The sequence below is a fragment of the Salvelinus namaycush genome, chromosome 37, assembly GCF_016432855.1.
Source record: "Salvelinus namaycush isolate Seneca chromosome 37, SaNama_1.0, whole genome shotgun sequence".
Classification (NCBI taxonomy): Eukaryota; Metazoa; Chordata; class Actinopteri; order Salmoniformes; family Salmonidae; genus Salvelinus; species Salvelinus namaycush.
In genome coordinates this window covers 10,721,978-10,866,156 of record NC_052343.1, presented here as the reverse complement: position 1 = coordinate 10,866,156, position 144,179 = coordinate 10,721,978, and the positions used below count along the sequence as shown (strand labels likewise).

Genomic DNA, 144,179 nt, shown 5'->3' with positions numbered 1-144,179 from the left:
CATAGATCATATTTTCATGAAGCCAATAAAAGCAACGTGAGCCAATTCCCTATAGTTTGAAGACAGAGCTGTATTTCAGAAACTCATCATTATGCAAACATCACAGCAGCATTTGTCACCAGAATATTCCCTCCACTGACTGCTCTCTCTGAAATGTGCACAAACATAATCATATTTTATGAAAAGAGCTGAAATGCACAAAAAGTGGTATGCAAATGCAATGATACCACATTTTAGTCATTTAGCAAACACTCTTATTCAGAGCGACTTACAGTAGTGAGTGCATACATTTTTCATACTTCATCGTACTGGTCCCCTCGTGGGAACTTAACCCACAACCCTGGCCTTGCAAGCTCCATGCTCCAACAACTGAGCCACACAGGACACATTTTGTTAAAAATACTTGAAAGCACAGAAATAAATTGCTCTACTGTAGGTTATCTCCAAGCTCTGTGGCGTCGCCAAACCAAAGAAGAAAAAAGAAAAATACATATTTTTTTATTCTAAAACAAATAAAAACTTCTATCCTAAAATCAATAGTCTTCCTTTAGTTAGAAAGAACAGAAAACCTCCTCACAGAGGGTTACATATCATAGCACAGACCTAAAGCCATGTAGCTATAGGCAGTATGAGGAATGTGTGTGTGTCTATATGTGTGTTTGCTTTCTTGTGTTTGTGCAGGTGTGTGTGTGTAGCGTGGGAGAGAGGGGTGCAGTAGCGTGGGAGAAGTGGTGTAATCATAATGATCTACAGTGGGAGAGATCTAGCCCCTGACGCTCCATTTCTTAGGGCACGGCTGCTCCCTGGAACGTCTTTCTTGAGCAAATCCCTAGTCCTTTAATCTCCTTACTCAGCTACATCCTCTTTAAAGATGCAGAAAGCGCGAGACACAACGACATTCCATCGATTCAGGACTGGCGCTGAGCTGTCCAGTGGGTTGGGAAGGGGAGGGTTATTTTGCCCTCATCTAGTCCTATGAGGGGGAGGGAGGTGGTGGGGGAGGTGAGCAAGCGAAGGGTTAACCTCACCTTGAGGGCCAAGGAGATTTTCCCATATATTTTTTAAAAGCACTCGTAAGTGCGTCAAGTCTCCCTGGGCATGATTATTCCTGGCTCAGGTCTTCTAATTATGTTAGAGGAGCTGTACATTACTAATGCATTGCACTTGTTCATATCAGAGGTGATCAGAAAACACTCTGCAACCACCCATCCCATTTCATCTCATGTTTGCAATCAAATCCCCATTTTTTGTCTACTATTGTGCTCCGACACATGTACAATCATCAAGATATGGTGCAACCACACACCTCAACTACCAATTCATCTAAGAGACAGAAATGTAAGTAATCCAGTCAGAATGGATCACGCCAGCTTTAGGTGGCAAATTCAATGCACTTACTAATAGACTTCTGGTGGATTTCTCTGTTAGCGTTCTCTGCCTCATTCTCCCATGATAGCTTGCTATTCAAGACTTCTAGACTTCAGTTACAATGTGCAAACTATCAGCTTGTGAGACTAGTGCAAGGGACAGGGAAAATTAGGTAATGCGATGATGGGGGTTTTAAGGACCTTGAGACCTGCTCTAATTTTCAAAAGGTTCACAGAGGAAATGAGAACAGAAAATATCGTGCCCAAGCTGAGTGTCTTGTCCACAAGCTTTTTCAATACTGAATACATAGTCACCATTGACTATTGAAAACATGCTCCTTGAAACACAATATTCTGCTTAGACTTCAATACTGCAGATGTTCTATTCTGATTGCCATTAAAGTCAAACAGTACAAAACAACCAATCTGTTTCTAAGTCTCTCATAGTACAGTAGGAGTCCAGTACCTGTTTCCCAGAAGTACACAGACTTGGTGTCCTCTACCATCTGTGTGTTAGCCCTCCAGGTACCACAGAGCAGTAGTACTGTCACCCAGAGGAATGTGCTGCCCCCTGTCCTTATATTGGGGGACCCTCCTGCACCCTTCCACCTCCACCCCAGCCCCATGGTCCTCTCCAGGGTCAACGTAAGTCCACACAGTCGAAAAGGTCACCGCAGGGGAAGATAGCCCAAGACGTACACAGGTCTGACAGGCAAAAAAAAAGAATAGTGTGTGATTTGTCCCACTAGAGTAAGGGACTGGTGCTTCCTCTCCTGAAGGGTAGATCGAGAGATTACTCCTCTTGTCCTCTATCTCCCTCCTCTTCTCTTCTCTACTCCACTCTTTACAGGGTATTCCCAGAGGAAGGTTGTCAGTGAGAGAGGGTAGAGGTCCAGAGGAATGATAGAGTCTTGCTCCTCCATGCTCTCTGGTGCTGCCGTTTCTGCCTCTGTCCTCTGGCTGTGGAGCTGTGACAGTGGCTGTGCGTCTGCAGTGGTACCTCCTCCCCTCCCTCCTTTCCCCTCTCTCACACGCTCTCTCTCTCTCTTTCTTGCTCACTCTCTTTCACTCACTCTCTCTCTTTCTGTCTCTCCATGCTCCAGCTCCCTCTCTTTTTTACACACACTGTCCCTCTCTTGCCGAGGGCACAGGGACCGACGAGTCTTCTGTTCCACTCCTCGCTAGCAGCGCTGAGAGGACAGCTGGAGACCAACGTTCAAAATGAGCAGAGGAGCTATTGCAAGCACAGCTTCCAGGTTCAGAGACAGTGCAGCGCAGGGCGGGAAGAGATAGAGATGGGGGAGATGGGGAGAAATAGGGAAAGTGTGTATGTGTGTATGTGTGTGTGTGTGTGTGTGTGTGTGTGTGTGTGTGTGTGTGTGTGTGTGTGTGTGTGTGTGTGTGTGTGTGTGTGTGTGTGTGTGTGTGTGTGTGTGTGTGTGTGTGTGTGTGTGTGTGTGTGTGTGTGTGTGTGTGTGTGTGTGCGCACGGGGGTGTAGACTGTGTGAGAGAGAGAGGAGAGATTTGTAAAACCGATCAGCAAAATCAAGCAGATATAGATTGGTGAGTAACTCTCTGTTGTAGAGTATTAGGCTTATAGATAGCACTGCAGTGCTTCAAAACAGAACAGAACAGAATAATACCACGGTGTGCATAATATCATTTCCAGGCTCTTTGCACATAATCTATTGGGTTACTGTGTTGGCGTTTCATTCTATTTTGAGACTGAAAAGCGTGACACAGACTTGACAAAGCAACTTCACAATCGTTAAGTGCTGAAATATTCTAGTGACGCTCCAATGACGTAGTCATACAGACTGAATGTCAGACGGAGAGAGAGAGAGAGATAGGGATATAAGTAGGGGGGAGAGGCAAGCAGCTAGATATCCCTTGCCTCAGCTCGCCTCTCCTTCCCCTGTAGTCAGAGAACATGTAGCATGTTCCCTGGCCAGGAGCCCAGGCTAAGACCCTACTCCTTCCTGACCTGCAGACACGTGGTTCTGCTTAGCCAGTTTTCTTTAGCTAGCTTTAGAACAGGCGTTAGCTTAGTGAGGACAACCACTTCAGAGGGTATGCCAGCGTTAGCTACATTTTCACAGATTGAGGGCTGCCATACTGGAAAAAACACTTGGTAGACCAACGTTTACCGATTGGTGGGTCAATAGAATGGTCGTGCCCAGCTTGGTTCTTGGTAAACATGGTTTTGTCACAAGAAAAGTTGTAAGAACAGGTGGGTCACAACATAAAAAGTTTAGGAAACACTAAAGACACGCATTTACAACTCATCTGGGATTAGTCGAGAGAGGCCATTAAGGACACACAAAGGGCACAAAAAGTGAACATAAAGTATAACCTCAATATTTTACAGAACAGCATTTTGTTCGAATTTGTCCTTATCACTGCCCATTCCAATTTAAGCAAATGTCAAAATGTCAATATTTTCTGGGTGAAACGTAGACACGTGACCATTTATCAGAAACATTACCTGTAACCATGACATCTAGTGTTTTTTTTTATTGTTTTGGCTGAGTCCTAAGGGGACAGTTTCTTTTCAGTTCACCAAGCACAACCTAAAAACCTAAAAACCAAAGTGTCGAAAACGGATGAGACACAGTGGGTACATTCATAATGCTGCTGAATTCATAAAACAAAAGATTTGTATTTAACCCTGTCTTGACTTGATAGTTTCCATTGGATACACCATACACCATTCTGCTATTGTTTTCACATTTTTCAGTAGATGTTTTTCTATGCCTTTGGTTCCTGGACAAACGATAATGCATGATTAATGAGGGAACAGGGTAATCACCTAGTAGCACTTTTTCATGGCAGTCACATTGTCTCTGACTGTGTGTGTGTGTGTGTGTGTGTGTGTGTGTGTGTGTGTGTGTGTGTGTGTGTGTGTGTGTGTGTGTGTGTGTGTGTGTGTGTGTGTGTGTGTGTGTGTGTGTGTGTGTGTGTGTGTGTGTGTGTGTGTGTGAAATACAAATCCAACCAATCCCTTCATCTTTATGCCAACATTATACTGGGCCAGATATCCAAGAGGGCGTTCATTACAGCATAGAAATCGATTCAGGGATCAGCTAATGGACTCTTATAATGGAGTAATGGAATCTACACTTTGTTCACACTTCGACTGGTGATCAGGGTAGAATATTTTCCCGGTATTTTACAAATGTTACATAATAAATCACTTTTCTCCCGGGTAACCCAATATTTCCCGCAAGTGTCATTCAAAAGCATTTTAAAGCATATAAATAGGCCAATGTCTGGATTTGATTCGAGCATTGATCAAAAATTCAAGCCTGATGCAACCTGAGCCTGATTAAATACATTTTATGAGCCCTACATTAAAGACATTTAATGAGCCCAAGCCCAAAAAATACAAAATTATTTTTCTGTTATCCAATACATAAGCTATATGCATTACGCACGACAGAAACACATTAAAGCCTGTAGATATAGGCCTAGCTATGCTGTCTTGGGTAAATAAATGAAACAATCTCCAGTAGGCTAATCTTTTTGAGTGTGAACTGTACTCTATTGTATTATATAGACAGGAAATACGCACCTCGTTCAAAGCATGATGAAGCAAGGAGAGAACATGTGATTCTGTTGAAGTACATGCTGCCTACAAAGACTAGCTAAATAGATTTTAATTTGTCAGAATATTTCCCCTAATACAAACATTTTGAAAAACCTGTTTTGATTAGAATATTTAAAAAAAAATCAGTTTTAGAATAAGGCTGTAACGTAACAAAATGTGGAAAAAGAGAAGACCTGTTGCTGTTTCCCACACTAGCCCTGAGATGCGTGTCCCCAGCCCGGTACCACCAGTTCCGGCACCACACACTAGGCCTAATGTGCGTCTCCAGAGCCCTGTACGCACTGTTCCTTCTCCCTGCACTCGCCCTGAGGTGCGTGACCTCAGTCTGGTACCACCAGTTCCGGCACCACGCACCAGGCCTATAGTGCGCTTTGAGAAACCAGTGTGCCCTGTTCCTGCTCCCCGCACTAGCCCTGAGATGCGTGTCCCCAGCCCGGTACCACCAGTTCCGGCACCACGCACCAGGCCTATAGTGCGCTTTGAGAAACCAGTGTGCCCTGTTCCTGCTCCCCGCACTAGCCCTGAGATGCGTGTCCCCAGCCCGGTACCACCAGTTCCGGCACCACGCACTAGGCCTAATGTGCGTCTCCAGGGTCCAGTATGCCCTGTTCCTTCTCCCTGCACTAGCCTTGAGGTGCGTGTCTCCAGTCCGGTACCACCAGTTCCAGCACCACGCACCAGGCCTACAGTGCGCCTCAGCCGGCCAGAGTCTGCCGTCTGCCCAGCGGCGCCTGAACTGCCCGTCTGCCCAGCGGCGCCTGAACTGCCCGTCTGCCCAACGGCGCCTGAACTGCCCGTCTGCCCAACGGCGCCTGAACTGCCCGTCTGCCCAACGGCGCCTGAACTGCCCGTCTGCCCAACGGCGCCTGAACTGCCCGTCTGCCCAACGCCGTCTGAACTGTCCGTCTGCCAAGCGCCGCATGAACTGCCTGTCTGTACTGAGCCTTCAAAGCCGCCCGTCTGTACTGAGCCTGCAAAGCCGCCCGTCTGTACTGAGCCTGCAAAGCCGCCCGTCTGTACTGAGCCTTCAAAGCCGCCCGTCTGTCATGAGCCTTCAGAGCCATCCGCCAGACAGGAGCCGCTAGAGCCGTCCGCCAGACAGGAGCAGCCAGAGCCTTCCGCCAGACAGGAGCAGCCGGAGCCTTCCGCCAGACAGGAGCAGCCAGAGCCTTCCGCCAGACAGGAGCAGCCAGAGCCTTCCGCCAGACAGGAGCAGCCAGAGCCTTCCGCCAGACAGGAGCAGCCAGAGCCGCCAGCCAGCCATGAGCAGCCAGAGCCGCCAGCCAGCCATGAGCAGCCAGAGCCGCCAGCCAGCCATGAGCAGCCAGAGCCGTCAGCCAGCCATGAGCAGCCAGAACCGTCAGCCAGCCATGACCAGCCAGAGCCGTCAGCCAGCCATGACCAGCCAGAGCCGTCAGCCAGCCATGAGCAGCCAGAGCCGTCAGCCAGCCATGACCAGCCAGAGCCGTCAGCCAGCCATGACCAGCCAGAGCCGTCAGCCAGCCATGACCAGCCAGAGCCAGCCAGCCAGGATCCGCCAGAGCCAGCCAGCCAGGATCCGCCAGAGCCGTCAGTCAGCCAGGATCCGCCAGAGCCAGCCAGCCAGGATCCGCCAGAGCCGTCAGTCAGCCAGGATCCGCCAGAGCCATCTGCCAGTCCGGAGCTGCCCCTCAGTCCGGAGCTGCCCCTCAGTCCGGAGCTGCCCCTCAGTCCGGAGCTGCCCCTCAGTCCGGAGCTGCCCCTCAGTCCGGAGCTGCCCCTCCGTCCAGTGGCGCCCTCTGGGATGGTATTCAGTCCGGGACTCGCCGTTCCAAAGGCGCCACCAAAGCGGTTAGTGACTATGGTGGAGGGGGGTCCACGTCCCGCACCCGAGCCGCCACCATAGGAAGGCCCACCCGGACCCTCCCCTTCTGTGTCAGGTTTTGCGGCCGGAGTCCGCACCTTTGGGGGGGGGGGGGGGGGGGTACTGTCACACCCTGGCCTCTGTTATATTGATTTTCTTTATTAGTTTAGTTAGGTCAGGGTGTGACATGGGGGATGTTTGTGTGTTTTGTCTAGTTTAGGGTGTGTGTATTGTTTAGGGGGTTGTGTATAGTGTATGGGGTTGTGTTCAGTATAGAGGTTTAGGAAAGTCTATGGTTGCCTGGTTTGGTTCTTATTCAGAGACAGCTGTTTATTGTTGTCTCTGATTGGGAGCCATATTTAAGGCAGCCATAGGCTTTAGGTGATTGTGGGTAATTGTCTATGTCTAAACGTTAGTAGCGTGTGTGTGTGTGCACTTTCGTTTTGTAGCTTCACGGTCGTTTGTTGTTTTGTATAGTTTGTAAAAGTGTTTTGTTTCGTGTTCATCTTCGTTATAAATAAAAGGGAAGATGTATTCATATCACGCTGCGACTTGGTCCACTCTTTCACCAGAAGACGATCGTGACAGTTTCTCCCATTCGTCTTTGTAGATCCTCTGAAGCTCTGTCAGGTTGGATGGGGAGCATCACTGCAAAGCTATTTTCAGGTCTCTCCAGAAATATATGATTGGGTTCAAGTTCGGGCTCTGGCTGGACCAGTCAAGGACATTCAGAGACTTGTCTTGAAGCCTCTCCTGCATTGTCTTGGCTGTGTGCTTAGGGTCTTTGTCCTGTTGGAAGGTGAACCTTCACCCCAGTCTGAGGTCCTGAGCGCTCTGAAGCAGGTTTTCATTAAGGAACTCTCTGTACTTAGCTCAGTTCATCTTTCCCTTGATCCTGACTAGTCTCCCAGTCCCTACTGCTGAAAAACATCCCCACAGCATGATGCTGCCACCCCCATGCTTCACCGTAGGGACGGTGCCAGGTTTCCTCCAGACGTGACGCTTGGCATTCAGAACAAAGAGTTCAATCTTGGTTTCATCAGACCAGAGAATCTTGTTTCTCATGGTCTGAGAGTCCTTTTGGTACCTTTTGGCTAACTCCAAGTGCGCTGTCATGTGCCTTTTACTGAGGAGTGGCTTCCGTCTGGACACTCTACCATAAATGCCTGAGTGCTGCAGAGATGGTTGTCCTTCTGGAAGGTTCTCCCATCTCCACAGAGGAACTCTGGAGCTCTGTCAGAGTGACCATATGGTTCTTGGTCATCTTTACAATTAAAAAATAAGGTGACCCACAAAAGCCAGATGGAGATGTGTGAATTAGATGCGCATTTGGTCTTTATGTTACTGTAGCATAGGCTATGCAGCAGCAAATGTAGGTCTACCTAACACAATAAACAAAGTTACCATGATGAGATGACAGGTCTACACACTGAGATGGGCTGTCGGTTCCCACCCTGGACATTGATGATTAATGCTGCAGTGAACAGAAAGAAATGTCACGCCCTGACCTTAGTATTCTTTGTTTTCTTTATTATTTTGGTTAGGTCAGGGTGTGACATGGGCGATTATATGTTTTTGTCCTGTCTAGGGTTTTTGTATGTTTATGGGGTTGTTACCAGTCTAGGGGTTTTTGTATGTCTATGGTTGCCTAGATTGGTTCTCAATTAGAGGCAGCGGTTGTCTCTGATTGGGAACCATATTTAGGCAGCCATATTCCTTGAGTATTTGGTGGGTGATTATCTCTATGTCTATGTTTAGTTGCTTGTGTCAGCACTATGATTATATAGCTTCACGTTCGTTTTGCTGTTTTTGTATAGTTCATTCCGTGTTCTTTCTTTATTAAAAGAAGATGCATTCAAATCACGCTGCGCTTTGGTCTCATCGCTATAACGAACGTGACAGAATCACCCACCAACCAAGGACCAAGCAGCGTGATATCGGGCAGCACCAGAAATCTCAGGACTCATGGACATGGGAGGAGATTCTGGACGGAAAGGGACCCTGGGCACAGGCTGGGGAATATCGCCGCCCCAAGGCAGAGCTGGAGGCAGCGAAAGCTGAGCGGCATTGGTATGAGGAGGCAGCACGGCAGCGCGGTTGGGACGAGAGGCAGCCCCAAAAATTTCTTCGGGGGGGGCACACGGGGAGTGTGGCTACGTAAGGTAGGAGACCTGAGCCAAATCCTCGTGCTTACCGTGGAGAGAGAGTGACCGGGCAGGCACCGTGTTACGCGGTGAAACGCACGGTGTCCCCAGTGTGCATACGTATATATATTGCAGCTCCTCGTATCGGCCGGGCTACAGTGGGCATCGAGCCAGGAGTAATGAAGCCGGCTCAGCGCATCTGGTCTCCAGTGCGTCTCCTCGGTCCGTGTTATATGGCACCAGCCCTACGCACTGTGTCTCCCGTGGGTCTGCACAGCCCAGTGCGTCCTGTGCCTGCGCCCCAGAAGTGCCGGGCTAAAATCAACATCCAGCCAGGACGGGTTGTTCAGGTCCTTAGTTCGAGACCTCCAGTGCGCCTCCACGGACCGGTCTATCCTGTGTCTCCTCCAAGGACCAGGCCTCCAGTAGATCTCTCCAGTCTGGTGAGTACTGTGCCTGTTCTAAGAACCAAGCCTCCTGTGTGTGTCTCCAGTCCGGACGCTCCAGAGCCTCCCTCCAGTCCGGACCCTCCAGAGCTGCCCGTCTGTCCTGAGCCGCCTGAGCCGCCCGTCTGTCCTGAGCCGCCCGTCTGTCCTGAGCCGCCTGAGCCGCCCGTCTGTCCTGAGCCGCCTGAGCCGCCCGTCAGTCAGGAGCCGCCTGAGCCGCCCGTCAGTCAGGAGCCGCCTGAGCCGCCCGTCAGTCAGGAGCCGCCTGAGCCGCCCGTCAGTCAGGAGCCGCCTGAGCCGTCCGTCAGTCAGGAGCTGCCAGAGTCTCCCTCCAGTCCGGATCTGCCAGAGTCTCCCTCCAGTCCAGATCTGCCAGAGTCTCCCTCCAGTCCGGATCTGCCAGAGTCTCCCTCCAGTCCGGATCTGCCAGAGTCTCCCTCCAGTCCGGATCTGCCAGAGTCTCCCTCCAGTCCAGAGGCGCCAAAGCCGCCCGTCAGTCCAGAGGCGCCACTCACTCCAGACTCAACCATCAGTCCAGTGGCGTCCTCTAGTCCCGGGTCGGTGGTGAGGGTTCCCGCTCTTAGAAGAATTTATATGTTTAAGGTAGTGACTATCAATCCACCCTTTGACTAAATATTACACAAAAGCTGGATAAATGTATTTATAGCTCTATTGTCTACGAATTACTATTATACATTCTTTATATTAAAGATAGTTTAATACGTAAGGGGGCCGAGTCAGAAGTGGAGCGGGGTCCACGTCCCTCACCAGAACCGCCACCGCGGAGTTATGCCCACCCAGACCCTCCCATATAGGCTTAGGTGTGCGGCCGGGAGTCCGCACCTTTGGGGGGGGGTACTGTCACGCCCTGACCTTAGTATTCTTTGTTTTCTTTATTATTTTGGTTAGGTCAGGGTGTGACATGGGTGATTATATGTTTTTGTCCTGTCTAGGGTTTTGGTATGTTTATGGGGTTGTTGCCAGTCTAGGGGTTTTGTATGTCTATGGTTGCCTAGATTGGTTCTCAATTAGAGGCAGCTGTTTATCGTTGTCTCTGATTGGGAACCATATTTAGGCAGCCATATTCCTTGAGTATTTGGTGGGTGATTATCTATGTCTATGTTTAGTTGCTTGTGTCAGCACTATGATTATATAGCTTCACGTTCGTTTTGTTGTTTTTGTATAGTTAATTCCGTGTTCTTTCTTTATTAAAAGAAGATGCATTCAAATCACGCTGCGCTTTGGTCTCATCGCTATAACGAACGTGACAAGAAGGCCGCAGAGAATCCAGATTTAGACACATATAAATGAACAGTTCCATTCCATGTCATGCTGTTCATATAAATAATTTATTATAATTTACCGGTTTCTCACAGTTATTTATCCTGGGAAAAGGGAGTGGGTTTGGGTGGTAAATCTCTGTAAATCTCGGTAACCGGGATTCAACCCTACTGGTGATACATGACGCAACCTCCACTCAACTTAATTCAATGCAACAAAGTCCGTGCAACTTTGTTGCATTGAATTCAACTTTATGTCACATGCAGCAGCCAATCAAGGGGATCGTCCAATGATGATCAGCACAAATGTTCTGAACAACATTGGTTTGAAGCTCTGGTCAAGTTAAGAATAACAGCCACAATCAGCTGTGACTGACAGACCAAACCAAACATATCATATCACAGTAAGTGTATCATAATCATAGTCATTATCTTGTACTATCTTGGACATAACACATAGGCAAGGCCCAGGACAGAGAACAGAAAAACCCCAACGAGGCCAAGCAAGCTACACACATACTGTATACATTTCTATTTCTGCAGAAACTTTGTTTACCTTTTACATTGTTTACCTTTTACAACCACTTTATTGATTGCTATAATGTTACGACAAACCAGAGGATCATTCTCCCCTATAATATTATATCAACAGGGAAACCAACCACCAGCGGAAATTCATTAGGATTATTAACATGGATTAAGCGAACTCTCAGCATCCATAGAATCAAAGAAAACCCTTAGTGCATGCCTCCTAATGAATAATAAATGACCACTTCCGGCTGCAAATTAATCAGGAGGCGAAGAACAACAACACTCCTACTGTACAAGCAGAAATCCCAAACTACAAGAGTCATACATGTGCATGTAAAGGGTTTTGAACATTCGTTTTCACATTTGAACAGGATTTCTTGTTGCATAAACCCACAACATATTATCTTTGGTAGAACACGGACAACACGTGTTTGAATCCTTGTTTGGTTTGCAGTCTGGAGAAATACATTTTGAAGGGAATATAAGGTATACCTGAAGAACCAAGATGGCTAACCCTTCAACAAAACCGTGCATAAACGCTTTGCCAAATGGTTCATACCTCTCACATCCCGTCAGGGTGAAAACAGCTTCATTGAGAAAGACAGGCAGCCAGCTCCAATCCCCGTCCCTGTCCCAGTGCTCCAGTCCTGCTGTATTCTGCTTCATTGATTAGAGCTCCATAAAGGGATTGAGAGCAACGTCATCACAGTAATCTCATAGCACTTTTATTTCATCAGTGACACCGTGTGCATCAGCAAGACTAGTGTCTCCCAAACAGCATATAGAGAGGCAGGGTTTCTGCATTAAATATCAGGACAGAGGTACTGTATCAAAAACACATTTGGGATTTATATACAGCATGCCGTATAGGAAATGGCCCCCTGCTGGGTCGTTCAAATAAACTCACCGCTCACAACCACATAGCCTACCCATACACTCACTGTAACGGCTTTCGTCTTCCTCCTCGTCTGAGGAGGAGAAATTAGAAGGATCGGAGGACCAATGTGCAGCGTGGTAATTGTTCATCTTGTTTAATCAAAGTGAACACTCAAAATACAAAAAACAACAAATGTGAAAACCGAAACAGTTCTGTCTGGTGCAGACACACGAAGACTGAAGACAACCACCCACAAAACCCAACACAAAACAGGCTACCTAAATATGGTTCCCAATCAGAGACAACACAAAACACCTGCCTCTGATTGAGAACCATATCAGGTCAAACACAGAAATAGGAAAACATAGAAATATAAACATAGACTGCCCACCCCAACTCACGTCCTGACCATACTAAATAAAGACAAAACAAAGGAAATAAAGGTCAGAACGTGACACTCACATTCATAAATACATATACGAGCCAACACACCTGCTAAGAAAAGCAAACATCATTAAAATGCTATACTTCACCCTAACATACAGTACTACATTGCAACCCCCAGTATCATACATGGCAACCTCAGTCTTCCTGTAGGGGCGTATTCACTGTGGGATGACTATGAGTCATAAAGCAAAGGACGATGACAGCAGTGCCAAAGTCAAACAGGGCTGCCAGCCTACGAGGCCCCACAACCAGGGCTCAAGTGTCTGACTCACAGCAGGGAGAAGGGAGATTATGAAAAAGACTACGCCATGAATTGTCAAGAGTCAAAATACACAAACACATGCAAACAAACTCAAATCATGCGAATTACAAAGTATGCATGTTCAAGTACTCCTCTGGGACATTTTTTATTTCCCTCTGATCAAAGATAGTATTATCTTTGCCTTTATAATACAGTATGTTCCCATTTGGGCCTAAGTACATGTACTGTACAGTTCTTGGGAGAAAATTACTTATTTCCATAAGTATTGTCAAGCAGCCTTTGTACAGCACATACTGTAAAAATCTCCCCAATCAATCTCTAGAACTACTTGGTCTATATTTCAGATATGTCCTTTGTGGCCACATGCTTAAAATGTACAGTTGTACTCTATATGAGTACATATTGAACTACTAGAACACTACACCGTAATAAACACACACAATTGAAGTGGGTGAAATGGTTAAATCTAGCTCTAGGAGTCTATTTGACATGTTCAAAAACCAAAATATATAAATTTTGAGTCTAACTGATCCACGCTACACAACAATTCCTCCTCAAATGGGAGAAATACCATATTGCTCAGCTGCAAACAAAAAACATGTTTGATCTCTTGTCTGCAATGTTGTGGGAATTGATTAAATGCTGTGAAATATTCCCTATACATCTCTGCTGGATCAAGCTGTCAGAGACTGTGTGGTGAAATAAACCACCGCACCACTACATTCGCCAGGGACCATTTAACACTCAAGTCTACACATCAAGGTTAATAGAAACCATAGATCCCTTCAATGGATCCAGATTATTCATATCAACACCATGCCGCCAGAGAGAGAGAGATGGAAATACACCTCTCATCCTCCATGCTAGCCAACCAACATTAGACCTGGGTTGAAATACTATTTGAAATCTTTTACCTTTTGCTTTAGCCTGCCAGGTGTGTCTTTTAAATTCCTTAAAATAGTATTTGAACTCAGGTCTGACATTAGCTTACCAGTTGGTACAATGAGCGGAAATCTGATTAGGGTTGGAGACAATTACAATGCCACTACGTCACTTTCCCTTGGATGTAAGGAAAGCTGCGTTGTTGATCCTATTCTGATAAATGTATGGCGTAATCCACCCTAAACAGTCCTCATTGGCTTAAATGAACGTGCCACGATGGCCCAGGTGGCCTAATGGCTTAATGAGATGAACTCTGGGGTCAGGTCACGGCAGTCCTTCTTCTTTACAAGTCCTCTGGCACACTAGCAGAGATCCTGGCATGCCAAAAGGTAAAGAAATGAAGTATGCACACAAGCAACCACACATATAAAGTATACATGAGCACTGAACATACAAGCAGATACACACGTGTGTGCACACAGATACTGTATTCATTTGTTTGCACACAGTCTAACACACAAACACACTATGCATTATGCACATACACACCCACTCACACTCTCTCTCTCTGTCTCACATCTCCCTCACACTCAAACACAACCTCACACACACATACACACCCCTCCTGCAGAGAATTGTTTCAGACTGTGCGATGTGTGTGAGTGAGATGCTGCACCTTGGAGTGCACTAGAGTCACAGCCGTGTCCTCCCAGTGAGGCAAGGAAGGACTTCAGGAGATTAAGAGCTTACCTCATCTGCCTCGACCACTCTCAGCTGTCCTCATCTACTGACCATGGGCCAAACCAATTAGTCTGATGAGAGGCTAGCGTCACAACACACACACAGTATGCTGGGCAGATTTTTTTCATAAAGGCTGCGGCTGCTACTTCAAAATAGCTCCACATTAATGAATGGACTGTTCGACTAGACTTTCAACTCTTTGATGTGACTCCATCAATGTCCTCAATAAAGGCTGGGGTCAAACAATCAATTACATAATATACTACTCGACTAATCAATGGCAGTCGAGTCACATCCATTTTTTAACTAATCAAAATGAATCTATTAATTAATCAAAGTTACAAATATGTATTTTGTCAATGAATGTGTCACATTGCTCCTGCAATGCCCTCTACTGCTCATCCTGTGTCTCCTTGACCTGCTGCCACTCCCCCAATACTCTCTCCCTCTCCCTCTCCCTCTCCCTCTCCCTCTCCCTCTCCCTCTCCCTCTCCCTCTCCCTCTCTGTGTGTGATTGTGTGGGCGGAGACAGGTGTGCTGGAGTCAGAGCAGATCCCCACCAGCTGCAACTTGTTCCATAATCAAGACCTCTACAAATACTCAGCCCTGCCACTTCCATGCTGCCAGATCGTAATCTCTGCTCAGTCAGTCTATGGGTCTAGCTGTTTGTTACTATTCATATCCTGTTTTCCTTGCCTGACGCTGTTGTCCTCTCCGCTACAGTTCTGCCCGCTCTGACTGATCCCTCTCTCCAGTCCCACGTCTCGTCATCCTGCTACTCTGTCCTGGATTCCCCACTCTACTACTCCCTTGGATTCCCCTCCGGACCTGCTTACCCTGTCTCAACCCCTCTCGCTCAAGCCCCAGCCTCCACACCTGGTTTCCAGCAACCCGCCCAAGCTTCCCCTGACCTGCACTCCATCTCCCTCCTGTGTTTCAATAAATACCTTGGTTACTTCATCCCAGTCTCCTCGTCTGAGTCTGCTCTTCGGTTACCTTGTTCCACTCCGCATAACAGAATGATAATTAATTGGAATTAGTTGCACTGTAACTACCAGATCATAAATTACAGTTGTGTTTGACATATCTGATCTTGCAAATTGTAAAAAAAAATAGGAGCACATGAAAGCAAATGGTTCTATTGAGAGTAAAAAGCACTTTCCATACTTATTTTCATAGAGAGCTCAGATGGAGTCAAAGTAAATATGGGTCAGTAGCATTAAAAAACAAGCCAAAAGAAGCCAGGAAAGAACGAGGTCAGATGCAGTTATTTTTAGTGGCCTTCCAGCCAATCCACCCAAAATAGAGGAAATGACCCAGATGTCATATCACAGTCTACACTTCATGTCAGCATGTAGAGCACCTGCATGGCTGACCATTTAGCAGAGGTTCAATAATGTACGGTACATATCAAATCACAACCATGGACGGAATCATCAATGTAGGTTTCTCAAAGTTTGTAGGTTGAATAACTGAAGTTTAACCATTAACACCATGCAAATGGTGAAATAAGTGAAGAGGTTACATGCTTTTACAGTAAGGGTATTTAGTCATTTTGAGTAATACAGTAACAGCAGGAGCCTGAATGTGTTATTTTTGGTGATAATGCTTTCTAGGAGTATAATTCTGACACCACTGGATGTTGTGGCTGTTTTTTCTTTTGAAGGAGCAGCCTAGAGGACAGGCCTACAGCCAGACACTTTTCAATGAGTGCTGCCATAGCAACGGTGATGAGAGCAACCTGACCCAATGGTAATGTCTGTGACAAGCAGGCAGGATGGCAGGGTGTGTGTGTATGTGTGTGTGTATGCCGGCGTGTGCCCGTGTGCATGCCTGTGTGTCATACTCATTAACTACTCAACACCACTCATTTGTTTTTGCTGTTCAGAAGGAGAGACTTGGGAAGACATTGGAGCAGGGATACACTATAGCTAGTCCTGAAGCACTCCTACAGGGCGTGTGTGTGTGTGTGTGTGTGTGTGTGTGTGTGTGTGTGTGTGTGTGTGTGTGTGTGTGTGTGTGTGTGTGTGTGTGTGTGTGTGTGTGTGTGTGTGTGTGTGTGTGTGTGTGTGTGTGTGTGTGTGTGTGTGTGCACACGTGTACGTGCATTAGTATATGGCTGCCACTTAAATGAACGTGCTATTAGTTAAAGTTGCTTTATATTGGCCAAAAATGGTCTTTCATAATAAGAAAGTGACAGAATGAGATGATGAGATGGCCAAAAATTGTCTTTCATAATAAGAAAGTGACAGAATGAGATGATGAGATGACCAAAAATGGTCTTTCATAATAAGAAAGTGACAGAATGAGATGATGAGATGACCAAAAATGGTCTTTCATAATAAGAAAGTGACAGAATGAGATGATGAGATGACTTGATTAGTTAAAGTTGCTTTATATTGGCCAAAAATGGTCTTTCATAATAAGAAAGTGACAGAATGAGATGATGAGATGACTTTTTGAAGTCATATCATCATCTCATTCTGTCACTTTCTTATTATGAAAGACCATTTTTGGTCATCTCATCATCTCATTCTGTCACTTTCTTATTATGAAAGACCATTTTTGGTCATCTCATCATCTCATTCTGTCACTTTCTTATTATGAAAGACCATTTTTGGTCATCTCATCATCTCATTCTGTCACTTTCTTATTATGAAAGACCATTTCTGGCCAATATAAAGCAACTTTAACTAATAGCATTTTTGTTATGTAAATTAGTGCTTTACCTCAATTACATTTTTATAATCCTTATTAGACATCAGAAACATTGATGAATTCCCCACAAAATAATGCTTATCTAAAAACACAAATTCAAGTAGATAAAAAAATAAACTGTCTTTATGTCACATAGAAAGCAGGAGGGCACAGCCAAGGTTTTGCCCCCACAGTCATCACATTGGGCCCCTGGGGGACTCCTTAGTGAGTCCAAACAGAGAGAGGTCCAGTGGGTCAGGTTTACCAGGCATTACCATGACCTACAATCACACAGTCTGCTCTGTTTCCATCTCCTGCCACTTCCTTATACTCTATTGGTCTCAAAACACACAGCAATTTGATCAATTAAAATGTTGTCATGGAGATTAGAGAGACTTCAATCACATTCCATTTCCCCCCAGCCTACTAGTCGAAACATGGTATCTACCTTGCACAGGCGTACATAACACTAAAATAATCACTGAAATACAGATTGTGACCTCAAAACCCTCATGACGACAGGTAGCCTAGTGGTTAGAGTGTTGGACTTGTAACTGAAAGGTTGCAAGATCGAATCCCTGAGCTGACATGGTGAAAATCTGTTGTTCTGCCCCTGAACAAGGCCGTTAACCAACTGCTCCTCGGCCGTCATTGAAGATAAGAATTTGTTCTTAATTAACTGACTTGCCTGGTTAAATAATGGTAAAATGATGCTCAACAAACTACTGGCTAGTCCATCCATATCTGTCTGAAGTCTTTCCCAATGCACCAGTCAGTTCCTCTCCTAGACTCTCAATTGCTACAGGAGGCTAATGCTACAGCATAGCAGCTGTGATGAAACACAGATAGTGTGGCATGATTAATGTGCAGCCCTACAGATTGATGGGCAAAGTAATTGACCTTGGGGACCAATATTACAGGTGATCTACTGCCACAAACAACATCTCAGCAAAATAAGGTCACCATAACATGTCAACAAATACAGTTATTAAGTACAACAAAAACATATGAGGGTAAAAGCAATTTGGAAAAGGTTAATGTGTTAAATTAAAGAGCCATTCTGAGCATCAAGCATCAGCCGAAACCCCAATAGCCCAAGGGGAAAGTCTGCAGTGGCCTCTACCAAGCACCCTGAGCAATCGCTGATCTAAAGAGTCATATTCTAGGAGAGAGCAAAGCCAACCAAATCAGGTCAGCACTACAAGGAGTGTCCCGTTTCATTCGTTCAAAGGAGGGCAAGAAAAAGGAGGGCAATAAACGAACCATTTAACCACATGCAAACCACTAAAAGCCTCATGCAAACCACTGTCTAATCCCACATACAACCACACACTGTCATAAAATCATAAGAGCCTTTCTCAATTTGGTCAGAATTTGATTGGATGATCCTCTGTGGAAACAGATGTACTGTATATAACCAAGATCAATCTAGGGTTAGCTATGTCTGACAACAACCTCAACACACCCGGTATGTTGAACAGTTTATACTATACAGGACAAATTTCAATACGGAGTTAAACTGTTTCAATACTGTAGATCCCCTCAAGATTACCTGTCTCCTTGTAGTTGACTCCTTGATCCCATATTACATTGATCATCTATAATTCTGTAAGTGGTGTAGTAGTTATTGGAACCACAGTATAGAACTGTGCAGCAATATCACTTTTGTATGAAAAGCCAGTGAATATTCTTTGAGACTGTTGAGAGATGAGGTTGAAAAAAGGCAAAAATACCCCTAGGACTCATCTGAAACTGTATGATTTCATGTTGAGTAATCACAGATTATCATAATTATTAGGAGGATTCAACCAAAATGACTAATGTTCATGTTTCCTGAATTTCCAAGGGCTCTGTATCTTGGAGGCCTTCGACTTTGCCTTCAATTACCAATTCATGTAAACTTTTTCTAACCAATCGCAGAGGGAATGGCAATGTTAATATTTCATTGCAGTTCGATATTGATAACTTACTGAGCAATTAAAAACAAGCACATGGCAATTCAAGTGAGGATATTGCTTTAGGGAAAATGTTGGAGTTATGCCTCGTCCCTAACGTAGCATCGATACTCCCAGTTTAAGCTTGACTATTAATTTTAAACCTCAGTGCTTACTTTATAGAATTCTAACGGCTTATGGCTGGGATTGATAACGCCCAGACCTCTTGAGGCCAATTCCAGAAATGTAAAGAGAGAAAGCATGCTTGGTTATTTACATGATTAAATTCCACATTCTTATTATGTGGTTGATCATTTCAATTAACATTGGTTGCCTAATGCCCCGTTACGGATTTATGATTGGCAGTTGAAATTGACAGGCGCAAATGAACTTAGCAGAAAATGGATTTAAGGCACTTCAGAAATCACCTTTGCAGTATGGATTTCATCCACACCCTCTGCACAGATGCTGATAGTTTTCTGACACCGGGAGAGGGCGGATGTGTCCACAAGGCTCTCCCTAAGGTCTTATCAGAGACACACAGGCAGCCTCAGACTGTAGCCTGTCTGGAACTGCAGTGCCAGAAGACTCTTAACTCTCCACCTAAGATGGGAGCTGAAGGGTTTTCCATACCCCTTATGGTAATCCAGAGTAAATTATGTACAAATATGATTGTGTTTGTAGTGGGAGCTGAGTGCTTAGGATGCTGTAGTCGTACGGTAACAGGGAACTCAGACTGAGTAAGAGGAAGCCACCGCTCTAATAAGAGGTGAAGGAAAGTAGGGCTTGCTCCCCTTACAAAAAAGATAGCAGTCAGAGTGAAGTATAACTGCTGTACACTGCAGTATAACTGCAGTTAGAGTGCAGTATAACTGCAGTAGGCTGCAAATACTGAGTCCAAAATAACACTGCAGTACCACAGTTGACTGCTGTTACTGCACTTTTACTGCAGTTTCAAAACTGCAATCTTTTTTTGTAAGGGTCTCTCTGGGCTTGTTAAATCTGTACATGTAAATGTGTTTGAGCACCTCAAGACTCCTTCTGCATTGGTCTGCATTTTAGGAATATTTTGTACATTATACTCATTAGCATCGACTGATTTCGTCATGCTCGGAGCTGCCTCTAATTTACTTAGTGTGGGCACAATGACGAAACTAGTGGCAATACCAAGTAGGCCACAACTAAAACACTATCAGGGCAAAATATTTTGAAATGTTGCTACTTGACAGTTGTCCTAATCCAATATTTTCCCCACATTATTTAGAGTAGCTCCTGGGAATAAGTACGGAGATTGAAATGAAGCTATTGCTACAATTATCTGAGGCACCATCCAGTCATCTGAAATATTTACAGTATACTGCCCTCCTGTGGTTATCAAATACAATAATCTTCCTCCTGCCAGGCAATTCTATAAATGTAAAAAGTGTGTATTACCTCATGTCTTCTTATCTGAAGGAATAATGTGTTGTCTATATGTCTCTCATCATCCTCTAGTCTAGATAATACAAATAAATGCACACTGTCTACCAAATTATTTGAGTCTCAGTTCATTTCCATAATTTATTTTCAAGAGCGACTGCGCCTAAAATGCAATTTATCGTTCTGATAACGGCCTACGAGGCATCGATATCAGTCAGAAACATTTATTCATGTGTCAAAATTGACTATAAAGTTTAAATAGGATCATTTTTGTCATAAAGTCAGTCTCATCCAAAAGTGAGATTTGCGAGATGATAGGAAATACGTGTATGTCACAGAATGAAGGGCATTTTAATCCTGCCTACATGCCCACAGCTGGCCGCACCCAAGTAAATATACATTTACTGCAATTATACCCAATTTTCCATGGGGTGTAGATAATTGTTTTCAATTTTAAAGCTAATCTCTTGCAATTCTACACATTTTGCAATGTTAATGATGTCTGAGTGAAAGTGACTAACAAAATCAATGGGGGCCTGCTGGAGGTCAGAGCCCCTGGGCCTGATCGATATTTGGCCATGAGTACTACAAGTTTAGATAGCTGGCTAGACTAAATTACCAATGTTTTATTCCCCGCTAATATGGCTAATTGAATGACTGTTAGTGACTGACATAACAAGATAAAAATTGCTGATGCACAACCACATTTCGAACTTGCACCTTGTATATTCTACTATTCTAACTCTCAACAGTTAAATGTTTTATTTATTTAACCAGGCATGTCAGTTAAGAACAAATTCTTATTTAGAATGACAGCCTACACCGGCCAAACCCGGACAATGCTGGGCCAATTGTGCACCGCCCTAGGGGACTCGCAATCAAGGTTGGTTCTGATACTGCCTGGATTCAAACCAGGGTGTCTGTAGTGACGCCTCTAGCACTGAGATACAGTGCCTTAGACCGATGCACCACTCAGGAGCCCTGAGACCCTGACTGAGTTCCAAAAAAATAAATACAAAATGTTGCAGTTTGGCCTCCCGGGTGGCGGAGTGGTCTAGGGCACTGCATCGCAGTGCTAACTGCGCCACCAGAGTCTCTGGGTTCGCGCCCAGGCTCTGTCGCAGCCGGCCGCGACCGGGAGGTCCGTGGGGCGACGCACAATTGGGCTAGCGTCGTCCGGGTTAGGGAGGGTTTGGCCGGTAGGGATATCCTTGTCTCATCGCGCTCCAGCGACTCCTGTGGCGGGCCGGGCGCAGTGCGCGCTAACCAAGGGGGCCAGGTGCACGGTGTTTCCTCCGACACATTGGTGCGGCTGGCTTCCGGGTTGGAGGCGCGCTGTGTTAAAGAAGCAGCGCGGCTTGGTTGGGTTGTGCTTCGGAGGACGCATGGCTTTCGACCTTCGTCTCTCCCGAGCCCGTACGGGAGTTGTAGCGATGAGACAAGATAGTAATTACTAGCGATTGGATACCACGAAAATTGGGGAGAAAAGGGGATAAAAAAAAAAAATAAAAAAATAAATAAATAAATAAATAAAATTTTGCAGTTTTAAAGCAAGTTTTCTGCATTTCTACAGATTTTGCCATGGGGCGGAGAGAACATTTTGTAATTGTATAACAAATTTCATGCAATTCTACTCATTTTGCCATGGGGTGGAGATACATTTTTCCAGTTTTAAAGTAAATTTTCCATAAAATTTTCCACATTTTGCCAAGACTAATGCCATGTTAATGACATCTGAGTGAAAGCGACTAATAATATCAATGGGGGCCGCCTGGAGGTCAGGGCTGCTGGGCAAGTTACCGGTCGGTATTCAGCCATGATTACTACAAGTTTAGATATGCTAAACTCATTTACCAATCTAAAAATTGTTAGCTGACATGGCTAATTGAGTGACTGTCAGTGCCTGACATAACAAGATAATCTAACCATCTAACCATCAGTAGGACATGGGCTCCTTCAAGGAGTACACACACGGTAACCTTATTTCAGTATTGGAATCATGTGACAAACTTGTAGTCTGGTTACAATGCTAGCATTTGTAGAAGACCTGGAAAGCCAAACATTTGGTTAATCTCTCCCATCAGGTGACATAGGCTACCAGGATCTGACAGTAGAACTAAAGCCATTCTATATTACTAAGTATGCTCTAAATGTCCCACTCCCATCTGCATTGCCTGTTTGTTCTAGAAACATATAGTATACAGACTACACCATCCATATGAGACACAGCAACCAACATATTTGAAATGCAAAATCGATGTAAGATTATTTACATTATCGCACTAGTATTGTAAACACATTTCATGTTGGATTTAGGCCTATAATTGTCACACAATTACATAACAACAAAGTCAGTCCAATGAAGAGAGTGAGGGGCGTGTACGAATATCGTTCTCCTAGCAGCAGGATATTATGCTGGCAGCACGATCACGGAATGTTTCTTTCAAAATAAGAGTCCCCTTGCAAATGCATGCAAAAATTTGGGAATATAATTTTTTTAAACTCTAGTGTAGTGCAACTGTTTTCACAGTATTGAAACCACCTTTAAAACTTGTTTGGGATAGGGGGCAGCATTTTCACGTTTGGATGAAAAGCGTGCCCAGAGTAAACTGCCTGCTACTCAGTCCCAGTTGCTAATATATGCATATTATTAGTAGATTTGGATAGAAAACACTCTGAAGTATCTAAACTGTTTGAATGATGTCTGTGAGTATAACAGAACTCATATGGCAGGCGAAAACCTGAGAAAAATCCAACCAGGAAGTGGGAAATCTGAGGTTTGTAGTTTTTCAACTCTTGGCCTATCGAATACAGTGTCTATGGGGTCATATTGCACTTCCTAAGACTTCCACTAGATATCAACAGTCTTTAGAACCTTGTTTGATGCTTCTACTGTGAAGTGGGGGTGAATGAGAGTGGATTGAGTAAGGTCTCTCCCAGAGTGCCATGAGCTGACCATGCGCGTTCATGTGAGAGTTAGCTTGAGTTCCATTGCATTTCTGAAGACAAAGGAATTCTCCGGTTGGAACATTATTGAAGATTTATGTTAAAAACATCCTAAAGATTGATTCTACACTTCGTTTGACATGTTTCTACGGACTGTAACGGAACTTTTTGACTTTTCGTCTGCTCCTAGTGATCGCGCGTCATGAATTTGGAATACTGGGCTAAACGCGCGAACAAAAAGAAGGTATTTGGACATAAAGATGAACTTTATCGAACAAATCAAACATTTATTGTGGAACTGGGATTCCTGGGAGTGCATTCTGATGAAGATCATCAAAGGTAAGTGAATATTTATAATGCTATTTCTGACTTCTGTTGACTCCAACATGGCGGATATCTGTTTGGCTTTATTTGTTGTCTGAGCGCCGTACTCAGATTATTGCATGGTTTTCTTTTTCCTTAAGGTTTTTTTGAAATCTGACACAGCGGTTGCATTAAGGAGAAGTATATCTTTAATTCTGTGAATAACACTTGTATCTTTTATCAATGTTTATTGTGAGTATTTCTGTAAATTGATGTGGCTCTGTGCAAATTCACGGGATGTTTTGGAGGCAAAGCCAAATGTAAACTGAGGTTTTTGGATATAAATATGAACTTGATCGAACAAAACATACATGTATTGTGTAACATGTTGTCCCGGGAGTGCCATCTGATGAAGAATATCAAAGGTTAGTGATTCATTTTATCTCTATTTCTGCTTTTTGTGACTCCTCTCTTTGGTTGGAAAATCGCTGTATGCTTTCTGTGACTAGTTGCTGACCTAACATAATGATATGTTCTGCTTTCGCCGAAAAGCCTTTTTGAAATCGGACACTGTGGTTGGATTAACGAGAAGTTTATCTTTAAAATGGTGTCTAATACTTGTATGTTTGAGAAATTTGAATTATGAGATTATTGTTGATTGAATTTGGCGGCCTGCAATTTCATTGGCTGTTGGCGAGGGGAACCCCGTTCCCAGACAGGTTAAAAAAAACTTTGAATAAAATACAAATATATGTTATTGGAATTACTCAATAGACTCTGCAAATTTTAAATGGTTCTTGTGCTGAGCAACCGGTATAGTACAGAGTACTGATGACTCCTTACTCCACCCACTCCAAAGGTTTCTACCTGTCTCAGCTAAAGTGGGGTGGGAAATACTCAGTAGGGTCTCTACTCAGTGGTGGAAAAAGTACCCAATTGTCATACTTGAGTAAAAGTAAAGATACCTTAATAGAAAATTACTAAAGTACCAAGTAAAATACTACTTGAGTAGAAGTCTAAAAGTATTTGGTTTTAAATATACCTAAGTAACAAAAATAAATGTAATTGCTAAAATATACTTAAGGATCAAATTTCAAATTCTTTATATTAAGCAAACCACTGCACCATTTTCTTGTTTTTAAAATGTACGGATAGCCAGGGGTACACCAACACTCAGACATCATTTACAAATGAAGCATGTATGAATAGTGAGTATGCCAAATCAGAGGCAGTAGGGATGACCAGGGATGTTCTCTTGATAAGTGCGTGAATTGGACCATTTTCCTGTCCTGCTAAGTATTAAAAATGTAACCAGTACTTTTGGGTGTCAAAATTTATGGAGTAAAAAGTATATTATTTTCTTTAGGAATGTAGTGAAGAATTTGTCAAAAATATAAATAGTGAAGTAAAGTACAGATATCCCAAAAGTAGTACTTTAAAGTATTTTTACTTAAGTACTTTACACCACTGTCTCTACTAACCAAATATGGTTACTTTTGGAGGGGGACTGTGTCGCACGGCCTGCTGCTGGCTTTTCACTCTGTCCCCTCTGTAGTCCCCTCTGTAGTGCAACACACTGTATATGGGAAACATATTGGCTTGTAGAGAGAGAACCTTTCTAGCTTTCTCAGCTAACGTGAAGTGGGAAATACTCAGTAGGGTTTCTACTAACCAAATATGTGTAGTTTTGTAGGGGGACTGTCGTACATATCCAGCAACACAGCTTTAAATCACCTGCTACTATCCATACTCTTGAAATCAATACACACTCAACAACAACAAAAATGAAACACCAAAGCTGAACTTTTTTATCGAAACTAAATCTAATTTATTTACGAGTTCAATTTAATGAATATTTACCAGGCTATTAGGACACAGTATAATCACACTTTCTGAACAGCAATGGACTTAATGATTTACAAGTTGTAGGCCGATATGTGCTTCTTCTCTATCAAGGTTTGCAGTACACAGTAAAGGCCTATTACCTAGTTTAAAAACATTATAACAGAGACAAGATTATTTACATGATTATTGATCAAGGTAGGCAAAAACACTTTTTGTAGAGATTAAAATGTAGTACAAGAGACAACAAGGTTACAAGGCTAACAGTACACAGTATAATCAATCTTTCAGAACAACAATGGAGAACATCATTTATAAGTTATAGTGTAGTGGAATAATGAGAGAAGGTGAAACTCGCAACTAGCAACTGGCTGGTGTGGGAGCACAGCGTGAGCACAGTGTGATGACTCAATCCCGATTTATGGCATTGTTTGCATGACAGACCATCTGTAGGCTATCACAGTGGACAAACATACCTTATCTGTGGCAATCTCGATGAAGACATATTCCCACAGAAGTCCTAGGGTCACTGATGCCAGGAGAGATTGTGAGAGAAAATGTTGTTGTCTGAAGAGATAGCATTGAATTGTACACAGCATCTCCTCTCCCTCTAACTTGGTTCGTGCAGGTGACTGTGACCTCCCCCTCAGACCAATTGGCAGTACGCCAAGAACATTGTTCTGGGAACCAAAATTATATCTTAGTTTCAAAGTCTCAGCTTGGAGAGGAGAAGCCTCATGAGATATTGGTTGGTCTAATGCAGGAACCAAACGTCAATGATGAATTAATAATGAATCATGTAAATCATGCAAATATAACTTGTCTGTTTAAGCAGTATATAAGAGAACTAACGGGACTGCTCCGGCAGAGCTCCCGACTGACGTGTACTATGGAGCATTAACCTCTCCAGCTTGCTGATAATAAAGAATTATTCATTTAAGTTTGACTTTGAGTTCCTGGTGGTAATTTCCACGACAAGGTGAAGACTGATGAAATCGAGGAAATTAATGTTACTGTGTGAGTTAAATTGTCATGTTTGGATTGTTTCAAGAGTTCATAAAGAGCTATGCATTTTGATATGTTTCATTGTACTGTAAGTGCTTTGGATTTATAGTTATAGTTATATTAGTCGGAAGGCGGATAGTTCAAAGAGGAGAGACACAGGGGTGCATCAGTATAATTTAGATAAGAGTTGTGATGATTAGGTCCAAGAATGTTTTCATGCCTTTGTTTTAATGTTTTGGGCCATGCAAAGTGATGTTAATAAGAGGATAGGAGATACTTGGAGTTGGCACTCTTGGAAGAATAAAAGCCGGGTTTAAACTTAGATCATGGAGTCACTGGTAAACCGATCTCCTGATGTATGTCATAGTGGGGAATTTTCTATGCTGTTAAGACTTAGGATATTATTTTTTATTGTTAGATTTCTGGTATGTCGAATAAAAAACTTGAGCTGGAGCACAACCAGAGACAATTATTTTATGTAGTGGTGATGACTAACGGCGAATACACTTTAAGCTATAAAAATAAAGAAAGTCACACACTCTATATTTAAACACCCAGTCATTTATTGGGTAAATCACCAACATTTCGGCATCACTGTGCCTTCTTCAGAGTAATGTCATGAATGCTTGAACCAGGTTATGTAGACAAACAGTGCAATTAGTGCAACCAATGACAATAGTGAGGGGTGTGTCATAATTATTAAGTTAATTAGAATGAATTGAGTGAAACTGTTAAAAAAAAAAAATAGTTTATAGCATATTTAATATATTAGGCTATTGTTATCATATGGAAACATAATTAAATATTGTACATAATATTAGCATCAACATACATTATTGTTTAATTCAATTTCACATATATATTTAATAGTTTCCTATTTCATTTTTTTTAGCAACACGCTCAATGCCTGTGTATTTGAGGTAGGAGATAGGATGGTTAGCTTCAACAAAGTGAGCTGCTACTGGATAGCCAATGTGTTTACACCTGATTGAGCTGCGGTGTTCAGCTATGCGTTGTTGTAATTGTCTTTTTGTTTGTCCTATGTAGGCTTTCCCACATGAACAGGTGATGAGATTTATCCCTGGTCTTGCATGAGATTGCCATATACCACACCCCCTTGGCCATATACCACACCCCTGTGATTATCAATCAAGGCCAGCAAAGGCCTTTTCTGTAGAGATTAAAATGTACTACGTAGTAATTTTCTCTCTGATAACTGATATAAAACATACTCTCACATGCCATTGTGACAAAGCGTATTCACATTGCCCTCTAATAAGACTGCTTTACAGAATAAGCACACATTAACACCACAACAAAATCATAGTTTAGAGTCACATACACCACAAATACATGCGTTCATACTGGCTTAAGGAATCCATAATTTTAAGATGTAATGTAATACAATTACTGCTACTAACTATATGTTGCATATCTATGGCTATAACTGTCCAATGTGACTTTTAGTTCACAGTCACTATCACATGATCAAAACGTCACCAACAGTGCACCTTTCCGGTTCCAGGCACATTTGGCATAACCTCATTGCTGTCACAAAACAGACTCTGTCATTCCTGACACGCAAAAGACACAGGGGACATTAACACAAATTGTTCCTTCAGATGTGACATCAAAAGATAATTGTACCCTTCAATTATTTGGTCATTGAACCGCTTGTTGTCATTGTCATATGTTTGTTGTCATATGTTATAATCCTCTTTAGTAAGTGGAGATGGAAGAGTTTTGGTTGTCTTTGGAATTAGAAGTTTAGACACAGATGAGTCATTCTTTGTGCATTTGTCAGAGCACAGAGTACTTTTGTGTTTCAAAAGAAAAGGTAGTACTTTGATACCAAATAGAACACAGCTTGCTTCAGGAATTATTGGTCTTTCTCTAAGGTAAAGCCCACACTTGATTTTGATACTTGAGTGCAGTCGATATATACCAGAGCTTGCCATGTAGTGTTTACGATTTCCCAAAAGGGTAATTATCTGAAAATGCCATAATTCTAGATAAGAGGTGTATGTTATATATGCAGGATAGATTCAAGCTCTTGGGTAAACAGCTCTCTGCTGGCCTGTCTATCTTCACAAGTAATGTCTTTGGAACATGGATGACATTAAAGCTTGACCGCTGAAAGTTATTTGCAGTATTACATGTTTTACAAATCTTGTTTTCTTTGGATGCTTGCAGTGAAAGCAATTCTTTGATGCCTCTTTCTGAAATATGCCCTAGTTGAACTATTCATTTTTAGCCTGGCTATTCATGGCTTACTTGCAGTGATTGCAATTTTGAGAGCATAAACTGTGAATATGGAGGAGATCATTGGCTAAGAAATGTGCAGGTAGCATTTCCTTCACAAAATATTCTATAATGTCACATATATCGCTGTTTTGAAGCCTCTGTTGAAGCAATGGTGCTGTTGTCTGTCCTGGTTTCACTGCATCCAACTGTGAAATGACTTGCTGAATTGTTGATTTTGGACTCATACTGTTCGTTTTAAGTAATATTTTGTGACATTCTTTGAAAGCGGATATTTTCTTCAGAAATGTCACAACGGGAAAGGTAGGAGAAATAGTTCTGTGTTGGAATAACATCAATATCTGAATCTGACTCACAGATATGTACTTGCTCAGAGATTCTTTAAGGGCCCTCATTAAATAATTCATAAAAATATATAACTCTTGCTGTGTCCTGAATGTTTGTATATTCTATAGAAGTCAATTCTCTATATAGATCATCTTAATCTTAAAAGAGTCAAATATAAGATGTGCCTTGTAGTGTCCTTTTTTGGCATTTATTCCTGACTGACAGATTACACCCTGGATGGTTCCGACCTAGAATATGTGGACATCTATAAGTACCTAGGTGTCTGGCTAGACTGCAAACTCTCCTTCCAGACTCATATCAAGCATCTCCAATCCAAAATCAAATCTAGAGTCGGCTTTCTATTTCGCAACAAAGCTGTCACGCCCTGGCCTTAGTATTCTTTGTTTTCTTTATTATTTTAGTTAGGTCAGGGTGTGACATGGGGAATGTTTGTGTTTTATCGGTTTTGGGTGGTTATATGGTAAAGGGGGTGTTGGGTGTAGTGTATGGGTTTGTGTTGAGTGTATGTGTCTAGCTGTGTCTATGTTGGGTGTAGTTGTCTAGGAGAGTCTATGGTTGCCTGAATGGGTTCCCAATTAGAGACAGCTGATTTCTGTTGTCTCTGATTGGGAGCCATATTTAAGGTAGCCATAGGCTTTCGTTTGATGTGGGTAATTGTATATGTATATGTCGACGTAAGTAGTTTGTGTGTGCACTTGCGTTTTAGGTTTCACGATCGTTTGTTGTTTGGTTAGTGTGTATAAGTGTTACGTGTTCATCTTCGTCGTTATAATTAAAGAAGATGTATTCAAGTCATGTTGCGCCTTGGTCCTCTCTTTCTCCTCCACACGATCGTGACAGAATTACCCACCAATACAGGACCAAGCGGCATGTAAAGCGGCAACAGGACCCACCTACACAGGATTCTTGGACATGGGAGGAGATACTGGATGGTAAGGGGCCTTGGGCACAACCGGGAGAATATCGCCTTCCTCGTGAAGAGCTGGAGGCAGCTAAAGCCGAGAGGAGGCGATATGAGGAGGCAGCACGGAAACAAGGCTGGAAGCCCGTGAGTACAACCCAAAAATTTCTTGGGGGGGGGCTTAAAGGGAGTGTGGCGAAGTCAGGTAGGAAACCTGCGCCTACTCCCTGTACTTACCGTGGAGAGCGAGAGTACGGGCAGACACCGTGTTACGCAGTAGAGCGCACGGTGTCTCCTGTACGCGTGCATAGCCCGGTTCGGTACATTCCAGCTCCACGTATCGGCCGGGCTAGATTGAGCGTTGAGCCGTATGTCATGAAGCCGGCCCAACACATCTGGTCACCAGTGCGTCTCCTCGGGCCGGCGTACATGGCACCAGCCTTACGCATGGTGTCCCCGGTTCGCCTACATAGCCCGGTGCGGGTTATTCCACCTCCCTGCACTGGTCAGGCGACGGGGAGCATACAACCAGGTAGGGTTGGGCAGGCTCAGTGCTCAAGGGAGTCAGTACGCATGCACGGTCCGGTATTTCCGGAGCCACCTCCCCGCCCCTACCCAGTACCACCAGTGCCTCCTCCACGCACTAGCCCTATGGTGCGTGTCTCCAGCCCTTTACCACCAGTGCCTAAACCACGCACAAAGCTTCCTGTGTGTCCCCAGAGTCCTGTGCGTCCTGTTGCTGCTCCCCGCACTAGCCCTGAGATGCGTGTCCCCAGTCCGGTACCACCAGTTCCGGCACCACGCACTAGGCCTAATGTGCGCTCCCAGGGTCCAGTATGCCCTGTTCCTTCTCCCCGCACTGGCCCTGAGATGCGTGTCCCCAGCCCGGTACCACCAGTTCCGGCACCACGCACCAGGCCTACAGTGCGCCTCAGCCGGCAAGAGTCTGCCGTCTGCACAGCGATGCCTGAACTGCCCGTCTGCCAAGCGCCATCTGAGCCATCCGTCTACCCAGCGCCATCTGAGCCATCCGTCTACCCAGCGCCATCTGAGCCATCCGTCTACCCAGCGCCATCTGAGCCATCCGTCTGCCCCGAGCCATTAGAGCCGCCCGTCTGTCCCGAGCCGTCAGAGCCGTTCGTCAGTCAGGAGCCGCTAGAGCCATTCGTCAGACAGGATCTGCCAGAGCCGCCAACCAGACAGGATCTGCCAGAGCCGCCAACCAGACAGGATCTGCCAGAGCCGCCAACCAGACAGGATCTGCCAGATCCGCCAGCCAGCCATGTGCAGCCAGATCCGCCAGCAAACCATGTGCAGCCAGATCCGTCAGCCAGCCATGTGCAGCCAGATCCGTCAGCCAGCCATGTGCAGCCAGATCCGTCAGCCAGCCATGAGCAGCCAGATCCGTCAGCCAGCCATGAGCAGCCAGATTCGTCAGCCAGCCATGAGCAGCCAGATCCGTCAGCCAGCCATGAGCAGCCAGATCCGTCAGCCAGCCATGAGCAGCCAGATCCGTCAGCCAGCCATGAGCAGCCAGATCCGTCAGCCAGCCATGAGCAGCCAGATCCGTCAGCCAGCCATGAGCAGCCAGATCCGTCAGCCAGCCAGATCCGTCAGCCAGCCATGGGCCGTCCCTCAGTCCGGAGCTGCCGTCCCTCAGTCCGGAGCTGCAGTCCCTCAGTCCGGAGCTGCCGTCCCTCAGTCCGGAGCTGCCGTCCCTCAGTCCGGAGCTGCAGTCCCTCAGTCCGGAGCTGCAGTCCCTCAGTCCGGAGCTGCCGTTCCTCAGTCCGGAGCTGCCGTTCCTCAGTCCGGAGCTGCCGTTCCTCAGTCCGGAGCTGCCCCTTATCCTGGTGCTGCCCCTTATCCTGGTGCTGCCCCTTATCCTGGTGCTGCCCCTTATCCTGGTGCTGCCCCTTAGTCCGGAGCTGGCCCTTAGTCCGGAGCTGGCCCTTAGTCCGGAGCTGGCCCTTAGTCCGGAGCTGCCCCTTAGTCCGGAGCTGCCCCTTAGTCCGGAACGGCCCCTTAATTCAGTGGGGTTAATGTGGAGGGGGGTCATTTGGAGGAAGCTAAGGAGGCGGTTAGTGACTGTGGTGGGGTGGGGACCACGACCAGTGCCGGAGCCGCCACCGTGGAAGGAAGCCCACCCAGACCCTCCCCTAGACTGTGTGCTGGTGCGCCCGGAGTTCGCACCTTAAGGGGGGGGTTATGTCACGCCCTGGCCTTAGTATTCTTTGTTTTCTTTATTATTTTAGTTAGGTCAGGGTGTGACATGGGGAATGTTTGTGTTTTATCGGTTTTGGGTGGTTATATGGTAAAGGGGGTGTTGGGTGTAGTGTATGGGTTTGTGTTGAGTGTATGTGTCTAGCTGTGTCTATGTTGGGTGTAGTTGTCTAGGAGAGTCTATGGTTGCCTGAATGGGTTCCCAATTAGAGACAGCTGATTTCTGTTGTCTCTGATTGGGAGCCATATTTAAGGTAGCCATAGGCTTTCGTTTGATGTGGGTAATTGTATATGTATATGTCGACGTAAGTAGTTTGTGTGTGCACTTGCGTTTTAGGTTTCACGATCGTTTGTTTGGTTAGTGTGTATAAGTGTTACGTGTTCATCTTCGTCGTTATAATTAAAGAAGATGTATTCAAGTCATGTTGCGCCTTGGTCCTCTCTTTCACGTCAACACGATCGTGACAAAAGCCTCCTTCACTCACGCCGCCAAACTTACCCTAGTAAAACTGACTATCCTACCGATCCTCGACTTCGGCGATGTCATCTACAAAATAGCTTCCAATATTCTACTCAGCAAACTGGATGCAGTTTATCACAGTGCCATCCGTTTTGTTACTAAAGCACCTTATACCACCCACCACTGCGACCTGTATGCTCTAGTCGGCTGGCCCTCGCTACATGTTCGTCAGACCCACTGGCTCCAGGTCATCTACAAGGCTATGCTAGGTAAAGCGCCGCCTTATCTCAGTTCACTGGTCACGATGGCAACACCCACCCGTAGCACGCGCTCCAGCAGGTGTATCTCACTGATCATCCCTAATGCCAAAACCTCATTTGGCCGCCTTTCCTTCCAGTTCTCTGCTGCCTGCGACTGGAACGAATTGCAAAAATCTCTGAAGTTGGAGACTTTTATCTCCCTCAACAACTTTAAACATCTGCTATCTGAGCAGCTAACCGATCGCTGCAGCTGTACATAGTCCATCGGTATATAGCCCACCCAATTTACCTACCTCATCCCCATACTGTTTTTATTTATTTACTTTCTGCTCTTTTGCACACCAGTATCTCTACTTGCACATGATCATCTGATGATTTATCACCCCAGTGTTAATCTGCTAAATTGTAATTATTCGCTCCTATGGCCTATTTATTGCCTACCTCCTCATGCCTTTTGCACACATTGTATATTGATTCTCTTTTTTTTTTCTCTTTTTTTTTTATTTTCTTTTTTTCCTACTATGTTATTGACTTGTTTATTGTTTACTCCATGTGTAACTCTGTGTTGTTGTCTGTTCACACTGCTATGCTTTATCTTGGCCAGGTTGCAGTTGCAAATGAGAACTTGTTCTCAACTAGCCTACCTGGTTAAATAAAGGTGAAATAATAAAAATTATAAAAAAACTGAGCTCAATATGGAGGTCAACCTCTCATTGCCAACTGCTGAAAGATCAATAAAGCGAGATAGGGACACAAGGTTTCACATTACTGTGGATGACTTTTGACCTTCCACCAGAAACATAAAGTACAAGAATATCTGTAGTGCTGGTTCAAATAGTTTGTCTACTGAGTACGGTTGCACATTTACTGCATGTGTGTGATGCTTCTCCCTTTGCAGTCATTTGCTTGAAAAGAATATCAAGCGTGCCTTTTATGTTTGGAAGTGAAATGCTAAACATTGAAGTTTCTAATGAGGAGAGATGTGCTGTGATCCATGAATCAGTCCAAAACCCAAGTCCAAGAAGCCAACCTTTGGATTGATTGTGACAGAGATGGGTTTAAGAAAATTATTGGAAGGCTATGCATAATTGTGGTGATATAAACCTATAGCAACATGATTTTACTTGGATACTACCTAAAAAATAGTTGTATTTGTCAGGCCAAGCGATTGAGCTGATGCATTAACCATTAGGTTAATCTAGGTCGTTAACAGGTATGCCAGTCCATTATTATTTACATTGTGTCTTTGTCTTTGTTTACATTTTATTTCACACTGGAAACAAACAAGGCAGTTTTCTCTCTACAAGCCAATATGTATGCCATGTACAGTCTATTGCAGTGTATTGCATTGGTGGCTATGGAGGGGGTGGAGAACGAAGTGCTGCTGGATATGTATGACACTGTCCCCCTCCAAAACTAACCATATTTGGTTAGTAGAGACCCTACTGAGTATTTTTCACCACACTTTAGCTGAGACAGGTAGAAACGTTTTCTCTTTACAGCCCAATATTCTCAACATACTAGTGTCAACATTGTATTTTCATTATTGGTCTTAGAAAATATATTTTTTACATTTGTTTTCAGAAATGACATCGCAATTTCTTGTTGGCACAATAAAAGTGGCCATTGATTAAAATTCAATATAATTTGAATGAGTTATACACGTTGACATTTTTTTCAAATGCGGGCTTTTATTTTGAAGGTTTCTTACTTTGTCATATGAAAGCGACGTCATCGTCTAAGCTGCTGGCAAAATACTAGTGCGTGTACTAATGTCAGTACTATATTGACATAAACAGCTGCTGTTCGTGACCAAGCATATGTAAAGAAATTCTGCGTGAATATACGCAAAGGTAAGCAGATGAATCCAATATCGAATGTTGCCATTTTGATCATATCCGTCGTGCGTGTGTAATACCGCACAGTGGTGCTTTGATGTTGTCAAAGGAGCCGGGCAACATTTTGCAATATGGAAACATTTTATCCATGTCGATGCACTATGCAAGTATTCTACACAATGATTTACATCAATAACTTGACACCAAATAAAAATACAACAGGATATCGGAGCAAATACGCAACAATGTATTCGTGAGTTTTGGATTAAAATGGCAGGCGGGCGAAGAGTTTCTCTGGAAGTAACATTGTGTACCATGTAGCATAATGGTCGTCTGCACATCAGCACAGTATCACGACCGTGATTTTGCGATGTGTTTTTCTGGCTAGGCTACATATATTTGATCCAGACCAAACTTTGGTCAGAACAAGTCTCTTTAAGAAATAATAATAATAATAATTTTTTAAGAAATATCAACAAACAAAAGAGGAATAGTCACATGCAAACAAGCATACATACTATTTACATTGCCAGGAATCCTAAACAAACAAATCATATTCATTAATAATACAACAAGTTTTAATTGCCTTTTTGTTTTTCATTTTAGTTAAAGTAGTGCCATATTGTTTAAATTCATTTATAAAGTGGAAAAAAGTTATGTTTTGAATTAGATCATTTGCATTTGTGAATTTTAAATTTACCTAGTATTATTAGCAGTTGAAATAAATATACTACATCTTTATCTATGTCAGAATTTATTTATTGGTATTTAAACTTTTCAAGAAATTCCCCATATGAGAGTAGATATCCATCCTCATTAAGTAACTGACCAACCAAAATAATTTTATTCTCAAACCAGTTACGAAAAAAAGAGACTTATTTTAAAATCGTATATCTTTGTTGTTCCATAGACAGTATCTGAGGGGAAAATTGTGTTTATACGCTAACATCCAAGCTAAAATTGCCTGCTATGGAATTTGGCCAATTTTACTGGGATTTTATCAACATCAAAGTTACATTGAAGCAAAAATTCTAAACCACCAACAGAGTCAAATAAATACTTAGGGAAGACATTCCAAATACTGTTCTGGTTCTTAAAATAAATTGGATTCTGAAGTATATTAAAAGTATTATTTAGAGTATTGAAATCTAAAACCTCAAGACCTCCTTGGCCTTGGGTATTAGTGAGAATATCTTTCCGTAGATAGTGAGGCTTGTTCCTCAAATTAAATTATAAAGAATCTTATCTAAGTCCTTTACATTTTTGGGGATAATTCAAGTGATAACGAGACATAAACCGATCTGGATAACCCTTCAGCTTTGGACAATAAAACCCGACCGTATAACGAAATATCTCTCAGCAACCAGAGGTTCAATTTCTTCTTTGTTTCCTCAATAATGGGGTTAAAGTTTAATTCACTCCTTTGTTTTTCATCCTTGCATATAACAATTCCAAGATAAGTAACCTTATCTTTAATTGGGATACCATATACTTCCTGCAAAACACAATCCTTGAGTGGAAATAAGACTGACTTTTTAATCAAAGTTTTCAAACCTGAAACTAAGGAAAAGTCTTCAATACAGGATACTGCTTTAGAAACGTCATTCCTGTCTCTTAAAAATATGGTGGTATCATCAGCCAGTTGACATAGTTCAAATTCATTGCCAAGTACTGAAACACCTTGAAAATTCCCTTTCTTGATATGAAGAGCCATACTTTGAGTAACCAATACAAATAAAAATGGACTAATTGGGCAGCCCTGCCTAATGCCACGGCCAGAACAAGTGTCTTTTGTTTGACAGTAATTGTTTCAAACACACATGAATTACATAAATGGTGCACACTTGATAAGAGCTTTTGGGGAGTTGGTGTAAACTGGTCTAAACAAAATAAAATCATCTATGCAAAAATGTAATAGGAGTATGGTATCCTTTATTCAATATAAAATGGCTTTAAAACCTTACATAGACAGGTACATTGTTATAGTACAGAAGTAGTATAAAACAATTTGTGTAAACTGACCATAACGACCATGTAAATATCAAATGAATATGTGGCATGAGTTTTCACTACCGACCACACCTACTTATTAGATCTTACATGTTTTATTCACAGAAAGCTCTAGTGATGGGGAAGTCACACTCGCACTTGTCGAAGGGGAAAGACGACCGTGGCAGTCAGAGTGGCCTGACGACTGGTCCAGAGTACATAGATACACAGAGTGAAGAGGATGGAAAGAATGGAGATGTGTCTCAGTTCCCCTATGTGGAATTTACTGGCAGAGACAGTGTCACATGCCCCACATGCCAGGGCACTGGCAGAATACCACGGGGTGAGGGGATAAACACGAAACAAATACATTCCTACACAGTAATAAACATGAACCCTCACTCACTGACACAATACACACCTACATCTGTAGTAAAACTGTCCCTCATGAGCTGCTAATCATTTTGCCTAATTTGCATTTTGACTTGATATTCAAACAAGAATGCAAAACCAGAAACTAGGCTACCTAGAAACACTGACTTCCAACATGAATTGAAAATGGGAAAGACAATATCAGTTTCCTCTGTAAATGGCTTTGTCATCACATCTCTACTGCAGGACAAGAGAACCAGCTTGTGGCTCTGATTCCATACAGTGACCAGAGGCTCCAGCCAAGGAGAACGTAAGTCTCATCTCACTCAGCCAGACGTCTCTTTATTGAAAGATGTGCAATTGAATGATTCAACTGTGGTTGACTATGGTCTATATCCAACTTCTCTCTTTTAATGGCGCTTCCTCCCTTTTTCTTGCAGAAAGCTTTATGTCACTGTGTCCGTGTCTCTTTGCCTTCTGCTGTCTGGCCTGGCTGTGTTTTTCCTGTTCCCTCGTTCTATCGACGTCTCCTATGTGGGCGTGAAGTCTTCATTCGTCTCCTATGACCAGGACAAACGGATTGTCTATCTCAATATCACGGTAAGCTCCTCTCTCTGGTGTTAGTTGTCCTTCTTGTGTTTCCATCTTAGGGTTGACATGGATTCAAATCAAATAGTTTTTTGTCACGTGCTTCGTAAACAATTGGTGTAGACTAACAGTGAAATGCGTCCATACCGGCCGTTCCCAACAATGCAGAGAGAAAAATAGAAAAAGAATAAAACAACAATGACACGAGGAATAAATACACCATGAGTAACAATAACTTGGCTATATACACGGGGTACCAGTACTGAGTGTATGTACAGAGGTATGAGGTAATTGAGGTAGATATGTACATATAGTTAGGGGTGAAGTGACTAAGCAACAGGATAGATAATAAACAGTAGCAGCAGCGTATGTGATGAGTCAAAAGAGAGTCCTGGTAGTTATTTGGTTAACAATGTAGCAGTCTTAAGGCTTGGGGGGTAGAAGCTGTTCGGGGTCCTGTTGGTTCCAGACTTGGTGCATCGGTACCGCCTGCCGTGTGGTAGCAGAGAGAACAGTCTATTACTTGGGTGGTTGGAGTCTTTTACAATTTTTAGGGCCTTCTCTTACAGCGCCTGGTTTGAAGGTTCTGGATGGCAGGGAGCTCAGCCCCAGTGATGTACTGGGCCGTACACACTAACCTCTGTAGCGCCTTACCCTCTGTAGCGCCTTGTGGTCGTATGACAAGCAGTTGCCATACCAAGTGGTGATGCAGCCAGTCAAGATGCTTTCAATGGTACAGCTGGACAACTTTTTGAGGATCTGAGGGCCCATGCCAAATCTTTCCAGCCTCCTGGGGGAGAGGTGTTGTCGTGCCTTCTTCACAACTGTGTTGGTGTGTGTGGACCATGTTAATTCCTGACTGATGTGGACACAGAGGAACTTGAAGCTCTCGGCCCGCTCAACTACAGCCCTGTCGATATGGATGGGGGCGTGCTCGGCACTCCGTTTCCTGTAGTCCACAATCAGCTCCTTTGTCTTGCTGACGTTGAGGGAGAGGTTGTTGTCCTGGCACCACACTGCCAGGTCACTGAGGAGGAGGTGATCAGGCCTACCACCGTTGTGTCATTCAGCAAACTTAATGATGGTTTTGGAGACGTGCGGTCACTCAGTCGTGGATGAACAGGGAGTACAGGAGGGAAATAAGCACGCAGCCCTGAGGGGCCCCGTGTTGAGGGTCAACGTGGTGGATGTGTTGTTGCCTACTCTCACCACCTGGGAAATACTTTTTTTTTTAAACCTGGGGGCAGCCCGTCAGGAAGTCCAGGATCCAGTTACAAAGGGAGGTGTTCAGTCCCAGGGTCCTGAGCTTAGTGATGAGCCTGGAGGGTACTATGGTGTTGAACGCTGAGCTGTAGCCGATGAACAGTATTCTCGCATAGGTGTTCTTCTTGACCAGGTGGGAGAGGGCAGTGTGGAGTGCAATAGAGATTCTGTCATCTGTGGATTTGTTGGGGCGGTATGCAAATTGCAGTGGGTCCAACGTAATGACAGTCTTTCCAACAACTGTTGTGCCGTATGGCTTTTCTTCTAGACCACTCTGAACATCACCAATAACAACTACTACGCTGTATCCCTGACCAACATCACAGCCCAGGTGCAGTTCTCTAAGACGGTGATTGGGAAGGCCCGTATTAGCAATGTGACGACCATCATACCACTGGATATGCAGCAGGTGGGTCTTTACCATGTGTATTTTAGAATAACACGCCTTGGTATAACGGCTTGTTATAAACATATTACAGTGTATGACGTGTGCATCAAAGTTGTACTTTGAAGTGCTTTTCTATCCCCCAACACAGCAGCTCATTGTTCCACCCGCTTTGCTGCAAAATCTAGCAACAAAATCAGGCAACATTGATAATGAACCTTGTTGTTGTTGAATCCACTGTAACACCTGTCCCTGTTCTGAGGGCATCAGTAGAAGCAAGGATGGAATAAGGATGGCATTTTTGGACTGTTGCCCTCAAAAGTGACTCATTACTTAGTTAGTCAGCACTCAACCGCCCTGTTCAATATGGGAGATGGATAACTGCTGCATTACAACATATTGTTTATTTCAGATTGACTACACAGTTCCCACAGTCATTGCCGATGAGATGAGTTATATGTTGTAAGTATTTATTGTAAGTATTTCACAACTAACTACATTTTATTGTGTGGTTGACAGTGCAAATCGTGACACTTCTTCAATAAATGTTTTGTGTTTGCAGCGACTATTGCACCCTGCAGTCCATAAAGGTTCACAACATTGTGGTCATGATGCAGTAAGTATACGGTGCATTCGGAAACTATTCAGACCACTTCCCTTTTTCCACATTTTGTTACGTTACAGCCTCATTCTGAAATGTGTCCCCAAACATTTTTTGCTCATCAATCTACACACAATACCCCATCATAACAAAGTAAAAACAGGCTTTTAGAAATGTTCGGAAATGTATAAAAATTAAAAAGACTGAAAAACTTTATTTACATAAGTATTCAGATCCTTTGCTATGAGACTCGAAATAAAGCTCAGCTGGATCCTGTTTCCATTGATCATCCTTGAGATGTTTCTACAATTTGATTGGAGTCCACCTGTGGTAAAAACAATTAATTGGACATGATTTGGAAAGGTACACACGTGTCTATATAAGGTTCCACATTTGACAGTGCATGTCAGAGCAAAAACCAAGCCATGAGGTCGAAGGAATTATCCGTAGAGCTCCAAGACAGGATTGTGTCGAGGCACAGATCTGGGAAGGATACCAAAACATTTCTGCAGCATTGACGTTCCCCAAGAACACAGTCGCCTCCATCATTCTTAAATGGAAAAAGTTTGGAACTACCAAGACTCTTCCTAGAGCTGGCCGCCCGGCCAAACTGAGCAATCGGGGAGAAGGGCCTTGTTCAGGAAGGTGACCAAGAACCCGATGGGCACTCTGACAAAGCTCCAGAGTTCCTCTGTGGAGACGGGAGAACCTTCCAAAAGGACAACCATCTCTGCAGCACTCCACCAATCAGGCTTTTATGGTAGAGTGTCCAGGCGGAAACCACTCCTCAGTAAAAGGCACATGACAGCCAGCTTGGAGTTCGCCAAAAGGCACCTAAAGACTCTCAGACCATGAGAAACAAGATTCTCTGGTCTGATGAAACCCAGATTGAACTCTTTAGCCTGAATGTCAAGCGTCACATCTGGAAGAAACCTTGCACTGTCTCTACGTGAAGCATGGTGGTAGCATCATGCTGTGGGGATGTTTTTCAGCAGCAGGTACTGGGAGACTAGTCATGATCAAGGGAAAGAGGAACGGAGCAAAGTACAGAGAGATCATTGAATGTAACCTGCTTCAGAGCGCTCAGGACCTCAGACTGCGGTGAAGATTCAACGTCCAACAGGACAACAACCCTAAGCACAAAGTCTTTGAATGTCCTTGAGTGGCTCAGCCAATGTTCGGACTTGAACCTAATCGAACATCTCTAGAGAGACCTGAAAATAGCTCTGCAGCGACGCTCCACATCCAACCTGACAGAGCTTCAGAGGATCTGCAGACAAGAATGGGAAAAACTCCCTAAAAACAGGTGTGCTAAGATTGTAGCGTCATACCCAAGAAGACTCAAGTCTGTAATCGCTGACAAAGGTGCTTCAACAAAGTACTGAGTAAAGGGTCTGAATACTTATGTAAATGTGATATTTCATTAGTATTATATATATTTTTGCAGAAATGTCTAAAAGCCTGTTTTTGCTTTGTCATTATGGGGAATTGTGTGTAGATTGATGAGGGGTAAAAAATATTTAATACATTTTAGTATAAGGCTGTAACGTAACAAAATGTGGAAAAAGTCAAGGGGTCTGAACACTTTCTGAATGCATTGTACCTTTTCAAATATTTCTACTAATACATTGAGTTTACACATGTTACTGTACCTACTCTATTTATTTTGTCCAACCTCACACGCCATTTTGGGGAAACTGACTACTGTCTATTGACTGGTTTTCAGGGTGACTGTGACCACATCCTACTTTGGGCACTCGGAGCAGGTCTCCCAGGAGATGTACCAGTATGTGGACTGTGGGGGCAACACCACCTCACTGCATGGACATGTGAAGATGTATCAGTAAGGCAGTGAAAACACAGCCATAATGGAAGCCCATCGATCTAAAGGCAGACAAAAGGGTTTTACGGAGTTCCTTTGGGCACACGTCTACTGTAGAATAGGAGGAACCATGGCTCAGAGAAAGTGAAGTTAGCAAGGTGCCAATATACAGTTTCATGAGGGTTTGATAATGTTGCAGGTAGAAAACCTCTTGTGCAAATTCTTCCTAATAGAATGATCCAATCCAATGTGTACAGGCATTTGAGATAAAGATGCACTTTAGCTTTGTATGGGAAACGTAATCATAAGAAAGTATTTATACGGCAGAGTTGTTGATGTAATGTAATCTGTACCACTAACCTTCCCAGACCACTAGGTATGGGACATGCAATACAAATAAAGTAATAGGACAGCATCCTCATTTTGATTATCAGCACCCCAAACCACTTTTTGATGGCATTTTATTCCATTCTTTTTTTTATAGCAGCCATTTTGTTTTCTTCAAGGATTGTTTTGTACATAATGGTACTTCCTGATGTGTGTTGTTACTCTTACATTTTCATTGTAATGATAGTTAGATTTACATCTAATTCTGAGGTGACATATCATGTCGGGGTGATGCCAGAGTAATTATGATGACTACGGACCTTAATTAGATTGCAACATTTAGGTATTTTAATGAGAGGAATCTTGTATTTTTATATCATTAAAATACAGTACCTATAACTATTAGATGTGGTGTTTATGATGTGAATTTCTCTTCAATTGTAAACCTCTATGAATTGTTTATTTTAATGGGAATGTTACATGTTTTTTTTCTAACTTGGGTAGTAGATGACTACCTATTTCGAAATATGATATTACATAAATACCCTCAATGGTGTTGTAAAATTAGGTTTTTATTTATCTTTGAAAATTAAACATTTAACATTTAACATCCTTAAACATTTGTTATAGCTTTAAAGTATTTTGTGCATGTACAGAAGACTGAACTGAGGACAATAAAAATGGCCAATATAAAATATCAGATGCTTACATTGTTTAAATGATCTGATATACTCTATGGAGGAATTACTCTGTGGAGGAACAATCACACTATATACTGTTGAATATGTCAAAGTGCCATATTATGTCCCAAATCATCCAAGAAGAAAACTCATCAGTTTAAAGTCAGTTCTGAATCCTCACTGAGGTACGTTGACTGTGTACTACTGTGTAATTGTGGATACTGTAAGCCACTGCCAGTCATACAGTACATGTAACAATGTTTTTCCTTGCATGAAACTGGGATTAAAAGTGGTTGATTTTGAGGTTTTTGCTCGGTGCATTTATTGATAGTTTGTAGTTGGAGGAGAATTCAAAGGTTGGAGAAATGTGCAATACCAATCACTATCACAGGGTGGCGCCTAATTTAACTAAATTCATTTAGAAATAAGTAAGTGTTTGGATGAAAATATGGTTTCTATAATGACCAATGGCCATATGCACAGGTTTGCATAAAAACCTTACCTTACTCACTATTGAAGTCCAAGTAATTAACAACACAATGCATGCCATTCATGTGTAAAACACACCAAGTCCAATATTTACATTTAAGTCATTTAGCAGACGCTCTTATCCAGAGCGACTTACAAATTGGAAAGTTCATACATATTCATCCTGGTCCCCCCGTGGGGAATGAACCCACAACCCTGGCGTTGCAAGCACCATGCTCTACCAACTGAGCCACACGAGACCACAATTTAGCATCTTAAAAATAGCATGACGTTACATTTAAAGTCCCACAGAATAGACAGGCTTAGGTATGTTTGACAGCGTGCTCTAGTGAACAAATGTGTTATTTTTACTCTAAATGGACAGTATACAGCATGTGTTTTCTGTCATACAGTATTGTGTCAATGTGGTACTCTGTTCTACAAGATCCTAAACAGGTTTGTTTGCTGTATTGTAATGCATCTACTAATCCTGTATGACCTTGGAATTGATTTGTAGACTGTTCTGGATGTGTGTCAGTGTGTTACTTTGTTTGCTTCCAGATGCTCACCGGTGCTTGAGGTCTCCAGTGTGTACCGGTATGCTTACCTCACATCTGTTGCTGTCGTTTAAACGGCAGTTGACTTCCTCTATCCACGATTCAGGTCAGGGACTTGGAGCAGTTCCTAATTAACCAGGGCCCAGTTTCCCAAAAGCATCTTAAAGCGATAGTTCACCCAAATTACAAAATTACACATTGGTTTCCTTACCCTGTAAGCAGTCTATGGAAAAGGTATGACAGCAATCCATGATTTGGTTTAGTTTCCCTGGCACTGTTTCCACATGCTAACGTTCTAGCATTTGTGGCACAAATCCCATTCAAGTCATGGGACCAATATTAGCATGGGCAAAAATGCTAATGTCGTTCCAATGACTTCAATGGGATTCGTGCCTCACTGGTTTCCCAAAACCATTGTTACTAAAGTTTCACCTGAAAACACGTTATTTACCGACTGCCTCAGACCACTCGTAGAAAGCTAAGTGAGTCGTTAGATGCTTTTTTTGCCCTTCCTGTATACACAGAAGATCTCCACTAAACATACAATAAGGATGTTTGTACACCTCTGTGACCACAAAGTTCAACAGAAATACAAAGTTGCCAATGGCTTTGCAATTGTTACAAACAAGCAGAGGATAAAAAATATTCTTCAAATGAAAACTGAGATGACTGCATTAAAATGTAAATACAGTATAGGCTTCATAGGCCTATGTATTTCAATCATATTGAAATCAAGTTCATGTTCAATCAATTGAGTTCTATTTTGCTAATTGAAGGCTACTGTCTCAATTTATTTGGCCTCAATATATCTCATGATGTGTAACAACATGTTCGCGACTCGTAAGCTTAAATTCCATCCATATCGGGAAACCGGGTCCAGACACAGATAAAATGCAGTCACGTGCTGTGCTCACTGGCGCCATTTATAACCACCAACTCTGAGGGAGATTGAGTTTTACTGTGTTCAGAGTGTATTGAAACAAACAGCCAAGATTCTGAGCTATTTGTAATGGTGTGCAGGCTACTGTGTTTCCTCAGCATGATACAAGACATCTGGAAAGTAAAGTAGACTGTGTGAGGATGTGAATCTGGTTTCAGACTTCTGGCTTAAGCAGTTCATGCAATGTTCACAAAATTGAGTTTGCGGAAATATGGTTGTTCTTCAGGGAGATAATGTGCAAATGGTGAAAGTAACATGATGCTTTTACAGCCATTGAGGAAGTACATTAACCCAGGGATGTATGGATGCCAGGGCATGGGTTCATGTTTCAGGGATGTATGGATGCCAGGGCATGGGTTCATGTTTCAGGGATGTATGGATGCCAGGGCATGGGTTCATGTTTCAGGGATGTATGGATGCCAGGGTATGGGTTCATGTTTCAGGGATGTAGCCTAGACAAACGACAAGTATGTGAAATAATTATCTAAATACAATTGTGTTTCTACAAACCCTAAATATCATAGCACACCGAAAAGGACATTTAGATATCAGTGTAAGGTAGGCTAGGAAGTTAGAAAGGGGAGCAGACTAGACTAGTTTGGTTGTGTAAATGTAATCTCTTTCCCCATCTCTTTCCCCATAGATCATATATACTTTCCCTGTTCCAGATGTAAGGAAATGACTTTTCCAGGTGCGCTGTCGATGGACTTCCATTACAGAGAAATCCAACAAAACATTTATGTTCTACCTCTAGCCTATTCTCCCTTCCATGATCAAATCAAATCAAATGTTAATTGTCACATGTGCCGGATACAACAGTGTCGAGGTAAATGGTGTCGAGGTAATTGAGGTAATATGTACATGTAGGTAGAGTTATTAAACTGACTATGTATAGATAACAGAGAGTAGCAGCAGCGTAGAATTGGGGGAGGGGGGGTGCATGCAAATAGTCTGGGTAGCCATTTGATTAGCTGTACAGGAGTCTTATGGCTTGGGGGTAGAAGAGAACAGTCTATGACTAGGGTGGCTGGAGTCTCTGACAATTTTTAGGGCCTTCCTCTGACACCGCCTGGTATAGAGGTCCTGGATGGCAGGAAGCTTGGCCCCGGTGATGTACTGGGCCATACACACTATCCTCTGTAGTGCCTTGCGGTCAGAGACCGAACAGTTGCCATACCAGGCCATGATGCAGACCCGTCAGGATGCTCTCGATGGTGCAGCTGTAAAACCTTTTGAGGATCTGAGGACACATGCCAAATATTTTCAGCCTCCTGAGGGGGAGTAGGTTTTGTCGTGCCCTCTTCACGACTGTCTTGTTGTGCTTGAACCATGTTAGTTTGTTGGTGATGTGGACACCAAGGAACTTGAAGCTCTCAACCTGCTCCACTACAGCCCCTTCGATGAGAATGGGGGCGTGCTCGGTCCTCATTTTCCTGTAGTCCACAATCATCTCCTTTGTCTTGATCACATTGAGGGAGAGGTTGTTGTCCTTGCACCACACGGTCAGGTCTCTGACCTCCTCCCTATAGGCTGTCTTATCGTTGTTGTGATCAGGCCTACCACTGTTGTGTGGATCAGCGTGGCGGATGTGTTGTTACCTACCCTTACCACCTGGGGGCGGCCCGTCAGGAAGTCCAGCATCCAGTTGCAGAGGGAGGTGTTTAGTTCCAGGGTACTTAGCTTAGTGATGAGCTTTGAGGGCACTATGGTGTTGAACGCTGAGCTGTAGTCAATGAATAGCATTCTCACATAGGAGTTCCTTTTGTCCAGATGTGAGAGGGCAGTGTGGAGTGCAATAGAGATTGCATCATTTGTGGATCTGTTGGTGCGGTATGCAAATTGGAGTGGGTCTAGGGTTTCTGGGATAATGGTGTTGATGTGAGCCATAAACAGCCTTTCAAAGCATTTCATCGCTACAGACGTGAGTGCTACGGGTCGGTAGTCATTTAGGCAGGTTACCTTAGTGTTCTTGGACACAGGGACTATGGTGGTCTGCTTGAAACATGTTGGTATTACAGACTCAGATAGGGAGAGGTTGAAAATGTCAGTGAAGACACTTGTCAGTTGGTCAGCGCATGGAGAAATATAGTTACCTAGTACAACCTAAAAGGGTTCTTCGGCTCTTTGAATAACCCTTTTTGGTTCCAGGTATAACCCTATTGCGTTCCATGTAGAATCCTTTTTCCAGAGGGTACTAAATTTAACCCAAAAGAGTTCTACCTGGAACCAAAAAGGGTTCTTCCTGGAACCAAAAGGGTTCCCCAATGGGGAACCGATTTTTCTAAGAGTGTACCATTGTGAATTAGGTCTACTTCAAGCTCAGCAGACTATACTTTACAGGCTATAGCCTACATTAGGCCTACATTCTGACTAATAACTATCACATCATGCATATAACGTAATAATGAAGCATTGATAACTTGTAAACTTTTATTTTATTTTTTATTTCACCTTTATTTATCCAGGTAGGCTAGTTGAGAACAAGTTGTAATTTACAACTGTGACCTGGCCATGATAAAGCAAAGCAGTGCGACACAAACAACAACACAGAGTTACACATGGAATAAACAAACATACAGTCAATAACACAATAGAAAAAAAGTCTATATACAGTGTGTGCAAATGAGGTAAGATAAGGGAGGTAAGGCAATAAATAGGCCAATAGTGGCAAAATAATTACAATTTAGCAATTAAACACTGGAGTCATAGATGTGCCGAAGATGAATGAGCAAGTAGAGATACTGGGGTGCAAAGGAGCAAACAAAATATATATAACAGTATGGGGTTGAGGTAGTTGGATGGGCTATTTACAGATGGGCTATGTACAGGTGCAGTGATCTGTGAGCTGCTCTGACATCTGGCGCTTAAAGCTAGTGAGGGAGATATACGTCTCCAGCTTCAGTGATTTTTGCAATTCGTTCCAGTCATTGGCAGCAGAGAACTGGAAGGAAAGGTGACCAAAGGAGGAATTGGCTTTGGGGGTGACCAGTGAAATATACCTGCTGGAGCGCGTGCTACGGGTGGGTGCTGCTATGGTGACCAGTGAGCTGAGATAAGGCGGTGCTTTACCTAGCAAAGACTTCTAGATGACCTGGAGCCAGTGGGTTTGGCGACGAGTATGAAGTGAGGGCCAGCCAACGAGAGCATACAGGTCGCAGGGGTGGGTAGTATATGGGGCTTTGTTGACAAAACTTCTATTGAAGTCTATCATGTGAACACGTTAGCCAGGTTGCAGCCTCTGTTCAGCTATTATATTCCACTCCTTGCCACTTGTCATTTGCCAAAGAGACCGGCCTTTCGGCAATCTTCAAATATGAACATTCTATCACTAATGAGCTCGAGGAGATCAGAGGATTTGATCCTGATTCGATAACCCTCACAGCTATCCAATCATAATGTTCATACAAATTAGATTGCATTTTTAAAACTTAATTCATACATTTGATTGGAAACATAACATTCAGCATTGTGACATAATTAATTGAATTGTAAACATAAACATTTGGCGCGGGAGAACATAGAATTCCTGTTCATTGCTTTTTTACCACCAGCCAATGTGATCACATCACACCAGAGAAGCTTCCCCACCACTTCCGCACCACTGTGAACACTGTAGCATATTTTATATCCAGCAAGCAAGAGCAAGGTGCTTCTTTGTCGAATATATGTTTTAATTGCTCAAAATAGGTGACCAAACTACATTAAGTGTACAAAACATTAGGAACATCTGCTCTATCCGTGACATAGACTGACCAGGTGAATCCAGGTGAAAGCTATGATCCCTTATTGATGTCACCTGTTAAATCCACTTCAATCAGTGTAGATGAAGGGGCGGAGACAGGTTAAAGAAGGATTTTTATGCCTTGAGACAATTGAGGTATTGATTGTGTACGTGTGCAATTCAGAGGGTGAATGGGCAAGACAAAAGATGTAAGTGCCTTTGAAAGCGGTATGGTAATAGGTGCCAGGCCAACCGGTTTGAGTGTGTCAAGAACTGCAACGCTGCTGGGTCAACAGTTTCGCATATGTATCAAGAATGGTCCACCACCCAACGGACATCCATCCAACTTGACACAACTGTGGGAAGCATTGGAGTCAACATGGGCCAGCATCCCTGTGGAACGCTTTCGACATCTTGTGCAGTCCATGCCCCGACGAATTGAGCCTGTTCTGCGGGCATAAGGGGATTCAACTCAACATTACGAAGGTGTTCCTAATGTTTTGTACACTCAGTGTATTGGGACACACATTGGGATAGACTACTGGTTCAAGAGTTATAAGAGGAATAGAGAGAGGATGGGTGTAAGAGAGGCCAGTGGAGATGCCAGCGGAGATGCATGAATTGCACAATAATATTTTTGTCTGGCACACGTTTTGTGCCAATGAACTGAAGTTGAACATCACCAAATGCGTTAGTGTAATTAAATGTGCAATAAAAAAAAGTATAATGCCTAGGCCTATTTCATTAAACCCTGGCTGTTTATGTAGGAAACTGACAGGAGTGTCAAGGAGTGGAATGTAAGCTAAAAAAGACTGGTACACAGACTATGAACACATGACATAGTAGCTATAAGTATTCAAATGTTTGTGTGAACTGGAAAAGGACCACTACTGGGTTTCTCTAACATCAAGGAAGTCCCTTGTTGACCTTTCACATTAGCTGGAAAAGTCCCGACAGAGTTCAGAGACAGCTGTCAATAAATCACTTCAAAACAGTGAGTGACTTCTGTGCAATGGTCATTTCGGTTAACCCAGAACTAAAGTCTCAAGTAATTTGTCAGCTGCCCACCCACGAGAGATTAGTGCAATGGTAAATAAATTGTAAATGTTCAGTGTTCAGGCTATCTCAATTCTCTAAATCAACAAGTCTTCACTTTGAATGGCAGGCATTCCTCTCTGCAGAATGACTTAGCCCAGAGAGACCGAGAGGAAATTGAGGCCACCTTCAAATTTCCCAATCCCACCCTGTCCTCACCTATGTGAAGCTTGCCACAATAACGATTAGCCACAATAATGGAATTTGCGAGTTGCCTTCAAAAGAAAAGTCCCGCAATGAAAGTGACGCAAACGGATACAAATAGTGGAACTATGCCATATTTGGACTAGATAATGCTAAATAAGCATGGCTTATGGTAATATAATATATATTTTTTTAATAATAATTCAATATTGTTTTTTATAAATACTAAAAAAAATATGAAATCCCACTGTGGATGTGTTAGACTGCATAATTGCATTTGGGGCATGCATACAGTATATGCACTGTACAGCCTTACATATGGAGTGTGCACTGTCTGTGCACCCATGGAATGGGGTCTCAGCCTATTCAGTGACACCCACAGATTACAACTCGGTACAGTTTACACAAACATTAGCGTCAGAGCTCTTATTGTCATTGGTGATCAGTCCTTCTACCGTTGTGTCATCAGCAAACTTGATGATGGTGTTGGAGTCAAAAATATTAGCGTCTTATTGCAGGACTTTGACTGTGGCAAATGACCTCCTCAGTCAAACCATAGTGCGTAATGAACATTCATTCATATTGGACTGTACAGCCTTAACTGAATTTCAGTATCAGCCTACTCAGTGACACCCACAGATTACAACTGTAGAGTTAATACAAATGTTATTTGTCACATGCTTCATAAACAACAGGTGTAGACTAACAGTGAAATGCAGAGTTAAAGATAAAATAAAAAATAGTGACATGAGGAATAAATACAGAGTGAATAACAATGACAAGTAAAAATAACAGGGCTATATACGGGAAGTACCAGTACCGAGTCGGAGTGCAGGGGTACAAGGTAATTGAGGTAGCTATGTGTATATAAGTAGGGTTACTGTAAAGTGACTAGGCAACAGTATAGAATAACAGACAGTAGCAGCAGCAGGCAGCCATTTGATTAGCTACAGTGTCAAGAAAAAGTATGTTAACCCTTTAGAATTACCTGGATTTCTGCATAAATTCGTCATAAAATGTGTTCTGATCTTCGTCTAAGTCACAACAATAGACAAACACAGTATGTTTAAACTAATAACACACAAATTATTGTATTTTTCTTGCCTATACTGAATACAACATTTAAACTTTCACAGTGTAGGTTGGAAAAAGTGTGTGAACCCCTAGGCTAATGACTTCACTAATTGGAATCAGGAGTCAGCTAACCTGGAGTCCCATCAATGAGACGAGATTGGAGATGTTGGTTAGAGCTGCCCTGCCCTATAAAAAACACTCACAAAATTTGAGTTTGCTATTCACAAGAAGCATTGTCTGATCTGAACCATGCCTTACACAAAAAAGATCTCAAAAAACCTAAGATTAAGATTTGTTGACTTGCATAAAGCTGGAAATGGTTATAAAAGTATCTCTAAAAGCCTTGATGTCCACGGTAAGACAAATTGTCTATAAATTGATAAAGTTCAGCACTGTTGCTACTCTCCCTAGGAGTGGCCATCCTGCAAAGACGACTGCAAGAGCAGAGTGCAGAATGCTCAATGAGGATAAGAACAATCCTAGAGTGTCAGCTAAAGACTTACAGAAATCTCTGGAACATGCTATCATCTCTGTTGACGAGATTACGATACGTAAAACACTAAACAAGAATGGTGTTCATGGGAGGACACCACAGAAGAAGCCACTGCTGTCCAAAATAAACATTGCTGCACATCTGACGTTCGCAAAAGAGCACCTGGATGTTCCACAGCGCTACTGGCAAAATATTCTGTAGACAGATTATACTAAAGTTGAGTTGTTTGGAAGGAACACACAACACTATGTGTGGAGAAAAAAAGGTACAGCACACCAACATCAAAACCTCATCCCCACTGTAAAGTATGGTGGAGGCAGCATCATGGTTTGGGGCTGCTTTGCTGCCTCTGGGCCTGGACAGCTTGCTATCATGGACAGAAAAATGAATTCCCAAGTTTATCAAGAAATTTTGCAGGAAAATGTAAGGCTATCTGTTGAAGCAAATTGAAGCTCAACAGAAGTTGGGTGATGCAACAGAACAACGACAAAAAACACAGAAGTAAATCAACAACAGAATTGCTTCAACAGAAGAAAATACGCCTTCTGGAGTGGCCCAGGCAGAGTCCTGACCTCAACCCGATTGAGATGCTGTGGCATGACCTCAAGAGAGTGGTTCACACCAGACATCCCAAGAATATTGTTGAACTGATACAGTTTTGTAAAGAGGAATGGTCCAAAATTCCTCCTGACTATTGTACAGGTCTGATCCACAACCACAGAAAATGTTTGTTTGAGGTTATTGCTGCAAAAAGGAGGGCCAACCAGTTATTAAATCCAAGGGTCCACATACTTTGTCCACCCTGCACTGTGAATGTTTACACAATGTGTTCAATAAAGACATGAAAACATATAATTGTTTGTGTGTTATTAGTTTATTAGTTCTGTGCTTGTCTATTGTTATGACTTAGATGAAGATCAGATCAAATTTTATGACAAATATATGTAGAAATCCAGGTAATTATAATGGATTCACATGCTTTATCTTGCCACTGTATTTAGTAGTCTTGTTTAGCAGTCTTATGGCTTGGGGGTAGAAGCTGTTCAGGGTCCTCCTCTCCACCCTCTCAGAGCTGGGCATCTCAGGTTCTGCACACTTTTTAATTGCATCCTACCTAGCAGGACGCTCCTACCAGGTGACGTGGAGAGGATCTGTGACTGCACCATGTACTCTCACTACTGGTGTCCTCCAGGGCTCGGTGCTAGGACTTCTCCTCTTCTCTCTATACACCAAGTCACTCAGCTCTGTCATGTCCTCACATGCTCTCTCCTATCATTTCTATGCAGATGACACAACTATCTTTCTCCTTCCCCCCTTCTGACACCCAGGTGGCAACACGCATCTTTGCGTGCCTGGCAGATATCTCAGCTTGGATGTCGGCCCACCACCTCAAGCTCTTCCTCCAGGGGAAGGTCTGCCCGCTCCAAGACTTCTCCATCATGGTTGATAGCTCCATGGTGTCCCCCTCCTAGAGCTCAAAGAGCCTTGGTGTGACCTAGGACCACACCCTGTCCGTCTCTGCAAACATCAAAGCAGTGACACACTCCTGCAGGATCATGCAGCCGAGACCAATGTAACAGTATAACTTTAGTCCGTCCCCTCGCCCCGACCCGGGTGCGAACCAGGGACCCTCTGCACACATCAACAACAGTCACCCACGAAGCATCGTTACCCATCGCTCCACAAAAGCCGCGGCCCTTGCAGAGCAAGGGGAACCACCACTTCAAGGTCTCAAAGCGAGTGACGTCACCGATTGAAACGCTATTAGCGCGCACCACCGCTTACTAGCTAGCCTTTTCACATCGGTTACACTCACTTCCCTTTCGACCTCCTCCTTTTCCTCAGCAACCAGTGATCCGGGTCAACAGCACCAATGTAATAGTATAACTTTAGTCCGTCCCCTCGCGAACCAGGGACCCTCTGCACACATCAACAACAGTCACCCACGAAGCATCGTTACACATCGCTCCACAAAAGCCGCGGCCCTTGCAGAGCAAGGGGAACCACTACTTCAAGGTCTCAAAGCGAGTGACGTCACCGATTGAAACGCTATTAGCGCGCACCACCGCTAACTAGCTAGCCATTTCACATCGGTTACACTCAACAACATCCGTAGAGTATGATCCTACCTCATACAGGAAGCGGCGCAGGTCCTAATCCAGGCACTTGTCGCCTCCCTTCTGGACTACTGCAACTCGCTGTTGGCTGGGCCCTCCGTTTTTGCCATGAAACCTCTGCAACTTATCCAGAACACTGCAGCACACCTGGTGTTCAACCTTCTCAAGTCCACCATGACACCTTGCTCCTCTGCACACCCCACTGGCTTCCAGCTGAAGCTCGCATCCACTACAAGACCATGGTACTTGCCTACGGAGCAGCAAGAGGAACTGCTCCTCCCTACCTTCAGGCTATGCTCAACTCCTACACCCCAACCGAGTTCTCCGTTCTGCCACCTCTGGTCTCTTGGCCCTCTCACCCCTATGGGAGGGCAACTCCCGCTCACCCCAGTCCAAGCTCTTCTCTGTGCTGGCACCCCAATGGTGGAATCAGCTTAACCCTGAAGCTAGGATAGCAGAGTCCCTGCCCATCTCCCAAAAACATCTGAAACCCTACCTATTCGAAGAGTTTCTTAAATAATCCCACAGCACCCCCTCCTCACCCCCCAACACAAAAAGCCCTTTGTGAACTAACACTTGCACTTGACTTTCTTCCCCCTTACTAGCTCTGACTTTCCTGATAGCTACTTTATTGAGGAAAAATGTACTTACTAAATTACTCAAATGTAAAATGTTTCAGACTTACTGCTTGCAGTGCGGTGTCAGAGAGAACAGTCTATGGCTTTAGTGGCTGGAGTTTTTGACAATTCTTTGGGTCTTCTCCTGACACTGGCTGGTATAGAGGTCCTGGATGGCAGGGAGCTCGGCCCCAGGGATGCACAGGGCCTTACTCACCACCCTCTGTTGTGCCTTGCGTTTGGGTGCATTGCAGTTGACGTTCCAAGCGGTGATGCAGCCAGTCAAGATTCTCTCAATGGGGCAGCTGTACAACTTTTTGAGGATCTGAGGAACCATACCAAATCTTTTCAGCCTCCTGTGTATGGATCATGTTAATTCCTTACTGATGTGGGTGCAGAGGAACTTGAAACTCTTGACCCACTCCACTACAGCCCCATCGATGTGGATGGGCGTGTGCTCGCACCTCTGTTTCCTGTAGTCCAGGATCAGCTCCTTTGTCTCCTTGACGTTGAGGGAGAGGTTGTTGTCTCTGATCACGTCCCTATAGGCTGCTTCATTGTCGTCGGTGATCAGTCCTACCACCGCCGTGACATCAGCAAACTTGATGATGGTGTTGGAGTCAAAAATATTAGCGTCATAGCTCATATTGCAGGACTTTGACTATGGCAAATCACCTCCCCAGCCAATCTATTGTGTGTATTGAACATTCATATTGAACTGTATAGTCTTACCTATGTAGTGTGCACCCATGAAATGAGGAGGGGATTTGCCACCATTGGACTCTGGAGCAGTGGAAATATGTTCTCTGGAGTGATGAATCATGCTTCACTATCTGGCAGTCCGAGGACGAATCTGTTTCGTCCATTGGAATCGTTCGTCTATAGCAGCAAAAGGTGGACCAACTCCATATTAATGGCCATGATTTTGGAATGAGAGGTTCGGATAGGTGTCCACATTTTTATGCCCCCAATGCAATTATGCTGCCTAATACATCCACAGTCAGATTTCAACAGTTTCTTTTTACTGCATATTGTCAAATTATTGTATTTATTTAAATTTTATAATCAACCTTTTTTTTTAGCATTACCTAGTCCAAATATGTCATGAAAACCACTATTTGCATCCGTTTGCGTCACTTTCAATTAGGGACTTTTATTTGAAAGCCGAACAGCAATATCTACTACTGTTGTTAATCGATATTGTGGCTAGCTTCACATAGGTCCCGTCCTCTCCATGCCCTTTCTCTCGGCTGACTAACATCTGCTGTAGTTTCTCTGTTCATCAGTGGGGGCGACGTGGAGATAAGCCTTGCGGTGTCAATGCTCGAAGGACTTGGTTTCAACCCCAGTTCCCGTTGTCCACTAAGTGAAGAGGATGGTGCTCTCTCGCTGCTGCTTTACCGCGTTGATGAAGGTGGACCTCGCGCTGCTGGCCTGCTCGGTTGCGCTTGTAGGCATCTGCTTAGCGCGCTCGGACGCTCCGCGAGGGGTGGCGGTGCCCTTTGTTTTTGACCTCAAAGCGACGTGCGACCCTCCGTGCCAACATGCTGGCATCTGCATCCGAAACAACACCTGCTTCTGTTCTAGCGGCTATGAGGGAGAGACCTGCCAGTATGGTGATGTTACTTTATATTTGCCTAGAAAGGAAACAGTAAACAAAATAGCCAAACTAGAAAAGAAAAGTGATGCATTGAAGAATGTATGAAATATGTATATCATATTTTTTTTCATCACAACATGTGATGCAAAAGTTGCATGACTTTACTGAATGAGTGCTGATGAATATATTGTCTGTTGTTTTGAACAGCTAACTGCTACCCCAAATGTAAGAATGGAGGAGAGTGTCTTCGCCCTGGAAAATGCAGATGTCCTTCTGGATTTGGAGGAAAATATTGTCATAAAGGTACTTAACTAATTCTGTTAACCTTCTAGATATACAGTATGTTGGTGTTTGGTTAATGTTACAAATCTGATTAAATATTGTAATAATATATATTTATTGGTAACTACAGTAGGCTAGTACAAGTAACCTAATGTTTTATTTGGATTGAGTGTGGTTTGAAAAGGGTAGGGAGTTAAGTCTTAGTCCTATAGTATAGGTTAGGAGCATGGACATGTAAGTGGATGATTTGATTGCATGTCTGTCTTTTCCAGTGAAATGTGATAGTGGATGCTGGAACGGTGGCGACTGCATCGCTGTGAACGGAGTGGCCAAGTGCATCTGTCCCTCCAGCTGGACTGGCTCCAAATGCCAAGAGGGTTTGTTTACCTCCTAATTAGCCTAATCCACACAGAGGTGAAACCAGCAGTGAGACTGGTTGCTCAGCTGGCCTATTAATCAACAGTAGCTTATTAATCCTCTCCGGAACCCTCTGACAACTTAATTCAAATGCCAAGATACCTTCACACGTACTAAAACAATAAAGAATAGTTGATTTAATTACTATCGAATGGGACAAAGAAAACACTTCACATGGCCAAAGGTATAATGGTGATTTATTGGTTCCCGGAATGTTGAGAATGCGTTGTTGCGATGTTTCCCCAGCGATCTGTCCCCAGGGGTGCAGGAACGGGGGCAGCTGTGTGGCCCCAGGAATCTGCAGCTGTCCAGAGGGCTGGCTGGGTGGAGCCTGCCACACTGGTGAGTGAGATCTTAAGATAAATGCACTAACTGTAAGTCACTCTGGATAAGAACGTTTGCTTAAATGACTAAAATGCAATGTAAAATCTCACAGATTTGGCACACACACAACCAACATAAACTATACACATTTTCAGACATGCACTTTTTTACTCTCACTCCAACAGACTCACAAACACGGTAAATTATGCACACACTTGCAGATACACTTACACAGATATAGGCAACAGGCCAAATAAATGTATAACCCATAACTGGAGCCTAATCACTGATCTGTTCTGGATGTGTGTCAAGTGTGTTAATTTGTAACACACTGACACACTTGGGTCAAACAATAGATAGCAGAGAAGTTAATCAGGCATGCTAAAGAATAACAAATATAAATCAGACTGTCAGAAAATTGAGAAATTGTTAACAGAAGTGTTTTTTATCCTGAAAGAATCTACTGAGTGAGAAACCTGTCAATGTGAGATATCTGTTGAAAATGACTGTTTTGAGATTTTGTTCTCGGAGCTGTTTCCCCAGATGTGAAGAGGCCACCAGACTACATAATGAGCCCTCCTTCCTCTCTTTCTTAATGTAACATCTCTTTTTCTCATTTCCCCTTCCCTCTGTCTCTTTCCCCTCTCTCTATCTTGCAGCTGTGTGTCACCGGCCCTGTCTGAATGGAGGCAAGTGTTTGTCTCCCGATTCGTGCCGCTGTCGCCCTCCTTACTCTGGACCACGCTGTGAGGAGAGGAAAAAGGTGTTTTAACCCTTTAGGGGTCAGAAGTCAAAGAGGGCCAGTCAGAGGCCATGTAGAACTGTATTCATTCCAAATCTGGTGCTTTAGATATCGTCTCTCTGCCTTTTGTAAAAATGTTTTTTTAAAGAACCACAGATTTTTGTGTTAACAATAACATTTGACTGTTAACTTAATATCTACTATACAATTTTGGGTTTGTGCTATATAATGAATAAAATGTGGATAAAAGGTTTATTGTTATTTTCTTATCATGCAGTCAGATGATATACAGTAAAACAACACTTAGCGAACTGCTTTTACTAACAATATACTGTAGCCAATTAATAGTACAACTAAACTGTTACAAAAGTGTTCGTCCATCCCTTACCGTATTGTATTTCAACCATTCAACGTGTTACTTAAAGCAAGTTACACAATAACTTTTTATTTTGTTTCCATATGCGTGATTTACAACAACGCGGTGTAAATGTTAAAAAAACAAATGTTTTGACCTATGTACAGTATAATGTACAGAAGTGATCAAGTATAACTGAATTAATACTTACAACAGATCTCGTCAACAGTCACAAAACAATTGCAGACAAGTGGCCCTAAAAATCAAACAAGCTAATAACATTTCCAAAGCAGGTGTGATGTAAAAAGAAGAATATAATTATTTCTCCATACATATTAAGTATGAAACAACAGTGCACAATAGTTTAGACAAAAAAAAAAACACTTTCAGTACCACAATAAACCAGAGTGGAAAAAACTTAGGTCAAATCACTAACAAGGAACAAAACAAATAGAAAAGTGGGTATTAATATCATATAAAGCTAGATTGTTCTTCAATAAACCATCAACTAGTTTTTCATCTGATTCTCTTCTCTTACTCCAACATAGCCGTGTGCAGTAACACTTTTGTATAAAAGCCTAGGATAAGGACTATAATGCAGGATAAGGACTTTATGCATTAAAATACATGAATTAATGTCTATGTTAGATGACATAGTCTGGCTGCGTTTATACATGCAGCACATTTCTGATCTTTTGCCCAATTACCTTCAAAAGAGCAGATCTGATTGGTCAAAAGATCAATTAGTGGAAAAAGATCAGACTTGGGCTACCTGGGTAAACGTAGCTTTTGAGACATCAACGCGATTGGCATAAACATTTCTGAATGAATATGCAGTGTTTAAGACAGTATAATGCATTGTTTATGAATATGTTATGCATTTCTTATGCAAGGGCATTACATCAATGTGCTACCTTGAGCATTGAGGTAGAAACAAAACAGGGACAATTAGATACGTGCAATATATCCAGTCCCCCTGTTCATGTACAAAGATACACACACACACACACACACACACACACACACACACACACACACACACACACACACACACACACACACACACACACACACACACGCACACAGGCACACAGGCACACAGGCACACACACATACAGGCACACACACTCCACGATCACATACTGCCTAATAAAGACTCCATTTGCATTGTGTATTTTGTAAAACTTCTGCATCTTCAGTCATTTCCCTTATGCAAGTGGGGCCTAGAAAAAAGCAAAGAGATTTTACAGTATATAATCTCCCAACAATAATTTTAAAAAAACTGTTAATGAACATCCAAACTGTGACCCAATGCTCACCTTTAACCCACAGGTGACGCCAGTGTACCCGTTGCGGCAGTGGCAGAAGTTGAGCAGGACACACCTTCCCCCATTGAGGCATCTCTGCTTACAGATGGCTGTCCGTCAGGCAGAAGGAGGAAATAGTATAGAACGCAATATAAGTACAGGATAAAAGTATATAGCTATGTATTGAAACTTGGCAATACATCATATTGAATTTGAGAAGGACTCACCGGACTGACAATGTAGGCCTTCCCATCCTGTGGGACAGTGGCAGGTGTTGGGTCCCACACACTCACCACCGTTCTTACACTTCTGCAGGCACACGGCTAAATACATACACACACACACGCGCACACACACAAACAGCATTGTAAAGGCATCTTTAAATGGTGACAGGTTCAGGTTAACAGTGGTTGTACATTATGTTGACACTCACGAATGTTACACCTCTTTCCCCTCCACCCAGAGGCACAGGAGCAGGAGTTGGGCCCTACACACTTCCCCTTGTTCATGCACATGGGGTCGCACACACCTGAAAGACACAATGCAACATGCATTTTTGGCTCAATTAACATAACTGCATGTACTTACTAGCTTGCTGCAGGGTTATTACAATTAGGTCCTTTCACGTGCATTTATGTTGGTATAGGGCCTATAACTATTTAATACTGCATGCATAGACAGTGATGTGGGGTGTTTGGTTGTGTTGGGTGGCAGTGGCTCTTACTCTTCTGACACCGCTTCCCTGTGTAGCCCCCGGGGCAGGAGCAGACGTTGTTCCTCATACACTGACCTCCGTTCTTACAGGGAGGGCTGCACACAGCTGGAGGGCCCGGCGCACAGTGACACAGCTACAGTTATACCTCACTAAACCAAAGTACCACCATGCAATAGACTTCTGTGCAAGTTGCCGGATCACTCACTAATAGGGGACCAGTAGAATGTGTCATAATCAATCGAGGTTATTGATTGTCAGTGTGACACCTATTCTTACCAATCTGACATTGGGAGCCATAGAAGCCACCGGGACAGGCGCAGATGTTGGGATTGATACAAGTCCCACCATTCAAACACACTGGATTGCAGACAGCTGGAGGTGAAGACAATGGAATATTGAGCCCATAGCTAAACATACTGTTGTCGAAAAGAGATATGTTCGTCATGGGCTTCTAAGTAGGAACATGTGGTGTTGATTGGCGTTACCTGAGTTACATGTTGGTCCGTACCAGCCAGACTTGCACTTACACACATCGGGAGAAATACACTCCCCTCCGTTTTCACAGTGCCTGTTGCACACCACTGAACAGAGACACACACAGACACAGTTACACACGACAACTCCTAACCCCTATACACACATTCCATTTTTTTTAGGCAAGCCAACACTGGTTTAGATAATTATAGGGAAACATGATATATGCAAGAAAGGATCAAATGGATTATCTCTCACTGATTTCACATCTTGGCCCCACGTAACCGTAAGGACAGGTGCAGAGATTCCTGACCAGACAGGTTCCTCCATGCTGGCAAGATGGCTCACAGTTAGCTACAAACACAGCAACCAAGGGGTGTACAGAGCATCCAGTCAGAAAAGAAGAATATATACAATATTTACAATGGAGAACATATAGCCTGTACCCAGATCTGTTTGTGCCATCTTGCCAACTCGTATTACATCATTGTCAAGCCACACAATGAGTGACAATGAGTTGGCAAGTTAGCACAAACAGATTTGGGGCCAGGATATAGAGTACATAGTTAGAGTTCAAATATGTGTGGGATGGTATGTTTACCTTCCTCACATGTTGGTCCGCTGTAGCCCACGGGACAGACACACACATCAGGCCTGCCACACTTCCCTTGGTTCTTGCAGTCCGGTCGGCAGACAGCTGAGAAGGTAGAAGGTTAATAGAATCTACAACTTCTATGTGTAACTGAAAACAACTTATTCTAATTTACAGACATTTTTGCAGAAGTTATTTTGTAGAAACTCATCTGTCTCGTCCAACCCTGACTGTTGTTCCCACCTATGTGGCAGTTATATCCGGTATAGCCTTCTTTACAAGTGCAGGTGTTGGGTAGAGAGCACTCCATATTCCTTCCACATGGATACCGGCACACAGCTGGAAAACACCACAAACAGTTCCATGGGAACCTACAGTATACGTCCATGTAAGGATTTGAATGTTAAAAACATATGAAAAAAGAACAAAGACTATATGAATGAAAAACAGACAACAAGAGTGCTAACCGCTAACCTTTGCAGGTGAACCCATCGCCAGTGTAACCATACGGGCAGCGGCCACACTTGAAGGAGCCTGAGACTGTGGGCTCACAGGGCACACCGGAGAAGCAGGGCGAGTCCGCACAGGTCACTATGGGAGACGATGACCCCCACCTAAGGTCAGGGGTCAGGTCCACCTTGCTGCTCTGACCTCTGTTGTGATTGGTGGGGGTGGAGACTCTGGTGATAGTTTGGTCCTGGGGGCTAATAGGTGTCTTTCTCTCCACGGAGGGGACTCTCTTGCTACCCGATGAGGGCCCCTCAGTTATCCTCCTGTACTGGGAGGAGGAGGTGGAGGAAGAAGAGGAGGAGGTGGTGCTAGTAATTTCCCTACTGGAGTCTTCTGTCACTTGGGGACGTCCATCTTCTCTGTTGGTGTTAACTGGCCTCTGTTCTGTAAAACACTGGAAGTTAGAGGACAGAGCTAGAAAAGGAACTCAAATGGGATTTGTATAGAGCTAGTATAACTCAAATCACCTCTATCAACTAACCCTGAAGACCTAGCTAAATAATACTGGCATAACAGTTAGCTTTACTAGAAGCCAGCTATGAGCCAGCAATAAAACTAATGGACTAATCCCATTTAAGCCCAGATATTTAATAACATTATAATAAACACCTAATCACATGAACCCTGTCAATCATCAGCCAAGTGATCAGGTGACTCTTCTCACCTGTTGTGGTGCTTCTACTACAAGTGTGTCCGTTGCCATGGAGCCCAGGTGGACAGGGTCCACAGATGTAGCCTACTGAGACGTGTGTGCTCTCGAAGCACTGCACCCCTGGGTAGCATGGTTGTCTGGAGCAGGGGGCCTGGCTTGATGGTTTAACCGTGCCAGAACCCTGGTGACCTCCTGTGGGTACAGCGGGTACAGGCACGGTCACTCAATGAATAGGCTTATAGTCATCACCCTTACCACTGGACGGCTCCGATTTAACTACAGGAGAGGAGGAGGTAGAATATAATTATTCACAGTCAGTAGAAATATATTGATAAAAAAATGAGGGTTGGGGGTGAGAGGATTGGGGTAGAGAAAGAGAGATACAGAAGGAGGGAGAGAAACAGACAGGGAGAGAGGGAGAGTGGGACCCACTGCAACTCTTCCCGTCCCCAGTGTAACCCTCTGGACAGGAGCCACAGGTGAATGAGCCCAGTGTGTTGTTGCAGCCCACCCCAGGGAAGCACGGCTCTGCGGCACATTCATCCACATCCTCTCTACAGGTATGACCTGGAACACAAAAACAACATGAATGAAATCTCAGCTTTCCACACACACACAGGATGCAATCCACGAACAAAACATCAACATCTAAATTCACTGAACCAGATAAGGAAATCTGGCACTGCTTGTATCCAAACACTGAAAGAGTGGTAATAAGGAGTATGGTTCCTATAATGGAGTGTCAAAGCACAGCTTCCTAATTGAATGATTAAAAGTAAGCTCTCAGAGTCATAAAAGCACCTGAGACCCACAAATGAGCTGCAGCATTAGCATGTACAACATACAGTGTGTGTTGTAATTCTATTTCTGTCATGTACAGTACCCGTCATTCCGGGGGGACAGATGCAGGAGAAAGAGTTGGGTCCGTCTATACACTTGACCAGACGGCAGGGGTTGGGTTTACAGTCGTCTATGTCCTCCTCACACCTGTCCCCTGTGAAGCCAGCGGGACAGACGCACAGGTACTCCCCGCTGCCAGGGGGGAGGTTAATGTTTGTAACACAGGAAGCTCCGTTCAGACAGTCACAGGGCCGCAGAGAGACCTGGACACACACACACACGAGGGGAAGTGTTAGTAGAGCTTAAGTTTATTTCACAAACAGTTTGAAATGAACATATAAGTATGAAGAATGATTGACAATCCGTGAGTGATTACTGCATTTTAGTTTTGAATGTCTTGCTAACAGACATACCAAAGCAACAGACGCAGAAAGACTACTACAGCGGCAGGCTGGACAATAAGGATTGCAAATCTAGAGCTCCCTCTCGCGTTAGACAGAAAAGCTGACAATCAAGAGAAATCTCTAAGAATCCCCATTCACAAAGAGTCAACAGAATCAGTCAAGGAATTTGCATCCAAAGTTTCTTATTTTTTGGAATATCCTTATTGAACAGTGTTCTCCTCTCTTTAAACCTACCTGTACAGAGGCAAACGTCTCAGCACTACAATCGTCTGTGATAGTGAACTGAAAGGTCTGCGTGGAGGAGGAGGCAGTAGTGTCAGTAGCCTTCCAGATGAGCAGGCCAGCGGGGGAGAGGGAGGAGTCACTGGGGCCTGACTCCAGAGTGAACAGCACCACAGAGCCTTCTGGGTCCTGAGCCTGCAGCTGGTACACAAAGTTCTCCCCCTGGAATGTCTGCAGACGCCCCTGGGCTGACTGAAACACCGGTGGCTCATTCTCTTCCAGGAGCAGAATAGTCATATTTAGTAATAACGTTAATCATTTCATCATTAATGTCCATATCATTATCTGAGGTACAAAATATACAATTATTTTTCCTTTATTTCAACTTGTTTTATTTATATGTTTATCTATCTTTGTAAAAATGCTCTGTTCCTAGTTTGAACCAGTTGTATTCATTTCTATTATCTACTCTGATTGATCTGGAGTGATTTGGCCTCATTTTGAATGAACACTCAAATCAAAACACAGCACAAAGAACACATTGAGCCAACCACAATTACAATACCCAGAGGCCTGAAGGTACTATAATGTCTCTGACCCCAATAACACCTTGTTCCCGATAGCACGACCAACCGCGAGCTGTAGACATACTGTAGACCTATTGCAGAGACCATGCAGCCATGTATGTTCTCTATGACTGTGTGCTGTCGTCAGTAGTGGGTGGCAGAAAATACCTTTCAGTTTGCGTGGTATGAATTTGTATAGAGATGCTGTTGTATAATGTAAACAGCAGTTGTAAAATAAAAGTACATTATAGGTAAGAGGACATTGTACTTACTCTCAGCGATGGACCATGTGTATTTGGAGGAGTCTGGTCGGCATATCAGGCAAGGGCTGCTGGGATTGAGGTCTCCCTCTCCAAAACACACACTGTCAATGTTGCATGTTTTCTCCTGGGGATTGATACACAGTAACAAAATGTGCATGTACACTACCGTTGAAAAGTTTGGGGTCACTTAGAAATGTCCTTGTTTTTGAAAGAAAAGCACCTTTTTTGTCCATTAAAATAACATCAAATTGATCAGAAACACAGTGTAGACATTGTTAATGTTGTAAATGACTATTGTAGCTGGAAACAGCTGATTTTCTTATGGAATATCTACATAGGCGTACAGAGGCCCATTATCAGCAACCATCACTCCTGTGTTCCAATGGCACGTTGTGTTAGCTAATCCAAGTTTATCATTTTAAAAGGCTAATTGATCATTAGAAAACCCTTTTGCAATTATGTTAGCACAGCTGAAAACTGTTGTGCTAATTAAAGAAGCAATAAAACTGGCCTTCTTTAGACTAGTTGAGTATCTGGAGCATCAGCATTTGTGGGTTCGATTACAGGCTCAAAATGGCCAGAAACAAAGAACTCCGGGATGCTGGCCTTCTAGGCAGAGTTGCAAAGAAAAAGCCATTTCTCAGACTGGCCAATAAAAAGAAAAGATTAAGATGGGCAAAAGAACAAAGACACTGGACAGAGGAACTCTGCCTAGAAGGCCATCATCTCGGAGTCACCTCTTCACTGTTGACGTTGAGACTGGTGTTTTGCGGGTGCTATTTAATGAAGCTGCCAGTTGAGGACTTGTGAGGCGTCTGTTTCTCAAACTAGACACTCTAATGTACTTGTCCTCTTGCTCAGTTGTGCACCCGGGCCTCCCACTCCTCTTTCTATTCTGGTTAGAGACAGTTTGCGCTGTTCTGTGAAGGGAGTAGTACACAGCGTTGTACGAGATCTTCAGTTTCTTGGCAGAGAATGCCAAGAGTGTGCAAAGCTGTCATCAAGGCAAAGTTTAGCTATTTGAAGAATCTCAAATATATTTTGATTTGTTTAACAATTCTTTGGTTAGTACATGATTCCATGTGTTATTTCATAGTTTCATAGTTTCTACAATGTAGAAAATAGTAAATATAAAGAAAACCCCTTGAATGAGTAGGTGTTCTAAAACATTTGACCGGTAGTGTACATTAAATTACAAACAGAGCATTGACCACTTTTTGTTTGGGTGAAAAATTTTCTGAGTTCTTCAGAAGAAACTGGTTGGCATGCATAACTAGCAGGAGTGGTGCTCATATAGCACATGGGGATGTGTGGAACGTACTCCTCAGCCTGAAGTGTCTCTACTTGCGCCACATAGCTAGCTTTTTGTGTGGCGCCGATTGGTAAGACGCTTCAGGCTGAGGAGTACGTTTCACAGATCCCCATGTGCTACACTCACAGTTAGTTTTAAGAGGGTCAGGGCCCATGTGCTGGTTTTTCCTGGTGGGAAAGGGGCCTGAAATTTGACATAGCCTGAACATCTGTTGAATGTCCCACAACATAATGTACAGTATCTGTTGAATGTTAGTGGCTGAAAAAGAACCCAAACTACGAAAAGCTGATTCATGCATCCTCAGGCTGAGAACATGTTCTCAATCAACTTGGAAAACACAAGGAACAAGGACATGAAAAAAAGGGGAAAGTTACCTTGTTACAATTATTGAATCATTTAAAGTCAGATTCTAATCACTAAACAACACATTCTGATCATGCTATCAGAAACATTGTGATTCCATTAAAACCCAGAGAAAAAAAACCAAGAGAAACCCACCCTGGAGGTACAGAGAACGTCAGCATTGAGCGTGCAGATCTGACAGGCTCCATCGAACAGGGTCAGGATCTTGGCGTTGCTGTAACCGTAGCCGTCGTTGGACACCTGCCAGGACAATGTTAATGACTTACTTATCAGTGACTACTGGTAATAAATATTTACAGAAGCTCCTACTATAAGTAAGGGTCTCTTGTCCAAGTTGCACCATCTTGAAAACATCTGGTAGGTGTGCAAACAAACCATATTACAACACTTGGCCAGAACACTGCCCTGCTGCAAACAGTACTCTTGTTTAGGGCTCTGTTATCCAGCTGTATTTTATGGGTGATTTGCTCATTCCCAAATGAGTCTGGACCCAAAACATTACTGAGATGTGCTGCATAGCGTTGTTCCACTGACTTTGATCTGCCAGCGTGCCAGGGGTCTGTCGGTGGGCGTATCCAGGTCCAGGCCTGCACTGGGTTGTCTGTACTCCAGGGGGAGCTGACACTCCAAACCTGACACATGCAGGAAGGTAGCCAGGGAAAACTGAGGTTCGTCCAGGGTCCACTCACCATCCACAAACTGGACACACGCAGACAAGAGACAGGCGGGGACACTTGGGTCAGAAGTACTGTGCTACAGAAAATAATATCACAGGTATGGAGGTGTGTGTGTGTGTGTGTGTGTGTGTGTGTGTGTGTGTGTGTGTGTGTGTGTGTGTGTGTGTGTGTGTGTGTGTGTGTGTGTGTGTGTGTGTGTGTGTGTGTGTGTGTGTGTGCGTGTTTCTGTGTGTGGTGTAATATGGTACCTTTTCCTTCAAAAATTCACACTTGAGTTCATAGGAGTCTTTGAAGCCTTGTCCAAAGACCTGTACAGTGGAGCAGTCGCTCTGTCTGACATCACACAGTCCCTCATTCTCCAGCTCTGTGATCTCTGGAGTCTGGTCTTCACCATCCCAAACGACACCAGAAACAGACAAATGAGAAGCAAAAAAAATGTCAGCAGGTTTTTAACAAATCGCTTCACTAGGATTTTAGCAGATTACTGTGATATGTCTTTCATTTTGATGAACTATGAGCCAAACCCTGGCCTAGTTTTGACTTACAATATGTATGATTGACTTAAGAGTATAGATGTGTGTTACAGATCCTACCCTCCCCTCTTCTCACCAGAGATAACGCTGCAGTCGTAGGAGCCGAACCCGGGGAAGCACACACACCCCCACTCGGAGCACTGGCCATTCCCATTACATAGACTTGGACACTTGAGGAAGGACAACATCTCCTGGTGCTCTCCCTCTCTCCCCCTCTCCTCCACTAGCCTCCTCTCACACTCGTTCTCAAGCAGAGGCAGAGTAGCGCCCACCCAGGCCTGGTCGTCCTTTAGCTGGAGGTCGCTGACGCACATAGCCACCGCCTGGCTCACTATGGCCGGGCCTAACAGCCAGCCGCAGCCCAGGGCCACGCTGGAGTTAGCCACCGCCCGCTGGCACTGCACTCTGGCCTGGTGCTGTGTTAGCCCAGACGGGGTGGGCCAGGTGGGGGGAGGGGAGGACTCGGGCCGGGCCGCCAGCTCGTGGTCCTCAGGGAAGAAGTAGGTGAAGTCTTCCAGGTCGGACTGGCTCAGGCTCTGGTACGGCATGTTGGGGAGGAACTGGTAGGACTGGCGCCTTCCACGGCTCCTCTGGTTGTTGGCTCCATGGCTGGAGCCTGTTAGGGTAGAGCCTCTCTCTACAGGCTGGGCGGCGGTGTCCTCGGCCCGGCCGTGCTGGTTGGAGTTCCATGAGGGGTGGTCGTGGTGGCCTTTGAACAGCTCTACTGAGTTGTATTCGGCGGTGACATCCAGAGTGGGGATGATACTGTGGAGTCTCACGTTGCCGTGGTGAGAACAGGAGGAGTCGAAGCCAGGGATTGGCTGAGACCTGGTTAGCGGGGACGTGGGGCGGGACTCTTCTTCACAGTTACAATACCTGTGAGGGTTTGGGGCGCTCTGATAGGACGGAACGGTGTCAAACAAGCTGCTACCAGGAGGGAGTCTGCCAGAAGAGAAATACATACTTATCAGTTAGGATCTCGACGGAAATACATTCAACAAATAATAATGTAACATAACCACAGCTGAAAGAGCTCATGTAAAATGTTCAATATGATTCATATCCATTGTTTGAAAGAACAGTCTCAGGTCCGGACTTTGTCGTTGCACTTGGAATGGGACAAAGCCCCTGCTTTGCAGATCTAAACAAACTGTACAGGCATAGGAATTACAATGAAAGCTGCAGTGCAATCACTGATAGGCTGGTTAGAACCATCACCACATATCTTCTTCAGATCTGCAAACTCCATAGCGTTAGGGGCCAGAGGTTGATTTGAGACTTGGCATCAGACTAACTTCCATTCAGAGATGAAGGCTGCTACGTCTTCGTTGTCCAGCACTGCGCCCCCTGCTGTGTGGAGGTCATTGTGGGTCTGTCCGTCATACGTCCCACACAGGCCCTGGGTTTGGCTCCAGTCGGAGCTGGGGGCCCTCAGGGTCAGACTCATGCCCCAGTCAGACACATCGGCACGCACAAACGCCCCCGACGAGAAGGTCATCTACAGCACAGACAGAAATGGGATTAAATCCTATTGTATTCTGTTGTATTTCATTTGATTTTGTTCTATTCTATTACAACTAAATGATTTTCTGCTTTCCAGTGCGTCGCCATATCATCACAGTCTATATCATTTCATAATTAGCATAAACAATTGAATACCGACTTTGCACTGTAAGTTTACACTGCCTTTCTCAACACCCTATTGGCTAATGACTACTTCCTGTGGTCGTGGGCTTCAACTCAGTGACCTTTTCTTTTTCCTGCCACCACCAACTCATCGGAGAACAACTTAAATGTTTTTATTTATTTATTCACTCACTGTGACTTTGCGTCCTTGGTAAGACTCAGTGATGCGGATGCCGCTCTTGCCCACGTCCCTGTTCTTCACCGACAGGTGCGGCCTGGTGTCCCCCAGCTCTCCGTTGCACATGTCGAAGGCTATGACATCACCGCCGTCTCTTGCCACGAAACCGCACGTGCACGAGGCGTGGTGGACAAGGCTCCCGCACTCCCACTGGCGCACGTGGACCTCGAACAGCTGCCGCGTGCTCTTGTACAGCACAAACGTCCCGATCTGGTAGTTGTCATACGGCCTGGAAGGAAATGCATGAAATACATAACAGTATCAGCTACTCTAATGTGTATTCATGTGATTGTTATCATATTTGCAGGCTAACATTGCCTTGACTGCATCTATCATTATGGCTGACTATAAAGGAGTGACTGAAGTACCTGCCATCAAACGTGATAATGTGAGGATCAGTGAAAGAGTAGCAGTATGCAGAGGGAACATCCGTCACTGTGATCTGAAAACACAGAGCAGATATCACATATCAGATATAATTTATTTCATTTTCACATTCAGCTATCTAGATGAGAAAATAAAGTGTATACAGTACATGCTTATATGAGTGTGTTGGCAACTTACAGTTTGTGTATGGGCACTGTGGCAGTGAGAAAATGTACACTATACAGTATATACAGCATCATCGTATATTCTGCATTGAGTGAGTTAAGTGTAACAACCTAGACCGGTCCCAGATCTGTTAACAACCTAAACTGGTCCCAGATCTGTTAACAACCTAGACTGGTCCCAGATCTGTTCATGCTGTCTTGCAAAGTTTTATGCCAAACAGTGTGACAATGACCATAGGAGTTGGTAAGACAGCACAAACAGATCTGGGACCAGAGGAGAATACAGAACAAACAGGCCTGGGACCAGGCTAATAACAACCGCCACTCTCCTCCCAACCCATCACAAGGGTGTTTTTTCCAGTTACAGTACCTGGACACTCTGTGGTGTGTAGCCGCTCCAGAGGAAGTTGGATGTGACGATGGGGTTGACAGAGATCTGTGTCGTCCTGTCCCCGTCCTTGAGGAAGTCTGTGACCGCGCTGAGGTGAACCAGGGCCTGGCTACACACCCCGTTTCGACACCCCAGACTCTGGGAGAGATCCACCCGGCACGACGACAACACCACGTCTGGACCCAGCAGATGGTCTCCTTCGGAGGAACAAATATATAATTTAATGGTTGTTGTCATTGGCTTTGTTTTTGTCTATTGCGTAGGGATATCGACATGTCAATATGCATTGTCACTGGAGAATCAAGACGCTATGTAAATAAAACGTATTGCCAAAATCAGTTATTAAAAATACAACATGTTGAAGAATCTAACTTTACTGTGGTGATACTGTGAGTATGCCGGATTACTTACGAAGCCTTTACCTTGATTGTTTGTACTCAGGTGTAAGGAGAGAGTACACTGCTCTGTGGTGGAGGAGGAGGTGGAGGAGGAGGCATCGCCAGGGCAGGGGATAGGGATGGTACTCTCCACAGTCAACTCACAGTCCTTCCCATCCTCAGACACAGTAGTCACCTCTGGTTTCAACTGCAGAGACAAGTCACAAGAGAAATTCTGACTAACCAGTGACTATTTAAAACAAAAAAGGAGACACACAAACCCAGACCCAGAGAGAGAGACAGACAGGCATGCACGCACACACAACTTACACACTTTACACACACTCAAACACCAAATCCTTGAAACAGTGTTCTCTATCTCTTTGACTTACCCTGATCCCGGCAAAGAACTCTTCGCTCTCCACTGGGGTTCCCTGGATGTCCGGCGAGTCCAGAAAAAAACTGGAGCAACTGCAGTAAATCTGACAGAGAGGGAAGGACAGCCACAGGCGTTCAAGAGGAAGAGAGGCTACAGTTCAGGATATAGAAAAGCCTTTATAGTTGAAGCCAGGTGATAGACATGATACCACAGTAAAAAAAAAAGCAACATGTATAACAAGAGATAAAAGGATGACATGACAATATACTGTAAAACTTTGATGGCCGGTGGCAGTCTAGGTTTTCAACACGGCCAGCTCTATTGCTCTATAACCTCACTTGTCAAACAAATTCACTTCAGTTTTCAGAGAGAGCTCGGAAGCTAGCATTATTTTTTGCATTTGACTGTTTTACAAGCGAGGTAGAAGCTACCCGTAACCACAAGTCTCGGATCAAATTACACTACCCTCGATCTTAACTTTTACCATTAGAGAGGAAAAATATCTGACCCTGTGTCAGTGGTTAGGGGTAACTTCTACCCACCTTGTCCCCCAGTCGGAGGTTGATCCCGTCCAGCTCGATGAAGGCAACGGTTTGGACAGTAGTCTCCTGTTTCAGTTCCTCTTTGATGCCTTGGTGGGAGAGGCGAGACCAGGCAACCACATAGCCTAGGGAGCTGTTCAGGCTATGGCCCTCGAAGCTGCACTTCAGGTAGACGATGCTTCCAGAGAGTTCTGCTAATATCACAGGCACCGCTGGGGAAGGAGGCTGTTTGGCTGGAAGGGATAACGGAGTCGTGTTCAGTAGAGTACCCCGAAGCAAAATGTTTAGCAACATATTTTATTGGACAAAATGGGTAGTTTCACTCAGTTTTCTTCCTACTGAACATGTAACTGGTATTTACATGGATAGAGCAGGTAATAATGTATACAGTATTTGGGTGATATGAGATGGTTGTGTATAACAGAAGCTTGGCTGAATGTTTTTTGTCCTGTGACCCACCAAGTAATCAAAATCTATATTTCAGGCAAAGATCCGGTCATCAGCCACTGCCTTCCAGTGGGTCCCAACATTTTGGTCTATTTCTGTAACTCTAATCAGGGAAAGGGGCCAAACATAACAAACCAAAACAGTAGGTACCTACACGGTAGGTACCTTCTCATATTCATAGTATCCCTTCCAACTTGATAACTTCTCTTGTGTGAATAAAAGTTCATTAAACCAGCCCCCCTCCTCCTTCGCCCTAAAACCGGCAGAGGGATAATTCACGACCTCGCCGAGAGATGTCGTCATGGAGACGGGGCGAGGGAGGCAGGACACACATGCTTAGCTCATTAAGAGGACCTGTGAGGGGCCAGTTGCTGCATTCCACACCGCATGGCAATTCTGACGTGGATTGTTGTAGTGCCTGACTTTAACAAGGGCCTCCTATAGAGCCAGACAACACACAGTCAGGAGGCAGAGAGCTCACTCACCTTTACACGCTCCATCAACCTCCACCTCGTCAGGACCACACACCACCGCCGCAGAGTCTGACATCTCTAAATGGTGAACGATAGCAGGACAATTAACAATGGTGGTCTTAACAGTTAACACCACAGAGGTCTGAGTCACTAGCACATAAATAACAGTTTAATGAGTTACATGCAGTTAGTGCTAATTCTTTTAAGTTTTTACAGTTGTATCATGTCACCTTTATATAGGCTATTACCACTATAATAATGATAACATTTGTTATATCCTATTCTAGGAGCATGTACAGCATTTAGCAAACACTTGTAAAAGAAACCTAAAGTAATGTCATGTTTACATTGACACATACAGTAAGAGATCAAAGCATAGAGCATTGGCAATACGCTATGAAAGTGATGCAGCACTACATCGTACTGTACTTCTGGGGTCAGCCCTAATCTTTTGAATGAGCTTGACTATTATATCATCAAATTCATGAAAACACATCCGTTTACACAATTATATTTGTGTTTGTGGATGAATTGCCTTTTATGACATTTTGGCGCTGAAGACCATAGCGCTCCGTTTTTGCCCATTGAAGAAAGAAAAAACTACAAGGCTACTTCCTGGAAAATGCAGCCTCACTTTCATAGCGTACGGAGCTCCTCATTGCCTCCACCTAAACAGACTGTCGTAAAGAGCTGCTGTACCCTGTGCGCAGTAGCCCATGCAACCCTGGGTGGGCTGGAGCAGGTAGACGTAGAAGTCTCCACAGTTGCGCACAGTGACAGGGATGCGGAACAGGCAGCAGTCCTTACTGCTGCTGAGGAAGAACTGCCAGGTGGCACAGGCCGTCAGCTGCGTCACCTCCAGGGGCCGCGGAAGGCTCTCACCCTCCCTCAGAGACAGCCAGACTGGGGCCTGGGTCCCACAGTGGTTCACCTAGTGGACACAGATGAAGACAATAGAGAACAGAATAAGACTAATTTAGCCTGGTTCTAGATCTGTTTGCACTGTCTTGCAAACTTCTAGCCACTCATTGTGATAATATAACTGTCCACAGTCCACCTGGCCGTGCTGCTGCTCCAGTTTCAACTGTTCTGCCTGCGGCTATGGAACCCTGACCTGTTCACCGGACGTGCTACCTGTCCCAGACCTGCTGTTTTCAACTCTCTAGAGACCGCAGGAGCGGTAGAGATACTCTTAATGATCGGCTATGAAAAGCCAACTGACATTTACTCCTGAGGTGCTGACTTGCTGCACCCTCGACAACTACTGTGATTACAATTATTTGACCATGCTGGTCATTTATGAACATTTGAACATCTTGGCCATGTTCTGTAATAATCTCCACCCGGCACAGCCAGAAGAGGACTGGCCACCTCTCATAGCCTGGTTCCTATCTAGGTTTCTTCCTAGGTTTTGGCCTTTCTAGGGAGTTTTTCCTAGCCACCGTGCTTCTACACCTGCATTGCTTGCTGTTTGGGGTTTTAGGCTGGGTTTCTGTACAGCACTTTGAGATATCAGCTGATGTAAGAAGGGCTATATAAATAAATTTGATTTGATAAGTAAGACAGCACAAATATGTCTGGAACCAGGCTAGTTTATACTGGGTGGTAATAATACAACCACATCGGTAATGATTGGTAGGGCGACACTTTGCAGGCAACAACTGCAATATGACACATGATAATGCCTTGGGAAGAAGAGGAAGCTGACACCTCTGATGGATCCTTCAGTCTGCAGCACAGCAGGCAGCCCAGGGAAAATGAGGAACATCTTTCTCTCGCTCTCTGTCTAACCATGTCTCTCTCTAACCCTATCTCTCTGTCTCTCTCTAACCCTGTCTCTCCCAGTCTCTCTCGTCTCTCTCCTGTCTCTCCTGTGTCTCTAATATCTCTCTCCTGTCTCTTGTTCTCTTTGGTCCTGTGCTTAATGCAAAATAAGTTACAAACAATGCAAAAAAACTAAAAAATAGCACAGTTGGTTAGGATCCCGTAAAACGGCAGCCCCTCCGGCGCCATTGTAAGATCTTATATCATGGGGACAATATTTTTCTGTACTGTTCTGACTGAGGCATGGCATTTGCTATGAAAGACCACTTAAACATTCGGTCTTCAACGGAGGTCCGGAGGGCGGCACTGACATTTAAAAAAATATTTCCTTGGCGTCAAAATAAAATTAAAAGAGTCCTCTATCCATCGTTTTTGGAATTTTCAATGCTTTCTGACTGTCTATCTTTCATTTCGGCGATTATTAGCGAGCTGGACACAGTCAAGAAACGGGTGTTAGCGACACGTAGGGGGATGGGGTGACCTCCATACATTGTAACATGCTTTGAGACCTAGAGAGAAAAAGTACAATAAAATGAAATGTATCATCTGTATTTACCTCCACACATTGTGTGGGCATGCTGGCGGGCTTGTCAAAGATCTGGAACTGGTACCAGCCTGGTATGAGGGAATGGTCACAGATGAAGTCCTGGAGGGCTGACTGCTGCAGGCTGCGGGAGCTGAAACTGGTGCTGCGGTATGGGTTCTGGAGCAGAGAGTGACCCCCCGGAGCACATTCTGGGGGCAGCACTGACGATAGACACAAGCAGTCAAACATGTAGCACGAACATGAGTCAATAAGGTGCTGCTGTGTTTTCCCCTCAAAGCATGTACACACGCACGCATATGCACACAATTTGATTTGAAGTTACCGATCCCAAGTTACCCCCCCAACACACACAATCAACTGAGTTAGCAATGAAACACTGTCAATACTATGTTGCAACCATGTAATAACTAGGCCTAGCCTAATCATAGCAATTGTAAAATAGGAGTTATGTGATTATGAGACAAATTAATGTTGAAAATATGTTTATCTTGGTGATCTTGTTTGTACTTTTGTGCATAAAAACAACATTTATTTGGAGAAATGAAACTCTTAACAAAACAACAATTTTCTGGAGTTGGAACGTCTAGGAGTTGTGACTAGAGGGACTATAACTACGACTGGAAGTTACTTTTCGCAGCAGGTTAGGAGAGCATTTTAGCTAAACCTAACCTTTTTCTAACCTTAACCTAAGTCTCCTAACCGGCCACATTAATCATCTTAGCCTGCTGCGTAAATGATCCTAACCTGCTACGAAAAAGTCACTTCCGGTCGTAGCTGTACTCCCTCTAGTCAGAACCAAAAATGGTGACATCATAGAGTGACACTGACATTCTAGGTGCATCAATTAAACAATTACTTGACTAAACAACAAAGTACTGTACTTTCAAAAAATAGTGTTAAAATAGTTAAAATAACTGTTTATAACTATGGAGGATCATAACCCTTTCCAGAGTAACGCCTTCACACCTGACTCAACACAAGGTAAGCATTTTATGGTCAATTACTATTCCAACCTCTCAAAACTGTCTGTTAGCTTTCCAGCTCTCTAACTATCTATGCTTTATGCTTTATTCTAAAGTTAGCATGAAATTATCATTTTGGATGACAGAAATTAACAAGGCAAAGGCATAATGACTTTACAAATGCATTTATTCATAATATACTGTACAAAATATTTTGTGAATCAAAAAATTTGCATCTGGTTTCCTTTCAGGAAACAGCCTGCTGGCAGGGCAGGTAACTGGTCATAGATCACAGCACAAACCCTATGGTTGTAACAGCCCATTTCCAGCAGCCGCCTAATCATCCCAATCTCCTTCATTACCATCTTTATCATCACCATCAACCCCTTCTTTCTCATCCTCAAACCCATCAACATGCTATCTATGGCACATTGTTGTCTACCAAAGATCAGCCCCCTCAGCCACCACCAGTGCCACAAACCTGGGCAGTATGCCCCCGCACCAGGGTACATCTGTGTTGCTGCACCAGCACCTGCAGCCAACATTACCATGGCACCTATTGACACAACACTGAACACTGGCAATCCAGCTGTCCCATTGGAGGAGGCTACAGGAAGCCCTGTGATGGATGCTACTAAAAAGAAAGCGGAGGAAGCAGAGCAGGGAAGAGGGGAGACAACAAAGAAGACGGCCCTCATTGGAGAGGTTGGTGACAGTAGTGATGGCGTGAACAGTGAAAAGAGGGAGGTGAAAAGAGGGATGGTGAAAGGAGTGTAGGTGAGAGTAACCCTAGTCCTATGAAGGAGGTGGTCCAATGTGCAAGGAGCGGTGCTGCAGATGGAGGTGGAGACAGAACAGGTTCAGACATTTCCTCATCCAGGAAGCAGAAAGGTAGCATTAAGGGGGGTACGTTTGGGGCGGAGCCTACCCCAAACGCTCCCCAACCTTCAAGGAGCTGTCTGGGTCATCAGATGATGCAGTCTGTTCAGGTCTTCCACAAACTTGGGGTAAAAGCACCAGACATCCAATAAGTCCAACCAGTCCATTCCCAATGAACAAATTACAGAAGAAAATCTGCTAGACTTTGATCTGCTAGACTTTGAGACAATTCATGTTACCGTAGCAAACAGTAACTCCTCAGTGGTGTAAGTAAGAATACGAGATGATGTAAATACTATTGGGGCATCCCAAGCGGAACATCCTTCGTCTGCAAAACCAACTGTCTTTGACAACCCAATAACACTTGACAACCTATCACAGATGTCTGCTAGCTCCACAACCAAGTCCGTCTCCCCATCCTGTCAGAGTAGGCAACCAACTTCACCACAGGGAACAATATACTCCCAACACTTCGCACCACCACCAACCCTCAACCAAGGAGAAGGTACCGTGGTTCTCGCCATCAGTTTCCCTCGTTACCCAACACGTGCCATCACCCACCCCCTCCTGGGCAGTACGGGAGGTTACCCCCGCCTGATTCCCTCTACTTGCCCTGCCCGTGGCAGGCCTCGGTGCCCATCTCTCTGTGGCAGAGGGAGGAGGGAGGACATGAAGAGGAAGACCCAGCAGCAGAGAGAAAGGGTGTCCCGGATCACCAAACAGGGCTGGGACCACAACGTGTTCATCAACAGGGACCAGTACACTCTGGAAAATACCTGAGTAGTCCCACAGTACCCATGCTGAAGTGCACCATGAGCGCCTGGAAAAAAACTCATGGAGATCTGGAATAAATGAATGGTAATTTTTTGGTTTGAACATGTATTTTGTGTATCTTTTCGTAAACTATAGTGATGCACGGGGTATACTACAAAAGATGGTAAAGATGGTTCACGTCTATGTTTTCTACATTGACTGTCACTGTACTGCATGCAAGTCACGGGCAGTCATGTTTCACTAATTCATTGATTTACAGGTAAGTGTTATTGTCAAATCCACTATGCAGAGTGAGGAGATCCACTTTGAACGTGATTGTCTTCTACTTCCCCTACATCTATGTTGTAATTTAATGTATCCAATGACAGTCCCAGCTGGGAGCAGTCAGAGTGGAAGTGTCTAGTATGAAAGAATCCGTTACCAAACATGGCGTCTCCAATATTGATCAGGAACTAAGTCGTAGCCAAAGCTAACAGCCTTATTATTTCTAGGCTTCCAAGTCAAGTAGAGACACTCCAGCTCTGGCAGGATGTGACTGCTAATGTCCATGTGCTCCGTTTTAATATATGCCTTCACATGAGAGGTATCATAAAAGGGGGAAGGAATATAAGGTACTTGCTATTCAATGGCATGTGGTAAAAAACTGCTGTGGTGATCAGAATGTTGCTTACGATAAGCATGTTAAAAGCAGCATCAAAGACAGTCTGACTTCTCAGTTTAGGGTGAAATGTGAAATTGAAACAGAAGGGAAAGAATTTATTTGGAGCATACCGAAGCAAGACCCTTGGGTGTTGGACAGAATCTAAATGAAAGACATCCTCTCGAAACTTTGCTGAGAGGGACAGTAGGCCTACTGCAAATACTGCTGTTCTAAAGCAGGAATGTTTGGTAGTTGCCACAGTAACACCAGCTGTGTTCACCTGAGTAACAATTCTGACACCACAGTCAGGTAATGGTGGAGCAACATTGTAAAAACATTCTCAAATGTGCTACTGATGCTCTTGATTTTATGTAGGTGTGTCCGTTACAATGTATCTGGCATAAGAGCAGAGGATAAAAATGAACTTTCTTTTCAATTACCAACAACACTTATTACAACAAGATCATGGTAAGTGTGTTGTTTGAACGTAACCACAAAACAAAAAATTATGAAGCAATTAGAAATTGCTTAACAAGGAAAAAGTGTACTTAGGTCATACTACCATCAAATAGGATTACTATTAATTGCAAGCCTAACAAAAATATAATATAATCATGATTTCTCAAGTATTTAATACCAAACTAATTTGATTGTCTTCAATATACAGGACAAAATATGGGCCTAGATTCTGCTGTTCTTCCAAACATTTCCACAGAGGCCTACACCTCTGGAGGTTTTATCCAGCCATCTACTCCATTGATTGATTATGTCTACACTCCACACCCTCAGCCCTTTCCGATGTTGCTTATTGGTCCAGCCTGGCCCTCACCGCCATACCACTGTGTTCCAACCATGGTGGGTGCTGCTATACCTCCCGTGTCAGTGGTTGATCCCAGCATCCCCTCTACGGTGATGAAAAGGAGAGGAGGATAAAAGGTAACCAGCTGTTAGGTCGAGGGCAAAAAGAGACCCTAACAGTTTCACTCAAAAATATAGGAGACTGATGAGGGTGATGGGCAAGACTGGAACCAAAATTGACGACGCCTCTTATACAAACTATCAGAGATGGGACGGTTATGTGGTGAATCTTCCAAGTCAGGCAATTGAGGCCCAAACAGAAGAGGTGGGTACCTCTGACAGAGACTTATATATGCTAATGGTTAATGAAGAGCAGAACAGCACGAGGGAAAATAAAGACGAAGACAAAATGAATAGAGAGAAAAAGAGAACTCTAAAAGTGAGAGCTGTGGGACTTAAAGGCCAACATGAGATGAGTTAGAGTATTCCCAGCCAAGTGAAAAGTCATAGCCCAACTAACTATGACATAGTGACGGCAGTCGGACAAGCCGTTGCAGGTGACGACAGGAGCTTTCAGAGCTACCCTATCATCGTTCACTCTCAGCAGCGCCTGGTCAGTCCGTCTCTCTTAAGCCAAGACGGGAACTCTCATAGTCAATGTCCTGAGATACCCTTCATCACCATATCCCTGTCAGAGTGGGCGGCCCTCATGGACACGTGTCTCTTCCCACCTTGGCCACAGGGTTCAAAGGCTTGTGTGGTTGGAGAAGAAACAGACAGGCTTGGCCCCTGCTGCCTCCAATGACAGGTCAATAGACTGCCATAGCAATGAGAGTCGTAGGTATGTGCCCTTAGATGACAGCACCTCGATTAATGAACTTTACCATCAGTATGCATGCCACAGATTTACACCATTCTTACCAGATGGACAGGACTAACGAATGGAGAGAGCAGGTACAAAAAAATCACCCGAGACTTTATCTGGCTGTAATAAATTATATATGTTCAGCATTAAAAACGGTATTGTCACCTTTTCTTCCATAGTTATGCTACATTTATCCCCCAGTTCATAAAGTAGGCCTACTGTTTTCATAATATTAATCGTAAACCATGTCCGTTGTAGAAATAAGCTTGAACCCCATTGGTAGGCTACAGGTAATTTTAGCACTTAATTTAAAGGTCTACATACAATTTAGTCCCAATTTGGCATGATCAATTAATTACATTGGCATATCACTTACCTGTTTGACAAAACGTTGTACTGGGGAGTAAAATTGTGAGGAAATACAAAAGATCCAAAACTATTTTAAGTTTCATTGCTCACGACCCAATGTGAAGCCTTCCAAAATGACCACTGACAGACCACGATTTTACAAAGGTCCTTGGCTCCTCAAAAGGTACGCGCAGTTCAGCTGCCTTCGGTTTTCCAGTAGCCTAAAAAAAGAGTAGGGGTAGGCAGAAATAAACGACAATCAACGACACCGCCGAGAGTCAAAGAAAGTCCGTTTCTAAGAGGTTCACAAGAGCTGATAAAAGCACTTTCCCCGGCACACCGGACTGCGGCGCGTGACCACAAACTCCACGAGGAATAGCAGCATCATATTAGGAGGAGCGTCCACGAACTTTATCTCCACCGAATCTACAGCAGCGACTGTTTGGACAAGGACAAGCGATAACAGGATTAAAATCGGGGACTATTCAGCTGCATCAACAGGAAAGTGGTCGAGTCGTCATCATCATTGTGGTCATTCATTCACTGAGAACTGATGCAGCTTTCAATTTTGAGCAAATTTAAAAATGGTAGGCTTAAATTAATGAAATAAAAGTAGAATGTATGCTTTTTTTGTTGTTGAAAATAACGGACTGTTATTACAATGTTTGTTCTTGGTACAGTGTTATTAGTCATTATTGATTTTTCCTCTGGACTGTAATTACCACTCAACAAACTGAACTCTTCCCAAAACACATCATTTTGTCATCGGTGTTGCTGCTGAGTGGATGACATTGTTGTACACTATCATATTTACAAATGTATAATAAACAAAAACAACTATGGAAATGAATATTAGCACTAAAATGTATGACAATACCATTAGTTGATTGAACATGACCCGAGCTCATTATTCTGCAGTATACAATAATTAGACATCCCATACGCCATGTAGGACCAGAACAGTAATGTTAAACTGAATTTACCACAGGCAAAGATGTGTACAGCCTAGGATTGTTTTTTACCTCCCTAGTCATCCCCAAAATGTGTTGTTTTCTCTCTAATTATCCAGCGACAATCTAAGCGATAATGATGTCCATCCACTATGCAGTCATGGGATGTTTAGTCACTTCTCCAATCCACTAAACCAGATGGTCATACTGTATCTTTCAGGAAAATGACTCGGCCAAAGAGTGAGATTTTGGATAGGCCAGATATCACTTAGGCCAATATAGCTCACTCTAAACGGTATATTGTGCAACCATACCTTACTGCATTCCAAGATCTCTTTCAGTGTTTGGATTTGACCCAACAATGATCGCTCAGTTTGAATTGTTTATACACAGATGTAGGATCTTAATTTGAGCCAGTTTGCTACAGCAGGAAAATAATCATGCAGCAACATGTGGATTGTAATATGGAAATGTTTTGTAGGGGCTGTTATATTTCTTTGTTATGGCAAATCAAGTCTGACATTTTAAACGTGGGAATTACTCATGTTAGAATATTTTTTAAACCTCACATACACTACATGTTTGATTTTCCTGATGTATGGGGAAATTCAACAACAATAGTGATCAAAATAAGATCCATCTTTGTGAAAAATGGGAAATGCTATTCATTGCTGAGCCCCAGTTTAACCTATAATATAAAGGCAAATCTGTTCAGTGATGTGTGTGAGACATAAAAAGGAGTCAGATCCCCAGAAACCAGCTGTTGAATTGTGTTCATAAAGACTGACATTTTACCATCGCTGTGGATATCATTCAATAACAAATTGAAATCCCACACTGACATTTGTTTGAGAACTGTTGAAATTACATAACACAGAATTACGCTATAAAGACAGGACTGATATCTTAATGGGGAAGATTTTCAGTAGGCTCAAGAGCTCTTGAAAAACAGACAAACCAATCAGATGGGTGGTATTTTTTTCTGAAAGTCATAGAATGGTTTTCACATGATGACCTTTATATTCTGCTGGAGAAAGATTCCCTAACCATCTTGTCCAGAGCTTTCTCCTTTTGACTCTCAGGCAGAGGAAGAAACCCCCATCAACCTGTAAGAGTCTGGAAAATCTATCAGGTAAAACGCAGATATTCCCCTCATGCAGTTTCTCTCCCATAACAAGTAATTAGGTCATATCTCGATTGTGCATTCCTAATCACTTCGTTTTTCAACCATGTAAACACTATATATAATCATGTAAAAGTCTAATCTTGGGAAAGAATAAGTGATCTGACCCATTAACAAATACAGGTAATTGACAATTTGATAGTTTAATCTAAACACAACCTCATTTTGGGCAATTTTCCTCATTACAATCAGTTATGCATGGATGGAGGGAGGAGAAAATAACACTACTTCCTATACCTCCTGTGGGAAATCTGATAGCTAATGGAACACTGGTGTGTAATTACCTTGACCTTCACTTCCAAACCCTGATTGCACTACTTCATGTACACACAACATGGTTTTGGTATTTATACTTTTAGCAGCTAATTTGTGCAACACAAAATGCGGCCCTCTGACAAACAATCTTTTCAAAAACAGTGTAAAGCCTACTACTAAAGCACACACAGTTTAAACTATAATCACCAACAGAACAAAACAAAGGAAGCAAAATACTAAAGATAAAGACAGAACAGGCTCCATGATTTATGGCAGTAGGAAAAGTAACTGATAGCTCTAGTGACAGGCCTTACAGGGCCATTACCGGACTGACCTTGTCCATGTAGCCCAGTGGCGTTGCAACAGGGAACCACTCCAGAGGCCAAAGCCACACACGCATCCAGACATGTGCTCACATGCCCAGCCCACTTCTGCTTATTGATAGAAAGATGGCACTATGGAGAAATGGAGAAAGTGATGCTCATTATAATCAGTTGCCAAGGAGGAGGTACTGCTGAGCAGATTGTCAATTGTTATACAGACAAAAAGGATGGAAGGCTATTAGATAACATGGTAAAAACTATGGAAATAGTTCCATTATTTCACTAGACACTATTCAGTATTAAAGCTGTCGATATACATGACCTTGCTTGTGGTGCCCTAGCTGCACAGGAAATAAAAAATAACCCACACACTGCTTGTGCTCCAGAAACAACCTAAAATATGATGCCTTCATCAGGTCTCATGTCAGTTGCTGACCTCTGACCTTTTTAAAAATGCATACGGTGTTCCACCCTTTCTGACATGACATCTAAAGATGACATTGACCCAGCACCCTGATTTACACTGAAATCTGTTCACTGAATTGAAGGAGGAAAGTGCTTACTTAAACCCAATGCACTGGGGAAATGAACCTCCCCTTGACCCTTTGATCGCCACAGAGAACTATTTACAGACAGTGAGCACTTCATCATACTGCTACTTCACTTTAGGTCTTGTATAATAATAATGTTTATTTTTTTATTTAACCAGGTAGGCCAGTTGAGAACAAGGTCTCATTCACAACTGCGACCTGGCCAAGATAGAGCAAAGCAGTGCGACACAAACAACAGAGTTACACATGGGATAAACAAACGTACAGTCAATAACACAATAGAAAAGTCTATATACAGTGTGTGCAAATGTAGTAAGATTAGGGAGGTAAGGCAATAAATAGGCCATAGAGGCAAAATAATTACAATTTAGCAATTAAACACTGGAGTGATAGATGTGCAGAAGATGAATGTGCAAGTAGAGATACTGGGGCGCAAAGGAGCAAATAAAAAATAAATAAAAAATATGGGGATGAGGTAGTTGGGTGGGCTATTTATAGATGGGCTATGTACAGGTGCAATGATCAGTAAGCTGCTCTGACAGCTGATGCTTAAAGTTAGTGAGGGACATACATATAAGTCTCCAGCTTCAGTGATTTTTGCAATTCGTTCCAGTCATTGGCAGCAGAGAACTGGAAGGAAAGGCGGCCAAAGGAAAAGTTGGCTTTGGGGGTGACCTGTGAAATATACCTGCTGGAGCGCGTGCTATGGGTGGGTGTTGCTATGGTGACCAATGAGGTGAGATAAGGTGGGGCTTTACCTAGCAAAGACTTATAGATGACCTGGAGCCAGTGGGTTTGGCAACGAATATGAAGCGAGGGCCAGCCAACGAGAGCATACAGGTTGCAAAGTTAGGTAGTATATGGGGCTTTGTTGACAAAATGGATGGCACTGTGATAGACTACATCCCATTTGCTGAGTAGAGTGTTGGAGGCTATTTTGTAAATGACATCGTCAAAGTCAAGTATCGGTAGGATAGTCAGTTTTACGAGGGTGTTTGGCAGCATGAGTGAAGGATGCTTTGTTGCGAATAGGAAGCCGATTCTAGATTTAATTTTGGATTGGAGATGCTTAATGTGAGTCTGGAAGGAGAGTTTACAGTCTAACCAGACACCTAGGTATTTGTAGTTGTCCACATATTCTAAGTCAGAACCGTCCAGAGTAGTGATGTTAGACGGGCGGGCGGGTGCAGGCAGCAATCGGTTGAAGAGCATGCATTTAGTTTTGCTTGCATTTAAGAGCAGTTGGAGACCACGAAAGGAGTGTTGTATGGCGTTGAAGCTCGTCTGGAGGTTAGTTAACACAGTGTCCAAAGAAGGGCCAGAAGTATACAGAATGGTGTCGTCTGCGTAGAGGTGGATCAGAGAATCACCAGCAGCAAGAGCGACATCATTGATGTATACAGAGAAAAGAGTCGGCCCGAGAATTGAATCCTGTGGCACCCCCATAGAGACTTCCAGAGGTCCGGACAGCAGGCCCTCCGATTTGACACACTGAACTCTATCTGAGAAGTAGTTGGTGAACCAGGCGAGGCAGTCATTTGAGAAACCAAGGCTGTTGAGTCTGCCAATAAGAATGCGGTGATTGACAGTCGAAAGCCTTGGCCAGGTCAATGAATACGGCTGCACAGTAATGTCTCAATTAACCAGTCGAGGCGAGAGACGGCTTCTCCACTGTTGCATGTGTTGCTTCTTTGATTTTTAAGACCAAACATCCTGTTTCCAGACAAAGATAAAAGTAGGGTGAGAGGGTAGACAGTTGAAGGGATGGGGGGGGGAATGGCTGGATCTAGGACCCAGTCGCTTTCGTGACCGAGCTTAAACAACGGTAAAAACAGACGGCGGGACCTGGAACGCGGTCAGACATGGGCTGTGGCCCAAGCAGACAGGCGGGAGTTGAGCTGGAGGAGGATGGCTGGGGAGGAAATAGGAGACAGCTTAGTAATGAACCCAAGCAGTTAATGGGAGAACCATTTCCACAGCCCACCTCCAGTCCACACATATACCATCGGATGTCAGTTGTTCTTTGTATTCTCCATCTGTATTTAGCTTTGGATGTTTTTCTTTCTTTCAGTACACCTACAGCTACCAGAGATATCTCTCGGTTTCACAGCGTGATTGGTCTGGGCTATTCACTTGTTTGTGTTCAGACAATATAGCAATTAGGCACCGTTGACAGTTCTCTGCTTTGGCACTCTCCACTACACTTACTGTGGGGTTAAGTGGGATGTGTTTAAGTGCACTTAAACAGAGGGTCAACAGTGGCCTCTCAGGTTGACAGCTTTAACAAAAACCCACAATAATTTGATACAACCGAACCTCGAGGGCTTGGTAGCTGTAAATGACACTGGATACAATGGCGAGCACTATTCTAAGACAAAGCTGAAAAGGCAAAGGTTGAACACGGTGCTCTATCTCAGCTTTATAGGGGCATTAGGGTCAACTCCTTTACAGGGGCTGTATGTCCTGGATCAGGTTTCCTGTTGCCTTTAGCCTCTCCTGTCAGCTGTCCTGATGGGCCCAAATAAAAAGGCCACCACAACAACTGCATGGGTAAACTCTCCCACATGCAGATAAATATTTGTGTAAGGGGATACCCTCCACTTTATGTCTGACCCCAATAAATTGCAGCTGTGACCTCTGACCTCCTCTGTCTGTGTCAAGACCTGAGGTTCCATCCTCCTTCAACCACAGGATATTGGGAATCTATCAGGAGAAAAAAAGAGAAAGGTTTCTTTCAGCATATCCAAAAATGTTTTACTCATAGCACAATTGACCATTATACATGGCTGACTTAGCATAGCACAATGGCAACTGAATACAATGATGAATGCAGTTATGGTTTGTGTATGTTTCTCTTAGTTGCCTTGAGAGCCCTGACCTGAAAGGAGGAAACAGTCTTGAAGATAACTCATCATACTATTCTATACAACGTAATGTCCAACAACTTAATTTTTGCTTGGGGATCAAGCTGACAAAACACTGAGATGCGACCAGATCCATTTCACAATGACCACAAAATGTTGATGAGGGGGCTACTCATTTTACTATTGGGACAGTTGTTACAAAGACATAATTAAAGATGGAAATGTATTGTGCAGGGCAGAACTTGCTGCTGACAGTCTGACTTGTCTGGGAGGTTTAGTCTGTAAAAGTATCTCCATGTAGCTATAATAGACATAAAACAGCTGTCTGATTCAGAGAATGATACTGTAGCAAGTCAGGGTCTGGAAGAGGCATAATCTCTGCATGCCCTGGCCTGCCTCGAGAGGGTTTCTGATTAAGCATTCATTATAAACTCTTTGCTTACCAGGTAGGCTACACTGTGTCTGACTGATAGTAATACGCCTCGGAATTTAACTGAAATAGTGGGAACTGCTGAAATATATATTTCATATAACAAGAGACATTCACTCTCTACACCTATGCAGACTCCTCTTTCTCTTGCGCACACACGCACGCACACACACACCCACACACACACACCCACACACACACACACACACACACACACACACACACACACACACACACACAGTAGAGCCTCCTCAACTGATGTTATCAACACGCACTACATACTTTTCACTTAGAGTATGTAGTGCCATCTAGTGGTTTCTTATTTACCTCACCTCACCTGACAAGAGGTAGACTATTGGAAACCAAATTAATAATTCAGAAATAATTAGAAAATGTCCTCTGTTAACCTGGACTCAAGGGTAGATGTAACATAGTAAAGGTAAATCAGGGACACTCCAATTAGTATGATATGTTAGGTTTCGTATGGTATGTATTCATTTGTGGATGTCCATCATCAATTTTATTATATGTTACGAATTACAATCGTATAATATGTTACGAATGTGGACACCCCTTCAAATTAGTAGATTAGACTATTTCAGCCACACCCATTGCTGACAAGTGTATAAAATCGAGCACACAGCCATGCAATCTCCATAGACAAACATTGGCAGTAGAACGGCCCTGCTGAAGAGCTCAGTGACTTTCAACGTGGCACCGTCATAGGATGGCACCTTTCCAGCAAGTCAGTTTGTCAAATTTCTGCCCTGCTAGAGCTGCCCCGGTCAACTGTAAGCTGTTATTGTCAAGTGGAAACGTCTAGGAGCAACAACGGCTCAGCCGTGAAGTGGTAGGCCACACAAGCTCAGAGAACGGGACCGCTGAGTGCTGAAGCACGTAGATAAAAATCATCTGTTCTCGGTTGCAACACTCACTACCGAGTTACAAACTGCCCCTGGAAGCAATGTCAGCACAATAACTGTACGTCGGGAGCTTCATGAAATGGGTTTCCATGGCCGAGCAGCCGCACACAAGCCTAAGATCACCATGCGCAATGCCAAGCATCGGCTGGAGTGGTGTAAAGCTTGCCACCATTGGACTCTGGAGCAGTGGAAACGCGTTCTCTGGAGTGATGAATCATACTTCACCATCTGGCATTCCGACGGACAAATCTAGGTTTGGCAGATGCCAGGAAAACTCTACCTGCCCAAATGCATAGTGCCAACTGTAAAGTTTGGTGGAGGAGAAATAATGGTCTGGGGCTGTTTTTCATGGTTCGGGCTAGACCCCTTAGTCCCAGTGAAGGGAAATTTTAACACTACTACATACAATGACATTATAAACGATTCTGTGCTTCCAACTTTTTGGCAACAGTTTGGGGAAGGCCCTGCCCTGTTTCAGCATGGCAATTCCCCTGTGCACAAAGCGGGGTCCATACAGAAATCGTTGGTCGACATTGGTGTGGAAGAACTTGACTGGCCTGTCAGTCTGTTAAGCCCTGACCTTAACCTCATCAAACTTACTTTGGGATGAATTGGAACGACGACTGTGAGCCAGGCCTAATCACCCAACATCAATGCCCAACCTCACTTATGTTCCAACATCTAGTGGAAAGCCTTCCCAGAAGAGTGGAAGCTGTTATAGCAGCAAAGGGGGGACCAACTCCATATTAATGCCCATGATTTTGGAATGAGATGTTTGACAAGCACACCCCTGAGGGGCCCCAGTGTTGAGGATCAGCGTGGCAGACGTGTTGTTGCCTACCCTCACCACCTGGGGGCGGCCCGTCAGGAAGTCCAGGATCCAGTTGCAGAAGGAGGTGTTTAGTCCCAGGGTCCTTAGCTTAGTGATGAGCTTTGTGGGCACTATAGTGTTGAACGCTGAGCTGTAGTCAATGAACAGCATTCTCACATAGGTGTTCTTTTTGTCCAGGTGGGAAAGGGCAGTGTGGAGTGTGATTGAGATTGCGTCATCTGTGGATCTGTTGGGGCGGTATGCGAATTGGAGTGTGTCTAGGGTATCCGGGATGACGGTGTTGATGTGAGCCATGACCAACCTTTCAAAGCACTTCATGGCTACCGACATGAGTGCTACGGGGTGGTAATCATTTAGGCAGGTTACCTTTGCTTCCTTGGGCACAGGGACTATGGTGGTTTGCTTGAAAAATGTACTGTAAGTATTACAGACTCTGTCAGGGAGAGGTTGAAAATGTCGTTAAAGACACTTGCCAGTTGGTCCGCACATGCTTTGAGTACACGTCCTGGTAATCCATTTGGCCCTGCGGCTTTGGGAATGTTGACCCGTTTAAAAGGTCTTGCTCACATCGGCTACCGAGAGCGTTATCACACAGTTGTCCGGAACAGCTGGTGCTCTCATGCATGCTTCAGTGTTGCTTTCCTCGAAGTGAGCATAAAAAAGGCATTAGCTCGTCTGGTAGGCTCGCGTCACTGGGCAGCTCGCGGTTGTGTTTCCCTTTGTAGTCCGTAATAGTTGTCAAGCCCTGCCACATACGAGGAGAGTCAGAGCCGGTGTAGTAGGATTCAATCTTAATCCTATAAGTAATTAGCTAAAAAGCAAAAGTTGTCCATGATGAGATTCAAATAAGCAACCTTCAGGTTGCTAGACTATCATGTTATACGCCCACCCTTCCACCCCGTCTAAGTAACCTTCTGTAACCATACCAAACGTAATATATCATACTAATTTGAGTGTTCCGGATTTACATTTACTATGTTACGTCTAGTGTATGAGACTAGGCTGCATCTGTCTACACATCCTGACTGTGTAAATTACCATATTCTTTTCTATTCTGTTACTTATAACAATACAGTGATCAAACACATTTGTGAACAGACAAACACTGTAGATTTAATCAAATATTCTAAGAAGCTACACTAAAGTTTACACATTCGAAAACTACCCTTCAGGATAGAAAGTCTACCAAGCACAGGCCGCGTTATTTCATATGCCTCCAAATTACTTAGTCAGTCTTTACTAATATGACAGGTCCTTACATTTGAGGGTTGATATTGGCATTCAGAGCGCACATAGTTCATCGGTTGCTAGGAAGTTCCTGTTTCTCTTTTTTCTTTTAGCAGAGTCTCCTGCTGTTCTCAGACCTTTTGCATATTCTTTATGTAAAGTATCCAGACCCTGGTCACTTAGCAACCACTTCTATTGTATTAATACTTTCTTCCTGTGTTGTCCCTTACATCACATCAAACAGTGCAAGCTGAACTTGAAACTTGCAGTGATTTCTGAACATGTGTCTTCTATAACAGATTGTGCCTTTGAAATTCAAGGTTAAGAGTCAAATTATTTATCCCTGGTCAACACCGCTTGATGTTTTTAAAAAGAGGTTGAAGCAAAGTGTGTAATGTTAGACAGTTTAGAGTTTTCTAATGCTGTATTGTTGAGAAGTTGAATAGCCCTTCATTTTTTTCTTTGCACCTGAACAGGTTACCGTTCATACAATTTCAGGACTGTGATATCACAATGACCTCTAACAGTTACTTGGATCGTTCGACATCAGTTTATTTTAATAAAAAGACAGTATTTTCTGCCAGCCTGAACTTGGCCACCATAAGAAGCAAAGGTTTTATCTGTCCTCATTATTCACATCAGATTGACCCATGGAACTTGAAGCTGCCTGATTTCTCTCCTAAACTCTACACATCTCTGAGTGTCCCTCGAAGGAAGAAGACAAAAAATACACATCAACCATTACTGACACTTGCCTCCAGTGAGACAGCTGTCACGTTCTGACCATAGTTCTTTTGTATTTTCTTTGTTTTAGTGTGGTCAGGGCGTGAGCTGGGTGGGTTATCTATGTTTTGTGTTTCTATGTTGGGTTTGTCGTTTGGCCTGATATGGTTCTCAATCAGAGGCAGGTGTTTGTCATTGTCTCTGATTGGGAACCATATTTAGGTAGCCTGTTTTGTCTTTTGGTTTGTGGGTGTTTGTCTTCCGTGTCAGTGTTTGTCGCCACACGGTATTGTTTCGTTTGTTCATTGTTTTGTTTAGTGTTCTGAGTTTGAATTAAACATCATCATGAACACTTACCACGCTGCGCTTTGGTCCGATCCTTCTACCACCACAGACGATCGTTACAACAGCCTTCAGAGTGGACAGATTTACACCAAACATTCTAATTCCTGAGATTGACCAGAATAAAAAAAGCACTGCCAAAGTTCAGTACATCATACAGACCTCCTGGCTCTTTAGAATCCACGCTGATGTTCGTTAAAACAGGGAAATACTCTCCTGTGGCCTACAAGAACCCTAAACCACATAACTTTAGACCGGTATGGTGCTGGAACATAACATAACACCTTCCTTACATGTTCATTGTGATTTCCATGATTTGTACAAAATACTGGTACTAAATTCTTGCTGTGTATGATTCTAACACAAGATGGCGACAAATATATTGAAAAATGTTTTGCCCTGAAACATTTAATTTCAGCTTGCTGATGACATGCCAAATATAGTTACTGCAGCTGAAAGGGATCCTGGTCACTAGAACTTCAAATCTCAGCACCTGAGTATAAGTAAGTCAGCTTTCCTGAATATTGGTGCATAGACACCGCTCTATTACTGTAATTAGACAATTTCCTAAGCATCAACCATTTTGTGCTTACTCATGACATAAGCAGTCCATGGCCTTTTATCAAAACTATGCCTACATTACACAGCAAGCTCAGCAATATCCGGCCAACTGTGACACTGGTTTCCATTCTACTCCAGTTAGGGGGACCAGATCGGACACAGACACTTATAATGGAACCTTCGGGGAAGATGGACACCTATAAGCCAACAGAGCCTAGATGGGAGGCCAGGCTCACACTCCCTAAATTGCCCTGGCCCCCAAAATCTGCCTCCTACACTGTGAGTAGGCTGGTTTATGCCCAGCCTGGCTATAGGCCCCACACCATTTTAATTCAATGCTTTCATGCTACTTTAGGCCACTTTAGTAGCGTGAGTGTTGAATTGGTGAGTTACCAAGTTATTATGCTGTTTAACCCAAAAGTGCTAAAACAAAACAATTTCCCCACCCGCCACTGTTTCGGTAAAAAGCAGGGCTGGAGAAATGTAACCACTCAAATTCATAGGCAGAGATATTGATGCAAAGATTGACCATCCATGATATCAAAATTATTGTTTTAACTACTTGTTAAGGCTATACAGTTTAGGATCATCTTTCCACCATTAAAAAGCCTAGAGCATAAGCCAAACCCATAATAAATATAGTATCTTCTGCTTCAAGTTTCTACTGATATACATTTTCTGAAATATTTTCTTATTCTCAGAGACACAGGCACAGACGCGGAGTGTACAGTGCTTTCACGGACAGAGTAGAGGAGAAGATCTCCAGCTCTTGGAAAACTGGCTGACACTTTGACCTCCTAAGTCGTCTATGGAGTCCACAGCTGTGCAGTGATATGTGCATCGGCTCCCCTAAAATTTCCAGTGTGTTAAACCAGATAATATGTTCTCATCTGGGTGTGTGAAAGACATGGCTGAAATACGAAATAGTTGCATTCACAGAAAGGAATCTTGCAGGCTATAGCCTAATGAAAATACTTCCAAGGTATCATGAAAATACAATAGTTCATTGCAAAACAATTGCCCTTGCCATGACTCTTTTTGAAATATGTCAGTTTGTTTTTTTATATAGGCCTAATAAGCCATTGTGTGTGTATAAATCTATTCTCTCAGACAATGGGCAACAAAGATAATCCCAGTAACGGAAAAATGTAAACAAAGTGTGTCATTACAATGCCATTGAAACTCGTTTCTAAAACGTCGGCCTATATGCAATTAAAGTTCACAATTGGAGAGCAGCTAATCTCGGTTAATCCAGAACAAAAGTCATGAGTAATTGGTCAGAGGCTCGATTAAATTCTGTGTCCATACATGAGGGAGGGAGAAGGGAACAAAGAGCTCCACCCTCTCTCTTTGCAAGTTAGGGGCAAGTCTATGGGCCAAATGCTCCCTCCCCTTTCCGAAATTCTAAAGCACCAGAACTAATGCTGCTCTTTATCTCACACTTCCCGTTGTATCATGATAAATTAGTGTACCATTTATGTTAATGTAGTCTGTCCACGAGAGATTAGAGAGCAGCCACACTAATTTCGGAACCCGGAACCAAATTATTGCAAATGTTTGTTCATGTTACTAGCGATTACAAGCACATTCCTATTGCTAAACATGCCCCACATTTGTAGGCTATATAAGAGTTCACATTCAAGAAAAAAGTTATGTATATTTAGAAGTTGTAGCCTACACATTGTATTTGTGATCTGGGGGGTATATTACAAAGCAGCATCAACTTTTATAAGCAACAAGAAATAACTTGGTTTATGGTTAATAAAAATAAATGGTTTGTTAAATCAATTAGACCATTCCCATGTCAAGCTCATCTTTCTACAAAATAAAAGTTATCCGAATATTTAGACAAGTTAACTGGCTAACTCCGTAATCCTGTTTTGTAGTATACCCACAGTTTCTAAACCTTGTTATAAACTGGGTGGTTCGAACCCTGAATGCCGATTGGCTGAAAGCCGTAGTATATCAGACCGTATACCATGGGTATGACAAAAAAAACGTTTTAATGTTGTAATTACGTTGGTATCCAGTTTATAAAAGCAATAAGGCACCTTGTGGTATATGGTCAATATACCACGGCTAATGGCTGAATCAAGGCACTTCGCAGGCCAGTAAACGAAAGGTCGCTGGTTTGAATCCCCAAGCTGACTGGGTAAAATATCAATGTACCCTTGAGCTAGGCACTTAACTGTAATTGCTCCTGTAAGTTGCTCTGGATAAGAGTGTCTACTAAAATGTACAAATGTAAGACGTTGTGCTTTAGAACAGCCCTTAGTTGTGGTATATTGGCCATATACCCCTCTGCACCAGACTATGGATATACTGACAAGATACATGTCCCTCTGCCCTAACAAAACAGTTGCCCACAAAGCAGCATGGAGGGCTGTCTAACTCCCACTTATCCTTTCTTTGAATTGGTGGATACATCTCATTATTGTAATACTTTAAAAAAATATTTGATTAGGGTCGTTGATGTCAACGCCTGTATTCAATGGAGAGAGATGCAATGCTACTAGCCTCATGATTGAGTATGCATAGCCATCTCGAGACAACTCCAATATAAAAAGTGTTTGTTTTTTCAAAGTTGCCGGGATGTCACGTGTCCTACTTATATCAGTACACTCATGACAACTTAAGCATTACAAAACTTCTATTCGATCAAATAAACCTCATGTAGCAAATAAGTCTTTAATTTTTTGTTGTTGACTAAATTCGACCCTCATTTACCTCCATACAAAAACTGCTTGCTTGGTGAGCGAAAAAACGCCACCTGCTGTAGGGATGCAGATTTTCCGCCGAGTTGGGCCTCTCTTTCTCTTCCTGTCTGTACTCACCAAATTCGATACTTTGTAAACTGGTTTGACCTGGATGGCGCGCTTTGGTCACGTCCACATGTTTTTCCCACAGGTGCTTGCGCTTAGTAATTACATTGTTCTTTGTTGATGGGTGTTTGCCTAATATCTTTCTTCGTTGAATATGTATGTCATATTATGTCCTGATGTGTTGAAATGTGTTATGTATTTGCTAGTGATATTGAAACGAGTGAAGTATTGATTAGGCTATTGAGTGAGATATTTATTTAAATTGAGGAAATACCTGTTTATGTGCATTTTGGATTATCCCAGTGTTAAGGGTTGTGCTATTTTTTACTTTATTAGCCTCAGGTGGCTCATTTTCGGGAAAACTTAGGCTGGAGGTGCATATTGTCCCAGTTGGAGCTCTGCTAAATCAGCTGTGTGAGGAATTGTCGGCACTCTGCCTGCCTAAAATGAAGCTAACCTTCTGCACCTGTACATAAATTCCACCATTTTGCCCCTGATTCCGTCTGACTCCTTCTTCGCAGCCCCCTGACAAGACGGTCAGTGCTATCGGGGATCCCTGGGACGTCCCTAACCCATACCTTCACAATTTTTCGCTATTCATAAAAATTTAGGCTACCGTATTTATTATGAATTAAAATGACTATAACATGTATCATATATAATAAACATTATTTCAATAGATACCGGCGCAGGATTATAATTTATACAATTAATCCTGTGATTATTCTCATTATAAAATCAGTATGCGTGGGATACATTTTGTACTATTGACCAATCAGTTTAAAAGTAAACAGATAAGGACGCATCATGGGGCGGCGCTGTTTAGCGTGCAGGAAAACCCAAACCAAAACACATGCGACACGAACACAGCAAAAAGAAACGGTAAGTTAGGCATTTTTTTTATAGTTCAATAAGTTGTTCATTTTAATACATTCGTATCACAAACTATTTTGTGATTTTTCTTTTACTTTTTGTTTCTTTTCGACTTTTTACGAATATTAGCTTACATAATGCTTGGCTTGCTATGTTATGTTAATAACCATTTGTAATGATTATGTATAGACGTTGACCTAGCCTACTATCAGATACGTTTTATTTTAGGCATTGTTCATGTTGCATTGTATTGTGTAACGATAGTATAATAAATCTATTGGCTAGAATAATGACGTTACAGCAACAGGTGATGGGCGTGGTTTGAATGGATACATTATTGATGGACTTCTCCTTAAACCAATCGGTTGCTAGAACATGAGTGGAGTTTCCCACAAATTGCACTGCAGTATTCTTCTATTGGAATGAAACCGTATAGTAAAATAATAGAACGCTGCTGACCGCGCGACAGTCATCGGAAGCCCTGGATTGTGAACATTGGAAAACATGTTACTGGACCTCGTGAACACAGTTCCGCATATTCAGAGTGGATAGATGTAAGTGATGCCCTGCACGAAAATGTCTGGCTGAACGGAACGGTTGTAGCCTATGATAAAGATTCATGCCGCAATTTGAGAGCCTGGTTTCACGTCAAGTGACGTTACTGGCTGTCAGCATCTGTATGCCTATCGACTTTATATTAATTTACGCGCCTATCCTTGGAAATAGGCTTGTGCGTTGCTGCCGCCTAAAATTGAAGTGTGTAGCTTACCTTGACAAAGTCCGTTATTTCTGCATGGTATTTTCATTTGAGCCTATATAATTGAGGGTGTCTAGTGAATGTCATATGCATTTGGCAGTACTCAGGTCAAATGCTGCGCTCAATAAGTGAATAACACCTGGATAACTGATTTGATCACCTTTATGTAGTCTATAGGTATTTTGTGTCGATTTAAGTTTGTGGTAGACTTATATTTGTGTTTGATTTTTGCTTGTCTAAAGTAATATTTGTTTTGTTTTTAGGTCGCTGCTGCAATCCAATTTGAATATAATCAGTGCCAATCATCGTTGTTGAAGTGGACCATCCCTTTTTATTCCACCTGTTGTTCCCCACATGAGAAAAGATGGGGAATAGATTATCTGAACCACAGACCTTCCTCTCGAGAATCCCCTTCTTTCAGTCGTTCCATATCGCCATTTTGGGACTGGACTCTGCAGGTAAAACGACTGTCCTGTACAGGTTGCAGTTCAATGAGTTTGTCAACACAGTGCCTACCAAAGGCTTCAACGCAGAAAAGGTCAATGTGTCTTTGGGCGGCCACAGGACGGTGACCTTCCATTTCTGGGACGTGGGTGGTCAAGAGAAGTTGCGTCCATTGTGGAAGTCATACACACGCTGTACCGATGGAATTGTATTCGTGGTGGACTCTGTAGATGCCGAACGCATGGAGGAAGCTAAAACAGAGCTCCATAAAATCGCCAAGACCGGAGACAACCAGGGAGTGCCACTGCTGGTGGTGGCTAACAAGCAAGACCTGAGGCACTCTCTGAGCCTGGCGGAGATTGAAAAGGCGCTAGCGTTGAAGGAACTGGGCCCTGGCACGCCTTGGCACCTGCAGCCCACCTGTGCCATCATAGGAGATGGACTGAAAGATGGCATGGAGAGACTCCATGACATGATTCTTAAACGGAGAAAGATGCTCCGCCAACAGACGAGAAAGAGATGATCAAGCAGTGAACTGAATCTCTTGTTTTAAATGAAGGACAAAAGGAGATGTTCTCGCACCTGGATGGATATATGAATTCTCCCATAAGCTCGGCACACTGAGTTTTATCAGTCAATGTTAAACTGTAGGTTATCGTGTTTCAGACAGCAAAGTCTCTTGCTTCATCTTCAGTATTTGTTGCTTTTTAGTGGTTGAGAAAGCACTATGAAGGTCAAGGATTTGGGGTTTATGATTTTATATAGGAATTTTTAAGTTGTCGTTACAAAGAATGGTTTTGATCCTTGGTATTAGACCATTAGTAATGGCTACTTCAAAAATGACAAGTTTGATGAACAGAAAAAATAAGTCACTTTTCTTTACAAAGGTTAGTGGAAGGACAACAAACGTGGTCTTCCTCAAAGGGAACTTTTGAACCTTGTAAAGAGTGCCTAAGCTACTTTTTAATGTTGTACCTTTTTGTATTTTTTTTTATACAGTTTTCTTTCCTTCTCAAAAGGAAGGTACGGTCTTGCGCTTCTTGTCTGTCTAGTGTACCTTTGTCTGTTTGTTAATGCACTTTAGATGACCTTTTTTGATGATGGAGTTTACAGCCTTGAGGTTTCCCAATAGAGCTTATTACACAGAGTTTAGTTGCTTCAAAAGAAGCAAACTGTACTGGGTCCCTATTGACCACATGGACAATAGATGGGATTTGTGTTTCATGTTTTCATCTTTAATAAAGCCTCTTTACAGCACTGCTTTTGTTTTGTATGAAGGATATTGCAATTTTGATTATTTGTCATTCTAATATTTTTTGAAAAGTTCTGCAGATCTGATGAGATGTGTAAAATGTACAGTTGAAATCATAAGTTTACATACACTTAGGTTGGAGTCATCAAATTGTTTTTCAACCACTCCACAAATTTCTTGTTAACAAACTATAGTTTTGGCAAGTCGGTTAGGACATCTAATTTATGCATGACAAAAGTAATTTTTTCAACAATTGTTTACAGACAGATTATTTCACTTATAATTCACTGTATCACAATTCTAGTGGGTCAGAAGTTTACATACACTAAGTTGACTGTGCCTTTAAACAGCTTGGACATTTTCAGAAAATGATGTCATGGCTTTAGATGCTTATTGACATAATTTGAGTCAATTGGAGGTGTACCTGTTGATGTATTGCAAGGCCTACCTTCAAACTCTGTCTCTTTGCTTGAGATCATGGGAAAATCAAAAGAAATCAGCCAAGGCCTCAAAAAAAAATTTGTAGACCACAAGTCTGGTTCATCCTTGGGAGCAATTTCCAAATTCCTGAAGGTACCATGTTAATCTGTACAAACAATAGTATGCAAGTATAAACACCATTGGACCACGCAGCCGTCATACCGCTCAGGAAGGAGATACGTTCCGTCTCCTAGAGATGAACGTCCTTTGGTGCGAAAAGTGCAAATCAATCCCAGAACAACAGCAAAGGACCTTGTGAAGATGCTGGAGGAAACGGGTACAAAAGTATCTATATCCACAGTGAAACAAGTCCTATATCGACATAACCTGAAAGGCCACTCAGCAAGGAAGAAGCCACTTCTCCCAAACCGCCATAAAAATGAAACATTAATAGGACCGTTTGGCCATAATGACCATCGTTGTGTTTGGAGGAAAAAGGGGGAGGCTTGCAAGCCGAAGAACACCATCCCAACCGTGAAGTACTGGGGTGGCAGCATCATGTTGTGGGGGTGCTTTGCTGCAGGAGGGACTGGTGCACTTCACAAAATAGATGGCATCATGAGGAAAATTATGTGGATATATTGTAGCAACATCTCAAGACATCAGGAAATTAAAGCTTGGTCGCAAATGGGTCTTCCAAATGGACAATGACCCCAAGCATACTTCCAAAGTTGTGGCAAAATGGCTGAAGGACAACAAAGTCAAGGTATTGGATTGGCCATCACAAAGTCCTGACCTCAATCCCATAGAAAATGTGTGGGCAGAACTGAAAAGGTGTGTGCAAGCAAGGAGGCCTACAAACCTGACTCAGTTACACCAGCTCTGTCAGGAGGAATGGGCCAAAATTCATCCAACTTATTGTGGGAAGCTTGTGGAAGGCTACCCAAAATGTTTGACCCAAGTTAAACAATTTAAAGGCAATGCTACCAAATACTAATTGAGTCTATGTAAACTTCTGACCCACTGGGAATGTGACGAAAGAAACAAAAGCTGAAATAAATCATTCTCTACTATTATTCTGACATTTCACATTCTTAAAATAAAGTGGTGATCCTAACTGACCTAAGACAGGGCATTTTTACTAGGATCAAATGTCAGGAACTGTGAAAAACTGAGTTTAAATGTATTTGGCTAAGGTGTATGTAAACTTCCGACTTCTACTGTATGTCCTCTGATTCTCATATTTGAAAGGAACTGAAGTAAATCAACAATGATTTTTGGTTGCTCATGCTCACACTTTGTACTGATAGATAATGAATCTCCCTTATTCCTCTTTCTGAAAGTAAACAAGACGGATATGATTGAGGTGATGGTGGTTGAGTGTTTACTTGCAGTGTGATTATAGGGCCTGGAGTCCTTTTATGTTTTCTGGAGCCAAGAGGATCAGCAATGCAGCCAGGGCAGTCTACTCTGTGCATGCCAAACCAGATGACATACCCTGTACAACAGGCTGGGGCTGGGGAGGCAGAGCATTTTTGTGATGGGGAGAGGCTGTTGTCACATAGCTCAGTGAAGTGATGCCTGTTGCTCACCCATCCCTTCAGAACAATTGTAACCTTGTGCTGTAGAGCAACAGGGGGAGCAGCAGTTGACCTACTAAATATAGTCCTATATTTGCTCCTGTTATTCTGTTCTTTCCAATGCTCCACTTCAAGTGCAGAACTATCTCTTTGTTAACATGATGTATTTGACAAAATTATTAGATCTGTTTTTGTAATGGTCCTGTATGTTATAGATGCCATTTCACTGTCCTTTTTTCCCCAATTCAAATGATATTAGTAATGTTAAACCTACACCACATTTTACAATGTCTGTCTTTGATTGATATGCATCAGGTTTTAAAGAAAGACAGTACGGCCTCAGGTCCAAGATTAACTCGTCTGTGTTGAACAACTCCCCAGTTTGTTTTCCAAGGAAGGAAACCCTGTTGGATGGCAGCAACATATTCCTGCTATTCCCATTTCCTGCTCTCCATTCTAGGAAAGGGGGGTAATGGGAGTGAGTGTGAGTCTGATCATGGGACTGGTCGCCCCTTATCCCTGTTTTGGGGTCCGATCCTGATACAGGCCTGGTGGCAGGGTCTCTTCCGTTGATCCTCTGATGTAATTAACTAGGGATTAGGATTGGGCATAGTTTTGGAAATCCTAAAACTGGTTTCCTTTCTCACACTTTGCTTTTGCTAACTCAATTATAAACACACGGAAAAGTAACATTCATGGCCTGTAATGGCCTGTCGTCACATGATATCCCTGTGCTCAACTAGTTTCCTGGACATCTACTAGGTGGTGGGTTTTATTTGACCGCTTGGTCCTGGCTGAGGTCAACTCTGTGACGATAGTAAGTCCCTCTCCTCAGTAACAGGATCACTGTAGGAAAGGCATTGTCTCACGTCTGCGCTGGCAACTGCGTGTCGCGTTAGGAAGACAATTGTAGGAAAGGAGAAAACCACTCCTCATTCCACTACTCTACTAGCTAACCTTGAGATTAGGAATGCCGTGCGTCAACTCACTTTCTCAAAGTGCAATAAAATGTACATCGTCTGTCTCCTGGAGCAAGTCGGAATAAAATATTTTTTTGTGGAAATATTTCCTCTACCTGTGTAGTAAAAATGTATTTTCTCTAACTGTATACATTTTCAAGCTGTGTACACTGTACTCAAGGGAAGTAGCAATAATGCATACTCCTCTGCTTCTCATTATGCAGGGTTATCATATCAGGATTCATCTTTCTTTTTCCTGTCTTAGCGAGCGAGTGACCTATTTACATGTGAATTCTTCCATCGTCCTAGCAGCCTCTCTGAAAGTAGGGTGAACGGGGCCACCTGCAAGGGGAAAGAAAAGGGAGGGAAAGAAAGACAGAGAGCTCTAGAGAAGCTTGCTCTTGCTCATCATTGGTGTAAGGAAGCTCTCTTTCCATTAATCCTCAGAGGCATGAAAAGAGAGACTGAGAAGAAATGAACAGGACCAGATGGGCGTATAACAGGGTTTTACCGAATTTAGCCCGGGGGTGATTTTATTTGGCCCCCCAAGTTTTCTGAGCAAATAAAACACTAGCAAATCAGCTCCAAGTGATTTTAATTTGGAAATCTGTTCCAAAATATTCCCATGCATAATAGATACAGTGGGGCAAAAAAGTATTTAGTCAGCCACCAATTGTGCAAGTTCTCCCACTTAAAAAGATGAGAGAGGCCTGTAATTTTCATCATAGGTACACTTCAACTATGACAGACAAAATGAGAAAAAACAATCCAGAAAATCACATTGTAGGATTTTTAATTAATTAATTAGCAAATTATGGTGGAAAATAAGTATTTGGTCACCTACAAACAAGCAAGATTTCTGTCTCTCAAAGACCTGTAACTTCTTCTTTAAGAGGCTCCTCTGTCCTCCACTCGTTACCTGTATTAATGGCACCTGTTTGAACTTGTTATCAGTATAAAAGACACTTGTCCACAACCTCAAACAGTCATACTCCAAACTCCACTATGGCCAAGACCAAAGAGCTGTCAAAGGACACCAGAAACAAAATTGTAGACCTGCACCAGGCTGGGAAGACTGAATCTGCAATAGGTAAGCAGCTTGGTTTGAAGAAATCAACTGTGGGAGCAATTATTAGGAAATGGAAGACATACAAGACCACTGATAATCTCCCTCGATCTGGGGCTCCACGCAAGATCTCACCCTGTGGGGTCAAAATGATCACAAGAACGGTGAGCAAAAATTCCAGAACCACACGGGGGGACCTAGTGAATGACCTGCAGAGAGCTGGGACCAAAATAACAAAGCCTACCATCAGTAACACAATCCTGCAGTGCCAGACGTGTCCCCCTGCTTAAGCCAGTACATGTCCAGACCCGTCTGAAGTTTGCTAGAGAGCATTTGGATGATCCAGAAGAAGATTGGGAGAATGTCATATGGTCAGATGAAACCAAAATAGAACTTTTTGGTAAAAACTCAACTCGTCGTGTTTGGAGGACAAAGAATGCTGAGTTGCATCCAAAGAACACCATACCTACTGTGAAGCATGGGGGTGGAAACATCATGCTTTGGGGCTGTTTTTCTGCAAAGGGACCAGGACGACTGATCCGTGTAAAGGAAAGAATGAATGGGGCCATGTATCGTGAGATTTTGAGTGAAAACCTCCTTCCATCAGCAAGGGCATTGAAGATGAAACATGGCTGGGTCTTTCAGCATGACAATGATCCCAAACACACCGCCCGGGCAACGAAGGAGTGGCTTCGTAAGAAGCATTTCAAGGTCCTGGAGTGGCCTAGCCAGTCTCCAGATCTCAACCCCATAGAAAATCTTTGGAGGGAGTTGAAAGTCCGTGTTGCCCAGCAACAGCCCCAAAACATCACTGCTCTAGAGGAGATCTGCATGGAGGAATCGGCCAAAATACCAGCAACAGTGTGTGAAAACCTTGTGAAGACTTACAGAAAACGTTTGACCTCTGTCATTGCCAACAAAGGGTATATAACAAAGTATTGAGAAACTTTTGTTATTGACCAAATACTTATTTTCCACCATAATTTGCAAATAAATTCATAAAAAATCCTACAATGTGATTTTCTGGATTTTTTTTCTCATTTTGTCTGTCATAGTTGAAGTGTACCGATGATGAAAATTACAGGCCTCTCTCATCTTTTTAAGTGGGAGAACTTGCACAATTGGTGGCTGACTAAATACTTTTTTACCCCACTGTATATGTGATCGTATACAAATGTAAGCAAGGTTTGAAACTATTATGTTTTAGTCAAATATATCAGTTTGGGCTTCAAATTTGCAGTCTTCAAATGATTTGTCATTATGTTCTGGCCTCCTGACTATCCGCTCAAGAAAAAAATCAGCCTGAGGCTTAATGTAGTTTATGATCTTTGGCATATAATCTTTCATTGGTCCCATAGATTCATTCATTATCCATTCATTAGGGATTATAACTTTCTGTATCATTGTTCTTATAATGAATATGTTCCTAGAAATTATCCATTTAATATTCTGGGTCTTGGAAGTCATGGGAAGTAAGACCAATAAACATTGTGTTATCCTTGTTGCTGTTGCTTGTGGTGATTATTTTTGATAAAATATTGCTCAGTTGGTTTGGATATCGTGCTGGCAACGCCATCGCTATGAGTTAGTTCATTAGCTACTCACTGAATGTGAATGTGATTTTATTATTCCTATCTGGGCTGTTTTGCTATGCATAGAAGTCAGTGCTGCCTGCATGTTCATGTGATGGCATCCCTTGCCTTACCCTGTGTGGAAGGCTCTGTGAAAGGCTCATTGTCAAGGTGATGATTGCTTTGTCAACTTGTCTGTGACTGAGAGGGCTTGAATGTTGGCAGCTGTGATCTGAATGGGAGACTGTCTATGTGAAAGAGGGGGACAGAGAGAGAGAGAAGTAATGTGTAGATTACTTTGTCATTCTCTCTGCCGTTCGGCCATACACACACACTCTCACACACACACTATATATGTATGAAAAAACTCCCGCCAGTCTAGTCATTGTGAAGCACAAGCCTGTGAAATCTGGCTTTCGTTTCATTTGTGCATGAAGGATTAGGACAGGGGCAGACTGAAGTCCCCATAGCTTTGTAGTGGCTCCATTGTCTGGTCGCAAACGTCAGGGAAAGTTGTGACCTGTAAAAGCAAGGGTTCAACTCAAAGGACTGATTCTTTTGGTGAGGGGGATGCTGGAGAAAATATATTTTGATGGAGGCAGCTCAAATCTAAATAGGCTAGTTGTGAAATATTTTGTTCACTTGTTGTCTCACCAACTTGTTTACTTTGAACTATGTTTATGAAAAATGACACATTGTTTTGTCCGGAAGGTCCCTCTCTGTTTCGCATTGATTTTCAAATCAGCCTGTCATAAGGATGTCGGGCCTAAAATGAAGTTGCAATCCATGAGAGGGTTCTTTTGAGAGGTTTGTGTAATGTGCCATACGATACAGAAGTTAATGCAGTTGCCCCTCCTGACTTTGTTCTCTTCTTTGTCCCATTGCATTTCATTCTTGTTCCATACAGTATGTCACTAATGCCATATCTAATGGATGTGATTGTAATCACATTGGATCATAATCTAACTGTTAAACATCAGTGTGCAGAAGAAAGTTTTTGACAACTTAACCCTAATTGCTAATGTAAGTCACCCTGGATAGGAGCGTCTTCTAAGTGACTAAAATGTCATTCCATTCCAGTTGTAAGGGGTAGACATCTCAGAAATGGGTTGACTGTCAAGGTTGACATTTGGCAAGCCTTTTCTATGAGACACTGTGGGGGCACCCTAATATCTGCAAGGTAATTCAACAGCCGTGCCATAAAGACTTTATAGGAGGAGTTCATTAACTACAAAGAACATTGGGATTGAATAATGGAACCAGACGCTTTTAGCAGAGTCTAGGAGGGGTCGTATTGATGTTGCCCAATCATTTACGCCCACCACCGACTGGCCAGGGGTCCTCAATCTGTTTCGATTGCCGTGGCACTCAGGGATGGCCCTCACTGTAGGAGCCCTTTGCTTTCAGGCTGAGGCTCTCTGCTTCGGTACTCTGGTGTACGAATGCGCCATCTGCCCCACAGCCACATTAAAGTCAAGATAAGAGAGCAAATGATTGGGTTCAGTGGAGTCTGTGTTTCATGGGTCTGCACTCAAGCATACCCTTTATCTTTCTCAGTGTCTCTCTTTTTTTTAACGGCAGTAAGAGGAGATGTCTGGTTAATCTCTCTCACTCTGTCCTCAGCTGTCGGCATGGAGGGCTAGGAACTGTTAGCGGGCTGACGGAATCTCCGAGAAATAATTACATTATTTTCAAACCCTTATCTTACAGGGCCAGGGCTTGATTTGTAGGCTACAGCTAGCAATTTGAACATTAGGGTTGTGTTCGGCTTTGAAGAATGTTGTTTGACCAAAATGTGTGTGCTAAAGTAACTTGCAAGAATGGTCCCACTGGGCAAAGACGTCAATTCAACGTTGTTTCCACGTCATTTCAATGAAATTCAACCAGTGTGTGCCCAGTGGTGTACTTTGAATTAAGTATATTGATCTGTTCATAGTAAAGGTTTCATGGTTGATCAGCTTAATCAGTTTTGAAACACAGCTGTGATATGTCAGCTAGTGAACCCAAATATACAATATTACAAAAGACATGAACTACAATGATAGTGTAGTTTCATATGAAGTAAACACGGGACGGGACTCCTTACACTCTCTCTCTCTCTCCAAGTGAAACCTTGTGGGGCGGTTATTGTCCTCTGACCCCCTTAGTCATAAATCAAACTAAATTAAAGTCAGGATCCCCAGTGCGTCTGGTGCCCCACCTCTGGTAACAGAGCCTGGCCCAGCCGTTGCCCCTGCTCTCCCTCTGCATTCATCACTGCTTCTCTCTGGTGTGCTCACTCATCTGTGTCCAACACACTGGAACACTCCTGTCTAGGAAGGCGCAACAGGCAGGCAGGAAAACCCTGTTATCAGGAGGAAGCAAGGGGATTCTTCTTTTCTTCAACTCAGGTTTCTTCAGATTTTCTATCTTTCTGTCTCTCTCTTATTCTCTCTCTCTTTCACTCTGATGGATCATATGGCAGCAATTACTGTATGTTGCAGTTAAGCCTCATATCACTTTCTCCCATTGTTTTCATGAACCCTTCACTCTCAACTCACCCCAAATTCTTCAAGCATTCTCCACTGCTTGGAGTGAAGGCCAAATTAGAGTTATTTGCAAAATCACCATAGTACACATGTTAATATGCTGTTTATCAGGCCCTTCACGTTAGGTGTTGTTCTATGAAATAGACCCAAGACCTTCACAATCAGGATGTTACCAAAGAATAATGGACAAGTAGCAAGTTGCTAATTAATTGAGCCAATTTAAATTGAGCAGAACAATTGTGACCTATCCAGTGTGAAGACATCCAGTATGTTCAGTGCTTGCCTAGAAGCTGCTCTATGGCATTGAGGAAAGTGAAGGGCCTGATAAGCTGTAGGGGACTCCCTAGTAAAGCTGTGGTTTAATCTCCCTAGATATGGCTGATAATCCATTTTAAAAAGGGTAATATTCTCAATGTTACTGATGATTTGCGACATCCTTAGTGTGGACATGTGACCCAAATGCAGCTCTCTGACACCACTGACCAACACTTTCATATGAATTCGACATTTCAGTATGTTGTAAGCTGTTCAGTTCAGTATGTTGTCAGCTGTTAAGTGTTGTTCTATGAATTAGACCCAAGACCTTGAACACACCTTGGTTTGTCCTTGATTGCAATGAATATGCTAACCCAAGCATGAACAGTCCAACAAATATATACATTTTTAAGGCCTACTGTAAGAATAGGTAGAACTACAAGTGCAACTACGTGCAGTGAGAGGACTGAGTGGATAGTGATTATCTTGCCTAATGCAATTAGACTTGGTATGCTAAAATGGACATGCATCCAACAGTTGCTGCTCTGCCAACCTGAGACACACAGAGCTCCTTGTGATCGTTATGGCCGTTTTTCCTGGTCTTTTCTGTGGAAAACCATTATGATTTTCTATTGTATGAGCACAGGTGGTTCCTGTTCAATCTGTTTCCTGCTACTGCTATGGTCACAGTCATTTTCCTGCTTTTACCTCTCACCACTTCCAATACGGTAGACCTTTTCTAACGCCTTTACACAAAAGCTTTTTTTATTTCTTGAATTGATATACACACATAAAGTAGTATATTGGGCTTTCTTACACCATAATTGTCACATCTGAACCATATAAATACAATAACTCTATTCTATTTCATGTGTTCCTTATAACCAAAGAACGTCCCATTGAATGAGAGAACGTCAAGATAACTTGATAAAAGTTTAATTCCTCTGTCTCTTTGAAAGGGACTTGACTCTCCGCAGCTCCATAAGAAGCTGCTCCGCCCAGGCGCCCACCATGGGATCAAACAAACAGATTCCTTTGAGCAGTACTTTGTTTCTGAAATGAAAGCGCAGCGATAATGACTTTGTGGTGGTAGTTGAAACTCTAGCCGAGCCTCCCAGTGCCAGATCTGAGGCTGTAGACTGGAAGCTCATTAGCAGTATATATCTCTCTGGCTGCACTGACTGAACACAATGTAGCTTTGTCTCTATGCAGTCCGGGTCTTTGATACAGTGAGGCCCTGTGCTGAGAAAGACAATCTGACTCAGGATGGAGACACTTCAAAAGAGGGCTGGCTCCACCTTTAGCTCTCCCTGAAACCACAGAGGACAGTTAGGGGTTGTCCATCATCCACCCTCATCAAGGGCAAGGCCAGGTCAGTACCTATCTCCCCTTGAACATGAGCTCAATAGAGATCGTAATTGTCATACAGATTCCACTAATGCAGGTGCATTTCATCCTACATATGTGGTCTCAGATGAGATGACTACAGGTGCAGTATCACAATTGTGGAATCTGGTACTTCACTTGGATGATTTGGGAAGTTTTGATACCCCGCTACTAACACTTCACTTCTTCACTGGAAGGCTGACATGCTTGTTGACGTTGATCTTGAAGTGTGGCCCACTCGCTCTGGGCAACACAATAGCCTGGCAGGTAACTGTAAAAGTTTGAATGAGAGGAAAAGTGAATGATGCAGAAACAGGAAGGCAATTGGCTAGCAGATGGCAAAAACACTAACTATCTGTCACCGGGGACAACATCCCATTCCATACTGCTTGAGGTGTTGTTTATGTTGTATTCTGAGCCGTGGACCATAAGACAATGACAATTGGCATCTTGATTACTCAGACAGTAAGTGTGCAAATGCTGTTATTTAATGCCAAAGTGATTCTGCATCGCTGTTCTCACAAACACCCAGAAAAGAATGATAATTGTATTGAGTTGGGGTCAGCAAAAACTTTGATAGAAAGTTGAAGAAAAGTACAAGCCAAACCCTCTAAAACCCCATATTACTCACAAAGAACATACATGTTTGTATTTGTTGACACTTTGCTCACTCCTGAGTATTATTTGAGTTCAACAGTCTCCTTGTCCTCACAATGGACCCCTCCGGTGGGAGAAGGCATGGCGTGGGTGGCTGGTGTTATGATTTGGACCAGCTCTGCTCAGGACCGGTTTCACTAGAGCAGGTGCTTCCTTGTACAAAATCATCACCAGCTGCAGAGCACACCGGTCACTGAAGGACAAACAACAGGCATGTGGAGAACGGGAACTCTCTTGGCAGGAAAACCCATTGCACATAATCCCTCATCAACTATTGTTAACATCAGCATCGCAGCGTTTTTGTCATGTGAGGGCATACCACCGGAAGGCCCGGAGATGATCAATGATAGAAATACAGTGCCCTTTTATTTTGGCATAGAATGTAACATTGTTGTGGACTTGCTGTAAGTCTGGAAGAAATATTCATGGTCTGTCATGACAATAGTCAAGTCCACATTTCATCATTCCTAAACAAAGCTGCAAGACCAGTATATAAGGAAGCAGTCTGACTTTGAACCACTTAGGGAAATCCCTGTCCACATACCACTCAGATTCCACACAGTCTATGATGCTTCGAGCCATTTGAATTTCTAGTGTGCCATCAATTGTTGCATACATTAGTGGATGGTGTCCTATTTCTGTACTGTTGCTAATGGAGAGAGGGAGAATGTGGGCTGGTTTTGTTCCCCCATCCGCTGTCCTGTCTCACAGTAGGGGGATACCCATTCCCCCTTTTCTCCCCCTCTCCCCATTCTCTTTCACACTCACCCACTCCACAAGCAGAGAGACAAGCGGTGCTATAGGCTAGGGAAGTAGGCCATAACCCAGCCAATAAAACACGTGTCCATGCAGAGCACATTAGGTTGGTGGCACCTTCATTGGGGAGAAAGGGCTCGTGGTAATGACTGGAGCAGAATTAGTGGCACGGTATCAAATATGTGTTTGATGCCGTTCCATTTGCTCCGTTCCGGGCCATTTATTATGAGCCGTTCTCCCCACAGCAGAGCCTCCACTGATGCAGAGCCAGAGATATGGGGCCTACCTGGACTCCAATACAAAGAAAGATATTCTGAGCCTCAGGGACCTGAGGCACTCCCATGCTAGTAAAGGAAGGGGTGGAGTAAGTTTGTGTGATATTGTGGTTATAGAAAAAGATCACCTTCACACTACAACAGAGAGGTCACAATGAGGATTGTGTTACTAATCATACCCAATTTACCAACTAGCCAAACATTTGTTGAGGACTGTTTATTCGCCATGGACACAAGACATGCTATGGTTCTCAGTTATCTAACAAACCTTTCTCATAACACTCAGCAAATCAACAACTTCCTCCTGGCACTTATAAGAACGAGCTTTCACCAGAAATGGGGATGTCCTTTCTGACGGATTGCAGGAGGTCTCCCTAAATGAACGCTTGAATTATGCAGTGCAACATTTTGACAGGTCAGAGTATAATTTCCTGTTAACCCAATCACTGGACAGATTAATGGACCTTTAGATCTATGGGAATGAGGCTCTGTGGTTCACATTGTGGACATTGACTAATTGAGATCTGTCAGCTTAATGGGAAAGACAGTAAAGACAGTAGATAATAAACAATCTCAAACTGGTTTATTGCATTTTCAATGCATAACAAGTCTGCCCTGTAAGTTTAAAGGATAGTCAATGCTCACAATGATTTGGTTTAGTCATTCAGGAGCACCTCTGTGAAAACAGCCCTCCCTCTAACAGTAATGACCAGCTACACCTCGTAAGCAAACAAGACTCCATTCACTATGAGATAACCCGCCGTGACGTCATTAAACAAACAACAGAACCTAAAAGTAATGAAACTCTTCACGATGTTTTGTTGACGTTGTCCTTACCAGTGGGTGTTAGCTCATCCACAATGGTCAAAGTCTAACTCTAAACCCGATGTTTTGTGCCATGCAGTCTAACACAACAGTCATTACATGTAGTCATGCTAAACATTGACTCCTATAGGTACCTACCTGCCTGTGGTGCCATTCAAAGAGAATATTATACAGTAGGCCTCTGTCATTTTCAGCTTTGCCAAAATTACAGTTGTCAGTATGGTACTTTTGAGTGTAATGACCCAGGATTAGAACATCAGGTGTGTGTGTCTGTTCTGTGTTGCGTGTCCTGTTCTTCCCATTTATTCTACAGTTTATACATTCAGAATGTTAGCACTCGTGCATCATTCTAGAAATCATCACCATGACAACCATTTCTAAGTAATCCTTTGACAATACATGTTGCATTAGCTTCATCACATCTGTAGGCCACTAGACAAGACTGTAAGGAGGCCATCTTATGTGAATCAAGTGCAAAACCAGCTATGTTGAGGGCTTGTGTGTCTTCTGTTTGTTGTTGATTATTGGCTTGGTTCTGTGTGTACAGCTGTTTGGGTGTCCACTTTCTCACTGAGTGTCTCTCTTTCAACAAGCAGCTCATGACGTCTGTGGATCACATGAAGGAGGACAAGTGAAAACAAAGTCCAGGATGGCCAGATCAAAGAAAAGAATGGAGGAGAAGGTGACAAGTGACAGTGACGGGGAAGATTACTACAGAACAGAGGGAGAACGGATGAAGAAAGCAAAAGCCGCCATTGTGTCAATATTATCAGCAAGAGTGGAGAAAACAGAGAGGAGTAAGGCGGCGATGGACAGAAAGGAACAAGAGATGGAGATGACGAGGATGAAGGAAAAGTGGGAGAAGTTACACAAACGCGAGGAGATGGTCTTGGAGGGATTGGAAGTGGTCAGAGAAGAGAGCGAGCAGTTAAAGGAAGAGAGAGAGCGGATTCAGAAGGAGATGGAGAACATACAAAAGGAGAAAAAAAGGCAGATTGCGAGAGGAAGCGATGATCTGAGGAGACCAAGAGTGCAGGCGGTGTCGTACAGGCAGACGTTGGGGAAAGAGGGAGAGGAGCTCAGGGAGGAGAGGTTAAAGATGAAGGAGCTAATGGAGATGCTACTTGAAAAGGAGGCGATGCTCAAGGAGAGAGAGAAGTTTAAAGAAAAGAGAAAGATAGAGGAGAAAAAGATGAAGGAAAGGAAGGTCATTGACTGGCACGTATGTTTATGAGTGAAGCGTTAAAGGCCATCGAAAAACAGCGGAAGGAGAGAGAAAAAGAAAGGGGGCCATTGAGGAGGGAGATAGAAAGGATCCTTAAAGAGAAGGAGACAATAAAGGAGAGGAGCAAGGAGGAAGAGGGGCAAGAGGAGGAGAGGGCGAGGAGGAGAGCGATACGAGTTAGTCATCACTCATTCTACTGAACCGCAACATAAAACATATGATTTACAGCATTAAACAAACGCAGCATGAAATTCCTTAACCTTCCACTATTTTTGTTTACATCCTTAATAGCCAGCTCTAGTTCAATGTTAACTTAACAGTAGATTCTTATCAATAAATAATACTTTATTATTGTGGACTGAACTATAGCATGCTAGTTGCTCTCCCTGTTTTCTGAGATATGCTTGCCTGGAACTACAATGCTTCAGAGATATAGTTTCCTGGAATTTGAGGACTTCCAATGGCGGCCTTTGTTATTGGTTGAGGTGTATAAAAGCATAGTGGTGAAAGGCTGTACCATAAGCTACATTCTACAGAGTTACAGAAGAGAAAGGTGTGAGGACTCTGTGGCTGGTCAGACCGTGTGGGTCAGGTGGGGTGAGGGTAGGGAGTGCATTGTATTAAATCACTGCTCTGGGTTGCCCTTAATTAAGCACAGATCTAGAATAGTTTGTGCTCCCTTAATCCAGTATTTGCTAGCACGTATTACAGTGCACAAGACTGATCTTAGATCAGCAAATGACTATAGAGAGCAATGTTTATCAGGACTTAAGTATTAGGAGTGGCACTTGTATGTGGATACTTACACCTGCACCTTAAAACAGAAATGTTGCTTATAGCCCAAAAATGATTCATAGTGTGGGTATCCGGTTATGTCTTCCCAAAATGGGCGTCAACATGTCTGCAGGCCAATCACTCCAATAGGAGGTCGATGGTCAAGTTTAGGAACACTTCAAATGTATATTTTCAGGTGATGGAGTATGTAGGCTATACACTGAACATTCGTTATTTAGTGTATCCAGTTGAATCGATTCAACACTTATAACTGAAAACGTTTGAGATGTGAAGCAAGCTATTTTGATCATTTGTGGCTTATGAGGCTCTGCTGTAATACTATAATATCTGCTGTAATACTGCAAGATTCCAGTTGTATGTGGTACATTAATATGAAAAACTCCTTAAAACAGGGTTAAACCATTTAATGGTTTAATTTCCCCTTCAAAGTCATATTTTCTTTAAGATGATCTCATGTGGTTAAATCATTGAGTAATGCGTTCCTATATTTTCATCAATCCCCATAGACTACATATCCTCTGCCCACTTTATCTATGGCCAAAACTCCAGACCGTTCACTTCATACATTATTAATGACTTTAGAAGACACCCAATTACAGTGTGTGCTCTTGGAGTAGAGGGGGCAGAGGACTAACATTAACTGTGGTTTTAACAATAAAGCTTAAAGATAAACTTCTTTGATATGGATGCGCTGGGGAACTGGGAGAGAGTAAAATCAATAGCAGTGCAGAGGAATTTATTATTCAGCAATTACAACCGAAGCAAACATTCCCACTCCTTTGGTTTATGCCAAGTGTCTGGAGGGAATGTTTCTACTGTCAGTAGGAGGGAGGGAAGAGAGAGAGAGAGACTTCTAGGATCTGTGGGGGGTAAACATCTCTGAGTGCTATAGGGAGACATATTTGAGAAATGTGTTTTTGTTGTGTTCTCATGCAGCCCAACCTCTCTTAATGCTATTCTCTTAAGGCAGCTTAGTAAGGGGATATCAGAATAATATTTGGTGCCTATGTGGAATTACCCTGTGAGACTTTGGGGAATAATCTACTACCAATATTTGTGTTTTGAAAGGGGGAAGATGTTTTATTTAAATGCAGGTTTCACGGTTTTTCAATTGTAATCAGAACAATTTCAATGGCTTTATCCTTTTGAGCTTATTTTCCTCTTTAACAACCTCCTTTCATTGCCTTCAGGGTCGGCACAGTGGGGCAAAACGGACCTGTGAACTTTAGGCATGAAATTAGACTGATGAGTTAAGTCCTTCACAGCCCCTTGCTGTATTTCTGTTATATATTGCCATTGGCTATAATTAAAAGATACATGCAAATAGTAGAGATATACAGTTTTATTAGTTTGTGTTATTCTGTAAAAGTAGTAAAAGGTTTAGTTCACTATTTTACAACTTGATGTTAAATGGTTCCTCACCCTGAAAGTAGTCTATGGGCCAAGATAATCTATAATTCATGGATCAGTTTTCTTTAAACAGCCACTACAAACTTCAGCTAACTTTAGCCACAACAAGCTAACAATCAATGGATTTCATGGCTGGCATGTGAGCATGTTTTAGTTTTTTTTTAACATGCTCACAACCCCCATCACTTCAATTGATTGTTAGCTTGTGGTGGCTAAAGTTAGCAAAAGTTTGTAGTGGCTCTTTAAAGAAACATGGATTACACTTTATCCGGGCCCATAGGCTACTTTAAGGGTGAGGAACCACGTAACATAAAGTTGTAAAATACATATTAAGAGGGTTGTTGGTTTTCAACCCAGTGGGGTTTTAACAGTAAAGGCCGTTATTTGATGCTAAACTGCCCTCTAGTGTAGAAAGGTGTGGCTGCAGATATTCTGTCAGGTCCCACTTTACAGTAAGACCAGGATTCTATCAAAGGAGCGTTGTCGAGATACACGCAGAACTAGACTTTTAAAGGTAAGTTACAATTGAGCCGACATCTCAGTGTTTACCATGATTATGATCTCCGTGAACATCAGGGGAATTGCCTTCAAAAGGCACACTGTCGACAGTGCCCTGCGCTTGTCGACGACGTGCCTTTGATTGAATCTCGTCCTAAGTGTCCCTAATATACCTATATTTACATGGTACTGCTTACATAGACAGATACAGTATCATGACATTGTTATACACTTTTTTGATATAGTTCTCACCATGTAGCGTGACTGCAAAGCCTCTGTGGTGACTAATCCCCATGCATCAAAATAGTTTGATATTCTGATTTCATATGATCAGTTGTCAGTGTCACAGCCTTTCATGCTATTGTCATGTCAACGGCAGGGTGCCTGATATTGTGTTACTGTAAACTAGCTCTCTTCTTGTGTAGTGTTAATGAGTGACTTTCATTGTTTTTGTTAGTGTGTCACAGGGATGCTCCCTAGCACCTAGCCCCCATCCCCTTTAAAGTGCTAGCGAGTGATTCCTACTGTACTAATCAACACTCTGCTTAATTGGCAGCATGAGTTCTCATTGTTGTACAGTGTTGTCTGTACTTTGTTTTCCCGTTGTTGTATTACGGATGTCTTTTGAGAGCATCTCAGCCCTTTATTTTCATATCATCATCATCATCATCATCATCGTCATCATCACTGTGATCGTTATTGTATTCCTCCGTCATACATTACAGCACAGTGGCACCTGACTGATGGTGAAGTCTTTTGGTTTTATCCATCAAACATTCAGCAGAGGGCGCTATTGTAGCTCCTATGAACACTGAAGAGAGTCCTCAATGGAGTTTTACATGTTGATGTACAGTATGTCTGTCTATTTGCCTGTCTGTCATTCTGTATACTATGTGCATTAGGCATGTATTTTGGACTTCTATATTATTCTCTGAAGTGTGTAATATTGTGTCGAGTTAACTTTGAAGAGCCCAACGATGAAACGTTTGTTTTTAACCAACAGAAGTCAGGGCCACTGAATACAAGCACTCTGCTCAAACTAAAAACGGTCATTTTAGATATTCAACCATTAATATGTACTTTAATTAATTAAATTAATTATTTTAAATAATATTTTTTTCTACCAAAAAAAATGGGTAATAACAGGCCATACATTGTATAAAAGATCATGTCAACTCAACTTTCAGTCATTCTACCAAATGTCACTTTCCTAAGCCCTTTGAAACTGCTTTTCTGTTGTTGTTTTTCCCCCAACCTGGCACTGTGGCACACCACAGACCGCAGTAACACTTTGCAGTTTGCTCCGTGTTCTTCTCCAACAAACAGCAACACTTGAGAGAGTACACGGGCGGCAGCAGCGTTCGCAGCTGCTTTGTATGCATGCTCACAGTCGCACGCCGGGCCGTCAGTATCTGCGAGCGGTGTGATTAATTAACATCCAGTTCATAACCCCCCAAATTAGCGCTGGAGCACACAGGCTAATGAGCTGACTGTGAACCTGGAGGATACAATAACCACACCACACCTCATCTATCAATACTGAACTTTCTCTTAGCTAAATAGGCCCAGGCATGACTTAACTGAATCTCTCTCTCTCGCTCTCTCTTTGTCAGTTTATACATCATTGACCATAGTAAAATACAGTTAATGAAATGGCCCATGCCTTTTCTCTCATATCCTATAGCCTTGTCTGTCTCACAGGCTGGTCTTTCTCAAACATTCATCTTGAGTGACTATACCTGGCCAGCGAGCTCACCAGTCTCAGCCAGAGCCCCAACCAGCGCTGTCAGTGTCAAGCCTAGTGGCAGTAACGACAGCTGTACAAACTCATTCGGTGTAGTTCTTATTTCTTTCATACTACAAACAAACCAAATGCATTATTTTGCCATTCAGTCACAATCTCCTGATGGTTTTCGGGTGGACACAAAACAAACATGTTACCTAGACAGAGCAGAATGCACGTAACCGTACCTTGTTAGCTCTCAGAGACCTCGCTAACAGCTAACCCACTTGGCCTGTAAGCCACATGGTCCCATCCCGAGCTGCCGGCCGCTGTTGCCGCAGGTGATGATGAAGATGTTGGCACAAGCAACACAGACTCAGGTGCCATCTCCAAGGGAACCAGCATGCACTGTGACAATGTGATCACCTCTCAGGCGACTGACACCTGCTAACCCCAGCCTGCGAAGCTGCCTAACTGGAAGCAGACTGATAAGGCTGTTGTATGAATGACACAATGCCTTTTATGACAGGTTATAAAAGGTCATGACAAGGGAGATGAAGACAAAGGTTATGGTTAAAAGGCTGCATTTGCTACTTTATGTAGGAAAGACTGTGGGATACTTTATGTAGGAAAGACTGTGGGATACTTTATGTAGGAAAGACTGTGGGATACTTTATGTAGGAAAGACTGTGGGATACTTTATGTAGGAAAGACTGTGGGATACTTTATGTATGATAATTTACTTAACACAAAGTTCTGCATTTGATTATTATTATCTCATTATTGCTTCAGTTTAATATGTTTAAGATGTTTTACTTGAGTGATTTTCCTTGAAACTGTGTTGACCACAGTTAGTATATAAAAATAAAAGTCGCACACACTATACACACAGTAATGTATTAGGTAAAATACCAACGTTTGGGGATCATTGTGCCTTCTTCAGGGTTAGTACGACACTTATGTAGGCTGCATATTTGGCAATATCATAAGATGTGAATTGAGTTTGTAAGCTTTTCTTATATGATGACATATTGTAAAGTTTTCCAAGTTGGAGCTGGAATATAGGCTCTTGAGCTCCTGGGTAGCTCAATCAAGTTAGAGTGCAATCCTCGCTTTATCATTATTCAACATTTTCCCTCTTTGATGTTGATGTTTGGGTTCATCCCTCCCAGCTAAGAACTGTACACACTCCAAGCTTTTTCATATTTAGGTGATGTTCCCCTGAAGCAGTTGTTTGACAGGGCTCAACACCATGTAAACAGCATCAACTTTATCTTTCCTTGTTAAATCAAAGGAATACAGCCATGAAATACTGCTGGCCCATATGAAACGTATTACTGTATTGTAAAAATCAAGCATAAAATGTTTATACTACCAGAAACCAGCAGTATTTTGTAAAAGGACACCAGTTTATTCATAGACATGTTGTTTTGAATATTGTCATTTATGTCATATAGTGCATTTGCTCAGGTCAGACAACCTCAATAGCTCATTGCTAAATAGAAGTCTTTTAAATGTTCATTGGTTCATTAGATAAGTGCGCCCATTTTGATTGGTAAAAGAATTCACTGGGTTTTTTCTTATTGGCTCTCCCTTATGGGCCAGATGACCATTAAGCATCCATGGGTCCGAGCCTTTTCATTACCTATGTCACACGTCGCAACCGACAACAACAACAAGGAGAGAGAAAGGATTTAAGCTCCCTCTTTAAAAGTGTAATGCTATATTTATAAGCCAGTATTTATAAACACATTTGCATATATCAAGATGAAAAAGTTGTTTGAATTGGGGGCAATTTGCATTTGGTGAAACATATGGTGGAGCCGCGGAAGCCATGGGCCATGCCTTCATTACCCGATCTTCGTTTCATCAGCTCCTCGCTCCCCCGCTGAGCCTCCCCACGGTGTCGCCTTCTGTCCCCGAGGTTCCAGTGACAGGGGACAATATGTCCCCAAGGTGAGGAGCAGGGGGAAAACCATGTGCGCCGCTTCTCCAATGATTATTTAATCAGACTTTTCACTCTGGATCTTAAGAGAGGGACAAGGGGAGAGAGACAGAGAGGTACAAAGTGGCGCTTATTACCCATTTGTTCAATGCTGGGAGGAGAACGAGGGGAGACGAGGTGATTGGTGATTCGTTAACGTGGAGAGAGGAAAGATGAGAGAGAAGATGGAGAGAGGTTTATGAGAGAGAAAGAGGAGGGTGAGAGGATATAGTATCCAATATAGTAGAGAGGAGAGGACAAAAAGAGCAGTGAAGAAGAGGAATGAGAAGGGCAAGAGAGGAGAAGGGAGAGTAGAGGAGGGCAGAAGGGAGAGGAGAGGGGGGCATGCAGGTGAGGTGCCGGTTGGCAACTTGGCACTTGCCCATCACGGCTGGCTGCAGCTCGGCGTGCCACTCGCGCCACATTTGCATGTGCAAAAAGGGCTTGTGTTGATCCGCTGCGGTGGCACTCTCCTCTCCTCTAAGCATGTGTGGTTGTCACTGCTTGTGTTGATCCGCTGCGGTGGCACTCCTCTCCTCTAAGCATGTGTGGTTGTCACTGCTTGTGTTGATCTGCTGCGGTGGCACTCTCCTCTCCTCTAAGCATGTGTGGTTGTCACTGCTTGTGTTGATCCGCTGCGGTGGCACTCTCCTCTCCTCTAAGCATGTGTGGTTGTCACTGCTTGTGTTGATCCGCTGCGGTGGCACTCTCCTCTCCTCTAAGCATGTGTGGTTGTCACTGCTTGTGTTGATCCGCTGCGGTGGCACTCTCCTCTCCTCTAAGCATGTGTGGTTGTCACTGCTTGTGTTGATCCGCTGCGGTGGCACTCTCCTCTCCTCTAAGCATGTGTGGTTGTCACTGCTTGTGTTGATCCGCTGCGGTGGCACTCTCCTCTCCTCTAAGCATGTGTGGTTGTCACTGCTTGTGTTGATCCGCTGCGGTGGCACTCTCCTCTCCTCTAAGCATGTGTGGTTGTCACTGCTTGTGTTGATCCGCTGCGGTGGCACTCTCCTCTCCTCTAAGCATGTGTGGTTGTCACTGCTTGTGTTGATCCGCTGCGGTGGCACTCTCCTCTCCTCTAAGCCTGTGTGGTTGTCACTGCTTGTGTTGATCTGCTGCGGTGGCACTCTCCTCTCCTCTAAGCATGTGTGGTTGTCACTGCTTGTGCTTTGTGTAAGTGCTTATGAAAGGGGCTCATCACAACTCTCTTTAGCTCTGATCTGATGTGTTTTGACAGGCGATACCTAGTCTGGTCCCATCTTTTCATGACTTCAGGTTATTTTCAGTCACTATTTGGAGCCTGAGTGCACAGTCAGGGAGGGGCAGAAATAGTACATGTCACAGTTGTCCGTCACGGTTTCTCTCCTCAATGTTTGTCTTGCTATTTCCATAGTTGATTACATTTGGATGCTGCTGGATTTAGAGCCAGGTGGCTTTTACTGAAGACTACTTTTAGTCAAATATGGTGAGGTGAAAGACCTGTTTAGCAGATTCTGTGTTATTCCATTTAAAAATGAGTGACCCATATTATTATTGCAGAAAAATCATTCAATTGCACTTAAATTACCAGTGGTGAAGAAAAAAAGTAACCACCCTTTTAGAATTTGTTTTTGCAATTGCTGTATATGCTGAACACTTTCCCTTCTGCAATTTTGTTCAATCTTTTCTGCAGGAAATGTACTGCAAGAACAGACAACAGGATGTATCATATTTATATTTTTAATAGAGAATAAAAGGACATTGTCTTTCCTACACAGAGTAGCCCCAATAGTATTTTCTACATAAAGTAACCCCAATAGTATTTTCTACATAAAGTAACCCCAATAGTATTTTCTACATAAAGTAACCCCAATAGTATTTTCTACATAGAGTAACCCCAATAGTATTTTCTACATAAAGTAACCCCAATAGTATTTTCTACATAAAGTAACCCCAATAGTATTTTCAACATAAAGTAACCCCAATAGTATTTTCTACATAAAGTAACCCCAATAGTATTTTCTACATAGAGTAACCCCAATAGTATTTTCTACATAAAGTAACCCCAATAGTATTTTCTACATAGAGTAACCCCAATAGTATTTTCTACATAGAGTAACCCCAATAGTATTTTCTACATAGCGTAACCCCAATAGTATTTTCTACATAGCGTAACCCCAATAGTATTTTCTACATAAAGTAGCCCCAATAGTATTTTCTACATAGCGTAACCCCAATAGTATTTTCTACATAAAGTAACCCCAATAGTCGTATCTACATAAAGTAACCCCAATAGTATTTTCTACATAAAGTAACCCCAATAGTATTTTCTACATAGCGTAACCCCAATAGTATTTTCTACATAGCGTAACCCCAATAGTATTTTCTACATAAAGTAACCCCAATAGTATTTTCTACATAGCGTAACCCCAATAGTATTTTCTACATAGAGTAACCCCAATAGTATTTTCTACATAGCGTAACCCCAATAGTATTTTCTACATAGCGTAACCCCAATAGTATTTTCTACATAGCGTAACCCCAAAAGTATTTTCTACATAGCGTAACCCCAATAGTATTTTCTACATAGCGTAACCCCAATAGTATTTTCTACATAAAGTAACCCCAATAGTATTTTCTACATAGCGTAACCCCAATAGTATTTTCTACATAAAGTAACCCCAATAGTATTTTCTACATAAAGTAACCCCAATAGTCGTATCTACATAAAGTAACCCCAATAGTATTTTCTACATAAAGTAACCCCAATAGTATTTTCTACATAGCGTAACCCCAATAGTATTTTCTACATAGCGTAACCCCAATAGTATTTTCTACATAAAGTAACCCCAATAGTATTTTCTACATAGCGTAACCCCAATAGTATTTTCTACATAAAGTAACCCCAATAGTATTTTCTACATAGCGTAACCCCAATAGTATTTTCTACATAGCGTAACCCCAATAGTATTTTCTACATAAAGTAACCCCAATAATATTTTCTACATAAAGTAACCCCAATAGTATTTTCTACATAAAGTAACCCCAATAGTATTTTCTACATAGCGTAACCCCAATAGTATTTTCTACATAGCGTAACCCCAATAGTATGTTCAACATAAAGTAACCCCAATAGTATTTTCTACATAAAGTAACCCCAATAGTATTTTCTACATAAAGTAACCCCAATAGTATTTTCTACATAGCGTAACCCCAATAGTATTTTCTACATAGCGTAACCCCAATAGTATTTTCTACATAGCGTAACCCCAATAGTATTTTCTACATAAAGTAACCCCAATAGTATTTTCTACATAAAGTAACCCCAATAGTATTTTCTACATAGCGTAACCCCAATAGTATTTTCTACATAGCGTAACCCCAATAGTATTTTCTACATAGCGTAACCCCAATAGTATTTTCTACATAAAGTAACCCCAATAGTATTTTCTACATAAAGTAACCCCAATAGTATTTTCTACATAAAGTAACCCCAATAGTATTTTCTACATAGCGTAACCCCAATAGTATTTTCTACATAAAGTAACCCCAATCAGTGGCCCTGAAGAAACAGAGGCATTAAGCACAACCGGGCATGAGAAAACGGCTTTTCAGCTATGTACACAGTCAATTCAAAATACTGGTTTAATTAATCTCCCCTTATGATAATGATTTCATCTGGGCCAATAAATAGACATTTTCACTTAGTTTTATCAGCGCGCGGAATAACTCTCATATTTTTTCTGCCGTTTAGTTCAAGTTAAAATAGTATACAGGATGGGTGCATGTTTAGAGCCACACATCTACACATTCCGACTGGGGAAAAGCATCCAGTCGGGTTAATAAGTAATGACTGCCCGAGATCACAGGAACCTTACACTACAGCAAAACAAGTTAAGCACAAGCTTTGATAATGACTGTTAATAATTCAATGTGTGTAATTATCCCAATATGGAAAGCAACAATGGTGGCGGGACGCTGTAGGGATGATGAGAGCAATTACAGCGAGAGATCGGGGTCACAAGATCAAGGGGGACATGATAGGCTACCATCTTGTCGAGTCGACTTTGTTGAACGTACAGGTGTTGTCGTCGAGACAGACTCCGCCAAACTAACTTGATCTTCTGTTTCCTCCGTTTATCAAGGGACGATGGGATTCTTTGGATGACTGACAATATGATTTACATGCCACTTCAGATGATAGAGAAGAGCACAAATGACAGCATTTTCTCGAATTCCATATATTTTTGGAGGAAATGTATTCATTTCAATCAATTCACGAGACACTGCCCTAGGCTACTGCTTAACATTCACAGGTTCACAGTATGCTCTGGAGTTTTGAGGAACCTAAATGAACTGTGACCTATTGCTTCCTCAGATATGTACCTCCTTTGTCTGTGCCTGTGATTCACTCAGGGCCCACATTTTGAGGTGAAGGATTTGCAACTCAAAACCATTTACATTAATGCCAGAGCTAATCACTCTATTTGTCATCTCCAGATTTGAATCTCATAATGTGCTCCAAAAAACCTGGTAAGAATCTGGCGTCACACAAAATCACTGTCTTTCAACAGCCCCCCTCACTCTTTTACGTGAAAAGGGCATTCACACGCATTTGGCATCCATTGTTGGGGGGTAAATGACTAATCATAACATCATTGAAGTGTAAAACAACAAACGCGGTGTCATTGACAACCTTTGCTCCCGAGCAGTGAGAGTTAATTTGATCTTGATGACACCAGGCTCTTTCAGGCCTTTTCAGGCCATAAGCAGCTGGAGCTAAGAGCACGAGATGAACGAGGGATGAATTCCACATGAGGAGAGAAAACAGAGGGGTAGAGTTGTTATTATACCTCTATTGAGGGGCTAAGAGGGGCTGCTGAATTGCCCTGGATTACATGTGTCTAATTCCAGCGCTAGGCCCTGTGAGCACTGAGCAGCCACTGGGCCTAGGGCCAGTATTAGGCGCTGGTGGAGCGCTGGTAAGAATAAGATCACAATTGCATTTAAAGCCCAGAGAGGGAACGAGAGGGAGAGAGAGAGGAAGCCTATGAACCCTAATTGCCAGATGGCGAATATTTTCGCTCCCTTTCAACGGCGCATTAATTGCAGGGCTGCCCGGGGGTTGAGACGCACTGATCAGTGTGGTAGAGGATCCTGACCCTGATTATCCCCCGTTGAAGGAGGGAGGTAGGGAGGGCGAGGGGGGTTGCAACAGATATTCACCCAATCATTTGCCTATCGAGCCACCTGGGCCTTGACACTAGGGGTGGCGAGTGTGGAAGGGGGGACTTGGAGGGTCTGTGGGGGCAAGGGGAAGGCTGGTGGGGTGGTAAGGCTGCGGTTTAGGAGGTTTGAGGGGTTGTTTCAACATTCCGTGAACCCCCCCATCCAACACAAACTCCCTCTACCTACCTAACCCTCCTTACAAATCCCTCTTACCCCACCACCACCCTAACGCCCCCTCTGCGACTCGTTTACATATCTCCCAAAGATGTAATTGAATTAAATGAAGCTTTCTTGGGGGCAGCTGCCACAGCTGCTGTTTGTGGCATGTCAAAAGGGCCGCCACTTTAAGAGCACTTACATATGATCCAAATTAGCAGGTCAGATAGGCAGGCGCTCGATGACAGGGCTGAGGCTGCCAGCGCTACGAGGGGCCCACAGCTGGGAGCATTTCATTGGGAGTGAGGGGCCTTTTCAGTTTAGACCCCTGATTATGAAGGGTGTGACACACACACACACACACACACACACACACACACACACACACACACACACACACACACACACACACACACACACACACACACAGGTCACTGGGGTAATTAGGGAGCATTAGTTAACTGTCCCATTAGTTGCTCATAAACACAGAAGAGCAGGGGTCAGAGGATGAGCTCTCTAACCAATCAGCTGTGATTACTGTAGGACAGGAAGTGATGCATTGGTAAAACTCCCCCTCTAAAATATACATTGAGGTAAAATGATTTTAAAAAACACACATTTTGAATTCATTCCATTACATACAGTGTTTTTCTGAGGATTATCAAATGTATTTATAGCTGAAATCCGAAATAGGCGCAACAGCGCCACTGTCCGCCCCAGGCGCATTTATTATTGTTTTGAGGAAATGAGCATCTAGCGTCGTGGTAAAAAAACATTGCTGTTCTATCTCACGTGCAATGATGTCGGACGTTAGTTGTTTGAAGTAACGTCTTTGGTGTTTTAATATCGCAAACGGACATGGCAGTTTACCGCTATGGATTCCAGCATAAAGGATGATGTTATTTCGAACCAATATCTCAATATATGTCCCAACATTAACTGCATTGTTTGTCATTGCTCATTGTGTTGTCAAGTTATTTCAAAGGTATACTTTAGTAAAGTCACTGCTTATTATAGTGTTAATAGTTTGCATTAGTTGCGCATCCAGGGGATACGTTTATATTCCAGTAATGCCTGTCATACTAATCAGCTTTCGCAAACAATTATCTAATGACTTGTCACTCAAAATCCGTCTGGCAATTATGTTTATTTTTACTGCATGGCAGTGTGGTGTTTATGACAAATGAACCATTATGTAATTGCACCTCTGTTTTCTTTAAGAGGTGTGCTGTATGATTAGCTAGCAGTAGGATTGACATAATTAGACAAATTAGCCTTAAAGTTAACACGAACATTGCCAACCTTATGTAAACAACCTTGCACTTATAAAGTGGTCATCAAACATGTGATGACAACGTGTGAAAATGTTTTTAAAAATGGTGTCACACCGCTATGAAAAAGTGTTAAATTATATATCTAAACTATTAGATAAGTGCTTAAAAGTGTATGTATAATTACAGCGAAGCTATAGGTCATGATTCCCACTGTATGTTAAAACTCATGCCGTTTATTATCTAGTTCATTCAAGCCTCGTTGCATTGGTGTATATTGAAGAGTTTATTTCCAAAACGCTATATCCTACACTATCTTACAGTAAGTGCATTCATCTTAAAGCTATCTTAAGATGAATCCACTTACTGTTAAGTCTTTCTTGATAAGAGCATCTGCTAAATGACTAAAATGTTAAATGTAAATGTTTTACATACATTGATTTAATTATTTGTTGAAAAAAATATAGAATATTGATGTCACATGTATCATTGTACAGTTCTTTATTAAACATAGTTATTTGTTACATTTGACTGTGTAAAACCTAGCAGTACTACTTATTTCTCTGAGCGTGAGGAGGATATATAGCATTTTGCAAAAAAAAACATGATTATTTGTCTCTCTGTAATGAAACCATCAAGTGATTGATTTTAAAACAAAAACATGCAATGTCATTGAACAACCCCATGCCATGATTAGATAATGAAAAAACACACCAATCTCTTTCATAGTTTATTTCAACAATAAAAGCTAATTTATCAACATTTCTGAAAATGGATGTATAGTGTTTTGGAATGAAACTAAATATCTGCCTTTATCAGACTTATCATCTATGAGTTCTACCTGTCCCCTCCAAAGCCTACCATATTTCCTAGCTTCTACCAAAGCTAGGAAACACCACTACTAACCAAGAGTATGAGGAATGAAGTTGAGTTATCGTTACCCATTTTTGTATTTTTTTGTCTTATTATTTTTCTATTACTTATTTTTTTTTCTCTGCATTGTTGGGAAGGGCCCGTAAGTAAGCATTTCACTGTTAGTCTCTAAACCTGTTGTTTTACGAAGCATGTGACAAATAACATTTGATTTGAATCTAAGGCGGGTTTTGTTTTTTCCCGTCCTGTGGCGAGCAGAAAGCCTGTGACTCAGCTGTTTCCATGTTGCATTATAGAAAATGAATGTGAAGGCACACCAAACAGGCCCTTTAAAAATGCATGAGCGCTCCCCAAACCTCCCTCTCCCTCCTTCGAATAGAGCTATCACTGGGGCCTGTTATCTCCCGAACCCCCAGGTAGAAAATGGTAATGATACCACTTAACATCGCTGCACATATGGAGGGAAAATGGAAATGCCAACAGCACCTCAACTATAAAGCAAATCAAATTGAAATATTAATCCACTGATTAATATAACATCATGAGAGCCCATTCTCTTTGTTGTTTAACAACAAAGGGTTGCAAAATAAGCAACTGCCTAAGAGGTAGGGGTTTAAAGAGTCCCACAGAGGTGCTAAAGCCCCTTTCAAACATCATTACTGTGCATAATGTATTCACTTCCACAGTGCTGAGATTTGAAATTGATGTTTACTCATTTATTTTTTAATTCATGTTCGTTGTTAATGAATTCTTTGATGAGAGGCATTTTGTAAAGCATTATCCAAGGAAGAGAAAAAAGGGGTGCAGCGTTTCTCGGCCGTTGTACTGGGAATAGCAATGCTAGGTGTAAGGAGAAAAAGTTGATGAAAAGTGGGGTCATTGTCAACAAAAAAATCCCCAGCGATACATTTTTTTGTTGTGGGTTTGTGATGGCAACTTCAATCCACGCGGGGATGTGTGTTGAGAAGTCAACTGGGAGTTGCACGGGAGTGTTGAGCGAGTGAGATACTTAGCTAATTAAATAAATCTTACTCAGGGCTCCAAAAGGAGGAGATACAGGTTGGTTTCTCCACAGAGCCTTTGGTGGAGCCCTGTCCTTCCCCTCATCTATATTGATCACTGGGGATCTTATGGAGGACAGAAAGTGAGCAGGGAAAACAGGAAGTAAAGTGAAACCACCACCGCTCAGCATCAGCAAGAGATGGTTGAACAAACTGTTTACTCTGAGTTTTACCAACACCTCTTGTATTATTGGTGAAGTACTGTACTGTATGTGCCTCAGTTACCACCAAAGAAAGATTGTCCTATGGCCTTGGATGATACTAAATCTGTGAAACAGTAGGCAGTTTGTACCATTTGGCCATTGGTGAGTCTCGAGTCCCCTACCCATTTGGAGACCGCTTTGAGGAAGCAGAAACCTGGACCTCGTTAGACAGCTCTTGGCAAGGCCAGTCCTGTCTCTCTACAGATACTGTACGAGGCTGTTTAAGGCTCTAATCCTACCAAACAATTAATTGAGTAATTGGATCAATTAGGCATCCCAATTGGTCACACTGATCTGCCCCAGTTGCATTCTGGTTTATAAATTCATGGAAAACTTTAACAACACGTTCCATTCTGCTACTATTCACCTACATAAAAAAGAAAATCCGCCAAACGTTTACTCAAAAATGTTGAAAAAGATTGTATGAAGTGTCTCTAAAGTGGAATTTGAATTAATCCTTGATCCTTTCTAGGTCTTAGGCAACACTTGCAGTTTTGTATTTAGTAGGCTTTGGTCTGTATCACAAACATTTTAATTCCATTTCAATCATGAAAGCACTTTTGAAGTTTACATGTCTTGTCATATTGCAGTATATGTTTTTGAGACAGAGGGACAATCTTTGTGACTTATTGTGTTTGCAATATCTCAATGTTCATACAGCTTTTTTTCTTTCTATCCTTCCAGCCAGTCTCAAATGGAGCCCAGCCACACCGCTTTAACGGCACATTTATCAAAATGTAAAAGCGAGCATGGTGCAGATGTTACGCGTGTCGTAAATGATTGCTCCCACTTTCCCAAAAAATGTCGCAACTAGAATTACGGCTTTTCATCAGCCGATATATTTCACTTGTGATTAATTGCAACACTCACATTCGGATCATTTCTGCACAAGAGAGAGCATTTCTGCTTTGTGAAATTGATATAAAAGAAATGCAAATCGATGGTGTTCTTGGCACCAAACATATGCTGCCACAATGCCAACAAGCCTGCCCCTGACAACCCCAGCTGGGGGCTTGTAAGACTTGCTCTTGGCAAAATACGTTTTTTTTTCAGCCGCTTTGCAAATGAACACCAATTAATACGAACAGCATCCAATTCTAGTCCTGCACCTGGTTAAGTCTCTGAGATTCTCCAAATCTATTACATGCTAAGGATCCAATGGATTGAAATTCCATAAAGATCATCATTGTCTTGGTGAGTATGTGAAATCCTCCTGAAATCCAAACCGAGACAAATGACTCTGGCCCACCATCTCAGTTCAGTTTTTTTCTTGATCATCAGGTACAATGTAGCATTTTTGTCCTGTCCTTTATAGCTCACCACTAACCTAGTTGCCTCTCAGCAAATGCATAGACATCTCGACTAGTCAGTTTCCCATTGACCAAATTCTGAGCTGCTGTGGTAACATCCTTCTCTCTCTCTCTCTCTCTCTCTCTCTCTCTCTCTCTCTCTCTCTCTCTCTCTCTCTCTCTCTCTCTCTCTCTCTCTCTCTCTCTCTCTCTCTCTCTCAAACTGATAGTCACCATATGACTTATGATGGATAGGAAGCTTTAATGAGCTCTTACAAGCAATTAAGTAATCAGGGAACCCCGCTGCTCGGCGCTGGAGCTAGCAAGAGTGGTGACAAATGGAGGCCCATCAGTACTGTAATCAACACAGGACAAGCTCCTCTCCTTCGCTCACCACTCCCAAACAATGACACGCAAGGACAGCGATGGGGCAACCAGCATGGACCAATCTCATGTTGTTGTTGTAGGATCTGAACCGTTGGACATTCCAATGTACTCGTTTAAAATTGTACGCACATTAGACGTTACTTGCAATACCTACATGACAGGTTATAGGCACTGAGTGGAAATAAGCGCAATGTCCATGCTATGTGATGATTTTTCTGCGTTCTGATCAACACAAACATATTGCTATGCACGATTCCTATCAATGATATCAGTGTACAGTTACATTACCACTTCAGTGGGTTCCAGATGTACAGGTTTACATCTCAACATGTTGTGACAAGGAAAATGGAATCTAATTGCAAGACTTGGCCTGCTCAGCTCCCAGTCCGCCTGGGGTATGTAGTGAGGCTCTACGCTCTCAGTTTCACATTCTCACCCACCCAAAGCATGGTGTGCACCCCAGGGTGGTATGACACCTCTCCCACACTCCTGATCTTCCCTGAATAATTCAACTCTTACCATACGTCTGATGTCGCCGTGTTGGATATCAGATCAGAGTTGGAGCCCGACACAATACGTTGCATGTTGAAAATCAAATATGTTGCTTATTAACAGGGTGGCTTTGGCGAACGCTACCTGGAGAAATGCCTAAGGGAGGCTGAGAGAAGTGCGCCCATAGGGTAATGCTCTCTCATGTGAGTGAGGGAAACAGCTGAGGGTGCAGATTTGACATTACTGAAACTGGCACAGTGAACACACACCCACACACACACACACACAAACGTGCAAACACGCACTGTATGGAAATCAGAGAGTTAGGCCAGCCATGCATGACAAAGTGTGTGTGTGTGTGTGTGTGTGTGTGTGTGTGTGTGTGTGTGTGTGTGTGTGTGTGTGTGTGTGTGTGTGTGTGTGTGTGTGTGTGTGTGTGTGTGTGTGTGTGTGTGTGTGTGTGTGTGTGTGTGTGAGAGAGAGCGAGAGAGCCCTGTGTATAACCGGTGCTAACATGGGTCCTTTGTCCTGATCTTGTCTACATTCTGATTGTGCCCACATTTCCAGAAATGTGTCTACACATTTAAATTAAAATGTGTCTGTTATCCGCCTACTGTGTCCAGATTTCCTGGTCCCTTCCTTTATGCAAATTATTTCACAGCTATTCTTTAAAAAAAATAAAGTATTTATTGTAAGACACATATTGATATAATCAGGCAATGGTGCCACCTTTCAATGATTTTAGATGTCAGAATAATGATGATTTAAATTGTTTCTCTGTCCAGATCTATCTACACATGTAAGATATCCAGACACTATGCATGTCTGACTACCCTCCGGTGGTGGGCAAGATGATCTAATCACAATCAGATCACAATGTGTCTTTTGAATGCCTACACCTGTCTAAAATGTAGGCACAATCAGAATGTGGACAAGATCGGGACAAATGATGCGAGTTAGGGAGAGGTAGAGAGAGGGAGGGAGAGAGAGAGATAGGGAGAGAGAGAGAGCTGGGGGGACAAAGAAAAAGGCAAGCTGGCAGGAAGTGAGTCCAACCCTCAATTGACCTCTGCTTTGAGTCAACGCTGAGGGACAACACTATGACAGCACACAATCAAAACAAGGTTTGATGTTTGGGTGGTTGCAGAATCACAATAAAGCACCGGACCAGTTATGTTTTGGTTAGCTACCATCTGGCCCGGTGCCACATGGATTGTGTTCCTTCCAATTCAAATTGGCTCGGTGAAGGACTCATGTCCTTTCATATACTGCTCATTACATTAGCCACCAAACTGAAGGTATAATAATTACCCCATCCACTGCAATCATTTCTTCACGTTTTTCACTTTAAGTCATTGTGTAAGCAACAATGTTACTGATGTCTGTGGGTCCTTACAGTGATGGTACACACTGAAGAGTGAGCTCTGTTGCACTGCTAACTTGGCGTCATTTCCTCAGATTCCGTACAGATTGCACCAGCTAATTATGATCTAATAACTGGCAGACTGTCTGTCTCAATATTATTACAGGAAGAGTAGGTTAAATTAATAGCTCATCATCTGCCCTCAGTATCAGTCATGTTGTTTTAATGATCATAATTCCACCATTAAATCTTAATAATATGTCAAGATCTTAAGGGAAGTATGTCAATTTGCTGCTTCAATTGGAATTAACCCAAGGATTGCTCAAGTTAGGTCTGTTTTTCCAAGGAGGCTTATTTTGTTAGCTATGTACACAGCACGCGAACAGACGCAGAGTCACATCATTCTTCAATCAGAGACACAAAAATGTATGTCCATTCCTTTATTAATCTGTTGATGTAACACAAGATACAGACAAACCAATGGTTTTCTCCTTTGATTATTTGGGCACTGGCATGTGCAAATACTCAACCATTGAAATGTTGGAAAAATTAACTCTGTTTTAAAGAGCTCCGTGTGGTTTCCATTTGGATATGCATCCCTAAATGAACTGATTTTCAGAATAAATGTGCATCTCTGATTTATAAAACAACCATAAAGACTCAAAGGACCCATGGCGCTTTTGGCTGGACTTTCAGAATCTCTAAAAACACTGCTTTGAGGTGTAAATCTGTAAGATAACTGGTTTTCTCCCCAAGGCGTTCTATTTGTGAGGGAGACAGACACTGCAAACAGCTTCCAGCTAAGAATCGCTGTAGGAGACAGAGAGAACAAGAGAGCAAGAAACAGAAGGGAAAAAATAATAAGAGAAAAGAGAGGGAGAGGACGTGGGAGGGAGAGAGAAAGAAAGAAAATAGAGGGAGAGAGAGAGAGAGAGAAACAGAAGAGGGAGAGAAATAGAAAGAGAGAGAAAGAGTGCAAAGGCGGCTGATATAGTAAACATCATCACTGCCATCCGGTAGTGTCTAAGTCTGTCTAGCTCCGCGCTGTACATGTCACTAGAACACTAGAGGGGCGGTGGAGCACCAGCAAGACATCTAAATCAATCGGTGGGGAGGAGGGTGGGCGGGTGGTAACAGGGTGTACCCAGCCCCAGGCCCAGGGGTCACCACGGGCATGGGAGGGGGACCAAGGGAGAGGGTGAATGGTGCACAGTGTCAATCGCCCTATTGAGGAATAGCATGAAGAGACAGTGCTAATGAGAAGAGCACAGTGTAAAACTTACATTAGTGTTGTATTGTGCAGTAGATAAGAGGGGGAGAGACTGTTTTATAGACTGCTGTGTTTAGCAGCTTTAACTTTATGGTAGTCATAGCCATCATGTCCATGTTACAGTCTTATAATAAGTTGCTGTTTGACTTAGCGAGAGTGGGCTCATGATCTCTGTCATTATACTGTGAAGACAGATATGTGGTAATAGGTCATCGATGAACCTATGATGAACCTACATACTGTACATACTTCAGTCAAAACAGTGGAAATACTATTTTTCCATTCCTCTGAAATGCCATGAATAGAAAGGTGAAATATAGACTACATGGTAAAAATAAAAATGTTTCCTAACATGAGATTTACCACACTCAAAGGCAGAGCCCATTAGAGCAACAAAGTCTCACGAACTGAGAAACACAGTTATCTCTGAATCCCCCCACCCCTCTCCACCAGATCCTCACCTGCAAAACAACATCCCCCCAAAACGAGGTGAACGCTTGCTAAAAATAACCATAAGCCATTACACCGCCAACACCAATTGATCAATTGTAATTACCTACCTGTGGATTAGCCTAGCGCTGCTAGTGCTGCTTCTTAGGCCCCTGGGGCCGGTGCTATAGACAGACCTGGAGCCTGAGAGCCAGTCACAGGTAGAACTCCATAGGAAGGAGGGTAGAAGGAGCTTTTAATTGCTTTGTGCACTGTGTGTAATTGAAGGTTGAAGTGTGTTTGCCATGAGGAGTGTGACTTCACTTGGCCCTGTCTAATTAATCCTGTCACATGAGCCTTCTGCCTTCAATTTTCACTTTGCCGCTCAGCATCGCGAGGTGAGAATACAACTGGAAATATAGGTTGGCAACTGTATATCGCTCACTGGGCCAGATGCAGCACAAAAACAGCTCTGTCGCACGCTGGGTATGTACATAGTCAATGGTAGGCTCTGAGGGGAATCCTATGGTAGGTACACCTATAACTCATCTCTTGGCAGTAGTACTGTAGACTACTTTATCACTGACCTCAACCCAGAGTCTCTCAGAGCGTTCACAGTCAGCCCACTGACACCCCTATCGGATCACAGCAAAATCACAGCCTACTTGAACAGAGCAATAGTCAATCATGAGGCATCAAAGCCAAAGGAACTGAGTAATATTAAGAAATGCTATAGCTGGAAGGAATGTAGTGTGGAAACCTACCAAAAAACAATTATGCAACAACAAATTCAATCCCTTTTAGCCAACTTCCTGGACAAAAGGTTCCACTGTAATAGTGACGGTGTAAATTCTCCAATTACCTTGAATGAACTACAGGATAAAATAAAAACCCTCCAACCCAAAAAGGCCTGTTTTGTTGATGGTATCCTCAATGAAATTATAAAATATACAGACAACAAATTCCAATTGGCTATACTAAAACTCTTTAACATCATCCTTAGCTCTGGCATCTTCCCCAATATTTGGAACCAAGGACCCAATACACAAAAGTGGAGATAAATTTGACCCCAATAACTACCGTGGGATATGCGTCAACAGCAACCTTGGGAAAATCCTCTGCGTTATCATTAACAGCAGACTCGTACATTTCCTCAGTGAAAACAATGTACTGAGCAAATGTCAAATTGGCTTTTTACCAAATTATTGTACGACAGACCACGTATTCACCCTGTACACCCTAATTGACAAACAAACAAACCGAAACAAAGACAAAGGCTAAGTTTGTTGACTTCAAACAGCCTTTGACTCAATTTGGCATGAGGGTCTGCTATACAAATTGATAGAAAGTGGTGTTGGGGGAAAAACATACAACATTATATAATCCATGTACACAAACAACAAGTGTGCGGTTAAAATAGGCAAAAAACACACACATTTCTTCCCACAGGGCCGTGGAGGGAGACAGGGATGCAGCTTAAGCCCCACTCTCTTCAACATATATATCAATGAATTGGCGAGGGCACTAGAACAGTCTGCGGCACCCGGCCTCACCCTACTAGAATCTGAAGTCAAATGTCTACTGTTTGCTGATGATCTAGGGCTTCTGTCACCAACCAAGGAGGGCCTACAACAGCACCTAGATATTCTGCACAGATTCTGCCAGACCTGGGCCCTAACAGTAAATCTCAGTAAGACCAAAATAATGGTGTTCTAAAAAAGGTCCAGTCGCCAGGACTACAAATAATAATTCCATCTAGACACCGTTGCCCTAGAGCACACACAAAACTATACATACCTTGGCCTAAACAACAGTGCCACAGGTAACTTCCACAAAGCTGTGAATGATCTGAGAGAATGTCACATGAGTTGACGCTGGAGAGACGAAGCAGGTACGGGGAGTAAAACATTTAATAAAGACGGACATTGAATGAGACAGGAACAGCGTCAGCAAACTAATATTAAAGACAAAAACTATACAATGCAGGAGCGGGGAACAGAGCTGGGGAACCGACAAATATAGGGGAGGAAATAAACAGGTGATAAGTGAGTCCAGGTGAGTCCAATAATGCTGATGCGCGTGACGAGGGAAGGCAGGTGTGCGTGATGGATGGTAGGAGTGTGTGATGCAGGGCAACCTGGCGCCCTCAAGCGTCAGGGGGAGGGAAGAGCGGGAGCAGACGTGACAGTGCCTCCCCCTCTTGGGGCGTCACCCGGCGTCCCACCTGGGCGAACCGGCCGAGACATGGGCGCTGGGAAAGCCGGTTGGGGAGTGGAAGCCCGACGAACCGGCAGGAGTGTGAGAGCCTGATCTGGTGGAGAGTGACGTAGGATGGGAAGTCGCCGAGCCAACCGAGGCAAGGAAACCTCTGAGCCAGCCAGGGTGTGGAAGCCCGACGGGCTGGCTTAGGCACCCCCGGTTCCATCGGCGGCGGAATCCACCCCGACGTCACCAACAAAACAAAAAACAAAAGAAACTCCTGGATCGGCTGGGCGAACAAGAACTGACGATCCGGCTGAGGCTCGACGTGGGATGGGCGCCATCCAAGCCAACTGGGGCAAGGAAACCTCTCGAGCCAGCTAGGGCATGGAAGCCCAATGAGCTGGCTAGGCACCCCCGGTTCCATCGGTGGCAACCCAGAGCCTCTGTCACCATACCAACCGGAATGCCAGTACTCCCCAATGCTTCGTATGATGGCTGCTGCATTCTGTCACATGAGTTGACGCTGGAGAGACGAAGCAGGTACGGGGAGTAAAACATTTAATAAAGACGGACATTGAACGAGACAGGAACAGCGTCAGCAAACTAATATTAAAGACAAAAACTATACAATGCAGGAGCGGGGAACAGAGCTGGGGAACCGACAAATATAGGGGGGTAAATAAACAGGTGATAAGTGAGTCCAGGTGAGTCCAATAACGCTGATACGCGTGACGAGGGAAGGCAGGTGTGCGTGATGGATGGTAGGAGTGCGTGATGCAGGGCAACCTGGCGGCCCCAAGCGTTGGAGGGAGGGAAGAGCGGGTGCAGACGTGACAGAGACAAGGCAAGAAGGGCATTCTATGCCATCAAAAGGAACATAACATTTGACATATCAATTAGGATCTGGCTAAAAATACTTAAAACGGTTATAGAACCCATTTCCCTTTATGGTTGTGAGGTCTGGGGTCCGCTCACCAACCAAGAATTCCCAAAATGGGACAATGGGACCACATTGAGACTGCACGCAGAATTCTGCAAAAATATCCCCAGTGTACAACGTAAAACACCAAATAATGCATGCAGAGCAGAATTAGGGCGATACCCGCTAATGATCAAAATCCAGAAAAAAGCCGTTAAATTCCACAGCCACCTAAAAGGAAGCGATTCCCAAACCTTCCATATCAAAGCCATCACCTACAGAGAGATGAACCTGGAGAAGAGTCCCCTAAGCAAGCTGGTCCTGGGGCTCTGTTCACAAACACCAGCAGACCCCACAGAGCCCCAGGACAGCAACACAATTAGACCCAACCGAGTCATGAGAAAACAAAAAGATAATTACCTGACACATTGGAAAGAATTAACAAAAGAACAGAGCAAACTAGAATGCGATTTGACCCTAAACAGAAAGTACACAGTGGCAGAATACCTGACCACTGTGACTGACCCAAACTTAACGAAAGCTTTGACTATGTACAGACTCAGTGAACATTGCCTTGCTTTTGAGAAAGGCCACCGTAGGCAGACCTGGCTCTCAAGAGAAGACAGGCTATGTGCACACTGCCAACAAAATGAGGTGGAAACTGAGCTGCACTTCCTAACCTCCTGCCAAATGTATGACCATATTAGAGACACATATTTCCCTCAGATTACACAGATCCACAAAGAATTCGAAAACAAACCCGATTTTCATAAACTCCCATATCTCCTGGGTGAAATACTACAGTGTGCCAACACAGCAGCAAGATTTGTGACCTGTTGCCACAAGAAATGGGCAAACGGTGAAGAACAAACACCATTGAAAATACAACCCAAATGTATGTTTATTTATTTTCCCTTTTGTACTTTAACCATTTGCACATTGTTACAACACTGTATATATATACATAATACGACATTTGTATTGTCTTTATTCTTTTGGAACTTCTGTGAGTGTAATGTTTACTGTTCATTTTTATTGTTTATTTCACTTTTGTATATTATCTACTTCACTTGCTTTGGCAATGTTAACGTATGTTTTCCATGCCAATAAAGCCCCTTGAATTGAAATGGAATTGAATTGAATTGAGAGAGACTCTGTTTTTCTCAATGTGGGGGGAACACATATTGGGAGATGTTTGATTCAATCAAGCTTTAGCGAAGCAACTGTCCCAGTACACACATTTGATGCCAGTTTTTTGTTGTTGCTATTGGACCAATACTGTAGGTTCAAGTGTATCAATATTAATTCATTAGCATAGAGATTAATTACGTTTTTAATGAGTGAAATCTCAAATAAGATGAAGATGACTCATTCATAGCGTCTGGCTTGAACATGTAGAGTTGAAGTCTGAAGTTTACATACACTTAGGTTGGAGTCATTAAAACTCGTTTTTCAACCACTCCACAAATTTCTTGTTAACAAACTATGGTTTTGGCAAGTCGGTTAGAACATCTACTTCGTGCATGACACAAGTAATTTTTCCAACAATTGTTTACAGACAGATTATTTCACTTATAGTTCACTGTATCACAATTCCAGTAGTTGACTGTGCCTTTAAACAGCTTGGAAAATTCCAGAAAATTATGTCATGGCTTTAGAAGCTTCTGATAGGCTAATTGACATACTTTGAGTCAATTGTAGGTGTACCTGTGGATGTATTTCAAGGCCTACCTTCAAACTCAGTGCATCTTTGCTTGACATCATGGGAAAATCAAAAGAAATCAGCCAAGACCTCAGAAAAAGAATTGTAGACCTCCACAAGTCTGGTTCATCCTTGGGAGCAATTTCCAAACGCCTAAAGGTACCACGTTCATCTGTACATACAATAGAATGCAAGTATAAACACCATGGGACCACACAGCCATCATACTGCTCAGGAAGGAGACGCATTCTGTCTCCTAGAGATGAACGTACTTTGGTGCGAAAAGTGCAAATCAATCCCAGAACAACAGCAAAGGAAAATGCTGGAGGAAACAGGTACAAAAGTATCTATATCCACAGTAAAACAAGTCTTATATTGACATAACCTGAAAGGCCGCTCAGCAAGGAAGAAGCCACTGCTCCAAATCCGCCATAAAAAAGCCTGACTACGGTTTGCAACTGCACATGGGGACAAAGATCATACTTTTTGGAGAAATGTCCTCTGGTCTGATGAACCAAAAGTAGAACTGTTTGGCCATAATGACCATCATTATGTTTGGAGGAAAAAGGGGGAGGCTTGCAAGCCGAAGAACACCCTCCCAACCGTGAAGCACGGGGATGGCAGCATCATGTTGTGGGGGTGCTTTGCTGGTCGCAAATGGGTCTTTCCAAATGGACAATGACCCCAAGCATACTTCCAAAGTTGTGGCAAATGGCTTAAGGACAACAAAGTCAAGGTATTGGAGTGGCCATCACAAAGCCCTGACCTCAATCCAATAGAAAAGTTATGGGCAGAACTGAAAAAGTGTGTGTGAGCAAGGAGGCCTACAAACTTGACTCAGTTACACCAGCTCTGTCAAGAAGAATGGGCCAAAATTCACCCAACTTATTATGGGAAGCTTGTGGAAGGCTACCCGAAACGTTTGACCCAAGTTAAACAATTTAAAGGCAATGTTACCATATACTAATTGAGTGTATGTAAACTTCTGACCCACTGGGAATGTGATGAAAGAAATAAAAGCTGAAATAAATAATTCTCTCTACTATTATTCTGACATTTCGCATTCTTAAAATAAAGTGGTGATCCTCACTGACCTAAGACAGGGAATTTTTACTAGGTTTAAATGTCAGGAATTGTGAAAAATTGAGTTTAAATGTATTTGGCTAAGGTGTATATAAACTTCCGACTTCAACTGTATCTTTCTTATATGATGAAATCTTATCTAAAGATAAGACGTTTACAGATGTAAGATCTTAATTTAACCTATATTGTCACAGCAAAATCCTGCAGCAACAGGATTTGAACGTTTAGTCCATAATGTTGCTTGATCAGCGTTAGCCTATTAGCTGGCCAAAAGTAGGCTACATGAAAAGTGCAATACTGTTAATATAAGCATGTTGAAGTGCGGGTGTTCAGTGAATTTATGTAAATCATGAAGCTCATCTGCATTTCCTGCAAAGAAATTCTCAGCAACAAAAGAGTAATCAAATTAAGATCCTACATCTGTAGATAAATACTTGACTTACTTCTCACTACACTAGAAAATAAACACATACACATAAAGTAATCACACATCATACCCTCTCCAGCCTACAGACACTGAAGGGCAGAGCCAGAGACAAAACAAACAACCTCCTTGCCTCCCAACAGACTTAATGCTGACATGTTTGGCCCACATTCTGCACAAAGTGTTGTGATCATCATCACTTTTTACTATTTTTTCCCCATTTCCACTGTTTTCCCTGCCTGGACTTGCAGGAGGAGTGAAGATGAGCCGTTGCCCACAGTGAGTCCCCCTGGCACAGATAGACATGGGATGTCCGTGCAACAGTATGTACAGCCTGCCTTCCTTCTGTTAGCAGTGCATCTGAAGATAGCAAACTGCACTGTTGCTCGCACTCCCCGATCCTGTTGTTGGCGTTGGCCAGCAGCCACCACTATAGCGAGCCAACTGAGTTAACAGACACTTCCGCTCGGCACATAAGGAACCATCTGTTTAAAGGCAAAAAATAAATAAATAAAGAGCCTCTCTATACCACCCGTTTCCTCCCTCCTCCCATCCTTCTATGACCATGCTACAGTAAACAGTGTTTTACAACAGGGCTACTCCTCATACTTCACTGAATAGCCAATGAAATAGCGTTAAAAGTGACTAATGTGCCTATTGTCTCTATCTTAACGGAATGACTTAACAAGTACTTCTCAACACCTAGATGGCATTGATTCAGGACTCTCCTCGCTGTTTAATAGGCTTTATATAACCTCCCATATTTTTTTAGATTCTCTTTTTCTGTCCGCAACATTATTCATTGGTTGACTTCACACAATACGTGTTGTTGTCTCTTGTCTCATTGTCATGTTACTTACTATGGCAGAAATGACAGACTCCTGCCAGAGTCTTTGAGCAGTAGATTACTGTGGTCAATGTCAAGTAGGGTTTTGAAGCCTGATGATCCTAATGTCTCGTTGTGTTTAAACCATGGTTCCACAGTAGCCTTGGCTCTGTAAATCTCTTCAGACATGCCAGCTTGTAGCTAAATAAATATTGGCTGAGGGGCATTTGAAAAGACATATTGTCCTGGCTCGGCATCCATTCCCTCGGCCCTCTGTTGCCAAAACAAGACGATGGGGGTCTACAGCAGAATTGATCCTCACATGAGTGGGTTTGTAATGGTCAACTCAAACTCACTGCCATGGCTATCTCTCTGGCTTTGTTCAGGTTTTGTGTATATATCATATACTGTATATGCCATATATAGGCATATATTACAGTGTCATATATATATGACGTGACATCATGTAAGCTTGTGGAGGAGCCTGGGTGTGCCAGTTACAATATCACACAACGCCTTTGTTGTTCCCAATATGGTTGACGAGAAGAGGAGGGTTCTTGGTCTTCTGTCTTCTGTTTACACCTTGAAAGAAACACATTCAGGAATATATTTTGTCTCCCTTGTTTATGACATGTATTTTGAGATGGTGTTCCAAATCTGACAGGTGCCACATTTGGGTTTATTTTTCATCTTTAGATATCATTGGCCAGTGTCTGTGTAGGCCTCCGGAGACAATTGTTTGCTTGTGCCATTTCATATGTACACTATTTGGAGCATTTTGTTAAGCTTAAAATCATAGTGTTTCTATTTTTGTTTTCTCTTACTTTATTGACTCTGTTAGGTTCCAATATCTGCACATTTTTAGAATCTTGCCAGATCCTGGATTTAGCTAACAATCCAAAGCAAACTTTTCTCTGCCTACCTTATTTAACATTAGGGAAACTTTAATATTGAGCTACAAAAGAATAAGATAACTTTAAGAGAGTTATGACTAGAATACTACCACCTGTACTCAATCTCACAGGTGAATGTCCCATAAATTCTCATCATAAAGAAATGAAGGTGTATTTTAATAGGTGCATTATTTAGTAGATTTGATATGGCTGCCATGTATTAGCACAGCGAGCGCGTCTGTAAAAACTCCACAGAGAAAGAAACTGATCATTTTCTCTGAACCTATTTCTAGTTCTCCTCTTAAGTCTATTTTAAGAGCATTAGGTCGTTATAAATGTGAGGTGGTCTACATTTAGCCATGCAACATCTATCATCATCTGACTACATTAGTGTACTTTCCAGGCTCTGCACTGACTAAACTCTCTCTATGAGTTAAATTAGTGGATTCCCTGACTCTTATATTAAGACTTATTTTTATTTAAAAAATGTTTACTTCTCCCAGATACATTTTTCTTAGCATTGTCATTATTATTATTTACGCTACTGTCTATATGGCAGAAAATATTTGTTAAACGGCTGAGAAAAGGCATTTAAATGGTTGAAAAATGAATTATGTATGTATACACTGAAAAGCAGCCTTATGGGAATTATGTAGCTAGGACTCCATTTTGTGCCTATTAAGAGCCCCTCTGAGGTACACTCGCTGTATGTAGCAGAGCTAATGGTCCAGGGGAGGGGAAACTGTGCGTGAGTAGGTTGGGCCCTATGCTGCTAAGGTCTCTGGGCCCGGCGACAGATGGTTGGCCACCACACTGACACTGGGTGGCTTTGTGTACTAGGGTCTGTTGTGAGACTGATCTGTGGTGTTGGCGTGGCAGAGATCAAACGACATTGTGGAAGGTGAAGAGACGGGTCGAGCGCCAGGCCAACAGTGTGACACCCGGAGAAGGAGATGCGAGACGAGGCGCCGTCGTGGCAACCCTGCCTCGACTGTTGGTTTTGACAGCCTTCCGTTTGTGTGTACAAAACGTCTCCGGAGTCGAGCGTTGGCTGGCGGTGAATGTGGCACACCACATGGCGTGTTGGGGCTGTCGTGTGAGAGTGTTAACCCTCACCACTCGTAGTGCAGGCAGGAGACAAAAAAAAGTAGCCACACTAACAATAAGTACAACAACAAATGATCACCATCATCATCATCATCATCATCCTCATCACTAAACGCAAAAACAATTTGCAGATGCAGGCAGTAATCATGACTTCAAAGCTATGTGAACAATAGATGCCATGCTGCCATACAATCACAGATCATCATCTAGACACAAACACAGTGTCAGTAAGGGGTTGTTTAAACACATCACTCATTTTGACAAAGGATATTGTGTAAACGGTAATAAAGATAGGCCTACATATTGAGAATAGACTTTGAATGGCAAAGTACGTTTGTTTTCATTTAATGGTAGTAGACAAAATTAGATGATTGTGAGAAGTCCCCATTGAAAATAAGCAGGGCATCCATTCTACAACAGATCCACCCTCTGGATAAAGGATAGGGCCGTTAAGCGATTATTACCCCGTCTTACATTCCCAATGATCCGATCATCTTGTGCCCACAGTCTAGTCAGAAACTACTTCGACCCGACGCTCCCACCTAAAAGCATCTCAATATCCGATTTCACAGCTTTCTAAACATGGATCACACCCCTATTTATTACTGCCATGATTTTGGTGTCAGTTTCTGTCAGTCAGTCTGCTCTTTGTGTTTCATCTGCTCCAGAACAGGAAGATGGCAACCAGATCAACAGGGGGAACAGTGTAATGAGTGTGGATGGAACCACCGGCGATGCCTAGATCTGAGAGGGCTCCTCGTAAATTACAGACGACGCTGTTCGTCTCAGGAGTCAGCAGCTTCTCTGAAACCTTTGAACCATTCGCTGTGAGTGAGTGGCTACTGGAGAAAACAATTACGTCAGCCTATACAGTACACGACCTGGATGGGCTCGATGCAATTGATGAAACTGTTGTAGATGTAGACCCACCTACATTGTACATTGAAGGGCCAATGTGTATTTATGAAAATGAATGTTTTCATGTTTTACTTTCATTCTATTCCCCATGATCAGTGGATGAAATATGATTGGTGTGTAAAAAAAAAATATATATATATACAGTACCAGTAAAAAGTTTGGACACACCTACTCATTCAAGGGTTTTTATTTATTTTACTATTTTCTACATATTAGAACAATAGTGAAAACATCAAAACTATGAAATAACACATATGGAATCCTGTAGTACCCAAAAACTGTTAAACATATCAAAATATATTTTAGATTTGAGATTCTTCAAAGTAGCCACCCTTTGCCTTGATGACAGCTTTGCACACTCTTGGCATTCTCTCAACCAGCTTCACCTGGAATTCTTTTCCAACAGTTTTCAATGAGTTCCCACATATGCTGAGCACTTGTTGGCTGCTTTTCCTTCACTCTGCAGTCCAACACATCCCAAACCATCTCAATTGGGTTGAGGTCGGGTGATTGTGGAAGCCAAGTCATTTGATGCAGGACTTCATCACTCTCCTTCTTGGTCAAATAGGCCTTACACAGCTTGGAGGTGTGTTTGGTCATTGTCCTGTTGAAAAATAAATGATAGTCCCACTAAGTGCAAACCAGATGGGATGGCGTATTGCTGCAGAATGCTGTGGTAGCCATGCTGGTTAAGTGTGCCTTGAATTCTAAATATGGCACTGACAGTGTCACCAGCAAAAGCACCCCCACACCATCTCACCTCCTAATCCATGCTTCACGGTGGGAACCACACATGCGGAGATCATCCGTTCACATACTCTGCATTTCCTAAAGGCACGGTGGTTGGAAACAAAAAATCTCCAATTTGGACTCATCAGACCAAAGGACAGATTTCCACTGGTCTAATGTCCATTGCTCGTGTTTCTTGGCCCAAGCAAGTCTTTTCTTCTTATTGGTGTCCTTCAGTAGAGGTTTCTTTACAGCAATTCGGCCATGAAGGCCTGATTCACATAGTCTCCAATGAACAGTTGATGTTGAGATGTGTCTGTTACTTGAACTCTGTGAAGCATTTATTTGGGCTGCAATTTCTAAGGCTGGTAACTCTAATGAACTTACCCTCTGCAGCAGAGGTAACTCTGGGTCTTCATTTCCTGTGGCGGTCCTCGTGAGAGCCAGTTTCATCTTGATGGCTTGATGGTTTTTGCGACTGCACTTGAAGTAACTTTCAAAGTTCTTGAAATTTTCTGTATTGATTAATGATGGACTGTCATTTCTCTTTTCTTTTTTTTTTTTTCTTTTTTTTACCCCAATTTCGTGGTATCCAATTGTTAGTAGTTACTGTCTTGTCTCGTCACTACAAAGCCCGTACGGGCTCGGGAGAGACGAAGGTCGAGAGCCATGCGTCCTCCGAAACACAACCCAACCAAGCCGCACTGCTTCTTAACACAGCGCGCATCCAACCCGGAAGCCAGCCGCACCAATGTGTCAGAGGAAACACCGTACACCTATATCTCTACCGGCCAAACCCTCCCTAACCCGGACGACGCCAGGCCAATTGTGCGTCACTCCATGGACCTCCCGGTCGCGGCCGGCTGCGACAGAGCCTGGGCTCAAACCCAGAGTCTGGTGGCACAGCTAGCACTGCGATGCAGTACCTTAGACCACTGCACCACCCGGGAGGCCTCCTCTTTTCTTTTTTAAGCTGGTCTTGCCATAATAAGGACTTGGTCTTTCACCAAATAGGGCTATCTTCTGTATACCACCCCTACCTTGTCACAACACTGATAGGCTCAACACTGATAGGCTCAACACTGATAGGCTCAAATGCATTTAGAAGGAAATACATTTGTCAAATTAACTTTTAACAAGGCAGACCTGTTAATTGAAATGCATTCCAGGTGACTACGTCATGAAGCTGGTTGAGAGAATGCAAAGAGTGTGCAAAGCTGTCATCAAGGCAAAGGGTGGCTACTTTGAAGAATCTCAAATATAAAATATATTTTGATTTGTTTAGCACTTTTTTCGTTACTACATGATTCCATATGTGTTATTTCATTGTTTTGATGTCTTCACTACAATGTAGAAAATTGTTAAAATAAAGAAAAATCCTTGAATGAGTAGGTGTCTCCAAACTTTTGACTGGTACTGTATATGGAACCCGTTCAGGGAACAGAACAAAAAACTGGCAAAGAATGACATTTTTCAAGGAACAGAAATGGAACCTGGAACGAAAGTGATCCATACTGTTTCGGAACAGAATCGTTATTTTAAAAGCATAGGAATCAGATAATAATGTTATTTTATGTTCCAAGCAATTTTTTTATATTCCCACAACAAAACACAACAAAGCACCTATGTAAAGCCCTCACTCTGTCAATCAGAAACTTATTCTAGTGTCTGCCTGCAAGCTGAAAATCTTTGCCTGTGCGTGTTTAGGCTACCTGCCCCTCCCCCCTCCGAAGCATAGGCTAATGTAGCTATTGACGTTGCAAGCATGATTCAGAGATTATGGAGAGAGATTTTTTATAAACTAGAGAAGAATGGATTAACTTTTTCAATGTTAATTAAGGATACTATAGGTCAAGTTATCACTTTTAACGTTGGATTTATTAACTACGAAAGATAAGATGTGTTTTTAATTCTGGTGGCGCTCTGAACACACAAGCTTTCTAGCTAGCTAGCTCAAACTTGTTAGCTAGCTGACTCAAAGGACATTCAAAGTTCCTCTACAGAAGTGGCTTCTCCTAGGTATAATTCTGTAGACCTAGTTCATATAATGCATGTCATAGCAAGATGCCAAGCACTTCAAGCCTCCTCCTCAACCCTCCCACGCTATTAAATATATATTTTTGAATCAGCAGACAGTGCCTTTAACTGTACCAAAAGCTGTAATGGGCCGCTATTACAGAGGCTTTATTATCTCCCTGCTTTTCCTTGTAAAACTACTGTTGT

General features: G+C 43.0%; 4 protein-coding genes across 5 annotated transcripts; 3 read left to right on the top strand and 1 right to left on the bottom strand.

The window, feature by feature from the left end:
* Positions 1-34,740: 34,740 nt before the first annotated feature.
* Positions 34,741-43,192, top strand: LOC120031196 (transmembrane protein 106B-like). Its single transcript, XM_038976836.1, has 8 exons — positions 34,741-34,877; positions 36,978-37,194; positions 37,470-37,533; positions 37,664-37,823; positions 39,343-39,483; positions 39,872-39,921; positions 40,022-40,075; positions 41,787-43,192. The coding sequence occupies exons 2-8, from the start codon at positions 36,990-36,992 to the stop codon at positions 41,905-41,907; spliced, it is 795 nt and encodes a 264-aa protein (XP_038832764.1). The 5' UTR covers positions 34,741-34,877; positions 36,978-36,989; the 3' UTR covers positions 41,908-43,192.
* Positions 43,193-55,390: 12,198 nt separating this feature from the next.
* LOC120031412 (von Willebrand factor D and EGF domain-containing protein-like) lies at positions 55,391-57,719 on the top strand. Its single transcript, XM_038977148.1, has 5 exons — positions 55,391-55,731; positions 55,923-56,018; positions 56,270-56,374; positions 56,661-56,756; positions 57,398-57,719. The coding sequence occupies exons 1-5, from the start codon at positions 55,491-55,493 to the stop codon at positions 57,508-57,510; spliced, it is 651 nt and encodes a 216-aa protein (XP_038833076.1). The 5' UTR covers positions 55,391-55,490; the 3' UTR covers positions 57,511-57,719.
* A 1,207-nt stretch (positions 57,720-58,926) lies between these two features.
* On the bottom strand, positions 58,927-75,376 carry LOC120031608 (von Willebrand factor D and EGF domain-containing protein-like). Its single transcript, XM_038977413.1, has 31 exons — positions 75,361-75,376; positions 74,670-74,860; positions 72,989-73,220; positions 72,302-72,367; positions 71,370-71,602; positions 70,841-70,930; positions 70,488-70,656; positions 70,051-70,265; positions 69,498-69,571; positions 69,085-69,358; positions 68,561-68,763; positions 67,342-68,207; positions 66,981-67,117; positions 66,590-66,754; positions 66,191-66,295; positions 64,390-64,504; positions 63,564-63,826; positions 62,969-63,188; positions 62,518-62,652; positions 62,098-62,277; positions 61,398-61,847; positions 61,167-61,262; positions 60,933-61,028; positions 60,590-60,685; positions 60,343-60,438; positions 60,134-60,229; positions 59,867-59,962; positions 59,576-59,671; positions 59,370-59,465; positions 59,155-59,252; positions 58,927-59,058 (listed from the first exon to the last, which is right to left on the bottom strand). The coding sequence occupies exons 1-31, from the start codon at positions 75,374-75,376 to the stop codon at positions 59,044-59,046; spliced, it is 5,280 nt and encodes a 1,759-aa protein (XP_038833341.1). The 3' UTR covers positions 58,927-59,043.
* Positions 75,377-94,700: 19,324 nt separating this feature from the next.
* On the top strand, positions 94,701-97,243 carry LOC120031353 (ADP-ribosylation factor-like protein 4A). 2 transcript variants are annotated; one of them, XM_038977070.1, is made up of 2 exons: positions 94,701-94,794; positions 95,806-97,243. In XM_038977070.1, the coding sequence occupies exon 2, from the start codon at positions 95,907-95,909 to the stop codon at positions 96,507-96,509; it is 603 nt and encodes a 200-aa protein (XP_038832998.1). In that variant the 5' UTR covers positions 94,701-94,794; positions 95,806-95,906; the 3' UTR covers positions 96,510-97,243. The 2 variants fall into 2 exon arrangements, with proteins under 2 accessions (XP_038832998.1, XP_038832997.1); XM_038977069.1 differs by lacking the exon at positions 94,701-94,794 and adding an exon at positions 94,841-95,339.
* Positions 97,244-144,179: the final 46,936 nt, after the last annotated feature.

Coding starts and splice junctions, on each gene's coding strand:
- LOC120031353 (XM_038977070.1), top strand. CDS start 95,907: ATGGGGAATAGATTATCTGAACCACAGACCTTCCTCTCGAGAATCCCC.
- LOC120031412 (XM_038977148.1), top strand. CDS start 55,491: ATGGTGCTCTCTCGCTGCTGCTTTACCGCGTTGATGAAGGTGGACCTC. Junction 55,732..55,922: donor GGGAGAGACCTGCCAGTATG/GTGATGTTACTT, acceptor TGTTTTGAACAG/CTAACTGCTACCCCAAATGT. Junction 56,757..57,397: donor GGGTGGAGCCTGCCACACTG/GTGAGTGAGATC, acceptor TCTATCTTGCAG/CTGTGTGTCACCGGCCCTGT.
- LOC120031196 (XM_038976836.1), top strand. CDS start 36,990: ATGGGGAAGTCACACTCGCACTTGTCGAAGGGGAAAGACGACCGTGGC. Junction 39,484..39,871: donor TACCACTGGATATGCAGCAG/GTGGGTCTTTAC, acceptor TGTTTATTTCAG/ATTGACTACACAGTTCCCAC. Junction 39,922..40,021: donor GATGAGATGAGTTATATGTT/GTAAGTATTTAT, acceptor TTGTGTTTGCAG/CGACTATTGCACCCTGCAGT.
- LOC120031608 (XM_038977413.1), bottom strand. Junction 61,848..62,097: donor TAGTAGAAGCACCACAACAG/GTGAGAAGAGTC, acceptor TTCCTTTTCTAG/CTCTGTCCTCTAACTTCCAG. Junction 59,466..59,575: donor GGGAAAGAGGTGTAACATTC/GTGAGTGTCAAC, acceptor GTATGTATTTAG/CCGTGTGCCTGCAGAAGTGT.